This window comes from Giraffa tippelskirchi, chromosome 8, assembly GCF_054371585.1.
Source record: "Giraffa tippelskirchi isolate mGirTip1 chromosome 8, T2T-mGirTip1v1.2.pri, whole genome shotgun sequence".
Lineage (NCBI taxonomy): Eukaryota > Metazoa > Chordata > Mammalia > Artiodactyla > Giraffidae > Giraffa > Giraffa tippelskirchi.
Window position 1 is genome coordinate 18437040 of NC_137282.1, and position 144179 is coordinate 18581218.

A 144179-nucleotide genomic window follows, 5' to 3' on the forward strand; every position below is an offset into this window, starting at 1 on the left:
GGAACAAGGCAGCGTCTATCGTCCTGGGGTGATAAGCAGAAGCCTCCTCTTTTTCTTTTTTTAATCGTAAGCTCCATGATTTCTTATGCTCGTGGGAGACAGAAAGAACCTTCTGAAATGACAGACACTAGACTCTTCATCACTTTTGGAAAGGACAGTCTTAATAGATTTAATTTGACTAAAATATAGAAACTGACACTTTTAATGTCTTTCATGTCATGGAGCTGTACAAACCAGCTACACGTACGTTACCTACAGCTGCTCACCTGAATTCTCTTGTGAGAACATAGGTGCCTTGAGGTCAGGCACTACACTTTGAAAGATTGAATATTTTCTGTCATATCAGTAAATAAAGGATGTCTCAGTCATCAGGAATTGGCAGCCCCCAGGGAAGGTAAGCTGGTGTGCCCGGAGGGAACTCAGGAAAGAAAGAATACCTGCCATCTAGCAGCCATCAGACTGCAGCCACTCCCTACAGTGAGACCCGAGGAAGTTCAGGATGTGAAAACGCAGGGACCTGGCCCCAGATAACTGAAGTGCAAATCAAAGGAAAGATTTCACTGAGCCAAGACTCTTGTTTATTTTTCCACACGTAGAAAAGCCCTAAATTCCTTAACGTGGGATATTTGGTGTTCTTTAATTTACAACAAAACTTTTGGTGTTCAGAATACCTGCCCTTCATTGCAAAACTTATATATAACCTGGCTCTCCAACAACCACCCCCATGGCTCCCCGAGGCTGACCCTACCCACTCCCAGAGTAGTTCTCTCAGGGTTACAGGACATGCTGCCTCCTAGACTACAAATTTCCACTAAATAAAGCATATTTATAGCTCTCAACTTTTAGGTTGCATGTATTTTTGTATTTTTTTGGTCAACAACTTCATGCTCAGAAAGTTCCAGTGATTTGAAATTTGAAAGCTAACAGTCAGTAGCCATTTCAACACAACAACAACAACAAGTTCTTTTTTTTTTTTAAGTCAAACTGTTCCAGGTGTGAGGAGACCTTTGTGAAAATAGGGCATCATTTGACTGGTCCAGGGTGGGACCAGTAAGTGGTTAGACCTGGAGACCTGTGTTCCAGGGGGTTCCAGAATCTTCTATTTGCTGCTCAGTGGCCGGGGATGACGATTTTCCTCCTGGAGGCCTCCATGATCTGGGTCTCTCCAGGACCTGGTGTCACTGTGACTTGGCAGGATCTGTGGGCAGGGAGGTGTAGGCAGAGGTTTTCATGACCTAGAAAAGGCAGTGCCCAGTTCCTGTGGGGGTGAGTGACGGATCCTGGATGATTGTACAAAAGGGGCTGCATCTCCCCCCAGGAAGCCAGGTCCTGTGAGCCTCTGGCTCAGGAAGGGCTGGAAGGTGCCAAGAAACCTGCCAGGAGGGGGTCGCTGCATCTGCGGTGGGCGTTCAGCACATCCGCCAGAGGCCGCGCACGCATGCCACCTGTTTTCTGTGCGCTCTGCCGACTGGGTCCGCGGTTGGGGGCCCAAGGAAGCCGATGCAAATGTGAGCTTCTGAGGCGGCCACGTGGCCAGGGGCCAGTGCTCTGGGCCGTGTCCTCTCTCTTTCCCTCCAGCATCTTGGCTTTGCTGGAAGGGGTGGTGTCAAACTAGTAGGTTCCGTGCTGGTCCCCTGACGGCGCGCCAGGTTTTTGAGTGAGCAGGTGTTGTTAGCTGCCGGGGCTAGTTGCTAAGCTTTGAACTCAAACCAGGAAAAGGGTGGGTGTGGAGGAGGGCAGAGTCAGAAGGGAGAGCACCTGTGAAGGGTGGGGGGTAGGGAGTGAGCCAGCCGGAAATGGCCTCCTCCTTCCTCGCCTGTCCACCTGGCTGGCACTGGAACCCGTAGGCCAGGCAGCCCAGCACCCCTTCCTGGCCCTGCCAGCACCCCACGTCCCAGGCTGGCTCTAGGCTACTGGGCGCTGAACATCTTCCCTGAGCTCAGGAGAACCCAGGCCTGCTAGACCTTTAGGGTGTAAATGGAGCCTTCCCCAATCCCCTCCTTTTCTGCAGGCTTCTACCAATACAACAGAGGAAGCCTGCAACCAAAGCTCTACCTACTCCCTTGCTTGGGCAGGTGCCTCTCCTGAGCCCTTTCTTTAGCTCCAGGTTCTGTGCAGGGAGATGGTGACCCCATGAACGCAGGTTTCCTTCCTGATGGCCTCTTTCTCCCTGGGGAGTCATCCCATTCACTGCAAGTCATTTAGCCCCATCCCCACTAGTGACGAAGTGTTACTGGACCACCAGCAGGGCTAAATGTATTGTCATCGCAAGGCTGCCAAGTGGATTAATGGATGATTTCAAAACACACAAGGCTAGGTGGCAAGAGGAACCCACTCCCATTTCTATAGCCCTCTTTCCAAAAGAGGGAACACTGGAGCAACCAAGTTTGGGCAGCCAGGTGATTGAGGGCCCCTCCCACTTCCAGGAGAGGTGGCCTTAGCTCTGCAACCATGAATCTCTGGCCCTCTGTTTCTTTACCTGTAAAACAGAGGCTGGTAGAAGGTGAAAGGATGGATGACCACAATCTCTTCCATCTTTGAACTGCACAGGTCTATCCCAGCAGGTGGGATTGGTAAGAGCTCGAAGGAGAGTTTGCTGGGTGGTGTGGGCAGCAGTTTGGCCTCCTTTCTCGCTCTAAGGTTGATGGCTCTCAGGGTTGAGCGGATTGATCAAGACCACAAGAATCGAGAAATCTCCTCTACCTCTGGATCGATGGAAAAATTCACCCAATCTCTCTGAAAGAACTCATTTTTTTTTTCCTTTTCTTTTCAGATGTCTTTCAGTTACAGGAAAAATAATTTGGGCAACTGACAGTAAAGTTTTTGTTACTCCTATAGTAAAGAACATATATTAAGATCCTGTTTGACCTGGCAGTACAGATGGAATCAAGTTATGGTTTTCTTTTATCAGAATGCTTTCCCCTTCTAGTGATTCTGAGTTGGATCCTGCTGGTAAAGTGTTGAAGTCACAGGAAGACATGGTAGGCTGGTACTGATGCTTTCAGGTTCCAAGGCCTGAATAAGTGAACAATATTCGAGTTTTAGGGCAGCTGCCCCAGATACCTGATTCAACCCACAGCAACAAAATTTAGTAATTCCTCCAAAAAAAAGGTGAATATATATTTTTTTTGCCTGATGCTCAGAGATACAAAATGAGGTTTTTTTAATTTCTTTTGATTGCTTTTGGAAGTCAAGGAATGTGTTTGAGATTTTCCACATAGTACGGCACTTCTGTAGTTTTTGATTTTTCATTTTGAAATGGAGTTATTGGTCTTGCTTAGAGTGGTGACTGGTACAGTAACGGAACTGGCTAGTAGAGAAAACATAGTTTTCAGTATTAATTAGTTTTAGTAGTAAACTGCTAACTAATCTGCGGTACCTATTTGTGCTGTATCACTAGACTGTATCTTTGGCCTCTTAGCATCAAAATCACCTGGGATTTTTTTTAAATAAAGACCACAAGCCTATTCCAGACCTACTAACAAAGTTTTTGTTTTTTTTTAATGGTTTGGATTTGCTTTTTATTTTTTTCTAAATAAACGTTTTAATAAGTTTTTAGTACGTTTTTCAGGTGCTCTGTTGTGTGCTGAAGAAACAGACTTACATACCATTCTGCTCTGTCATAGCCCTTATGCTGTTCATTCTGGCTCTGTTTTATTTGGGTCACTCTCACCTCTCTAACTGGATCGTAAGCGTCTGGAGGGCAACACACCACCAACTTCTCTAGGATTTAGGATGTACAGGTGCTATTCACTTTGGAAGTTTAAATAAGAATCTGTAATTTGTAACCGGAAGGTCTGGCACACTTGGGGATTCTGAGGGGTAGCTGGTGGTCCTAGGAAGGAGGATGTGGTGAGGGAAGGGGGAGGGGGTCAGGCTTGATGCTTCCAGATGCGCATGCATGTTTCCCTCCCTTCTTGGAAAGCATCTGCTGTAGGGGTCCTTCCTCTCCTGGAAGTGTGGGTCCCGGGGTTCTGACACCAGAGAAGGGCCTTGTAGGATCAAGTTTGGGGAGTATGTGAGGCTGGAGGAAGGCGAAGGGAGAAATGATGACTCCAGGGCACTGCAGTCCTGTTGGTTGAAAATCTCAGAATTCCCTGGGTGGAATCTGAAACTGGACATGAATATAGAGGGCAAGAAAGAGGCAGATTGGTAGGTGGTGGGTTTGATAAACTTACCCAGAGGCTTACCTCGGGCAGCTGCAAGAGGATTGGGTCCCAGCATCCACCATTCGTCAGAATCTCAAAAGCCCGCCTCCGCTTGCCCAGTGGCTCACGGGTCAGCGCAGTCACGTCCTCTCCGTGACCTCCTCCACCACGTCCCTGGCCCCGTGGCCAGCGTGTGCTGGCCTTGGCTCTGACCGTGCGGTGCTCAGGTGGTTAAGTGCGAGCTGGAGATCCCGAGGAGGTCCCGAGGAGAGGGCGACAGGAGAAGGCGGAGGCGCGAGGACCCTCGGCTCCCGGGAGAAGGGACCCAGCGGCTGCTGAACGCAGTCTTGCGTTCAGACGGGCACGTGATAGCCCGGCCTCGCCGCTCTTCCGGCGGCCGAGCCGTGTTCACAGGAGGAGTGAGTGAACGTCTCAGTGAGTGGGGTCAGCCCAGCGGGACCAGGTGAGGGAGGACCCACGCGGGGCCGTGGGGGACGGGAGAGGTGGCCAGCGCAGGGTGGGCGCAGACGCCTTGGGCGGACGGGGCGAGGGGGCGAGCAGGGGGAACGGGGTCTCCTGGAGGCCGTGGCCATGGCTGGCTCGGGGGACTGGATCGCTCAGCACAGTCGTGGACCCAGATGCCCAGGGAGAGGAAGTAGGTGGGAGGACGCGGCGGCCGGGAAGGAGCCCGGGCCACGGGCCTTCTAGCCGGAGCCGAACCTGCCCCCGTGGTTTTTTCCACCGCTGGTCTCCCTCTTACAGAGCGCCCTGTACGAGTCATAACCTTTCGCAGGAAGCTTATTTCAGTGGCTTAGTGCTTTTTTCAGAAAGAATGCGCGTGCAGGGGTGAGCTAAGGAGAGCCCGCCGTGGGGCCGGAGCGCGTGGGCGGTGAAGGAGGCTGTGAAAGCCGCCTCCCAGCGGCTGGAGGGTGGATGGGTGGTCCAGGGTCCGTGAGCGGCTCCTCCAAATTTGCTCTTCCACCTCCAGGTTTTCCATCACACCTCTAGTTCATAGTTGAAACTGTGTAAATTGTATGTGACTATTTTATATTATATATATATATAAATCTGTATTATAAATAGTAATATAGATTTCCTAAACTTCCCTATTTTTAAATAGAAATAATGTTATATATAATATACTATATACTATATTGTATAGTTATATAGTCATATAAATACATATAATTTTAGTATTATAAATATACTATGAAATTATATTATGTAATATTATGTAATAATCTAAAAGTATACATTATATTATGTCATAATGTTATTATATTATGTGACAATACTTACCATAATATGACTATGATAATCATATTGAGTGATTATACAATTAGTATATGCTATATTATACTATATACTATATATTATATAATACTATATACTATATATTATTATATAATATAATTAATCATATATACACATATTTCTATTATATATGATGATATAATTGATATATAAATATATTATTTAATGTGTAATTATAGGTATTATTATAGATTATCTATTGCATACTATAATTATATAATATACAAATTGTCTTTCTCCAAGGCACTTAAAGTTCTTTACGCTTTCCATGAACCTAAGAGACAGCCAGAGGGCAGAAATATTATTCCTACTTACATTAATAGGAAACTGTAGTTTAGAGATTCCAGGAGACTTGCTGGATGATTCCAGCACATTACTGGTAGGGACAGGAACACAAGCTAGTGTAGAGTGTGGTCCATGGCAGTTTGAGGCCGTAGGAACACCACCTTCGACTCCTGCTGTGGGGGCCTCCTTCAAGCTGGGCTTGCTCTTCTGTTTTCAGACTGGTATCCTTGTTGGTGTTTCTCAAAGATGAGGCCTGGTTTCTGGGAGGTAAGAATGCCTGAAGTGAAGCCTGAACTTAACCAGGTATCAGACCCTCCACGTGTGGTACAGTCGTGGAGACGGTGGCTGCTTTTGACATCTGTGTGCCTTCCCTCTTCCGTCTTGGTTCCTCTCCTTCTCCTGGGAACCCAAGGCCTGTCTTCTCAGGTTCTCGCACCTTCCCACCATCCTCTCGATTAATCTCCTACTCCTCTCCAGCAGCTATGGCAGTGGCCATCCAGGAGACACCTTTCTTCTCAAAGGTCAGTTCTTGGTCTGCATTAAGTCATTAAAATTAATATATACATTGGACCACTCCAACCATCTGGGCACTGTTGTTTCTATTAAAATTAAAATATACATTAGACCAAATGGCTCGAACGGCTTGGGCACTGATGTTTCTAAAATCAGTACCTGTGCTGCTGTACGTTTATTCCCTGTTCTCCCTTCCTCGTTCCATCTGGATGATGTTAAGGTCAGGGACAGGAAGGCACTGATCACTAATTTTCTCCTAACTTTTGTGCTCCCCTTCTGTGGTAACAGAACTCTCAATTTTTTGCTCAGCATCTAGCTGAGTGGAATAAACACTTATGTTTTGCCACTTCCTTCACAGCTGGGTGTGACCTGTGACTAAACTGTATGTAGCCCAGTGGGCGCAAGTGGAAATATTGTGCAGCCCATTTTGAGAACCTTTGTTCATCTTGCTGCTTGGAAGGGAGGTGCTGTCATCTTGGACCATGAGATCAAGGCTCCACGTGGTAAGAGCCAAAAGATAGACGGAACCTAGGTTGCTGTCTCAGTGGAGCAAGCTTTGCAATTTGGGTTGTTTACTTGGATTTGTGGAAGCCAGCGTTAACTTTTTTGGGGTTTATTTCTTTGCTGATTGCTCCAAGCTAACTTCTAATGAATAGAGTGCAATGTAACAGCAGCCTGTATGGATTGCTTCTGACCCAAGCCAATTACCCAGGACCCTGGAAAAATGATCATTCACCATTTCCAGATGATGGTGCCTTCCAGGTTGATGCTGATGTGTAGAACTGTGAGGGGATATGGATGTGTAATTACACGGTTTATTCCCTGGTTGACCAGCGGGAGGAGCAACAAGTCAGTAACCCCCAGAAGTCCAACTTTTCCCTTCAGTACACAAATCAGAGTCTTCCTGTTCTTTCTCTGCCCAAAGCACAAACTCTTGCAGACTCCTCTCTTGAACAACTCCCTCTCCATCCAAGATGGAGCCAATTAGCCTGCACAGAGTCTAAACCTACATTACTGTTTTCTTCTTTGAGATGTGTTTTATTCTTACCCGAAAGCCACTGCCAAGTGAAGGGGGATGGGCACCAGGGCCAATGGCAGTGGGCATGTGTGGATAGAACCAGGACCCCCTGCATTGGGAGCGCAGAGTCTTAGCCACCAGGGAGGTCCCTCCTCTGACTTTTGAAGTCACAGATGCAAAGCACGCCACAGTTCTGCTTTTTGCCTTTTCCTTTTCCCACCTCTTGTCTCTCACTACAAGGTCTGCTGTTCAGCTCAGTTTCTTCTACACTTACTAATTTAACCCGATTTATCTCTGCTTGGCACACTGATGCCTTTTTCTCTTCCTACATAAAAGATCCCCTCCTGAATGGAGATGTGGATGTAGAGAATGGACTTGTGGACAGAGTGGGGGAGGGAGAGAGTGGGATGAATAGATAGAGTAGCATCAACATATATACACTATCAAGTGTAAGATGAATTGCTGGTGAGAAGTTGCTGTGTAGCATAGGGAGCCCAGCCTAGTGCTCTGTGATGACCTGGAGGGATGGGATTCTGGAAGGACGGGATCAGTTCAGTTCAGTTGCTCAGTTGTGTCTGACTCTTTGCCACCCTATGAACTGCAGCACGCCAGGCCTCCCTGTCCATCACCAACTCCTGGAGCCTACTCAAACTCATGTCCATTGAGTCAGTGATGCCATCCAACCATCTCATCCTCTGTTGTCCCCTTCTCCTCCCGCCTTCAATCTTTCCCAGCATCAGGGTCTTTTCAAATGAGTCAGCTCTTCGCATCAGGTGGCCAGAGTATTTGCTGGCCAAAGTTTCAGCTTTAACATCAGTCTTTCCAATGAATATTCAGGACTGATTTCCTTTAGGATGGACTGGTTGGATCTCCTTGCAGTCCAAGTGACTCTCAAGAGTCTTCTCCAACACCACAGTTCAAAAGCATCAATTCTTCGGCGTTCAGCTTTCTTTTTGTATAATTACAGCTGATTCCCATTATTGTCTGGCAGAAACCAACACAACATTTTAAAAATTAAAAAAAAAGCGTTTACTCTTGAAATAAAAAAATGTCAGCTGGAGAAAACTCTCTGCAGTCTGCTTCTAGAAGGTGTGTATAGTGTAAAGTGAGCAAGGGAGTGCTGTTTCACTAGCTTTGTCAGACAGTGGAACCTAAGCAAGGGAAAGCTGATCCTATCATATTAACAGGTCTACCCACACTGAAGGGAGAGGGGTTTTACGGGCTGTGAACACCAGGGGGCAGGGATCTGGGGGCCAACTTAGAATTCTGATTCCACAGTTAATGTGCAGTTAGGTCTCCATCTGTGGCTTGGAGGGCTATTCAGGAGATCAAACCAGTCAGTCCTAAATATTCATTGGAGGAACTGATGCTGAAGATGAAGTTCCAATACTTTGGCCACCTGATGTGAAGAGCTGACTCACTGGAAAAGACCCCGATGCTGGGAAATATTGAAGGGTGGAGGAGAAAGGGACGACAGAGGATGAGATGGTTGGATGGCATCACTGACTCAATGGACATGAGTTTGAGCAAGCTCTGGGAGACAGTGAAGGACAGGGAGGCCTGGCGTGCTGCAGTCCATGGGGTCGCAAAGAGTTGGGCACGACTGAGCGACTGAACAACAGGAGTTTAATGAGTTCCAACCATCTGGTTTGTAGGGTGCTATCTTGGAATGTGATTACAACCCTAAACTTGAAAAAAAAACCCCAATCCCCTGCTAAACTTCCTCTCTGGTTTGGAGCCACCCACTTCCCACTGTGTCCCCCTCTCACCCATTGCTATTGGCTTTCCAGGTAAGCCGTTTAAAGTGAGCTGTCGGATCCCAGTGAGCTTCAGTGGTTTTGAAGGGCAATGAAAACAGCTTTGAAAAGATCCAGGCCCTTGCCTAAGGCTGGAGTCTGCCCCAAACACTCCCATCTGGGATTCCCTACTTTTGTAGGTTGAGATGTCAGAAGAAGGAAAAAGGGTGAAGAGAGGAGGCTAGAAGAAATAAGAAGCAGCTCAGAACTCTGAAAAGTGGTTCTCAGATTGAAGGGTGAAATTTATCCCAGAAAGAGAAGAGAAAGCTCTGTTTTCCCCTGGGTATAGCCCGCATGGAATTTTACATCATGAAGCTAAAGGGAACCCACTTTGCAGTGATATTTGCACTTTACTTTTGCTACAACTGTCATGGTTTCATGTCACTGACAAGTGGAATACATATTTTTGGGTTGCCATTTCCTTCTCCTGGGGATCTTCTCGACCCAGGGATCAAACCCAGGTCTACTGCATTGCAGGCAGACTCTTTACCTACTGAGCTATGAGAGCAGCCCTCTTACACAAGAAATTATTCACATTTCCTCAGGGGTTTATTTCTTATTATAATTTGTTCATCTTTGTGAAGGCTTTTTATTTACTTTGATTGTGAATAATCTCCATTTCCTCCTTTAACTTTCCACTGTTAAATTGATTTGCATACATATTTCAGCCAGGAAAACATCTATGAGAACATTAATGTTATTTGCCAAATTGACTTGTTTGTCCCTGAACCACAGTCTGGCCTGCTTTGAGGACATGCCTTACATTTTTTTGTTCTGCCTTTGGATGGTCTGGCTGTTTCTGAAACATTCCCTGGGCTGGGTCTCTATCCCCATATCATGAGTCTAGAACTGTTTGGATGGTGTCTCAGTTTTAGATTGTTTGGGTACGAGCATGGTACGTGATTTCCAATCTGTCTTATGACTTCTGTATGTACTAAGTCGCTTCAATCATGTCAGACTCTTTGTGACTCCATGGACTGTAGCCCGCCAGGCTCCTCTCTTTATGGGATTTTCCAGACGAGAATACTGGAGTGGGTTGCCATGCCCTCCTCCAGGGGATCTTCCCAACCCAGGGAAGATGCCCGTGTCTCTTACATCTCCTGCATTGGCAGGTGGGTTCTTTACCACTCGTGCCACCCGGGAAACCCCTTATGACCACTCCAGGGGCTTAAATCAGATCTGTAGGGAGAGAACAAAACCCTAACCCTGCCTGAAGTTTTTACTTTGTCCCAAATCCTGACTTGATGTTACTGATGCTCTTCCCAAGGCCCTTTGAATGCTGCCTTTTAGACGATCACCTTTTTGGCTACTGCTTCCTTGCTTTTGAAAACATTTGGATCTCTCGAGAAATTGCTGGGACCACATGGTCTTCTCCTGAGCAGGGAGCAGAACTAGGCACAAGTATGCTTGACCCCCATGCCCTTAATCTCTAAGGTTAGTTGCTGTAAAAAATTCTGAACCACAGGAGTAACATGAGTGTGTGTATGTGTTAGTTGCTTAAGTTCTTTCAGACTCTTTGTGACCCCCCTGGACTGTAGCCACCAGGCTTCTCTGTCCATGGGATTCTTCAGGCAAGAATACTGGAGTGGGTAGCCATGCCCTTCTCCAGGGGATCTTCCCAACCCAGGGATCCAACCCAGGTCTCCTGCATTAACAATTGCATCAACAGGAAGCTGTTCAAATTTTTCTCTAGTCTGTCTGTACGTTTACCAGTGACTAGTCGGACAGAACTAAGCGACTTCACTTTCGCCTTCCCTTTCATGCGTTGGAAACGGCAACCCACTCCAGTGTTCTTGCCTGGAGAATCCCAGGGACAGGGGAGCCTGGTGGGCTGCCGTCTATGGGGTCGCACAGAGTTGGACACGACTGAAGTGACTTAGCAGCAGCAGCAGCATCAAACTGTCATTAATAGGTGTGACTGTATAATTTTCTCTCCTAGTATTTTTCTTTAGATTCTATTCCAATTTATTTGTATCAACATTACCCTCACCTTGACCTTCAATAAAAACATTACGATCATTCGTGATAGCCATGCAGTTCATATGATGTGATTTTACTGATAGGCTCTTTTGTTTTTATTAATTCTTTTATTTTACTGTGTGTTAATTGTGTTCTCTTTCCAATTAGGAAAGGATTCTTGACTTTTAGAAATACAAGCTTTGAAATGGTCTTTTGGCCTCAAGCTGTAAGCTGAGAGTTAACCGCTTAGTCTTGACTGGGAAGGGTACTGTAGATTTAAAAATTTTATCCTTAACTAAATATCTGTTACTAAGCAGTTAAAGTACAATTAAAAAATGAAAAACAAAAGACTCCCAATCATTTAACACAACTGTTCTCATTACTTTATATTCCATATCCATAAAATGCACACATTTTATAATTATACTGTAATGCAGTTTATAATCTGCTCTTTTCATTTCACATCAAACCACATACAAGAGGTTTTAAAGTCATTTTTTGAAGCGGATGAGTAATATAATAGTGAGAAACCATTGCAGATAAGGTTGTGGTCCACATTCATGTCTATACAATTTAAAAAATTCTGTTTTATTATTTCTTGAAATCAGGATCAAAAGATGTTATATTTCATGATACTTAAACATATTGTCATGTTGCTTTCCCAGTATGCAGTGATGCCAGCAAAATAGGAGTTTGTTAGTTTTTCTACAATTTTGACAGTGCTGGATGTCACGATGAAAACCTTTTCTGGCATTAGCTCACTAGATGTAGAATGCTCACTGCTCAGTGTTTAAGCTTGGTAACTGCAGCTCATGGCTAGTGAATTAAATGACCCAAGGTATGCTTAAGGGGCTTCCCTGATGGCTCCGATGGTAAAGAATCTGTCTGCTATGCAGGAGACCCAGCTTCAATCTGTGGGTTGGAAAGATCCCCTGAGGGAGGAAATGGCAACCCACTCCAGTATTCTTGCCCAGGAAATCTCATGGACAGAGGAACCTGGCAGACTACAGTCCGTGGGGTTGCAAAGAATTGGACATAACGGAGCGACTAACACTTTTACTTTCACTCTTAAGAGAACCCAAGGTACTCTTTTATTCACTCTGAATAATCTGTCAGAAGAGCAGATGCTCTTCTTTGTGTGGCCTAGATTGGAAATAGTAATGCAATAAGAAATTAAGATGCTCTGAGAGAATATCCATTGTGCATCCACGTATTGTTTTATTCATCTTGTCAGGCTGTGGGGGAGTTAAGGCCTCCGACTAAACACTAGAGCGCGCCCGTGGCTACAGAATAAGTCTGCTCTGCTTTCCCATTCAAGCTTCCTTGGCATTGTCTGACTGTGGCACCAAGGCAGGTGGCCTAATAAATGCTGCTTCATTTACTCTCTGACGTGACAGTCTCAGGCGATCAGAAACACAAAGGGATGTTTACCCCTTGGAGACTTGTGTCTTTTCTGGCAATACACTGTTTGTGTGCTTTCAAGAACAAAGATATTGAGAGTTTGCTGTGGAGCATACGAAGATGCTGCAACAAAACCTCTGTGGAGAGATCTGGGCTGCAGACGCAAAGAGGAAGGATGGCTCAAGTGCTTGGGAACTGAACCCAGACATTGGACCTCGGAGACCTTCATTGTTCCTTTGGGTTGAGTTGGGGACGGGACTGGGAGGGGGCCAGAGGAAGGTGGAGAGGCGTGGAAGGAAGAGACACACGGGCTCCTGGGAGGGGATGGAAAATGAGGGAAAGAGAAGTAGTCTCGAGCCCCTGGAGCCTGGCCTGATCGTCCTACAGGAAACGAGGAAACTGTGGCCCGTGATTGTTTTGCTCCCATCGAAATAATTAGCGCAGTAGTTGGTCCTGAGTCTGGGTAGCCTCTTTCTCTGAGGGGCTCAGAGGACTCGATCTCATTAGCCCCGAGGGCAGCTGGGAGAGGATGACTGCCCAGTGCCTCCCAGTTTCCTGAGCTGGAAATCCAGTCCCCCAAAGGGGAGGGCAGTGAGGCTGGACAGAAGTGGGGCCACATTTCTGTCTTATGTGGTAGCTGGCTGTGATCGTGTGGGATCTTCCTGGGGCTGCTGTCTCTAGGCTAGGGGGAGAAGCTCAAAGCATCACCTCCCTGCAAGCTCATACCTTCTCCAGAGCCTTCCTCTTTCAGTGTTCTGCCTCAGTTTCTCTTGGTTCTGTCTTCAAACAAACTCAGGTTTGTTTTGTATTAAAGACAAAACCCTTCAAAAATCACTGTTCCCCCTCAACCTGTCATACCTTGGAGCAAACTTCTTCTCTTTATCTTTCTTTCCAGCATCTAGAAAGATGGATCTGTATAACAGAAAGAGATTTGAAATAACAATCCTAGCTGTTGACATACATTTTGATTTAGGCAAAAGGTGAACTATTGCTCAAAGTATTAAAAATAGTATTTGAAAACTATTTAGTTACACAGGAAAATTCTCCAGATAGAATTTAAATGAAGCAATCAGGAATAAACGTGCATTAAGGTATGATTCCAAATAAAACAATACAAACCTTCCTAAAATATACATAAAAAAATGTCTGGAGAGAACTACCTGAGGATGTTCTCAGTGTTTCTCTCTGTGGTGGGAGTATGGGAAATTAGAATTTTCTTCCTTATATGTCCTCAGCATTTTAAAAATTGGTATTAATTTTAAAATCATAAGAGGCCTTATTATTATCTGTCTTGTTTTTTGCACTTCCTCTAACTAACTGCCTCTTTTACCAATCCTTGCCTCTCACCTTTCATCTCCCAATCTCTCCTGAAGTTGTTTTTTCTGGGATTACAAAGATCAGAGATCATCTGCTTTTTAAAATTAATTAATTAAATTTTTTTGCCTGCACTGGGCCTCTGTTGTGGCTCCTGGGCTTCCTTAGTTGCAGCTCATGAATTTAGTTGCCCTGAGGCATGAGGGATCTAGTTCCTCGACCAGGGATTGAACCCAAGACCCCTGCATTGGAAGGTGGATTCTTTTTTTTTTTTTTAATTGAAGAATAATTGTTTTACAGAATTTTGTTGGTTTCTGTCAAACCTCAACATGAATCAGCCATAGGTATACATATATCCCCTCCCTCTTGAACTTCCCTCCCGCCTCCCTCCCCATCCCATCCCTCTTGGTTGATACAGAGCCCCTGTTTGGGTTTCCTGAGCCATACAGCAAATTCCCGTTGGCTATCTATTTTACATATGGTAATGTAAGTTTCCATGTTACTCTCTCCATACATCTCACCCTCTCCTCCCCTCTCCGCATGTGCATAAGTCTGTTCTCTATGTCTGTTTCTCCATTGCTGCCCTGCAAATAAATTCTTCAGTACTATTTTTTGGATTCCATATGTATGTGTTAGTATGCGATATTTATCTTTCTCTTTCTGACTTACTTCACTCTGAATAATAGGTTCTAGGTTCCTCCACTTCATTAGAACTGACTCAAATGCATTTGTTTTTATGGCTGAGTAATATTCCATTGTGTATATGTACTACAACTACTTTATCCGTTCATCTGTCAATGGACATCTAGGTTGCTTCTATGTTCTAGCTATTGTAAATAGTGCTACAGTGAACAATAGGATGCATGTGTCTTTTTCAATTTTGGTTTCCTCAGGGCATATGCCGAGAAGTGGGGTTGCTGGGTCATGTGGTGGTTTTATTCCTAGTTTTTTAAGGAATCTTTTCTATAGTGGCTGTATCAATTTACATTCCCACCAATAGTGCAAGAGGGTGGAAGGTGGATGCTTAACCACTGGACCACCAGGGTGGTCCTTCACCTATTTATTTAATTTAGTATTTTTACCGTCAACTTCAGCCTACTCCAATGGAGGTATTTCTACCTTCTCACTGTCTTGACATTTCTGCCTGGGTGCCTACCAGGATCTCAATCTCAAAGTGTCCAAAACAGAATAAATATTCTTTACTTATAGGCCTCAGTCCCTCCTCACCCTCTTCCCTCAAGCAACATCAAGTAACATGTTTAAGTTATTTGATCCCATAGACTTGGATTTGAAATAGTGCTGACTCCTTCCTCTTCCTGGTTCCTTTCCCCCATCCATTCAGTGGCTGAGTCCTCCGAATTCTACTTCCATAATATCTCTTTCCTCAAATCCTGTTTTTTTTGAAGTTCTCATCACACCTTGTCTAGTTCAGAAGCTCCCTGTCTGATACCCAGGGCATTTTGATGGTATCCTAACCATTTGCTTTATGTCTAGTATCTGCTCTGCACCGATGAACCAGTCCACTGACAGAGGACCACAGCCCAGCTCTGAGTAGGTCTGGCCTCTACACACAAGTCTCCATGAAGTCTGGCTCCCTGCCAAGTAGTGAAAAGAAATTGGGAGTGAATTATGGACAGTGATAAATCCTCTTAGATTTTTGGAAATATCTTGAGTGAAGAATCCTAGGGAGACGTTAGACTTCTCCTCTAAACACATGGAGATGAGCATCATCAGGATCTGGAGTAATGTTGGGAGAGTTATCCTCATGTGCACCCACAGACTGGCAAAGCCCCAGTTACACAGGTGTGGCGTTTCCCCATTAGACTGTAAGCTCTGTAAGGACAGGGCTGGGTCTGTGTTTTAATTGTAAGCCTGGTGCCCGACTCTTCACAGGCACTTGATTAACATTTTAGCAGTGAATGAAAGAATAAATAGAAAAGTTTGACCTACGTACAAGAAAATACAGTTACTTTTATTTTAGAGTCTATATTTCTATTAATGTAACCCAAGACCACACTGATGCTTGTGGAGGCCCCACTGTGTTTGTGGCTGACCCTCATCTTGCTGTCGCCAGGTGGTCCTCAAGTTGGGGTGTATTTCTGAATCACTGGTGACGTTTAAAAAGCATACCAAGGACTTCCCTGGTGGGCCAGTGGTGAAAACTCCAGGCTTCCAATGCAGGGGGCAGAGGTTCCATCCCTGGTCAGGGAACTAGATCCCACATGCCATGTGGCATGGCCAAAAAATTAAAATTCAAAACAAAATTAGAAAGCATACGGTTATCTGGGCCTGTTGGACCAGAATCTCCTGAATCAAGGGTTAGGGCCCAGATTTGTGTACTCCGTTGGGTTCCTCTGATTAAACATCTGTGGTGGCCTGAAGCACCTCTGTTTTTCATAGGCGTTGCTGCTGTATCCCATTTCCTTCTTCCTTCTTCCATTTATGTAGTTAAATTCTGAGACTCCACCTAAATTTTGTCTGGTCAGTTTTGGCTCACTGCTTTTGCTGATTGTCTTTTTGATCCTGGTCCCGTCATTCACTCTATTAACTGTTTTCTCCCAGATTTGTGCCGCCTGCAAATGAGAAAAGCTTGCCTTCTTTCTCTTCATGCAGGTTGATGAAAAAAGTGTTGAACATAAAAGGGTTAGGGTTGAAGTGGATTCATCAGTTCACACCCAGGACTAAAATAAGCTTAATAATTTTTTTTTTAGAGTGATTCAACTTTTTTTGGCTGCACTGGACAGCGTTCAGGGATCTTAGTTCCCTGACTAGGGATCGAACCTGCGTCCCCTGCATTGGGAACTCAAAATCTTAACCACTGGGCTGGCAGGGAGAACCCTAACATTTTTTCTTTTGAATACTTTTTTTTTCTTTTTCAAGTGCACTTTGGAGGGAAATAACACCAGGACACAATGAGGAGTTTGATTTGCATTCCTAACTGTGTGACCTTGGACGAATCACTTACTCTTCCTGGGTTTAACTTTGTAAGGAAAATCACAGGGAGAAGAGATTGGTGTTCTGAGCTATCCTGAGTCCTCTCCTGTTTTTCTCTCTGGACCTGCCTCCCATTCCATTTATTCCTTCTAGGACCTCAGCCTGATGTGGCCCCTGCTATCCCCAAGCCTGGACTCTCAGGGAATAATTTCTCTGCTTTCAAGCCTCGTGTGGACAGCTCATGTGTTCCATTAGGCCAGCCTGGATAAAGCAGACATTTTTCAAAAGGACTTTCTCATGGATTGGAGAAGGAAATGGCAACCCACTCCAGTACTCTTGCCTGGAAAATCCCATGGACAGAGAAACCTGGTAGGCTACAATCCATGGGGTCGCAAAGAGTGGGACATGACTGAGCGACTTCACTTTCACTTTCACTTTCTCATGGATAAAAACATATCATACTAAGGAAATAGAGAGGAAACTATATGGACAGGGTGAACAGGAATATTCACTTATCGAAAACATGTTGGGTTTCTATGATGTGTCTCTCTTTGTTCCAGGACCTAGGAATGTGGTTGTGAAACAAAGAGCTTGTGCTGATGAAGCTCACATCCTATAGTGGGGGAGAGAGATAAGAAACACAGTTAGATACACGTGGTGGGGAAATGCTTTGGAGAAAAGTCAAATCTGGTAAAGGGGATGGGGAGTGGGTGGGTGATGACTGTTTTATGTAGAGTATTGCAGGAAGGCCTCTCTCATAAGCAGAGATCTGGAGTGCGTGAGGGAGGAAGCTTGCCTGGGAGGTCTAGGAACACCAGGAGCCATGGGAAGGGGAAGATGTACTCAGTGAGGGAGGAGATGGAAGGGCCAGTGGAAGGGCCAGAGTGCCAGGCCCTCGTAGGACCTGGGAGAGGCTTTGGGTTTTACCCTCAGTGACATGAGAAGCCCTGGGAGAGTTTTTGGATAGAGCGATAACACGATCTGACTCAAGTTTTTAAAGGATCATTCTGGCCACTGTGCAGTGAATAGACTCTATTGGGGTGAGTGTGGAGGGAGACCAGTTGGTCCCAGGGTGGGAGCTGGTGACAAGTGTTGAGAATGTCAGGGAACTTGGAACATCAGCCAGCAGGAGGTGCTGGTGAGTTGGACATAAGATGTGTGTGTGTGTGTGTGTGTGTGTGTGTGTGTGTGTGTGTGTAAAAGAGAGAGAAAGAGAGACAGACAGACAGACTGAGAGGTCAAGGGAAAGACTCCAAGATTTTTAAGTTGAGCAGCTGAAATGACACAGTTGCCACTTGTTGAGATGGGGGTGGTGAACTTGAACTTGATTTTGGACATATTAAGTCTTTGGACGTATAAACTTTGAGATGACTTTTCAACATCTGAAGGAGTCGGGGGTTGGTTTGGAAAACAGAAACCATTATGGCTACATCAAGGAGAATGAGTATCTCCAAGAGGTGCTTCGATACTAAACTTACTTTTCTTCGTATCCCCAGGGCATAAAATCGGTATCTTCAGCCCATCTCATTCATTTTGCATAAATATCCATATTTGCTGCATCTGAAGGGTGGTTTTTGCCTTTGGAGAAGCCTGACCCTCTTCAGCTGTGATTTTCATGAATGAGTCTCCATCGTGAGTACTCCTGGCGTAGGCTGGGCCAGTCTGATGGCTGAGAGAGGTTTCTGGGCTTTCTCTTAATTCAAAACTGGAGTCTTTGCCTGCCTGCTAAATTCTTGCTTCTTCGCAGAGGGTTACCACTGTCAATACCTAATTTGCAGAGATGACTAAGAGACTGTGGCCCTGGCTATCTTTCCAGAAATAACCACTTCCCAGGCTCTCTGGTGACTCCAGAAAGTGTCCCCCTCAATCTTTTTACCCCCTTCCATTACCCACAAGAATCGGAAAACTGCAGGTTTCCAGTAGAAAACTACTTTAAATAGAGACAAAATCTCAGTAACAGAAGATTCAGTGCATTCATACTCCTTTCTATAAATTAGAAGATGGGTTATCATTAAGATATTAATAGATAGTATCCCAAGATACTGAGTTTTGAGGGTCGTATAACAACGACCATTTAAGAAAAAAGAGAAAGAAAATGAAAAAAGGGGGAAACAATCCTTCTTACTTTGATTTTAAGGACCGTTCGAGAGTTAGATCTAGAAGATTGTTATTTTAAGTGATATCTAAGACATCCGCCCGCTAAACCATTTCTCCGTTTCAGATCACGTTGGGACTCCACATTTTACCCCCTTTGCAGTTTCCATCCTGTTCTTTTCTGTGAAGGTGCTAATGAGCAGTTAATGGCTTGAAGATGGACTTGCCAGCAAAGAAGAGGGAATAAAGGCAGGAAGCCAACACAACAGAGAATTTCAAAACCTGTTAATAGCAAATTAACCATGCCCTCTGTCAACCCTCAGATTAAACAGGTAAGAGGAGAAGTGCCCTGTCTCTGGCTCCCATGAAGATCCCCACCTCGCCCTACCCCATTTCCTCTCTGCGGTTTTTGCAATAGCGGTTGGCAGTGTCCTTAAACACCTCCAGAGGAGACAGCCTGGTGTTCTTTAATAGTTGGTGATAATGGACAAAGAGACTTCTGGTAGTCCTAGGGATGTATTTCTTCATCTGGAAGGGTTTTGTTCACGGTTAGAGCCTATACTTGAGAAATTGAGAGCCAGGTAGAGGATCACTTGGGCTAACTCTAGACGTTGGTTTAACGTTTGTGGACCCCCAAACCATATGCATTAGTTGCACCAATTTGAGAGTGAGCGTGTGAGGTTCATTCACCTTGTGACTCAGAAGCAGGGTCAGGGCGTGTGAGCAACAAAAGAAGCAGAGTATGTGTTCATATTCTTGACCTTTGCAGAATGCCTTGACCTTTCCTCCCCCAATTCCCCAGAGTTCCCGTCTTTTCATGCCCTTCCTCCCTCCAGATTCATTATTGGCAGTTATTTTTGCTATGAGAGCACACACTCTCCTCCCTGGCAGGGCTTGGAGCTGGGCATCCACACAGTGATCTGACGGAGCGGCTTCTGTCCTGCGTGGATGTGACTCACACCCAGAGTTTCTATTCTTGGCGCCTGCCGGTCAGCCTGTCCATTACTTGTGATTTGTCCTTCCTTCCTGAGCCTGTTAGCTCATCTGCCTCTGCCAGGCTGACTCTGGGTTTTCTTCCTTCGTATGAGCCCCTGGGACTGTCTGCAGCCTCACCTTCTCATGGGCTCAGTGTCCAGTATGCTGCCACGTGCAGCTGCCATTAACATGCCATTTCCACTCTCCTGGATCACTGATAAAAATGTCAAGTGAGTCAGAACCTGACATGGCCATCTGTGGTGTATTGACATTTGTCATTACCACAAGCGTATGGCCTTTGAAGGCAGGAATCAGGCCCTACACTCGTAGCAGTCCAAACTACACCCATTTGAACTTAAGTTTCAGCACATGCAGTGATCAACACTCCCATTAACGATAATCAATAGCTGTACCATCCACAGGGGTGGCTTAGGTAGCACTCAAGGAGCTGACCTGGGTTGGGGTAGGGGACCGTGGGGGTGAGGAGATCTGAGCCCACGTTACCAGATCTGCAGTCCAGTGGACTCTGTTCTCTGGGTTCTTGAAGTCTTCAAGCACATACCAGTGGCATCTTGTCACCAGATGGGGTGGAGAAGGGAGTGCTGACCCAGGGCTAGCTCTGCTGTGTCCTTTGGAATACAGATTCTTTTTGATTTAAGTTATTGGATGCCCTGTCCACTGTGATGAAATTGATACTTCAGCATACACACAATCCAGAGATTTCTACAATACTAGTTATCTTATTTCCTTGGCTGAATTATTAAATATTAATTTGCATTATCTTCCAATTTTGTGGTTTGACTTCTCTTTCCTAGAAGTTATCCTGGTTACTTAAAATTTTAATTTTTGTATCTTATTTGCTGCTTTCTTCGTTTATTGGCTTGATTTGCTTGAGAGGAAATTTTTTTTTCTTTGAAAATGGAACTTATTGTGTGTGTGTGTGTGTGTGTGTAACTCTGGACTATAGACATGGGTAGAACACAGTCTTACAGGTTTTCATGTATTTTATGTCTTGGGTGTGGGTTATTCTTTTTTTCTGTAGAGGCTTGAGTGATCCTTCAAAAGTCCATGCTGCAGCTGCTCTTTCTCAGGCTGAAATTTCACTTTGAACTTGCCTAGCTTGATTTCTGCACTTTTAATAGCCTCTATGATGGACTGTGATTCTTCTGCCATTTTTGACCAGAGAAGGAATGAGACATAGATGTAGGTGACATAAATGCAAGGGACAAACTGATAATTGGCATTTTGCTAGTACCAGTGGCTGAGGCAGTGATCCAGTCTCTGCCGCAGAGGACATGGACAAACCAGTGTGGTCACAGAGCGTGCTCTGGGGAAGAAACCAGACAAGTTCTGTAATCAAGGGTCTGTTTATTCGAAGCCCTAGAACCTGGAACTCCTGGGTCGGGAATCTGGAAACAGGAAAAGAGAGTTTTAGAATTAGCAGTTGTACATATCATTTCTCAAAACAATTTCCTGGCAAAGACAGTAACAGAGGCAAGAAGAGGGTGAAAAATCAGCCTTTGTGAACCTTGAACCATTTATTTAGCTGTGATGGATGGTGCCAGGCACTGAACTGCATGCTGAACTTGCATTAATAATAGTAATTATGATTATCTCAACAATTAGGGAGAATAATATTTCTCAAGAATCCTCCCATCAGTTAAGTCAGCTCAGAGAGAGGAAGTAAAAAAAGCTTTTCAAGGTCACACATCTTGTGAGGGGAAGGGATAGAACACCATCCTATCTGATCCCCAAGTCTGAGCCCCAAACTATTGCTCTAAATGTTAGAGATGCAGACAGGAATCAATGGTGCCTGCCCCTATGGGTGTGATCATAGAATGGGAAGGAGGTGGGATTCACGAAAGCAAATTAGAAAAGTAGTGTGGTGGTTGCCATGGTAGAAGCATGCACAGGAGTCAAGGTAGCAAGGGGCTGGGTCTTGAAAGATGAGTTGGCCAGGAACTTCTTTCAGACCAATTTTCTACACTTTTCTTTGGCTTCTGAGTTACCAGCAATCCTGGATTCAGTCTGTATTCCCATATTCACTGCAGTATTATTCATACTAGCCTTCAAGGTAGTGAAGCTTTAGTGTTTGTCTAAAATGGACAGATGAATGGATAAAGAAGATGTGATAGAAATATATAGAATATTATTCAGGCACAAAAAATGAAATTGTGCCATGTGCAGCAACATGGGTAAACCTGGAGGGCATCATGCTAAGTGAAATTAGCCAGAGAAAGGCAAATACTGCATGATATCACTTGTATGTGAAATCTAAAAAAAAAGTCAAAACTCACAGAACTAATATAATGGTGTTACCATTGTGGGAGAAACAGGGAGAGAGTGGTGAAAGGGTACAAACTTTGATTTATAAGATGAATAAGGTCTGCGCAACTTATGTATTACATGATGATTATAGTTGATCACACTGTATTGTATAATTGAAATTTGTTGAGATGTTAGAACTTGGGTTCTTACCAAAAAAAAAAAAAGGTAAATTTGTGAGGTGATGTGTTGATTAACTCTATAGGGGGAACCTTTCATAATTTCTATATATATTGAGTTATTATGTTGTACACTGTAAATATATTAGTTATTTGTCAATAATTTTAACATAGGTGAAAAAAGTTAATATTGTTGGGAAAAAAAGAACCTGAGGGTGAATTGGGACTCATTATGTTGGAACATTGAGTAGAAAAATGGTGTCAGGCAATGGATTGTCTGAAAGATAAGGGAGATGTTATGGGCGGGAAAGAATACTTCTCCAAAATGTTGAAGCAGGTTATGCGTGTTGTATACTAGGCTATGTGAGATCTTTATGACAAACTCCAAAGTGTACAGTGACTCCAACACAGTAGAAGTTCATTTCTGCCTCTCTGTGGTCCGAAAGGGGTGTTTTTGGTCAGCGACGCTTTCCTCCAGGCAGTAACGAGGAGGCAGGGGCTCCTCCATCAGAGCTCAACTAGCTCTAACATGTAGCTCCCAAGGTCTCCGTGCTGGGTTGCGTCAAGTCAGCAGAAGGGAAAGAGAGGGGAGGAGAAGGGACTCTAGCTTTAATGACCTCAGTACATGCCAGTCCTGCTCATGCTTCACATCACTGGAGGTTGGACACTCAACTGCACGCCCCGTGAAGGAGCTAGAAGTGTAGTTTTGGCTGAAGAGACTGGAGTGTGTTGGAATAACAAGTGGAGAATCTCACTCTAAGGCCTTTCCTGAACTGCGTGTTTCTGTCCTTTGGTTTGGCAGTCCTTCTAGTCTTGTTCCGGGTCGCATTCTCAGGTACCAGGTACCATCTTCCTGTAGCATCTTCGCTCCCGGGCGCCATGTTTCCGTCTGCTCCTCAGCCCCTCAACCCAGCCCTTCACCCCAGTGTCCTCAGGAGGGAGTAGACAAGAGAAGGCCTGCTGTGTTACCTAGCAAGGTGGTTTTTTCTGGCTGTAGGACATCAACCAACCACCGGAGAGCAGAGCAGTAAAGCTAAGGTGAGCAACCAGGCATAGGCATTGACTGCTGCTGCTGCTGCTAAGTCGCTTCAGTCGTGTCCAACTCTGTGCAACCCCACAGACTGTAGCCCACCAGGCTCCTCCGTCCATGGGATTTTCCAGGCAAGAGTACTGGAGTGGGTTGCCATTGCCTTCTCCGAAGCATTGGTTGAGGAGATGCTAACTCTGAGTGTTATTAAAATCGTTTTCAGTGAGTCTTGACTGATGTTGAAAATGGCCTTTGGTTCTGGAAAAAAGTTATTTTTTGCATTTTCTGGGTGCCCTTTTTTTATTAGAAAAGTAATATATGGATAACAGTTTAATGCTGCTCCCTGCAGTGTTAATTTGTTGTAACACTATTTCCCTCTGGAACATTTTTCTAAAATAGATGTGTGTGTTTATGTAAAACAATCAGTTACAGAAAGCAGTATATCATATATGTTATCTATATAAAAAAATTCCGTTTTCTGAGTGTTATTGAGCTATGAAAGTAACAGTATATGCTTTAAAAGAAACAAAAAACCCCACTAGAACTTTGAATCCACCTTACATAAAATTACAAGAAATTATGGGTACCAATTCTAATTTATGGAAGACTTGATAGAATACATCTTATTGAGAGAAGTCTCTGAAAATTTCAGTGCAGGTCGCTCTACTCTGTGGCTCAGCGAGGTGAACTAGAGAAGGTTGTAACCTCTTACATTTTGTTAACCACAGGGTACAGAGAACAAAGACCGCCGTTAGTTACTAACCTGGGGGGCAAAGATCCTGTGTGAATTTAAAACTTCCTGTGTTTTGTTTCTTGTCGTCATGTTATACTTCCTTTTTTCATACTTATGGACATACAAGAAGAAGAAGCAGTAGGCTTTCTAAGTCTTTCTGTTTTTTAACTGTATACTTTTAATTCCTGGGAAAGTAACATTTTAACTGGAAAGTTGATAACCAAAAGTGTTGAAAAATGTGTTTATTGTAGAAAACTGTAGTTGTTTACATAAGCCATAAATTGTATAGGATACTGAATTTGCTTACTTAAGCTATATATGACCTTGCCAGCCCTATGTTAATTAACTCACTACTTTTGTAAGTGAATGTGCCAACTGTGTTAATTGACTTTCCACTAGATATACTGTGTCTATTCTCTTGTTAATCAGAAAGCAACCATTTATTTCTAAACTATTTTTTCCCGTTTAGGCCTGTTTGAAATAATGGATACTTGGTGCAAATTTTGCCCCATAGTACAGAATTCCATTCTTCCACAGTATGCTTTTTACTAAACACATTAGCTATTCTTTGTAAACAGCATTAATTTTCCACGCTGCAAATATTTTCAGCCAATGACTGCTCTATCACTCTAACCTGAGTTGACTGCATTTTGCAATGTGTTGTTTATTATGGTCTCTCTTTCTGCCAATTACTTTGTATTCTGGTGAATCATCTTGACCCATAACAGTTGTCAAAAGTGTATTAGTGATGGTGCTGGCCTGCCGTGAACCAAATGAAAACATCATGGTGGATATTGAAGTTTGAATTCCATGGCATCTGGAGTTTTTTCAAGCACATCATTGCAGAAACAGGGGGTAAAATTTAGTAAGCAGTTAGGAACTGGTGGGTATCCTTTTACATTAAGAATAAAATGATAGGGACTTCCCTGGTGGTCCAGTGCCTAAGACTATGCTCCCAGTACAGGGGGCCTGGAGTTTGATCCTGGTCAGGGATCCTACATGCCACAACTAAAGATCCCATGTGCTGCAGCCATGACCCAGTGCAGTCAAATAAATAAATAAATATATAAATAAATAAAAAGATCTACTCTCTCTCTAAAAAAAGAATAAAACCATAAGAACGATTGCAACCTGGGAATGACTTGCAAACTGGGAGTGAAGTGGGTAGAAATTGTTTGAGCTGGAAAAGGCCTGTTTGACTTCAGGGAATGTGAAGGGAACAATCTGTAATTGGCAGTGGAAGATTCTGGGGTCACATGTTTACCTAGGTGATGCCACAACAGCCCTGTGAGCTTCCAAGGAGTCAATACTCCATATCTAGGAACGTATTCTCCCCTCTGTCTCCGCTGAGTGAAAGGGGCGTTTATGTTACTGCTCTTGGTAGAAAAACTAGCCATATGAAATGAAAAAGACAAATCTCCATCCTCTTCTCCAGTTCCATTCTGTAGGGGTAACTACTGTTAGCCATTTCAGAATTTTTTTCTATGTATACCTGCATACAGATAAGGAAAAACAGAGGCACACTTCAGACCATACCAGGTGGCAAGAATATGGTTAATATATATTTTTTCTGTAGTAGAAATGAATCCTATTTTTAAGTTTCTTCCTTTTTCTTATTGAAGTATAATTGATTTACAATGCTGAGTTAGTTTCTGGTGTACAACAAAGTGATTCAGTCATATATATATGTATATATTCATTTTCAAATTCTTTTCCATTATAGGTTATTACAAGATATTGAAATTAGTTCTCTGTGCTATACAATAGAACCTTGTTGTTTATCTACTTTGTCTATAGTAGTGTGTATCCGTTAATCCCAAACTCTTTGCTTATCTCCGCCCACTTCCCACTTTCCCCTTTGGTAACTATAAATTTGTTTTCTATGTCTGCGAGTCTGTTTCTGTTTTGTAAATAAGTTCATTTGTAACATTTTTAAAGGCTCCACATAGAAGTGATATCCTATGATACTTCCCTGATTTACTTCACTTAGTTATGAAAATCTCTAGGTCCATCCATGTTGCTGAAATAGTTTTGTAAGTTTCCATTATAACATATGATGGAGAAGGCAATGGCACCCTACTCCACTACTCTTGCCTGGAAAATCGCATGGACGGAGGAGCCTGGTAGGCTGCAGCCCATGGGGTCGCTGAGTCGGACATGACTGAGCGACTTCACTTTCCCTTTTCCCTTTCATGCATTGGAGAAGGAAGTGGCAACCCACTCCAGTGTTCTTGCCTGGAGAACATGTGACGGAGAAGGCAATGGCACCCTACTCCACTACTCTTGCCTGGAGAATCCCAGGGACAGGGGAGCCTGGTGGGCTGCCATCTGTTGGGGTCGTGCAGAGTTGGACACGACTGAAGCGACTTAGCGGCAGGAGCAGCATGACATATGAACTTGATCTTAGACATCTCAACATTTACCACTTCTCTTTTCTGGACCTGTGATTAAGTTTTGAGGGATCTTTGAACGGAGGATGGTAGAGAGTCAAGGTGTGGGGTGGACAAAGGCTGCGCTCCTCCGTGTCACCTGCCGCCCAGGTACCTTAGAGCCCTTGTCCCTGATCAGTGTCCTGCCACTGATCCACGCAGGTACTAATGGCAGCTTTTCCCATTCTGGCTTCCAGGCCTCTGAACTCTGGCCTCGCAGCTACTTCTGGGCCCCTTTGGGGTCTTTAGGAAGCATCCGAATCTTCCCATCCATGGTGGGTGTTACTCAAGGGGAAATTTGCTGTGTCTCAGGGGTACCCCACTTGACTGTCTTGGCTCTTCTGCCTCCAGGTCATGGGAGGACTCCGGCATGCCTGCCTCCTTCCTGGGGGCTCTTTCCCTGCAGCCAGGCCCAGGTCTTCTCTGCTCTCAGATCTTCCAACTCCTCTGGGATTTCTATCCAATCCTCCCAGGGCACCTGGTGGAGAAGGTCAGTGGCAGGGCACAGGGCTGTTTTTCAGGGATCTGACAGCATTTCACTCACTGCCTTCAGCTGGTCCAAGGGGTCTTCATTTAGACTGAGAGTGAGCAGAAGTTTTCTAAGACTGTGGCTTGAGGCATAAAATGATAGGCATCTCAAAAGCCCAGCTTCTTAAAACTCAAAGGCCTTGAGTTTTGAACCCCTCACGCCTGTTATTTCTGCCGGGATTATCAAGACCTATTTAAAAACACAGAAGCCAGGAGTTGACCTCTTCCTTGTGTGTAGTGCTTCTCCGAGTCAGCCCACCTAGCCCACCTACCATATTCTAACTGCTGCCTGACAGGGGGAAGGTCACAAAGTAACAGGAAATACAGACACAAAGATCACAGCACTATTAAAACAGTGCCCTCTTGTAAATATCTTGCTAAAGTACTCCTGGGTTCAATATTCGCTTTTTTGCACATCAGCTGTTTTTTCCTGTTTGTTTATTTAAATAGTGTATTTTGGAGACACTTCCAGATCACTGCATAGAGACCAAACTCACCCTTCTGAACATTTGCTTACAATTATTTTATGGGGCTGCATCATAAATTTGTTCAAATGGAATATTCTTGTTTCTTTTTTGGTTGATGTGTTATTACAGAGAATGCCCCAGTGGGGCATTACCACCCAGCTGCCCCTTCTCCAAGGGGGTTTAAACCCACACTGTGTCCTGCCCTCTTCAACAGTGTTGAGTCAGCTGGTTTCTAAGGACTTTCCCAGCACAGAGGAGAATGCTGTCCTGCTGGGAACACAACACCCTCTGGAAAACAGTTTTCTATAAACAGTAAATTTTCACTTAGCAGTTTTGGGTGTGGGTATTTCTAGGAGATGAACAGAGAGCCGTCTGGCCACCCAGGATGAATTTGGCTACTTGTTATCGAGGCCCCTTGAGAAGCTTATGCTTCTGTCTGAGTGCAAATCTGGGATGTGAGCCACAGAGAAGGCTTGTCTAAGTGGCAGTACCTCCATGCCTGCCACTGACCACTGAGTTTTGCTGAACCAGCAGTGAAATGAGGTGACTGCCTTCCGATGGTCTTCTCTAAGACGGCTCCACTTTTAGTCAGGAGTCAAGAGGACAACCCCGTAAGTCTAATACTCAGGATCTTTGAATCATTCCTGGGGGTCTTCTGGGGAAAAAACAATTGGACAAATTTAACCTCAGGATGGAGTGGATGCTCTTAGGACCAGACACGTCAATCTCTATGGTCTTAGTGAAAGTCACTATAATAAACTTTTTCAGATTCCAACTGTTTAAAGTTGGCTTCAATGGCAGGAATATATAACTGTGAAACACTTATCAGGGTTAAAAATTTAAAAAGCTCTTCAGTAAAAAAATGGTTTTTAGGCTACTACGGCACTGAAATTTTGGGTTCTAGTGGTCTGACTGTAGCAAGTGGGAGAGATTCCCTTATGTTGGACTTTTAAAAAATCTTTATCTTTAAAATTTTTATTTATTTATTTGTTTTTTTGGTCGCACCTCGTGGCTTGTGGGATCTTAGTTCCCCGACCAGGGATTGAACCCTCACCCACTGCAGTGGAAGGGCAGAGTCTTTCCAGAACCCCTGGACTGCCAGGGAAACTGAAAGTGAAAGTGAGTCACTCAGTCGTGTCCGACTCTTTGTGACCCCATGGATTGTAGCCCACCAGGCTCCTCTGTCCATAGAATTCTTCAGGCAAGAATACTGGAGTGGGTTGCCATTTCCTTCTCCAGGGGATCTTCCTGACCCAGGGATCAAACCTGGGTCTCCCACACTGCAGGCAGACTCTTTACCATCTGAGCCACCAGGGAAGCCACTGCCAGGGAAGTACCTAATTTGAAAATTAAAAAATACTTCCTTCTAAATTTCTTCTTTAATTAAAAGACAGTTATTGAGTATAAATGTTTACTGATACACACTGTGCAACAGCCCCTATGTTAGGTCTACGTTATCATTCATCTCATCTACTCTCCCGCTGGTATTTTCTCCCGCCAGAAAATACTAAGACAGCACCCCTTTTCTCCTTAGCACTTCCTCTCCCATCCCACTCTCTCCCAGGCTGCTCTTGCAATGTCTGACACTGTTAGGTCAGGAAAGGACAAACCCTGAAACGGGTTTTCCAATCTGCATCCACGCCCATCTCTTGCTCACATCAGGGCCATTTGAGAATCACCTCCTTGGAAACAGGATTGGTGGGGGAACAAGACAGGAAGGGCGATTTGCTGTCAGGGATGGGGAGGATTTTCGCTAAGAACATAGAGATTGACACGTATAAAATTCTTAGCACAGAGCCTGGTCCATGATGCGCACTCAGCAGGCATTGCTGTTAGATTATCGGTCTTGCTTCTGGGTGGACATAAATCCGATGAGTGGGGAAGACTCACCTCCTGCCAGCCTGTTGACTACTCTCTTAATGTGTGAAAACTCCCCCGAGGATCTTTTTCAGAAGAGAAGCTGTGGCAGAGCGGCTCGGGATTAAATTTAATGCAGCTGTTTATCAAACCGATGAGGCCGAAGGGAAGAAGGATGGTTTGATAGGAAGGGAGAGGAGATCAGGGACATGGCATATTTCCTCTCCTTCTCCCTGACCTTTCTGGCTCAGAGAAAAACAGTGAACTGTAATTACCTAAAGTAGCTGAACTTTAATTCACTTAGGGACCCCAATGTGTAAAAGAAATACAAACAGTTCAACCTCAAATCTAGACCCTCCCCCCACCAAACTTGCTGACAAAGAGGTTTTTGTCTCCAGACGTGCACACAGAAAACTTGCTCTACCCTGGGAATAGCCAATAAATTCACTTTGCCTTCCCACCAACTGCTGGTAGAAGACTTTCTTGCTTGCTTTTATTAGCCAGTTCTCCCTGGTTTCAGCCAGAGTCTCCCAACATGACCTGAGTTGGTCCCTGTTCCTACATATTAAAAGTGTGGTAGATTTTGGAAGCTTTCAGGAGAAAAATGCCAGCTTCTTCTCTCAGAGGTAGGGAACTACAATTATGGTAGCAATTAACGTACCCTCTGTTTCCAGCCTACCAGTACTAGTCTGTTCTGGCTGCCATTACAAAATGCCACAGACCGGGTGGCTTCAGTGATGGACACTGATTTTCTCACAGCCCTGGAGGCTGGAAATCCAAGATCAAGGTGCTGGCAGGGCTGGTTTCCAGAAAAGGCGCTCTTTCTGGATTGTCTTCTTGCTGTGTCCTCGGGTGGCCCTTCTGTGAGTAATGCTCAGAAATGGGGGAAGGCAGGCAAAGGGAGGCAGGGGTCCCTACAAGTAACAATACCAGCTTTTCTTGGCTTGCTGCTGCTGCTGCTAAGTCGCTTCAGTCGTGTCCGACTCTGTGCGACCCCATAGATGGCAGCCCACCAGGCTCCGCCGTCCCTGGGATTTCTTGGCTTACTGCACACCAAGTGCTGTGCTCCTTTGCACACACACACACACATATACACACTCACATAGAATTTCATTAAAACCTTACAATACACTTCTGAGGTATTAGGGTTCAGAGAAAGCTAAATAACTTTTCTAAGGTCACAACCAGACCTTACAGACACCCAGATCAAATTCATGTCTGTCCGATTCCAGACTCTGTCTGTGATCTTAATAAGTAAGGGAGGAAATCATGCATTGCCCTACCTTCTAAGCATGAGCAAACGTTTTGGTGTATCTCTTTGCAGTTTTCTCTCTCATTTAATTATAGACTTCTACTGCAGGTCCTTTCAATTGTGAGGGCTTAGTACTAGACTGAGCTGGACACTCAAAATGGGATTCTTCCTTAATATATTGTATATAACAATATTTCTGTTAATTCAAAGAATTTCTTTCCTTTTTGTCAGGGCTTCCCTCCTCCTCCCTTTTTAAAAATTTCTGTCCTTCTAATAAACTCCCTTTTGATGAGATAAGCTCTCCACTGTGTTTCTTTGTTATTAACATTTTTTGACATAGAAGTATTTCTTTATTTATGCTGCACCACCTGGCGTGCAGGATCTTAGTTCTCCGACCTGGGATACAACCCACACCCCCTGCAGTGGAAGCGTGGAGTCCTAACCACTGGACCACCAGGGAAGTCCCCTTGTTAATGGTTTACTCCTTCTGTTCTCCCTCCTTCCATCCTGCTGCCTAGAATGTGGCAACTGCTTAGGGCCGTGATGGTGAGACCACACTCTATAGTGGGAGGAGTTAAGTCCCTGAGGACTTTGCTCAGCCAGGCTTCCATGCCAGCTTTGTACTGTGAATCTCTGAGCTCCTACCTATCCTAGAGAGAAATAAATCTGTATCCTGTTTAGGCACTGTTGTTTATTTTATTCTCCACCCCAAAGTCTCCCATCAAACCTAATCCTAACTATATATTGAGACTCAGAAAGATTTTGTGACTTGCCCAAGGTAATACGTCTGGTAAGAAAAGATAAAGAGTCGAACCTGGTGATTTAAGTAATGATGATTGAATAAGTGAGTATCTGGTATAGGGGAACTACTGCATCAGATATTGTAAGCCGAGTTTTGGTTTGTTTGAGAGCTCTTTCATTCCACCCTCCCAACTTTGCCCTGCTTCCCCCCCAATCTGTAACACACAAGTCTCCCTTTGTGCTGGCTTTCCTGTGTCCCTTCGTTTGTACTGATCTGATTTATGCTTCTGGGCTCACTCTGGAGCACTAGGATTTCAAACATAAAACAATCATTGAAAGGCTGAGGAATATTTCAAGCAAGAGAGGGAGAGCTAGAGCTAGAGCTTGAATCGAAAGATAAACAGGATTTGGATGGATGAGCGGGGGCAATAGGAGGAAAGACATGAAGGTCCTATCAATTTTCCATCCAAGGTGGGTCCCCAGGCGATCTTTTATGTTTCTCAGTAATTAAATTTTATGTGCTAGGGAGACCACATTAACATTATGAAAGAGAACTGGCGAATGCACCATGCCTTTAATCGCAATGAAACCTTTCAAGACTTAACTTCGCCTTCATTAAGCCATTTTAAAGGTTATAAAGACAGCATAGATTATTGCTGTAGGATATACTGGAGTTTGCCCTTACAATCAATTTCTTGCTAAAATGGACAACAGAGCAATGCTAATATGAATTGCTGATTTAAAAGTCTTTTTTTTTTTCATACTTTGCTTCATTTGTATCTATCATTCTAATTTTGGACTTTAAATATTACTGACATTAATAACTGAGGCTTTTGGTTACATTCCACCCCCGCCCCCCTGCCCCGGCCATATTGCACTGCACGCAGGAGCTTAGCTCCCCAACCAGGGATCAAACCCATATCCCTGCAGTGGAAGTGTGGAATCTTAACCGCTGGACCGTCAGGGAAGTCCCCTTGGCTAATTTTTTTTTAATGTAAGGATTTTGGAAAGAATATTTCAAAATGTCTACTATTTCTCTTCTTTCAATACAGCTATTAAATGACTGATTTTTAGAGGTCTATAACCTGAGAATAGCCCATAATTTGAGAATATCTGGATGTCAGCACTGGATTCTGAGGTCTGACTCCAGTGTATGCACGTGGTTGAAATGATAAGTTGGTTAGATGCCCCTTCCATCCAGAAATGGGGGTGATGGATGAGATGATGTGAAAGATCTTACTTTCTTTGCTAACACGTGTCCGGAGCACAAGTGTGTGGCTGTGTGATGGCTACTATTCTTTGCTGATGCTGCTTTGAGGCTCCAAAAGAAGAAAGGAAGGCTCAGTGGGGACTAAAAGAGCTAATTATCCTTAATCCAAGTCATTGTTTGATATAGTGGGGCTGCTAACAGATATTTAGTACAAACATTTATGGTAAACTTAAAGATGTTCCTTCCCCTGGAGCAAGTATACTGGCTTCTTGGTTGTGGGAATTTTCAGGGTCCTTAATATGATGGCATTCATGCACATGGAAAATTCTTTGGTAACCCTGATTTAGGTGATACAGAAGTTTCAGGCTGTGTTCTAGTAAGGATTCAGAGGCTAACTGAATGGCCGTGCTATCGGTAATCTAATCTGTGGGACTGGGTCGTGACTGGGCACAGAATCCTTTCTGTTTTCAGTTCAAATACTCTGTAAAGATCTCAGTCCCAACTCCTCACTTTATAACTCAAGGACCTGAGGCCCAGAGGGGTTAAGGAGCTTGTTCAAGGTTGTACCATAGTTAGTGGGGGAGCTTATATAAGCACCACAGTCCTCTGATGCTCAGACCCGACTCCATGCCCACACTGTGAGTGACGGACCACAGGGCACAGCTGTGAGTTCAGCTAGTGGAGCAGACATTGGTTGCAGAATGAGCAGTGGGGATGGGCTGAATCAATGTTTAGAAGATTATCTGCATTCCTTCAGTCATGCCTTGGGTGTCATAGTCCAGAGGCCTCACAACCTGCTCACTCAGATCCAGAGAGCTCCAGTCTGTTAGTTTCCTCTTAACACATGGAGCCCAGACCTCAGCCCTGTTCTCCAGCTGCACTTTGGCCAGTGCTGAGTGTGCTGGGATTCCTCTCTTCTTGAATCGCTGTTGGTATACTGTTCTTGAATTAATGAAGATCAAGAGCAAGATAATTATTTTTCTAGGATCCATGCAGCACTTTTGGCTCGTATTAAGCTTGTGGTTAACCCTAGCTCTGTTTTATGGGAGTTACTGTCTAGTCAAGTTTTCTCCTAAGCTTACATTAATCAAGAAAGATTAATTTTTCAAACCTAAATGTAGGTCTTTACATTAACCCTGTTTCATTTCATCTTGGTAGTTTTGGCCCAGTACTCTTGACTGTCAGGATTAATTTCGAATCTTGACTCACGTATCCTTTCAGGTCTTTTTTTTCTCTGGTAGTACTGTAATAATTGCAGATGTGGTATGCGAGTCGCTGATGTCTTTGTTTCCCAGCCTGATTATGTTTCTCTGTAAGGGGAAAGAAGCAATGCTAACGAATACTTACTGCCTACTATTTTCCAGGTACTGTGCCAGGTGCTTGATAGATACTTTGTTATTTAATCCTCCTAATAGCCATATGTGATCATGACTTCCTCTTCTGTAAAAGGAGAATGACAGTTATCATCTCAAAGCATTTTGGAGAATAAACAAGATAATTTATGTACTTATTATAGTGCCTCGCAGATTGTAAGCACTTGATGAGTATTAGTTGCCTTTATCTCTGTCCTTCTTCTTTCATCTTCTCTTCGGACAGATAGGGATAAGGACAGAAAACTAGGACATTCCATTAAAGACTTCATCCCTTGGTGCCACAGAACCATCAGCTCCAACTCTAATTTTCACACCATGTGACTGTTGTTTATTTCTGTGTTACACATTATCCCAACTTAGCAGAGAACCCAGGTAACCAAGGCTTGAATTCCTGACCCACAGAAAGATAGATGTGTGTTGTTTTAAGCTGCTAAGTTTATTGAACTTCACAAAATTGTTCACTGCTGTACCCCCGGTACCTATAATAGAGAGGCTTTTCTTTGTTGAGAGGCTTTGATTATTGATTCAGTCTCCTTACTTGTTATGGGTTTGTTTAGACTTTGTTTCTTCATGATTCAGTCTTGGTAGACTGTATGTTTCTACACGGATTCCTGTACAGTACAGGAGTAATAAATAGAATATGCCCATTTCCTCTAGAGTGTCCAATTTATTGGTGTGTATTGCTCATAGGAGTCTCTCCTGATTGTCTGTATTTCTTCAGTGTCTGCTGAAGTTCCTCCTCTTACATTTGTATTTCATTTTTTCTTGCTTAGTTCTGCGAAGGGTTTGTCAATTTGCTTATTCTTCAAAGAACCAACTCTTTAGTTTTATTTTTCTTACTTATTTCTGTTCTGATCTTTATTATGTAATTTCTTATGCTACCTTTGGGCTTAGTCTGTTCTTCTTTTCCTGGTTCCTTGAGGTGCATGTTAGGCAGTTTATGTGGCTCTTTCTTAATCTATGTATTTATAGCTATTAACTTTCCTCTTAGAATTGCTTTTGCTGCATCTCATAAGTTTTAGTATGTTGTATTTCCGTTTTCATTTATCTCATTCAGCTCAGCTTTAGGGTACTGGAGAGGTTGGTTGGTAGCACCTGTTGGCAGGTGGGCTTGCTATCAGGATCTTTAGTTGGGCGAGATCACTACCTGAGCTCTGAGGTTTAGTGAAGAGGGTGCTGCTGGCTGGGCTCCATGGTTGGTAGCCCTTTGGCTGAGCTTCCTGTTCAAGCAGAGACCTGGGGTGGGCTCCCTAGTTGAGTGGGGCTGCTATCGGTTTTGCATTCAGGTTGGGCCACTAGCTGGGCTCTGCAGTCACTTCTGATCAGGCAGGGTGGCAGGCTCTATTCAGCATCAGGGTGGTACCGCTTGCTGGACTCCGCAGAAGGGCAGGGCTGTGGGTGGTACTCCACCACTGCTCCTGGACCGGTGGGGTCTAGGGGGTCTGGCTTCATGTGGGGTCACACGCTGTACCCAGAAGTTGGGCAGGGCTGCTATTGGGCTGTGCACTCGGTAGCTGTCCCTCAGGTGGGCAGGGCTGGAGAGTGTGCTTCAGGGGTAGGCGTGGTCTCTTTTCCAAGCTCCCTAGTCCGGTGGGGCTGCAGGCTCTGCTGCATCATTGCACAGAGTCTCTGGCTGAGCTCCCTGCCCGGACAGACCAGAAGGCTGTTGTTCAGCAGGAGGGCAGGGCTGTAGGCTGAGCTCCGCTGGCGTGGGCTGTAGGCTCTGAGGCTGCTCAGTCTCCCTGGTTGTGAGGGACTTTAGCCAGTGTTCACTAGTTGTGCCGGGCTGCTTGCATGGCTCTCTGCCTGGACGGATTGTAAGCTGTGCTCCATGTCTTCCAGGCATCAGTGGCTGGGCTTCCTGGAGGGGTGAGATTGGGGGCTGTGCTTAGCAGTTGGGCAGAGCTATGAATTTGCTTCCCTGCCCAAGCAGGGCCATAGAATGGGGTCCACATTGGTACTGCCCGTTGGCTTGATATCCAAACTGGGCAGAGCTGACGACCAAGCTTCCTGGCCAGGTGGGGCTATTGGCTCAGCTCTGCAGAGAGGCACACCTCTGGCAGGTATGTCTATTGGGGGCTGCTGCAAGGAAGATCTTAGTCCACTACCGTCTGAATGCTGGTTGCTGTAAGCCTTGCCCCCTTCTCCATCTGTGGTCAAACTGCACATTCCCCTAGTGAGCCCCGTGAGGGGAGACCCGAGTGGGTCTTCTGGGAAGCATCCTGCAATGTGAGGGTGCTGGTGTCCACCTTGGGCTCTCTTTTTCTGCGGGAGGAACCGGAGGCCATGGGGGCCCTCTCAGTGGGGCTCTGTGCTGGCCTTGGGGGAGGTTCCATGCGTTCCAAGTGAAGGCACTTCTCCTCCCCTTCAAGTGAGATCCTTCTTGGTCTCTGTGCCTCTCCACCAGGCTCTGGGATTTTCCTCGTGGAGTCTTGTCTCTGGAGAGCTGTAAGTTGGTCTTCTGCCGATGGAGACCGAAGTAGGAAATGACTTATGTTGCAATCTTGATTCAGGAAGATGAAATGTCTACAGAAAGGGGACTGGTTTACCATGTTTAACCCAGAGTTTCTCAAGCACATCTTACCAGGAAATACTCTTTTCACAGAAGCCCTTTTAATATCCATACAACCCACTCTGAGAAATGTTGCTAAGATGATTCCCTAATGTAAGACAGAGCTAGAACCCCATAAAGCCCACTCACTTATGTTTTCCCTATAAAAATTTAATGAATAGTTATAAATGATTCATAGAAAATTTATATTAAAAGGAATAGAGCCTTTATAGAAATGTTGTGATAATTTCTCATTACATTAAGACTATTTATTTTCATTACCTTAATTTTGTATTATGTCTTTTAATAATGCATTTGAAATTGTATTTCCCTCTAAGGAGAAATGTTTAACTGTCACTCACTTATTCAAGGTGTAAAAAGGCCCTGAGCCTTATTCACAGCTCCTGCCTTTTTTTTTTTTTTTTTTAGCTCCTGCCTTATTCTTGCAACTACCTTCCGCTGCTGGAGTTAAATGTCTTTGCTACAAATTCTAATGGCAATAGCAAAAGGTTCTAATCTTATGCTCTGGTAATCTTAGGCTGCCAAAGTTTCTGAATACGTTTTGGATGTCTGAGCCTGAGTTTTCTGTTCACACAGCTGCTGCCTGCTTCTTTTAACTTGGCATTCTTTTGCGAGACAGAGATTATTGAGTGCACAGTGTTTAAATTGGTAGTGGGCTGGGTCCCTCATGATGGGCTCTTTCAGATAGAAGATGCTTGGGCACCTGATCCCTTGTCATACCTGCAGCGATGTTACTCCTTAATTTAATTTAATACTCACATCACACAATGGGATACTTCCAGTCCACCTGTTCTCTAGTGCTAATGTCAGCTTTAGTCTTTGGTTTTTAATCTGACCAATGCTTTGTGCAGACTGCTCTTTTTTTCTTTCAATCTTTAAACAGATTATAGACAGATCAGGATGGGGGGTAGAAAAGAATGTAGAGGTTATTTGTTTGTTTTGAATAAATTCCCAGGAATATGACACTGTGGGCACTGGTCATTTCTCAACAGGATCTGACCTGCTTCCTGCAGATGCCTCTGGCCCATTACTCCCATCTCTAGTTGCACCCCGGAGATACTCTGTTGTTGCAGCAGAGGCTGCCATGGAAACCCACTGGGCATCCACACATTGACAACTTGGAAATGTGGGGCATCAATACTGATGGGGTGAACTTTGATCAATGGACATTGGGAACTGGTAAATAATATTTCTCCTCCCTACTCACAGTTCTAAAACATTTACAAAATGTTATTTATTTATTATTTATTCGGCTGTGTTGGGTCTTAGTTGTGGCACAGGGGATGTCCATTGTGTCATGAGAATCTTTTGTTGCATGCACGTACTCTTTCTAGTTGTGGCACATGGGCTCAGTGGTTGCTGCATGCAGACTTAGTTGCTCCATGGAATGTGAGAATCTCAGTTCCACATCCAGGAATAGAACCTGCATCCCTTGCATTACAAGACAGATTCTTTTTTTTTTTTTTTTTTAAGATCATATTCCTTTATTACATATATGAAGTATAAAAAACTTAACAGAGCAATATATATATATATTTGCTAGTCCACAGGACCTCAGGAAAAAAATATGTTCTGTATGTGAAGTTAATCTTATGGCACTGTGGTTCACGTTTTATATATTCAAGTACAGAAGAAATGGTATGTATAGTGGTTATGATGGATACAGACGATGAATAATAATGAAAAACTGTAATTTAGTGAACTGACAAGACAGATTCTTAACCTCTGGACCACCAGGGAATTGCTTCTGAAACATATTTTATATGGCATATCAGACAGTCCTGTAGGACTGAGAAGCCAGTTGTCAATAGTGGAGACCAATTTGATAATGAATATTTATAATGGCTCCTCCTTCTGGCCTGCTTTGCTGACACTGTCACTCATACCTTTTCCTTGGAATCCTGTATCTCAGTAAAGGACTCACAGGAGTCTTTCTTCCAAACTCTGCTTTCCGGGGCAATCCATGTTAAGACAAGTGACTAAGTTATAACTCTATCTGCTGTATTTCATGAAAATATGGGTTAAAAGAATCATCATTTTATGATTCTGAATTTATTTCTGAAGTGTTTAAAGAGGTATAAACATAGGATCGAATTTAGTTATACATTTAAAGAAGTGCAACAGCCTTAAAACTGTATCCATCAATTCTTCCTTCCTTGTCTCCTCTTTATGACCATTCTGAGGAAATGTTTTTAAGACATTTGGTAAAACACACATTCAGAGAGTGACCGCAGCCTGTGGATCCTGGCATTAGAGTCGTTGGTACCATCACAGACATTCTTTCCCGGAACTCTTCTTTTCCTGCCCCACAGCCTGTGGTGATGCCGTTTACTAACCTGCATAAATTATAGACAGATATCAACTTGTGGGTTTCCCAGGTGGCTTAGTGGTAAAGGATCCACCTGCCAACGCAGGAGACACGGGTTTGATCTCTGGGTCAGGAAGATCCCCTGGGGAAGGAAGTGGTGATCCACTCCAGTATTCTTGCCTGGAGCATCCTATGGGCAGAGGAGCATGGAGGGCTACAGTCCATGGGCTTGCAAAACAGTCGGACACAACTGAGTGACTAAATAACAACCTATAATGTGTATTCACCTGTTTGGGAATTTACTTTTTATATCCTACAGAAATAAGAACATAGAAAAATAAACAATAAAATAAGGGTGAAGGAAAAAATGAGGGAAAAAATAATAATGCCACAGAGCTTATGCATTAACCACAAAGGCATGTCAGTTGTATGGGTGCATCATAACTGTATGTGTGTTTCCTAGTTGCCAAAGAAAAAAGATACATATATATATACAGAGAGAGAATTAGTAATGATAGTTATCATGCCTATAAAATAAAAATTTACCTTCTTTCCAGGAGATGCAGAACCTGTATTGTGTCAAGATCTAAGGAAAATATATCTGGCATTTCTGCAGAAAAGGTGAGTTTTATATGGCTGATTAACATGCTCCATGACATACCTGCCACACAGGTAAGAAGGACTTCATAGGACTGTTTCTTTTAGCCTCCTTTGGTGTTGTCTAGGCGGTGCTCTGACAGCCTCATTGACTGAGCAGGCCAAGAGCAGCTCATCCCTGGGACCAACTTCAACAAATAGGATTTCTCCCACGTGAACTTTTGATGAGAATTGAGTCAGCCTGGAGTTTGCTGGGAGTACCATTGAAGTCTTATTGAATGCCACATCATTTAAATATGCATGCCCTAATATGATAAGCACTTAAACTCTCTAGTACAGCTTCAGGTGTTTGGGTGAAAAATGAGTGATTTGGTCACTGGTGAAAGGGGACCGCATTATCTGGACAGCAGAGAGTCCTTTGACATCTCTCACATTCCCTTTTGGGAATCTCCCCTCTACTAACACGCTGATTAACTGGTATTTGAATTTCGTTGCATATTACGCATCTCAGTCTTTGTGATGCATCTGTGTGGGTCTGATGTTAAGCAGGTTCACCCCTTGAAATATTTTCTGCCTTTTTTCAGAGATATGAGCTGTTTCGTTGGTAGGTTCCCCCGATGACAGGAGGTGGTCAGAGTAGGGGAGCTGTCTGGTGCAAGTCTGTGTTCTGCCAGACTTGAAGTGCAGCCTCCAGGAATGGGCGTCATAGGGAGAGTATGGACACATATTTTGCACACCTGCTTTGGAAATTATTTCCATTCTATCAGGAGTGTCACAGGCATTTTTCATAGTATCTCTTTGAAGGGAGGTGACGTCAGCACCACTTTACAGATAAGGACCTGACGATATTCATATTGGAGAAGAATTCTGAAGTCAAAACTTCTCATTGAGGAACATAGGTTAAAAAAAATTTTTTCCCCCAAGATAGTCTTTTTCTTGACTTGTGTCTGTGGTTGGAAACCTTTTAAAACTAACTCGAATCTCAAATTTTCCGCAGTTTTTCTTGACTTCTGTTTTTAAAGAATTTATTTTTTTTTGGCCATACTGGGTCTTCGTCGCTGCTCAGGCTACTCTCTAGTTGCAGTGCTAGGGCTTCTCATTGCACTGGCTTCTCTTATTTCGAAACACAGGTTCTGGGATGTGTGAGCTTCAGGAGTTGTGGCTCCCGGGCTCTAGAGCACAGGCTCAGTAGTTGTGGTGCATGGGCTTAGTTGCTCTGCAGCATGGGGGATCTCCTGGATCAAGGATCGAACCCGTGTCTCCTGCATTAGCAGGTGGATTCTTTACCACTGAGCCACCAGGGGAGCCCTCCTGACCTCTTTTGATTGAGTAAAAAATTTTATTCCTTCTGGCTTCAGTGGAGCTCTATATAAACGTTTGTTTTGGCATGTTTTATTTTATAGTTAATTGCTGTTGTGATTCTTAAGGTTGGGGTCAGTCCTTTATCATCTCTGTAAGCCTGTTGCATTGCATGATATTTGAACATAGACCCTAGAGAGTTCTTTAATATGACCTGCTTCTACTGATCAGTTTCTGGTGAGATATCATTATATGCACAAGATCCCACTGTAGAAACCAATAGTTATTTTTATGATAGGCGATGGAAACCATTTTGACCTTCTTAACCTTCTAGGAAAGTGAGAAATTTCACTGCTCACATGAGAATGCTAATGAAGTCATATGTTTGCAATGGGAAAGATAGGCAACTCCATATTGTCGTTCCCTCTCCTGACTGATACCTTAAAAGCAGATATTAATGAAATGCAAATACCATTTTAAATAGAATTGCATTATTGTGTTGTGACCCAATTGCCTGTGTGTTGACAGTGGGAACTCATAAGGAGCTATAGTGTCTGCAAAGTAGCTCCTGCACAGACAAGCAGTATTCCAGCTATCAGCTGGCCTTTGTCAAATGGTAAAGGTGACTTCTATTGAAGACTAAAGTCACTTATCCCGTCTTTGATCTGGAGGAGCTGCTCTGTCTCCTGTCTCCCCTACCTACCGAATAGGATAATATAGGACTCTCAGTACCTGAGAGTTAATGGTAGGCTTAGCAGAGAAGAATGGTTGTGATCTTTCAGGTTGAGAAATTTGGGTGGATTAAGTGGTTAGCCATTGTTAGAAAAGGTAAGATTGAAGGGAGAAAAACAGTTTCAGTAAAGGAAGATGGAAAAAGGGCATTGTACCTTGACTGAACCAACTCTTAGCCTGTTACCTTGAAGGCTGAAAACTGCTGGAAAAAATCTAAGAGATTCTCAAAAACATGAGCATGTGTTACTCACCTTTGTATCCCTGAGATTAAACAGAGATTATCAAGCAGATGGTTAGACACTGTGAAAGGTGTAGGAAATGGCACAATGGAAAGTCATGGGCTTTGGGATCAAACAGATTTATGTGCAGATTTTGATTCTACCACTCTTTATGTGTGTGTCCTCGGGAAAACTACTTAACCTCTCTGATCTTCAGTTACTTTGTATATAGAAATGGAGATAGTACATGTTGCATAGATTTTTGTGAAGATTAAGTGAGGTCTTGTCAGCATGTGCCAACATAGAGAAGTTGCCCAAGAAATGATAGTGGATTTGATGAGCAAATTTTTGATGACTAAAATAGAGATCAATGTCTCTTTTTCCTTATATGAAATATGTTCTTTTATAATTTTTTTTGTGAAGGATAAAATGATAATAAAAATTTCTACACAGGACTTAGGATAGCTGAAACAAAACTAAAAAAAATACTGTGGGAGGAATCCTTCTATCTGATTTTAACACATATTAAATATCTACTGTAGAATCCAGAATTAGACCCATACAAATATGCCCAACTAATTTTTAATTGTTTTTTGAATATTTTAATTGTGGTGAAAAACACATAACATAAAATTTATCATCTTAACCATTTTTAAGTGTACAGTTCAGTAGTGTTAAGTATATTCATAGTGTGCAAAGATCTTCAAAACTTTTCCTCCCCACCTGATTTTTGACAAAAGTGCAAAAACAATCCAATAGAGGAAAGTTAATTTTTTCAGTGAATTATATTGGAGCAGTTGGACATTCATAGGCAGAAAACTGAACTCAGCCTCACACTTTATACAAATATTAATTAACAGTGGATCATGGGCGTAAATGTAAAATGTTAAATTATAAAAGTTTCAGTTAAAAAAAAAAAAGTAACTTTTTGGGATCTAAGACTGGATGAGGATTTCATAGACTTGACTCCAAAAGCATGATCCATAAAAGGAAAAATGGATAAATTGACCTCATAAGAATTAAAGACTTTGTGAAGGACTTCATGATGAGGTCAAAAAACTGCAGGCTGGGAGAAAATATCTGCAAATCACATATGTCACATAAGACTAGTGTCGAAGATATGTAAAGACTCTTAAAGGTGAATAGTACGAAAACACACAATCCAATAGAAATAGGCAAAAGACATGAACAGACATCTCACTGAAGGGTCTATACACACAGCAAACAAGCACGAGGAATATGATTGGCATCATCAGCCATTAGGAAATGCCAATTAAAGCCACAAAGAGGTATCTCTACACACCTATCAGGATGGCAAAATAAAACAACTTAGCATGCACACATTTTGGCAGGGGCTTAAAAATAAAAAAGCAAATGGGTTTCAGAGATGCAGTGTTTGAGAAGACTAAGGAATTTGCCATCTAGTTGGGAAGAAATCTATAGCTCCCAGGGCAGCATTGTCCAATAGTTTTCCTTGATGGTGAATATGTTCTGTATCTGTGCTGTACAGTATTGTGGTCACAGTTCACCTGCAGGTAGTGAACACTTGATATGCAGAGCATGTGACTGAATTTTACATTTTATCTAATTTTGAGGAATTAAAAAAATAGTTTGGCTGCACCCCACAGCATGTGGGATCTGAGTTCCCCAATTCACACCCACTTCACTGGAAGCATGGAGTCTTAACCACTGGACCACGGGGAAGCCGCTGAGTAATTAGAATGTAATTTACGCAGTGCATGTGGCTGGTGCTGCTGTACTGGACAGTGCGGAGAAGTGGTGCGTTCAGAAAGTAGGAGGAAGCATTTCGAGCATAGGCAGCTCAAGGAGGTTGACCCAAACCATGTTTTCTCACTGAAACATGGCAAGTTTAGATCAGATCAAACAAGTTTTTGGTTGGAATCTTGGAAGTCACTGAGTCAGATGGCTTCAAAGAAAAACTTGGAATTGTTATGGAGAGGTGGACTCAAAAGACATTACTTTCCCCACTACTTAGGGCAATGACTTTACACTGGGGTTGTGCATAATGGTGACTCATGGATGAGAACTGAAAGAGATAGTATGAATATAAAATTGTATGTAGCAGTATTGACCAGAAGGGAATATCATGTAACTTTGTATCCCCCAGTTGGTACATCACACATGCCTTGAGATCCTTTAGTCCTACAGCGGTAAAGAGTAGGTGCATGGAAGGATTTCTGCTCTGCTGGTAACCTGAATCTGAATGTCAGGTGGCTCTTGCCCTAACCATGGGATGCTGAGCCCTTTCTGGGTCTCAATGAGAAGGTCGGACTAGTGATTTTAAGGTTCTTTCTAGTTCTCAGGTTTTGCTTATTTTTTATTTTTGTTTATTTAGCAGACACACTTTAATCCATCAAATGTGAGAATAATCTATGTTTTTTAGATGCAAAGACTCTCCTCCCCAGCCCTCGTATGTGTGCTAAGTTGCTTCAGTCATGTCCGACTCTTTGCAACTCCATGGACTGTAGCCTGCCAGACTCCTCTGTCCATGGGATTCTCCAGGCAAGAATACTGGAGTGGGTTGCCATGCCCTCCTCCAGGGGATCTTCCCCACCTAGGGATCGAACCTGTGTCTCTTACATCTCCTGCATTGGCAGGTGGGTTCTTTACTGCCACCTGGGAAGCCCCCTCCCTAGCTTACCCCATCTCAAAATGGTGAAAGTAGTGTGCTGAACTATTATTCAGAAAGTCATAAGGGAAATCCCATTTGGGGTCTGATCTGAATTGTGATACCATGAATGCAATATTTGAATCTTTTTTTGGGGGGCCCATGCAGTGTATCTTGCATGATCTCAGTTCCCTGACCCAGGAATTGAACCCAGTCCACGGCAGTGAAAGTGCTAAATCCTAACCACTAGACCACTAAGGAGCTCCCAATATTTGATATTAAAAAAAATAAGAAAAACCAGACTTTATCCAAGAATTATTTATTGTAGAAGATGAATTTTTCCTCGAGTGCCTTTGCGGGTCATGGTTTCACCAAGATGTGTTAAGCTTAATAAATAGTTTGCATCTATGGGGGCACTTTCAGGTTTATTAGGGTAAGAAACTCTGCTCCTGCTGAATGTCAAGTGACTCTTGTGCTAACCATGGGATGCCTTCACAGTAGCTCCAGAAGTGCCCTCAGTGTCCCTATGACTCGAAAGAACCAGGAGACATAATTTCTGCTGGCTTCTGGGGTGACATTTTGGGGATTCGGTTTGCAAAGGAGAATGCTTTCAAAAGAGATTGTGTACTTTAGGCCACTTTTCCCCAGGGACCCAGAGCACTTAATTGTCAGTTTGCGAAGGGCACACGGGGAACTGAGGCTCTTCTTCTCATGATGCATGGAGGTCCCTGACACGCAGACTGACTGGTCCAACCTCCCTCTGTTCTCTCTGCTAATTAGACTTCCTCCCTTGAGTTAGAGGTCTGGGCATTTAACGGGTGAAATGGTGAGCAGCTGGAGAAGGCTGAACTCTTTGATGGAATTAAGTCCCAGAGATCCCCAAGGAGAGGTTTGGTGAGGGAGCCCTTGGCTGTTAGTCAGGAGGTAGGCAGACTGCAGTTGGAAATTTTCACGGCTAAAAACCTTTCCTCAATGGGAGGCTGTAAGCACAACCAGTCCTAGATAAACACAGAGCAGGGAGCAAGCTGATCTCCCCTGCACTGCTTGGTCTGAATGTTTACCTTGAGCTGGCTGGGTGAGTTTGGCTTGTCCAAGAGCTGAGTGCATGGACAGTTGAGGGTCTCAGAGCAGTTGACTTTGTGTGCATTTAATATCATGTATAACTACCCACTCCAGTATTCTTGGGCTTCCCTTGTGGCTCGGCTGATAAAGAATCTACCTGCAATGTGGGGAGACCTGGGTTCGATCCCTGGGTTGGGAAGACCCCCTGGAGAAGGGAAAGGCTACCCACCCCAGTATTCTGGCCTAGAGAATTCCACGAGCTGTATAGTCCATAGGGTCACAAAGAGTCGGACTCAACTGAGCGACTTTCGCTTTCATAATTTCATTTAGAATTTGGGATTGTATTTTAGATTCTGGCCGAGACAATTCATAGAGTCAATATAATAACATGATAGATCAAACTTTTTACCCAGTTTAACTGTTCCTCTCATGAAGATGGGTACTTTCAGTAAAGGGAGTTAACTACGAAGATTAGCAAAGGACACCTGGGACTTGCCCTTATGTTTCTAGCTGGTTTTTTTTTCCTTTTTTTCTGAGTCAAAGGGAACCTAAACCGGTGTCCTAGTCAGCTGCAACAGCTGCTGCTTTGTCATTTTCTGTCTTGGGCTTTGACTTTCTCTTTCTTTTGGCTCTAACTGTGTGTGTATGTTTTTGGGGAGGCAGAACCTGAGAGGAAATCTCTCTGAGTTTTTCTCCCTTTGAGTTCACTGGTTTGTGTCTTTTGATCTATTAATTTCTTCAGGCTAGTTTCTTTCTTGCCAGAGTATTACCCCTGTTCAGTACTTAATCATTACACCATGTGGGGACTAAAGCAATGTAACGAAGGGGTCCAGCTGATTTAATGGAGTAGAAACCTTTTGCAGATTTGACTTTTGCTTCCCTGGTGGCTCAGATGATAAAGAATCTGCCTGTAGTGCAGGAGACCCGAGTTTGATCCCTGGGTCAGGAATATCCCCTGGAGAAGGGCATGGCAACCCACTCCAGTATTCTTGCGTGGAGAATCCCATGGACAAAGTAGACTGGAGGATTACAGTCCATGGGGTTACAAAGAGTCAGACATGATGGAGCAACCAAAACTTGCGTGAAGCCACTTTAGAGATTATGAACAAAGTGTAGATTATTGCTTTGGGATACCCTCTACTTGTGTCCTGACAATGAATTTTTTATGCTAAAAACATCAGCAGTGAGGTACCATTATGAATTGTGGGTCTATACATGTTTTCCACTGATTATTTTTTTATGTTACCATCATGCATTCTTCATTGTGTGATTGGAATAAATCTTTGTGAATGTAGGGACCCCTTATCCAGCTCAAGTCATTAATTCTCCTTACTGTGGACCTTCTTCATTAATTACCTGTTTAAGAAGTGAATTTTCTCATGTCCATTTAAAATCTTACAGAGAACTGTAGAAGAAGTTTTAGGAAAATTTGCTCAGTTGTTTGGGAGCTTTCCAAATGCAAAAGCGAAAAAGTATTTGTCAGCCATTCAAAAAATTATTCAAATCGTCTGTTGTACTCAGAAACCTTGAAAATAGATCAATTTACATATGACATTTATTATAGCTATTTATAGTTTGATTTACAAAATATGCTCAGCGTGCAGACTTGCTGGATGCATACTGAAAGAATGAATGCTTGAAGGAATTTTTAGCTAAAATTTAACTGAACTCCTGCTCAGCCAGGCTTGGTGGAAATGTGTGTTCTTGACTTGCATATGTTTTGTCTCAAAAAAAGATAATTGAATATGCCTTTACTAAAAGAAAGCATTATATATTGTAGGATTTAAATGGGGGTTTTTACCTTGCATTCTATTACTTCTCTCATTAAATTCTTGAGTAAGTAATGCCATGTACTGCAGAAAATACAAAGGAAATGTAAGACATGACCTCTTCCTTTGGAATCCTGCAGTTCAGTTAGGGAGATAACAGCTAGCATGTATGAAACTATCATCACCGTCAGCAACACAGTGTATAATCAGATGGTACATTGTGAGGTATGGATTGAAATTACCAGAGAACTTCAAAGAAGGGGGAGAAGAATGTGGATTGAAATGATCAGAGAAAAAGAATTAGTGTACCAGTTGGGCCAACTTGGACAACTTAACAGTCAAGCTTCCTAGATTCATCTGAGTCTTCAAAAAATAACATCCATTCCATTTTCTCTTGGTTGAATGAATCCCCTTCTGGAACTCTTTCAAGGTGTGTGTTAGTCCTTCTTTATTGGATCCTCTGTCTCTTACCCTTGCCTAGTATTTTCATCTCTTTTTGTCTCTTTGAGATTCGTGTTGAGCAATTTCCTCAGATCAGTCTTGGCACTAGTCCTCTTTTCCTGTGTTGACTCTGCTCTTTAATGCATTTGCTGAATTTTATAATTTCAGTCTCTCTTTCTATATATATATAAAGTTCCTAGAAATATTACTTTCTTATTTTGATGCCTTCTCTCTGAGCTTTTTCTTTGCCGATTTTAATTTTTGAACAATATTCTGTTCTTACACTTTTCCCATATCTTCCTTTATGTTCTTAATCATTTGAAACATAGTTATTTTCTAGCTTATTCAGATTATCTGTATTTATAGATTTAGGATCTAATCCTGCAGTTTATTGTGATAGTGCATAGATTCGTAGTAGATTTATGAAATATTGCTTATTGAGCTCCAAGTTCATCATCATTGGTACTTTATCTGTGGGCTCCTATGTGGCCAGGATTGGGAACATAGCCTTTCAGAGTTGGTTTGCCTTAGCATTCCAGGGGCTTAACAACCTGGAACAAATTTTTATGTTGGTATCTTGGATTGAGGGTTAGCATGTCATGTACTAGTATAAACTCAAACCAAAAAATCTGGGTGTTGCCCGGATCCAGATATATGCATTCTTAGGAGAGAATATTTTTTCCACCCAAGATTAGGCTTGAAATAGACAACTATTTTTGATCTTCATGCCTCTGGTTAGTTTGTTTTTTCCTTAATCCACTTTTCAGGAAAGTGAATCTTTAAAAGGTCCCAGCTTAAATCAGAAGCCTGAATTCTAATTCCAACACAGACAAAAAAATCAACACCCTTAGAGTACCCCCCAAACAGTAATGTCGCCTTCCTTCCTCCATGCCTTGCCATGTAATGCCAACTGGAAGGCTTACCTCTCTGGTTTTTAGATGCTTCTTATTTCTGGCATTTGAGAATTTTATTTTCTTGCAAAAAAAGAATACTTTTATTAGTATACTTTTAAAGTATACTATACTTTTAAAGAGTGCTTGCTGTATTTTATCCAGCATCTTTAGGTTATACTATAGAAGAAGAATTTTTAGGACTCTTTTCCCCACTTTTGTCAGAACCGGAGGTCCTTTTAGTCCAAGTCTTTGCGACCACATGGACTGTTGTTCGCTGGGCTTCTCTGTCTATGGAATTCTCCAGGCAAGAATACTGGAGTGGGTAGCCATTTCCTTCTCCAGGGGACCTTCCTGACCCAGGGATCGAACCTGGGTCTCCTGCATTGCAAGCAGATTCTTTATTGTCTGAGTCACATATTCCAAACCTTCTTATCCTCATGAGCTTCATGACTGCAACTACCCTTTTGCTTGCCAAAGTTATCAATCAGTGTCTCTTTTGGGGGCAGCTTCTTGTCTGCCTAAAATAAGCATAGATTTCCATTTTGAAAAGGTTTCCACTTGATGGATATTTCTGTCTTTCTATAAATCTTCTTGAGCTTTGTTCTAAGATGCAGTTAAGATACTCAGAAACAGTTTGATCCTTTCCAATATTGGCTATATTCCTCATGCTGTGGGCTTCCCTGGTGGCTCAGATGGTAAAGAATCTGCCTGCAATGTAGGAGACCTGGATTTGATCCCTGGGTTGGGAAGATCCTCTGGAGAAGGGAAAGGCTACCCACTCCAGGATTTTTACCTGGAGAATCCCATGGACAGAGGAGCCTAGAGGGCTACAGTCCATGGGGTCACAAAGAGTCAGAGACGACTGAGCACCTAATGGTCTCACTTTTCACTTCCCGATGTTGTACAATATATCCTGGATTCGTAGAGTATTCATATAGGTTATAAAGTGCTGGGTCCAAAATCTCAAATCTGAGATGAAACTGAAAAAAAAGGACACGGCTTTGAGAATTTAATGACTCCGTAAGGCTAGATGTACTTTTTCTTAAGTTCCGAATGTTCAGAATCTCTGAGCATTTGGATAGAATTGCACTGCCTCCCTCATTGGAATGAAGTCTCTTTATTATCTGAGTTCCTATCCTGTTTATTCAGACTGATTTTCTATGAGGGAGACATGGCCACACATGTTTTTGTTATGGCTAATGTCATTGCTTCCTTAGGACAGTGGCCAGAGAAATGAAGTAACTGAGTTGACTGAGCTGGAGCTATTCAACCCATGTTCTTCTGTTCATTCTGCCTGTCATTGACTCAACAAAGAGCTATTGAACCCCTGCCATGGGTCAGGAATTGTATTAGCAGTGGGAACATAAAGAGGAATAAGAGATGAACCACAGGACACCTGAAGGGTAGGTGGGACTCTGCATACTTGAGTCCCCAAATGGGGTCACTGGCCAACCCAGCACTCAGACTCTGTTGAAGAGCCATGCCCTGTGCTGGAATTTGGGGCAGAGAGAATCTTCACCAAGTAGACAAGCGTTCTCAGGGAAACTGTGGCAGCCAGAAGCAATTGCAGGACGTCCCTGGCAGTCCAGTGACTATGACTCCATGCTTCCAATACAGGAAGCTTGGGTTCACTGCCTGCTTGGGGAACTAGGCATGTGGGAACTAGGATCCCATATGCCGCATGGTTTTGGTTTTAATCAGGGGAATATGATGCACGGACTATGATCTGCTTTGAAACTCAGAAAATGAGTTCAAGCCCTGAGTTTTTATTTAGAAACTTCATGGCCTCAGGGAGGTTATTTAACCTCTTGGAACCTTTATTCCTTCATCCACAAAATGGAAGTACTAATACATGGGTAAGGATTACTATAAGAATTAAATGAGGGTTCTTACAAAGTATCTAGCATGGTGTATAATATATAGTGTAAATTCAATAGATGTTTGGTCCATTTCTCTCTACACATCCAAAAACAAAACAAAACCAAAAAAACCCAAGCGTTGAGGCATGAAAAACAGCCATGAATCCTCCATACCATCTCACAGTATCCACACAAGTAATTATATGGATGAAATCAACTCTTCACTTGGCTAGGATTGCTGCCCAGTCAAGTGGCTATTAGCAGAAATAAGTTACCTGTCATTGTTTCCACTGTAAAAGACATCTTGATTATGGTGTCCTGTGGGTTTTCTGATTAAATAAATCCAAATTATCATTTTCATTAAAATGCTCCTCTATTATCATGGGTAGAAGATATAGGGAAGTAGATTTGAATCAAATATAACATAGCAGAGATTTTCTAATTATGACTGTTTTCTGAAAGTACGACACAATGAACTAAGTTCAGAGTCCTGGTTGTGTTCAAGAAGTTGGGATCCCATTTGTCCAGAATGGAACAGAGAGTTCATCCAAATTATGTTCCAACTGTGATGTTTCTCAGATGGATGATTTGGCATTTATTAGATCCAAAGGAGGGAAGTCTAGTTCTTTTGAAAAGGTCTTTCTGTTAAGTGAAAAGTATTCTAGGGAGCCAATTTTCAGCCAATGGGTAATACTTTTGGAATGCTTATGAAGACTCTAGGCTGTCATCTTTGACACGTGTGAACTTGGTGAGGAAAAACATTTCTTCAAGTGTTTTATAAAATTTCTGATGTTTCAATAACTTAACCACAGCTAAATGTTTTTTATTTTGCCCCTGATTTATTTCACTTTTGGGTTCACCCAGAAGGCAGGGAATGAGATGCTTTGGTTCTCCAGAAAATATCTACAGTATAAAGAATCAGGAGTGAATAGTGGAAAGAGAATTGGACTTGGAATTGGGAGCTTTAAAATTATGCCCTGGCCCAATCTTTGGCAAGTCACTTAATATGATACCTCACCTGTAAGTATTATGTTGTTGTTTAGTCGCTAAGTTGCATCTGACTCTTTTGTGACCCCATGGACTGTAGCCCACCAGGCTCCTCTGTCCGTGGGGTTCTCCAGACAAGAATACTGGAGGGGGTTGCCATGCCCTCCTCCAGCGGATCTTCCCGACCCAGGGATTGAACCTGAGTTTGCTGTGTCTCCTGCCTTACAGGCAGATCCTTTACTGCTGAGCCACCAGGGAAGCCCGTGCTTCAATAAAAAACAAAACTATGATATTAAAAAGATCACCAAAAAAAAAAAGATCACCAACCACAGATCACCGTAACAAATTTAATAATAAAGTAAATAAAGTTTGAAATATTGTGAGAATTACCAAAATGTGACACAGAGACAGAATGTGAGCAAACACTACTGGAAAATAGCAGCAATGGACTTCTCAATGCAAGGCTGCCACAGACTTTCAATAAAAAGGAAATGCAGTGCAGCAAGGTCTGCCTATACACGAAAAAAAGTGATAATACAGCACCTATACACGAAAACACAAGTGATAATACAGCACCTACACACAAAAACACAAGTGATAATGCCAACCCTGGAGCTGGTAATTGCCAAGCACTGTTACCACCTTGTTATGGGTTCTGTGTCCATCAAAAAGACCTGTTGAAGTTTTAATCCTCGGTTCCTAGGGATGTGGTCATATTTAGAAAGAGAATCTGTGAATGTAACCAAGTCAAGATGAGGTTACAAAGGCAGACCGTCCTCCAGTATGACTGGCATTCTTATAAGAAAGGAGAAGAAACACGGAAGAAACACATGGAGAACACCATGTGATGACAGACGGAGAGAGGGGAGGGACAGCTCTGCAAACCAGGGCACACCAAGGGCGGCCAGCAAACCCCGGAAGCCAGGAAGGGACCAGGAAGGACCATTCCTTAGGCACTGAGATCATGGGCCTGCCAACACCTTCATTTCAAACTTACAGTCTCTGGAATCGTGAGACAAATTTCTGTTATTTTATACCACTCAATGTATGGTCATGATTTTTATTGTTTATTTGTATTTATGTATTTTTAGCTTGGCTCCACTGGGTCTTAGTTGCGGCATGTGGCATCTATTAATAGTTTCCCGACCAGGGATCGAACCCAGGCCCCCTGCATTGGGAGCACAGAGTCTTAGCCACTGGACCCTCAGGGAAGTCCCAGCGTAGGGTAATTTGTTATGGCAGCCCTAGGAAATGAAAACACACCCTCAGGCATGAAGGGGCAGGGGAATGGAGGCAGAAGGAGCCAGGGGTGGGGCACTGTAATCTCAGAGCAGCCCCCACAGAGAGGGAGCCTGGAGAAAGGACACCCGATCTCTCTGTCTTCTCTTACTTCATTCTCCTGCTGGGAAGCTGTTTGACTAACTCAGCTGGAAGCGGAGGGCAAGGTTGCTGGTTGAGGGAGTTGGCACCTGTTAGCCTCAATGGCACCCCACTCCAGTACTCTTGCTTGGAAAATCCTATGGACGGAGGAACCTGGTTGTCTGCAGTCCATGGGGTTGCTGAGTTGGACACGACTGAGCGACTTCACTTTCACTTTTCACTTTCATGTGTTGGAGAAGGAAATGGCAACCCACTCCAGTGTTCTTGCCTGGAGAATCCCAGGGACGGTGGAGCCTGGTGGGCTGCCGTCTATGGGGTCGCGCAGAGTCGGACACGACTGAAGCGACTTAGCAGCAGCAGCAGCAGCCTCCTTTGGCAGAGAGCAGACTGACTCCAAAACGTGGGGAGGGTGAGCAGCCTGGCCAGTCCAGCCAGGCTTTGTATCACAATGTAACTTTATAAATCTGTTTCTGGTAGGTGGAAGTGGGTCACCAGAAAGACCAGGAGTTAGTAAATCTGTGGTTTTGTCCCAGCTATGTGCTGACTCACTGTGACCTCTAACACTTTGCTTAACCTTTCTGACACCCTTCTTTCCTCATCTGTAGTCAGTGGTGAGACTGGATGACCTCCATGGTTTCTTCCTGGCCTCATGTTGTGTGTACAGGGATGAGTAATCTTACATCAGGCAAAAAGAGGTCTAAAATAAATTTTCTGAGGTCTGTAACTTGAAGCTTTTATGATTTTGAGCCAGGTTCAGTGAAGACAGCTATCAGTGTTATTGATAATCATTGTACCTTTTCTGGACTTGTCTTTTACAAGTTAAAAAATGTATTTTCATGTCTACAATCTCTCTCTAAATTTCTTTCCTTTTTTTTTTTTGACCGTTTTTATTTGATACGCACCATTTTTAAAGTCTTTATTCAATTTTTTACAGTATTGCTTCTGTTTTGTGTTTTTTGGTTGCAAGCCATGTGGGGTCTTAGTTCCCTGACCAGGGATTGAACCAGCAACCCCTGCATTGGAAGGCAAAGTCTTACCCACTGGACTTGCCAGAGAAATGCCTACAATCTCTTTTTAATGTAGCAGTTCTGTGAAAAATTTGTCACTTAGGGGTTAAAATTGTGTGTGTATGTGGTTTTTTACAGTCCAACTGGTCCATCTAAGAGAAAATTTGAGTTTCTGATTAATGCTATTTGCTTCTGTCAAGGAACTCACTGCTTTGTCACTTTTTAGATCATCTTTTCAATTACTCTTTCAGCATAGAGTGGACAAGAAAGAAAGAGTATGAGTGTTAAGGAGCCAAAGGTTATCGTATTGATTTTTTTTTTTTTTTGGAGGAGGGTTCCTCTAAGTCAATGGTGAATATACTGTAAACTCTTTGTTCTTCCACATGGGCTGTGGAATTCTTAATGTGGTGATGCCCTTGGGGGCTCTGATATCGTTGATCCAGATGCTAGAGTTGGTTTTGAGCAAAGGCTAAGGCTAATGGTCCACTAATGTTACACATCACAGGCAAAGCCAATGGAATCAGAGTTATATTTCCTGGTGTCTGCAAGGTGAGCTTTTCCCCTTTGCATGACACCTCACTCAATTCATAGCTCATTCCCCAAATTTTCTTATCACATGAATCCACTGTTACCATTTTTCTTCTGCTCTCAAAATATTCTTGGGTTAACAGTTCTTCAGAAATGACCTTCTGATGTCAACCCGTTTCTCACAGCAGAAATCAGGAGGACTTACAATATGGTGACATGGGGAAGGATATACCTATTTAGGGACCAAAAAAACCCAACCAAAGTTAGGATAGACACATACTCACGAGAATATATGACTGTGTTCCTTTTCTTTCTTTTTTTACATGTATATAACAGGAGAGTAATATGTGGATGTAAATCAAGGGTCCACAATCCCCTTTAGAAACTGGGCCACACAGCAGGAGGTGAACAGTGGGTGAGAGAGTGAAGCTCCAGCTGTATTTACACCAGTCCCCATCACTCGCATCCCCCTGGTCCATAGAAAAATTGGCTTCCATGAAACCGTTTCTGGTGCCAAAAAGGTTGGGGACCACTAAATAAACTTGGCAGTGGCTCATCTGGTATGGAAGAGCCAATTGCAGACTAGCCAAGTGTGAGTCAGTGACTGCACAGGAGGCACTGAGGCAGAGGGAAGCTGGGGATGTAGAGAACCCAGCCAGCAGCAGGAGGGAGAGAGTCAGCCCATTGGACAGATTTCTGTATCCACCTCCATGAAGTGTGTTTGCAAAGTTAGGAGAAGGAAGGAATCCTGAGTAACCCCAGGGGTCTTTGGGTAGAACTGCATTCTCATGTACTATTCTTGTTTCTTTTGTAATCCTGTGTGTTTTAAGAACGCTGTTCTGCCCAAGGGGCTTCCCTGGTAGCACAGATGGTAAAGAATCCGCCTGCAATGCGGGAGACCTGGGTTCGATCCCTGGGTTGGAAAGATCCCCTGGAGGAGGGCATGGCAACCCACTCCAGTATTCTCGCCTGGAGAATCCCCATAGACCAAGGAGCCTGGCGGGTTACAGACCATGGGGTTGCAAAGAGTCGGACATGACTGAGCGACTAGGCACACATTCTGCCAAAGAGGTAGAAAAGAGTTCTTGGATTCGGAAAATAAGTTAATCAAGAGATACCCAGGTGACTGATGTCAGTACATTTACCAGGTCTCATGCCAGTAGATAAACTGAGGCCTGGATCAGTAAGCTGCACGCGATTCAAGGTCATCATTTAGGCAAAATGAAGAGCTTGTAAAGGTTGAAATGGCCTTGGCACACTCAATATGTGGTATGTATGCAACAAAAATTTTTTTGTTACATGAACTAAGCATGGTTTCCCGGTAAGAGAAACTGTTCCACCTGGTGAAGTTTGATAATGACTTCCTTTTTTATACCAAAATAAATTCCAGAATGATCGAATGTTTAAACGTTAAAATATGGATCTATAAAAACACTAGACTAAAACTTTTATGAATTTTAAAAATGATCTTGGAATGGGTATGGCTCTTTTAAGCATGATATAAAGCTTAGAACCATAAAGCAAAGGATAAACAGATTTGCCTATATAAAAATAAAAAATGCTACTTGAAAAAAATCGTGTAAAGAAAGTCCAAAGACAGACTGGGAAACAAAATAACAGCCACACTTGTAACAAAAGGACTCATGTTCCATATATCTTAAGAAGTAAAAATAGAACAGATTAAGACCAAAAATTCAGAGACAAATGAGCATAAGACATAAAGAGGGAGGTTGTATAGAAAGAATGAGAAGAGATGCATGCTTACTGATCATGAAATACAAAATAAATGGGCAGATGAGTGTTTTGCCCCCACTGAATTGGCAAAGATTAAAAAGTTTGATAATCTCCTCAGTTGGCTAAAGTATATGCCAACAGATATTCTTGTATACTGTTGTTTGTAGAAGAACAAATTGGTGCAAGTGTTTGAAGATAAATTTGGCAATATCTATGAAAACCTAAAATGCTCAATTCCTTTGACTCACCATCTCTACTTTTATGAATTTATTTTATATATGAACTCACATAAATTTGCAAAATTATGTGTACAGGATGTTCTTGGCTGCTTTCTAATAATGACATAAACAAACACATAGACACTAAGAAATAGCCTAAGTGCCTGTAACTCAGTGGTACATTCATTATGGTTCATAGCTACTAAAATCAGGTAGATATATATGTGTTAATAGGAAGAGCTCACATGTATTACATTAAAAAAAAGAAAAGTTGCAGAATAACATGTATAGAATGATCCTATTTGTATCTGAAAACATTCAGAATATTCACAACACATGGAGCTCTTGGCAGTGGTTACCCCAGTAGTATACAATGGTAGGTTAAGATGTAGAGTTGGGGGACTTCCTGGTGGTCCAATGGCTAAGACTCTGAGCTGCCAGTGTGGAGGGCTCAGGTTCGATCCCTGGTCAGGGAACTAGATCCCACATGCTGCACCTAAGACCCAGTGCAGCCAAATAAATAAAATAAATAAATATTAGGAAAAAGATGGAGAGTGGGAGAAAGGTGAGGGATGCAGAATGGAGAATTGCAGAATCTTCCCACCCACTCCCACATGGAGCCTTCTCTACTGTTTGATTTTTAGTATTAAAGCTATATTTTGTAAAACCATTCAAAAAAGTTTTATTGGAAAGTGATTACTTACAACATAAACACATGAGTACCTCCCTCATATGTCAGATATCCCCACTTGTGTGATGCTGAGAGCTGGAGAGACACTTATTAAAGTAAGATTGGTGGCTTTGGGTAGTGGCCCTAGACCCACCTCTCCTCTTGCATTTTTGGAGAAAGAATAGTGTTCAAGAGATCAGGCTCTTGACATCACTGAGGTTTTTCTTGAATCTCAGCTCTTCTGTTTATTAGCTGTGTCACCTAGAGAAATCACTTCACCTTTCAGGCAGAAAAACAGTAGGGGCTACCTGCCTGATGCATGCAAAACAGCAAAGTAAATCTGCACTGTTTTAGTTAGTTCAGTGGAAAACTGTAAAGAATTTGTTGTATGTTTTATAGTTTTCCAGGCAACTTTAGTAGCATTATCTTATTTGATTCCCAAACAATCAAATAGGTGAAGAAAGTATTTATCCTTCTTATTTTATAGGATAAACCTTTGGTTTGGCCAGAAGGTTCATTTGGGCCATTACCAGTGTCTCCTCAGACAAACGAACACCTTGCACAGGAAACAGGTAGACATTTCGCATTTTGTCTTGGTTTGCCACTCTGTGACTTTCTTGGATGGAGGTTCTTTCCTTCTGGATTTAGGGTGTTTGACTTGATTGTGTCTGTGGTGAGTGAAAGCTGTCATGTTCCCCCAGCACTAATATCTGCTCTAGACTCAGAAGCATGTTTCTCTCTGGTTTAGGCCTATAGACCAGTTTGGGAATAAGGGCAGCACTCTAGGCTCCACGTTTGTGTTCCCTTTACAGTCACATGTTGAAAACTTACTCCTAATGTGATGGTATTAGGAGGTGGGACCTTAAGGAGTGGATTCCCAGGTGGCACCAGTGGTAAAGAATCTGCCTGCCAATGCAAGAGACATAAGAGAGATAGGGGTTCGATCACTGGGTTGGGAAGATACCCTGGAGAAGGGAATGGCTGCCCACTCCAGTATTCATACCTGGAGAATCCCATGGACAGAGGAGCCTGGCAGGCTATGGTCCATAGGGTTGCAAAGAGTCAGACACGACTTAGCATGCACGCACGTGGTTATGAGGGTGGAACCCTCATGAATGGATTAGTGTCCTTATAAAACAGACCTCAGAGAGTTCCCTTGCCACTTCCATCATGTGCGATTGTAATAAGAAGATGGCCATCTTGAACCGGGAATCAAGTCCTCACCAGACACTAAATCTGCTGGCCCCTTGGTCTTGGAATTCCCAACGATCAGAACTGTGAAAAATAAATTTATGTTCTTTGTAAACCACTCGGTCTTTGGTATCTTTGTTAGAGCTGCCAGAACTAAGACAGGAAGCATAAGAAAACTTTAGAATTAATTTTCTGGAGGTAGAATTGTAGCCAAAGGAAAATGTGTTGAAGTGGGAAAATGTCAGTGGCTTTTATGGTGGTGGTCATATTTGCATTACCTAGGGGTAAAAAGGAGAAGGCAATGGCACCCCACTCCAGTACTCTTGCCTGGAAAATCCCATGGACGGAGGAGCCTGGTAGGCTACAGTCCATGGGGTCGCTAAGAGTCGGACACGACTGAGCGACTTCACTTTCACTTTTCCCTTTCATGCACTGGAGAAAGAAATGGCAACCCACTCCAGTATTCTTGCCTGGAGAATCCTAGGGACGGCAGAGCCTGGTGAGCTGCCGTCTATGGGGTCGCACAGAGTTGGACCCGACTGAAGCGACTTAGCATAGCATAGCATAGCATAGGGGTAAAAAAAGAGTAAGAATTTGGGGGGTGTATCATGCTTTAATTGGAGCCTTTGAGACAGACCTACCTGAATTTTCCAAGCAGAGAGAAAAAAAAAACCACCCTCTGTTTTCAGAGTGAAGGGAAAGGAGAAAAGGCTGAATTAGCATCTCATTCCATCTAACATCCTTTAAGCGTTTTTTGTCTAGCATCTGCAAGTTGACGTAACGTTGATCTGTTCAATCTGGTTCTAAATTGTTCTGTTAAATGCTAGACAACTTTTGTCGCAGAAGCTGTCCCCCGTCCTTCAGAATGATTGTCTATAATTAAGGAGGAAACTGGGAAATAATGATAGGGTTCTCTTTGCCTTCCTAATGGCTTTCTTATTAAGTATGTCTGAAAAAGCTACGGAGATGTTGATTTCCCACGTAACCAGAAGAAGTCAGCCATTATATAATTACCTCTTTTTAAAGACTACAAAAAGAAATGTATGAGAAATGCTTTCAATGGGCTAAAGACACCATGGAGCACAAAGGAAAAGCATTTCTCTCCAACAATGAAAAGCAGTGAATCAATTAGTCGTTAAGAAAATGTCTTTCCCAGCAACTTCGAGGTGTCAATGGGATGGCTGAGGGAGGTATGATTGGGGGTGGAAGATGAGGTCATCAAGGAGAGGGCGTGGAAGAGGGCAGTGGGGCTGGGAGTGGTATAATGGCACTTGTGCCTTTTAATTAAGTCCCAACTTACAAAAAGAGTCCTTCTGTGTCTTTTCTGTTTTGGAGAACACCAAGATGTTCACAGGCTGAAACTTGCTTCAGATCCCTGGTGATGTCACTGCTGTTAGTCACATGTGTTGGGAAGGGGTGAGGTCCATGTTCTAAATGCCCGAATTTTCAGCTACCAACTGATTACTGTTCTGGGTGCCTGAAGGACTGAGATAAATATGTGGCAGGTTGGGCTTCCTTCTGCCTTCATTGCCTTCTTTCCTTTTCTCCTTCCCTCCCCACCAGGAGAATAAAAAGAGAGACTTTGTTAGTATAATTATCTACTGAAGTTCCTCAGTGCAAGGTGACCAATATTAGCAAGACCAAAATTTGCTTGCCTCGTAGATGTTTTATTCTGCAAAATCTGAGGGGTGGAAATGCCTCCATAAGCCAGAGATTACTTGGGGCCAAGGCCACAGGTTATGAATGGCTGGGGATTGATTTCTGAATTCTGCTATTATTTCCTCTCTGGTGTTCTGGGTTCCTCCTCTTCAGATCTCCTTTCCCCTGGACCCCATTATGGTCCTTTCAGGTTGAGTGTGAGTTCCTCCTGAGAAAAGGAGAGCTGACCCAGGAGAACTTTTGGGCTACTCCAGGAAAACTTTACTCTCTTCTTTGGCAGCTCCAGTTTGTTCTTGGAGTCCATCTTATGCTTTAGTTATCTAAGAGTTGCTCCTCCTTGAAGGCGGGTTGATGAGCAGGGTGCAGAAAGACTTGAAGTGACCTGAAGAAGTGATGTGTGTGGCCAGTAATTGCCTTGAAACGTCCCATTAGCATCTCAGATCACACTGCAGGTTTGGAAAGAGCCTGGACTGGAAAATCTGGATAATAGTACTGGGATGAGCCATTTAACCTCCTCAAATCTCAGTTTCTTTGTCCATAAAATTTCTTGTAGTTAAAAGTAGTTTGCATGAAAAAATATAGTTTGCACGAATTAACTGTATTAGTCTCACAATAATGAGATATTAGAATCAAAAGCCACTATCAATTTGAACGTTCCTGAGATCAGAAATATATTGCCTCACAAGTGAGGCATTTTGGTTTTCTTTTTCTTTTCACAACTCCAGCTGATGGCAAATGTGCATCCTTGTAACATCTACTCGGTCTAATTCCTGTTGTGATGGTTAATTTTATATGTCAACTCGACTCGGTCACAGTACCTTGATGTTTCATCCAGCACCAGTCTAGATGTTGCTGTCAAGGCATCTTTTAGGTGAAATTAACATTTTAACTGGTAGACTGCAAGTAATACAGATTACCCTCCATCTGGGTGGGCCTTATCCAATCAATTGAAGGCCTAAGGAAAATACAGACTGAGATCCCCGAGGAAGAAGGAATTCTGCCTTCAGACTACCTCCAGACTGAAGCTGCAACACCAGCTCTTCCCTAGGTCTCCAACCTGCCGGCCTACCCTGCAGATTCTGGGTTCACCAGCCTTTACAGTTGTATAAGCCAGTTCCTTAAAATTTCTCTCTTTCTGCCTCTCATGTCAGGCCTTCAAATATTTGAAGAGTCTTTATATCACCCCCTGTTACTTTGGATCCTGAGAGTGGATAGATGGTTGGAGAGTTCTTTTGGGGGCAGAGACAAAATGGGGTGGGATGGAAGCAAAAATAAAGAATGCCAAGTACTGAAGGGGCTAGCCCCGAGTTTTGCACCTACCAGCTCCTGCTTAAACAAGAGTTGTTAGGATGAATAAAGAGACACCAGACCAGGAAAGACACTCATCCCCGCCAGTGTCCTCTACCATTTGTAGAACTTGTTGGGCTATCACAATATTTGCTTTCACGCTTGGGAGATAATTGGCACTTAGCTGTTGCAGCAGCAGCAGTAGGGGAATAAAAAGCCAGGAGGAAGAGGGTAGGTCTGGTTCATCTGCGAGATCTGGTGCATGCTTATGTGAATGACAAACAACAGCTCCGGGATGGCTCAGCGCCTGGACATCTGTTGTCATCCTGTCTGCTAGCTGTGCTTTCTTCCTTAAGCATGAATGAGGTGACTGAGGGGGAACTGGGAAATCTTCACAGTGTGGGAGCCAAGGACAGCGCCCCTGAAATCTGCCTGCCGTCTGATTCTTTGTCTGGGAGCTTACTGTGAATGCTTGTACCAGGGATGGGAAATGTGGCTAATTTTTACTCGAGCTTCCCTGGTGGGCTCCCCCTGCCCCCACTGTGTGTGTGGTACCGACGCTTTGAGAATATCACAGAAAAGCAATTAAATAAAAAGTCTTACAAGTCCACAGCCCAAGCACAACTGCTTTTGGTTTTTTAAGTTTTAATCCACCTGCAAATATACTTTAGTGTAATTATAATCAGTGAATGAATAGAATTTTGTATTGTATATATTTTTTCATGTAACACATTATGATAAACATGTTATTTTATTGTTTCCATTCATCAGTGCTATTTTATAGCTGTGGTATTAATGGTATTTCAGAGCTGATGTGCCATGGTTAACTTAACCATCCTTCATTGTTAAACATGTCTAATACTTGTTACAAAAACAGCCTGCAGTGAGTACCTTTTTGTGTATAGCTTTTTCCTTCTTTTTAATAACTTCCTCCAGCATTTCCAGAGAAGGAATCAAGAGATGTGAGTATTTTTGTTTTACTACATATTGCTATATTATGTTGCATTATACCAATACAAATTGTATATGTATTGTTTGTATTGGCATAAATTACAAAAACAATGTGCAAATATGTGTCATATTTGCCAGAGTGTTGCCAGATAGGATGTTAATTATAATGAATATAAAGTGACATCATAGTGTTTTCTTTTTATTAACAAAGGTAACCATTTTCCATACATTACTTACCAATTACATTCCTTCTTGTGTCTATTGCCTGCTTGTGTCCATGGAGGTATTGATTTTTACAAATTCACTTACAATTCATCTAATCTAATTTAAATGAGCTCTTTACATATTAGTCATATTAATAGAAGTATGTTCTAATGTGTTCTCTTTATCTTTATTATTTCTTTATGCATAATGATTGAAATTTTTCTTATTCTTAATAAGCTTTCCAATTCTTTATTGTCTTATAAGAAAAACCCTTTAATCAATCCGGTGTTGCCATGTTCTTGTTTTTTGTTTTCATCTGCCATTTGAACTTGGTGAAATATTACCTAACTTGTGAGAATATTTTAATATTCAAGCTTGGTTCTGATTCAAAATGGTTCTGGTTACCCTCAACTCAATCAACCAACAAAGTTCAAAAATAAACTTTGGCATATTCAGAATATGCGATTAATAGTTCAGTTTCTGGAGTCTTAAAGTATGATTCATTCTCATTTTTTTTGTTACACGGAGTGCTTGAAGCTTTTGAATGATTTTAGTATCTTTCATGTATGCTTCACCTGTATCCTTTACCGGGATGGGGCAAGTAGCTTTTGAAGGCAGAGTCTATGTGCTCCATTTACATGACGTTAAGTCCTCCGCACCCAGCCTGGGTAGTTTCCAGCTGTGTCGCCTGGACTGCCCTTTGCTCTAGATACTGTCTGGGTCAAGGTCTCTCACGAGCCACTGAGCAACTGTGGTTTAGCGTTAGTGTGTGGCTTGCCTCCCTCCCATATGGCAGCTGTGAGTTCGGACAGGAACTCAGCCCCAATTTGGCGGGCTTTTATCTGGCCCTCCTCTGCTCTGGTTGGTTAAGGCCAAGGCTCTGCTGTTCACAGCAAAGACTGTGGTTCATATGCAAACTGGGCTCCAGAATGGAAGGTTGGAAAGCCTTGCCATATAGAGTGCTTGGCTCACAGTGGCTTTTTAATAAGTGATGTTCACTCATTTGTCAACAGTCTGGAGGGTCTTTCTTGTCTCAGCCTGCGGACGTTCTTAGAACCCAGTGCTGAGGGGACAGGGTATGACAGCAGAGGTGGCCTCAACTGAGAGCAGGGGTTCTGTAGTTCAAATTAAAATGTCCAGAGACAGTAGTAAGCAGTGTACAGCTGGCGCTTGAGTTAGTGCCTAATATCAAGGGGGTGAAGACAGAACCTCGGGATTCTCAGGGGTAAAATGAGTCTTGGATGGTATGTTGCTGAGTCACTGATCGAGTGGGAAACGGAGAAGAGGAAGATCCAGAAGAAGCAGGATTCTAGGCACTGTGGGGAGGAGGGCTCCACCAGCAGGGGTGAGGCTGTAAACTGGTACCCATATAAATAGTCTGTGTTCAGAAATAATCTGACCTCCAGCAGGGAGGAGGCCAGGAAGTCGGGAGGAGCCCAGGAACATGACAGAAGTAGAGTCGGTTGAGCTGGAGGCCCGTGGAGAGGGTAGGAGGGCAAACTGGTGCTCCCGGCAGCTTCCCCAGGAATTCTGGAGAGTTGAGCCAGAATCATCCGCGTGGGGTCTTGCCTTGCCTCTCTGCTAGGCTGTCTTGCTGATCTGTTCATTGGACTTGGGGGCAAAGACTCAGATGCAGAATCCTGGGGGAGTGTTTCAACTCTGGGGTTTATAGAGGAAGCTTCAAGACCCGCCCTTTTTCCCAGACAGGGTTATATGCCCCTTCTGTGTACTCTGTGTAGATTTCTAACATGGCCTTTACATTTTTTAATCATCATCATCATCATGATTCTGTTCTCAAAACAATGTTTATCTATGTACTAACTCTAATCTCAAGAAGAAAACAGAAAAGTGATACAGCAAATACCCATGTATTTGCCTGCTGTCTGGATTTACTAAATGTTAATATTCTTCTTATTAAGCTTTTTTTTTTATTATTGGAGTGTAATTTTTTTACAATGTTGTGTTAGTTTCTGCTGTACACTTGTTAAGTCTTATAAAGAGATAAAATTTTAGAGATACAGCAAAAGTCCCACCTCTCCATCACATCCTCTTTCCATGTTCTTTGGACAGAGGTAAGCACATAAAGATTCACCATTTTTAGGACATGTGTCTCTGGAGTGTGTTCTTGGAGGGTAGCACCATATCTCATTTATCTTGAATGTTTAGCTTATAGGAGTGCCTGACAGGTGACACAAGCTAGAGATAACTAAATATTGAAGGAATGAATGAATGGCAGAAATTGTTCAATATTATCATTATTAATCCTTCACTGTACCTAATGTGTGTGTGCTCAAGTTGTGTCCAACACTTTGCGGCCCCACGGACTGTAGCCTGCCAGGCTCCTCTGTCCATGGGATTTCCCAGGCGAGAATACTGGAGTGGGTTGCCATTTCCTTCTCTAGGGGATCTTCCCGATCCAGGGATCAAATCTGTGTCTCCTACATTGGCAGGCGGGTTCTTCACTCCTGAGCCATTGGGGCTCTGTAAATGTGTGATGAGTTAGGGAATTTAAAAAAATCTTGATCTCTTACTGAGAATAATTTTCCCAGTTTTGTCATGTTCCTTTCTCCTTTGTGTTGGCTCATGGAGCATATTTGCCTCTAACTCTTACAAAAGGATAATGTTTGGGCATCTTTAGGGTTTGTAAATAGGTGACCAGAAGCATGAGCTGCCTTGAGGAACTTTCAGTATATATAAAGACCAACTTGATTTCCTCAGAATTAATTTCAGATGCAGAAGAGAAAAGAGGGAAAAGGAGAGTATGTGTGAAAGCATTGATGCATCAAGGAAGAAATCAACTAAGTTAATGTCATTAGAAACTACATTTAATTTGAGTGGAAAATATTCTAGGCCATCATATAATCTCTTGTCTGGAAATGCTAGTCCCGATAAATTGATACATACGGATGTGGACACACACACACACACACACACCCTCTGTTTACTTGTGTCTCTCCTTTAGTCTGTGGTTCCATGAATTCTCCTGGGGACTTTTAATGTCTGGAATATATAGTGTAGACAAACTAGAATTGTAGCTTTTTTTTTTTTTTAAATAGGAAGCTTCTCATGATAAGTTAATTCAACTAACCACGCAACAACACACATTTTTCTGTGGGACACTGACAGTCTGTCCCATGCTCCCATGTCTTAACCACCTGTTTTCTTGGTTGAAGGATATTGATGTTTCCATACAGATTTGGAGCAAAAAGGCTTGGTTTTATTCATTTTCCCCCCTGAAAGAGTGATGCTTTTCAAAATGAACACACTGAACAGCAAATTATCATCCCATTAAATGCATAAAATTATAGAGAGCTGAGCCAAACCTGTTACCGTCCCCTTTCCTTGGATATAGTCTAACAAGCCAGCTACAAATTCCACATGATCAATTTGCTTAGCTCTGATGGTAATTTACAAAACCCAGTGTTTTGCTTCAAAGCCATTGAGAAGCAGTCTTGAACGATAGGCTTTGCTTTAGGCACTCTTAGGTATGAAGCCTTTTGCCCAGGCTCTTGTGTTTTTCATGCTTTGGGGTCCATCCCCGGCAGTTTTTGGTATCAAAAAGAAGTCCCCCACTGTTGGTTCCACTACCTCTACTGTTTTCACACTTACTAATCATACAACCTCTCTCCTTGTGAAATGCAACTGTTGTCTGGTATCTTTTTGCACAATACAAGTGACCATGAGCAGTGGGGGTGCATAGTAGCATCCATTAACTCATTTATTAATTAGTTCATCCAACATTTACTGGGCACCTACTATATTCTAGGAACTGTGCCAAGTACTAAGGGTTAAAAGATGAATAAGAAACAACTGCTGCTCTCAAGGAACTCACAGTCTAGCAGGAAAAGGAGATGCATCTATATAATAAAAAAGGAAAAAGAAAGTAGCGTGATGGGCCTTAACAGAAACAGAGACAAGGTGTCACCAGTAGGTCTATAGTGATCAAATAACTTCTGAAGAACATAAGAAGCCCTTCCAATAACCATGTTTCCTCCATCCTCACAGTCAATAGGGTTGTGTATTTATTGTCTGTAAAGGTTAAATGAATGTCCATTCATGATGGAAAGAATTTCCAGAAATTCCAGTTTCCCGGTATTCCCTCCATGCTACCATTACTGAGTCCAAGCTTGTACTGCTCACTGCCCAACAGGCCAGTAAATCAAGAGATGAGGTCATGGGGCAAGGAACAGTAACTTTATTCAGAAAGTCGGTAGACTGAGCAGATAGTGGACTAGCGTCCCAAAGAACCACCTTACCCAGGTTAGCATTCAGATTTCTTTTATACTAAAAGGTGTGGCTGGTTGTTGTAAACTTCTTGGTGCATGTGCCCTTTGTTCTTGCAGCTGTCCAGGTAGGTGTGATCACAATGTTCCTATAAACCTTTAACAAGACAATGGTTATTTTCTGTTCTGCAACTTTTTTTCTCTGTATCAGTGGAAAAGTGTTACACTTTACAGGTCAGGCCTTGAGAGTGGACTATCATGTATATTTCGGGGCTACTGGCAACATCCTTTATAAAAGGTGTGGAGCCAGCATGACTCAGCACAGGCAACAGAGCATGAAGGTTAGAGCTAAAGGAATAGATCCAATATATGGAGTCAGGCTTGTTCTCTTCTGTTACATTACCCCCGGCGTAATACACTCCAGTAAACTGGATTTCCTCATTATTTCCTAGTACACATTACTTCTGCTCATGCTCTTTCCTCTTCTTGGAATTCCTCCTGCCTCTTGCTTTGTTTAAAAGTCTTACAGGTGCATCAAGGCTGGCCCACTTTGCTCTAAGCTCCTGGAGCACTTGATACTATTCTTAAGAGTATGGAGCATGTGACCTTGTTTGAATGTTTTAGGTCCATCTAAGTCTGTATAGCAGACTGTGAGCTTCCCAGGGGCTCACAGTCCCTTGAGGAGCATGAGGTGCCCTATGCAATTTTCAATAACTTCTTGGTTACTGTAGTTAGTCAAAGCTGTGGTTTTTCCAGTAGTCATGTACAGATGTGAGAGTTGAACCATAAAGAAGACTGAGTGCCAAAGAATTGATGCTTTTGAACTGTGGTGTTGGAGAAGACTCTTGAGAGTCCTTTTGACAGCAAGGAGATCTAACCAGTCAATCCTAAAGGAAATCAACCCTGAATATTCATAGGAAGGACTGATACTGAAGCTGAAGCACCAATACTTTGGCCACCTGGTGTGAAGAGCCAACTCATTGGAAAAGATCCTGATGCTGGGAAAGACTGAGGGCAGGAGGAGAAGGGGTGACAAAGGATGAGATGGTTGGATGGCATCACTGACTCAATGGACATGAGTTTGAGCAAGCTCCAGGAGCTAGTGAAGGACAGGGAAGCCTGATGTGCTGCAGTCCATGGGGTCGGAGTTGGACAAAGAGTTGGACATGACTTGGTGACTAAACAACAGCAGCAACTTGGTTACTGACTAGGAACATTTTGATACCAAGAAGAGAAAATTCAGTTTAGATTTTCTTGGCTGAGCTGTTATCAGGAAATCCCCCAGACTCAGTTTGAATCTCATCACCCTTAAAGTGAGAAATATTTACAAACCTAATAACAAAATTTCTCTGTCTGGAGACCTGACCTGAAGGGAAATCAAAAAGCTTGCTCTGTGTGTATGTGTGTGTGTGTGTTTTAGTACAGAAATACTCCAGTTAATTTTATGCCAAGCCAGAAATAAAAAGCATCTTCTGAGAAAAGGGGCCCCTGCCTCCAGCCAGAGGTGTTGACTCATAGATCTAAAGTCACATGCATTGCCTTGGAATTTGCTTGTCATTAGCTTAGGTTGTGCAGAAGGGTCATTCTATCAGCCGACGAGGGACTCTGTTCCTGCAACTTGGCCTGAGAAGCTGGTTGATGGAGGCAGGATCCTTCGTAGTATAGATCCTGGATGTGATCTCGATTGTGATCTTGTTGGGGGGGGGGTCACAAGATCCAGGTGTCTGATACCACACAACGATTTGGTAACCTTCCTCTAAGTTGGTATTTTCATAGTTAGTGTAGTAACGATGTTTGATAAATCACAACAAGGAGTCAATTGTGGAACTGAAAGGGAACACACATCATGCACATCATTTTAGTTTCATACTTTTACAATTTAACAGAAGATAAGACAAGGAAAATGCATATTGCAAAGGCATGAAAATGGAGAATAGACATTCATAATGCTATATGGCTTCGATGCCTTGTACTTTGCTCCTGGCTAAGCCAGATGGTCACTTAAGTCAGTGAGGGCTGGGTGCCTGTGACATCAGCCTGGGACCATCTGCATCTGATCCTAGGATGATGTTATAATCCATAGATAGTCCCAGATCCGAGGAAACCAAAGGAATCACAGCACAGAAATGGGTTCAAGGGCTTGCAGAAATCCTTGGTTGACTTTATTGACATTTCTAGGGCATATCTAAGAGTTGGGGTAGGTGTAGGTGAGACCAATATCTGGGTGTCAGCAGCTATAATAGGTGGTAATACTGACCATGTCAGGTTTGAATTATCTGATAACCAGATTGTAGGATGATGACTCTGGTCCTAGTTGGAGGCATCTGCAAGGTTAGAACAAAAGTCCACTGATGTAAGGGCCAAAGCATGGGGTCCAGGATTCCAGGCAAGGAGGTTAAGAGATAGAGTCTAGGTCGACACCTAGAAAGAGCCTTCCAGGGTTTCACTGAAGTGGTGAAGTTTAGCATAGTTTTGGAAGAGAGAAGGAATATATCTTTATCAAGATGGTGGCTGCATGTGAAGGAAAATGGCAGATGATTCCTATCTTCTGAGTGAGAAGACTAGTCCAGGATGTGTCCAGTGCTTCTGCAGTAAACATCTTTGCCACAACCGGTTTCCTGGCACAACTAATTTTGCTGTAAAGGATAAAATAACTGGTTGACATTTATGTTACATTACATTTGCATTACAGTAGAAAACAATAGCATATCAGTTTGCAAATCTTTCTGTGAGGTAATTTAAGTCAGGCTCTGTTAATTTTTTTTTTTACCTTTTTCGAAAAACTTAGGAATCATGCAGTTATTTTCTCTTGGGGGGATAGGAGGAGCTTGATTCTTCTTTTGCCTCCAACTTCCAGTATTTTGTGAGAAATTGGATGAAGATGGCACGAGATAACAAGCTGTCATATCTTAATTAGCTAAAGAATCAATCATTAATGCTCTCCAAGATTATTGTGAGTTGGTAGCTGCCAATTTTTTTATTTGTGATAACTTGGTCAACTTTTAGTTTTGATGATTGGAAGAGATGACTTGTGTTCCCCAAAGGATTTGCAAAAACTGGTATGTTACTTTCTGGCACGATGTGACTATCAACCAGTTATTTTATATTTTATGGCAAGAAGGCCATATGGCCAACTTAGTTGTGCAGTGAAACTGCTTGAGGCAAAGATGTTTATTCAGAAATACCTAGATTTGGTCCAGGATGCTGGTCTTTCTTTCCAGGAGATCAGAGCAATAGCCCTTGACTACCTGGAAGCCAATGGATGAAAGTGGCATTGTCATACTAATAACTGGGCATCCATTTCTCGTTTCAGGACCACTGTTGGAACTATTTATTTGTCTTCCTTGGCAGTCAGCAAGAGTTGGCAACCCGCTTGGCAAGGTTATAAGGGAGTCTTGGAAATGTGTTGCGTTTTAAAAATTGTGTTTTAAATTTTGGAATATTTTAATCAGTTTAGAACTACTCTACCTCAGAAAAAGAGGATACAAATTTGAAAACTATGCCATCGTGGCTCTTTAACAGCTGATGATGCTGTAGGCAAGGAAATGGCTAGGCAGTAACTGTTAGAATGAATAATGACATTAAATGAAATACAAAACAAATCCGAACCAGTTTTATTGGATTGGAAGGAAGAGACAGACACAGGCTGAAAATTTACCCGAATCTGATTAGGGAAATAAATCCTCAGACAGAGAAATGATGGATGATGGTGTGAGCTGATTAACTTGAGTCCCATTGGGAGGTAAATGGGAGAGAATGCCACAGAGTTTCAGAGCAGGAGAGAGTGCAGATCTTTAATCCAGATAGACTGAGCCTGACAGGCTATAATCCATGGGGTCTCAAAGAGTTGGACACGACTGAGTGACTTTCCCTTCCCTTCACTTCATTTCAGACTCGTCTTGACAGATGAGAAAACTGAGGCTTAAAGAAATAAACAACTTGACAAAAGTCTGGCCAGTTAATAAGGGACAGAGTTTGAACTTGAATCCACACCTTCTGACTGTTGAAAAATTCGAGAGAATTTGATTAATCATAGTACTTTGTCCATTCACCAGCCTGCATCAGTACACATCTTCAGGCTATTTGATGTTTGAGTCAGTTTTCCTTGCCCTCTAAGTCCCTTTGTCACCTTGTCATGCTCTGGGTTGCAGGTAGGAGAGTAAACGCTCTGCAATGCGGGTGTGCCATCCTGTGCTCTGTGCTCTGGGTGCGGCAGGACCCTGAGCTGCGTCTTGGCTCCTTTGGTTCTCAGATAAGCTCTCAGCTCTGAGTTGGCTCAGGGGACTTGCTTCCCTGTGTGTCTGCCCCACAGAGACCTCAGTGCCTGACCAGCAGCCAGCAGTGCGTCTTCCAGCTAGCTCCCTCTCGCCTGGGCCCAGGCTGCTTCTCCAGCGGGCAGAGCCGCCACTTTCCTGCAGCCTCAAGCCAGGAGCCTCCAGCCCTATCTGCCTCTTATCTGCCCTTTGTATTGTATGTAGAATCAGTGTTAGTGTTAAACTCAGAGTCTTCTTAGACTAGGCAATCTCACTGCCCTTTCTTTTATTTCTTAGGCCACTGCCTTAGATCAAAGAATTCACTGTTTTCTAATTAGCCTCTCTCACCCCTGACCAAAGAATTTTCTCTGCCATGATCTGGCTATTGCATCTTTTCCATTAGGCCTGAATATGGGTTTCCACTCCTTTTTGAATCAAGTCAAAGATTTTATCACATCCCTTCTCTTGTCACCTTTTATATTGAATTTTAATACTTTTCAGTCTTAGAAATATGAATCTATGAAAACACTTGGGACCTGCAGGAAGTAAAATGTGGGCAGTTTAATATAAGAGCAGGCTCAACCCACATTGGCTGGTGAATTTCTTTTCTAGTCCAGGAGTGTGAAATATAATCATGGGTTTTTGGGTTTTTTTAGACATTTCTTAAAAGGGACCTCTGGAAGGTAGAGAAGCAGTTAGCTTTCTATTTATGGTACGCTGTCATCTTTGTTTTGATAAAAAATGTCTTATTTTAAAAAGATTTGAAGTAGTGCTTTTCCTAATCTAAGCAGTCTGTTTTTTTGTGTGGCTGAAGATGCTTTTAGATTTCTGGGAGCTTTTTAGTCTCCAGACATGCATGTTGGAACATGAAGTGGCTGTATTTTCCCCAAGATGATGCTTTATAAATCATAATGGTTACAACAAAAATTCTGGGGTTTGGCTTCTGGTTGAAGATTAAGTACTGCGGAAATTATCCCAACTGTTAGAATTTGGCCACATAGCAGCAGGTGGGCAGTGACCGGGGGTGAGGAAGCCCAGAACACAGGGTATTCTCAGGGAAAATATGTGATGCTGTGCAATCCTGGCCCCAATCTTGCTTTTCCTTTCCATATCTCCCAATGCTATCTCATTAATTTTGGCAATATTTATTAAGGATTAACTGAATTCTGTATTAGGTGCCACAGATTCAAAATCAAATAATATCCTATTTTACACTGTGCCCACAGATCAATTCCAGATGGATTGCTGATGTAATTGTGAAAGATAATATAGTTTTTAGAAAATAGGTAACTATTTCGTGACCTTGGAGGAGGTAAAGATTTAAAATAAAAAAAAGAAAAATAACTAGATAAAGGGAAAAAGTGGATTATATTAAGATTGAAAATTTCTGTTCATCAAAAAACGCCAAGAAGTACATTATTAAGATGGGTGAATATAGCATAGGGAACTATAGTCAATATCTTGTGTAATAAGCTATAATGGAAAATAATCTCAAAAATAATATATGTCTGTATGTATAATCGCATCACCTTGCTGTAAACCTGAAACATTGTAAATCAACTATACTTCAATCATATACATATATAAAATTATATGTATTATATATAATATATTAACATATATTATATATAATATATATATAAAAAGAAGAGATGAGTGAAAAGAGTGGTAAAAGATATCTTCTACACATAAATTCCACTGAGAACTCATCTACGGAATAAAAAAACTGTTCTAAACCAATAAGGAAAAAGACAAAAAGGAACTTCACAAATAAGGATGTCGAAAAGCCCAGTAAATGTGTGAAAATTTGTTCAGTGTCATTAGTCATCAAGGAAATGCCAATTAAAATCATAATGAAGTGCTAATACATATACACCAAAGTGGTTAAAATGAGAGACAATAAAACATCAAAATTGGTGAGGGTGTAGACAGGCTAGTACTCCTACACTGTTCTTGGGGGATAAATTGGTACTTTGGAAACCACTTTGGGCAGCAATTAAAGCTGAAAAAGTGCTGAACTCTGACCTAGAAATTTCAATCCTGGGTAGATATATACATCTAATACATACATCTAACAGATGATCTACCTTAATGTTTGGATGAAGAGTAATAAGGACAAAAGGAAATACAGACTTTTTTGGAGGGATTGGCTGTTCTGGCACAGATGGTAAAGAATCTGCCTGCAATGCAGGAAACCCAGGTTCAATCCAGGTCCAGAAGATCCCCTGGAGAAGGCAATGGCACGCCACTCCAATATTCTTGTCTGGAGAATTCCATGGACAGAGGAGCCTGGTGGCCTACAGTCCATGGGGTTGCAAAGAGTTGGACACGACTGAGTGACTGACACTTTTCACTTTAGCTGTTCATGTGGGAGAGATGGGAAAGTAAGAAGGGGAAATTGGTTGAGGGAGGGTTTTGTTAGAAAAATACGTTCAAAACATAGTGGTTAAAATATGAGAGATATTAGATAACTTTATAAGTTCACCTATTACAAGAGGTTTTAAGTTAACAAAACACATCCCTCTAGATTTAGGAAGCAAGATGAGAATTAATGTAGATGTAGGTAAGATATATGTGGGTAGGTGTGTGTCATAGGGGTTTTCTGTGAATAGCTTCTATTTACTTGGTGAAATAAAATGCTGGTTAATTTGCAAAGTCAGATAGACAAGGGTTAAGTTAGGGACTGTAAAAAGTGGTGAGGTTTTAGAATAGCTGCTACAGGGGAGTGGGAGAGAGAGGTAATCAGGAAAGGTAATACTAGTAAGAGCTGTTCAGGACTCAGTTGCTGTGGGAGAGCTTAAGCTTGCAGTGGCATCATCTGACACTCCATACGCCTTTCTGCAGGATTCCTTGGCAGCGAGGGTAGGACATGAAGGAATTCAAGTGAGCTGAGGCTTTTGGCAAAAGGAGTTGAAGAGATGCTTTATGGAAACTAGGTTGGATAAGAAAGGATGAGAAATAATAAGACAGGTTGTGGACAGGTGGACAAGAGGACAGCTGAGAACTGAAGGTCATCATAGGATATAGTAACAAGAAGGAAGATGGACCTGAGGGAGTCAGGTGGCTGGAAGGAATGGTGGGCTGGGGCGGATGTGGGCATGTTGGTTTTGTTTTCCCATGACAAGAAGACCCAAGGTATGGCTGTGATGGCAGGTGAGAATCTCATGTGAGATTTGATAGCGGGCGAATCTCATGGAGTTCAAGAGGTCAAGGAGCTTTGCAGCCAGGCTATTAGCTGGGGTCATTCTCTCACACACTGGGCCTTTAGGATGATGAGAGGACTAGGACAGGAGAGAGAGACCAGGAGAAAGATACTAAAGTTCTCAGGTGAATCAGGGGTGGTGACCAGGTGGTCTGTGAAGAGGGTGCAAGAAGGGGTCAAAGGTAATAGAACTGGGAAGCGTGGATTTCAGAGGAGGGAGTATTTTTATACCTGGGTGAAGGAGGGGAGTGTTGAACAGGTCGGTGAAGGGAAAGGGATGGTTCAGAACCTACTGCTTGATCATATGGAGTGAAAAGTTTCAGCAAAGAGACAAGGCTGAACTTGAGAGATTCTCTGTCTCCAAGACTTCTCCAAGGTGATGCCATGATCGTGCCAGCGTTTAGCATTAAAGGAAAGCAATTTGAGGGTGCAGTTCACAGAGCAGTAGGTAAGAAAAACAATAAACAAAGGAATGTCACACTGGATTGTAAGCTCCTTGCAGGCAGGGACTGTGCTCTGTCCTGCTGGGCTTAGCCCCCACATTTACACAGTGCACCTGTGTGTGTGTGTGTGTGTGTGTGTGTGTGTGTTAGTCACTCAGTAGTGTCTGACTCTGCAACCCCATGAACTATAGCCCGCCAGGTTCCTCTCTCCATGGAATTCTCCAGGCATGAATCTTGGAGTGGGTTGCCATGCCCTTCTCCAATATGATCTCCTTTGAATTTCTAAACACCACATAAATTGTCTAAGTATTGTACCTCCTTGAGAGGTGTGGAAACTGAAGCTTAACTAGGTTGAGTGTCTCGTATGAGACTGGAAGTAGGACCAGGTTTCAAGCTTAGGTCTTCTGACTTCTAGGGTAGAAGTGCTGAGAAATGTTGAATGCATATATTCAGAAGAAATAAATTGCTTTAGTGAGTTATATTTTATATGAAATTAGAACCTTTATTTTTTGATAGCATATATCAATAATGATATATGTATATAATACCATATATGCAATAAAGCAGTCTTGAAATGAAAAAAAAAACCCTTAAACAAAAAACAAAACCCATCAGTCCACATTTTTTTCTCTCTTGATATCTTTATGTGTATTTGCACTTGACTGGGAGGAAGTGAAAGAAATCAGTTTCCCCCTGACCTTCCATAAATGTGCTGACCTGAGAATGCTATAGAGGGATATGGACACTTAAACCATTCTATGATCATTACCAATTAATAGGGCCACTTGGCCTTTTTCCGACATTCAAAAATGATTCCATCTGAATTAATCACAGTGATATTAATAAAAGGAAAGGCTCTGCAAGGTGCCCCCTTTTGAACACATCCTATATAACTAGTTTTAAAGGCGATGAAATCTTTTACTATGAACACCTGGAATGCATTGTCCTTCCGTTCTGATTATTTTGTGAAATGATTTCCCTGCTGATAGAGCAGAGGTGCCTGCAGCCACGTTCACTCGCATTCCAATTCAATCCTCTTCCTGGGTCTACCAGAGTTTTTATGGCCACTTAGCAACCCTGACATACTGCAAATTGTATGGTGAAACCTTAATGATTTCTGAAACAAGAATGAGGTAATCTTCACAGCAATTTTAAATATTCCAGAGGTCAAGGGGGCATTTATGGTTTCCTTTATCACAGACTGAATTGACTTTTTCAGTTAATCATTTAAGCCACAAATTACGTATATTATGGATATTATCACAGACGAATCTGGTTTTTGTGTTCCTTCTCCTAGGTGCTTTGGGTATTTGCCGGTAAGGCAGGAAAGTCAGACCAGATGGCCTGGATTATTATTGGAAGCAGATCATCGATTCAAGCGTGCTTTTCTTCTTTCTTCCTTCCTGCACCCTGTCTTCAGTGCTAGCAGCGAAAACAGTAATTGGCTCCCTGGAAAAAGGGGAGATCTGCTCCCTAGGAATGGCTGCCTGAGTACATGAAAAGATGCTCCTCCTTTAGATGACCACGTGTGCTTTGTTCTCAGCTCAGACTGAAGATATTAGCTTTGTACATAGTGTGATGCAGGTGCTGATAACAAGAAGGATGTTGGAATGTACTCTTGTGGCTTAGAATTTTGGTGTAAGCCTCTGAGAGTGGCTTACATAGATGTCTTCCTCCCCGCCCCGCCCCCCCCACCAAAAAAAAGCACATCTTTATGGATAGAAAGTGTGAATTAGGTCATTTTGGTCTTTGTCAGGTTTTTGAAGGCAGAGGTCAGGTACCCGTCTGGGTGACACCTGGCCCAGTGTTCTGCACAATAAGATGCTTGTGTAGAATAATAACAATGATATGAGTGAGAACAAGAGTGGGTTGCACTTTTTGAGCCTGATGCGATTGTGAGAAAGAGTGTGGATTTTTCAGATTATTGTTAAAACAGGGAAAGGACATCGGGGGAGGGGTTCCACGTTCACTGTGCCAGTTTGTGGCTGAATTTGCAGTTCAAGGAGTTGCTTTCAGAACTCCATTACCAAACACTTACAACACTTGTAAATACTGGTCACAGGGAAGGTCTGTAGAAAGCCCCACAGAATCCGGAGTTGAGGGGGGTGTCTTTGCTTGTGTGGGGGTATCTAGTTCACTGCCTTGGGTCCTGTTTGCTAAGGTTTCTTGGTTAGGGCCAGGAAGGAGGGAGTGTGGTGGGAGGGCTTCTAAGCTATGCTCAGCATTTCCTAACTACTTCCCCTGGTTTAACCTCAACAGGCAAATGAAATGGAAAATTCTAGGAAAAACATATAAGGAAATCAAATCCCCAGTTCCCTGGGGTCTGCATATAATTTGGGTAATTGAGGAAACAGGCTTGAGGTGGGGTGAAGTTGGAGGACAGTAGTGGAGAAACTTTTGCACCAAAGCAATTGCCCCCCACCACCCCCCTCCCTGTTCTCCACTTTGCTTTCTTCAGAGAAAGCTGACTTGTGGGAGCCTCTTTCAGGGTCTCTCCTATGCCGAGCCTCCTCTCCCGCCCTCAGATCAGTGTTCTTTCTGAACTGTGAGCCGTCTGTGTGTGTATAGGAACCACGGTGCCATCTTCAGATGGTGATGACAAACCAAACATCCTCACCCTTCCATCAGAAGACACTTCGTAGCTGAACAGCTCTGCAGGGTCATGTCATTATTTTCCTGCCTGGCTGGTATCATTTGCTGTAAAGAAGGCGTGAAGGCAACAATTATCTGGGTTATGGCTGCTGCCTGTGGCCACTCTGAGTAGGGTCAACCCACTCGCGTATTAGAATGAGTTTATCTCCCTGGGGAATCTGCCCAGGCTGGGGCAGCCGTATGTGGGGGTTTTGTGTGTGTGTGTGTTTGTTTTGTTTTGAGTTGTCAGGGCTCTAGTCACCCATTCACATGTGTCTGATCTGAAAGCCGGCCTCTCTGAGTAGGTGGTGGCTGCGGAGGCGATATTTGCATTTCTGACCTGCGACATGCCTTTGCTGAATGAAATTGATATAATTACTATACACCATGACGGCCTCTAGAGTTGTATCCGTTCTGGTTGGCTTTTTTTTCTTCTTCTACTTCATCAGCATCCAATTAATTAACAGTTGCCATGGCGACCGTTGCCATGACAGCATAAAATTCTCCCAAAGGGCTCCTCATTCATATTCTAATGAAATACATGTGCAGAGCTGGATGGCTGGAAAAAGTGGTGAGGAGAATTCAGGAAGAACGGAAGCAGAACTAGGAAAGAGCTGCTTTATCTCAAAGTTCTGCCCTCTCTAGCTTCTGCCCCAGATCACCTTACTTTTAGAAGAATATATTTATTTTTACTTATTATTTTTCCCAGTTTCCATTTTTTCCCCTAATATTTTTCTATTTCTATAGCCTTGCTGTTCCTGGGGTTAGGAATAATATATATATTATTGGACAAAATGAGCTTTTCCCATTCTGTTCTCATTCCTTTTTCTAGTTCATACAGTGAGGGACACATCCATTTTCCTCTCTTGTTTAGTCTGACAGGTCTATTGGTGGGATTTCTGATGGATTCTTCATTGGTCAGATAAAGGCAGTGAAGTTTTGTCGCTTACAGCCATTGGTGGCTTCCATCCCTCAAAAGAAGATAATATCTTGTCACTTGCCCACATCTGACTTCCCGGAAAGCAGTGTCTCTGACAGATCTTAACGGCCTCTGCAGATCTACCTGCTGATTGTACATCCCTGTTTGATGTCTAACTATACTCATTTACTCTTTCAGTTTCTTCTGAAAGGCCTAAAACTCTCCCCTTAGCCGACCACCCCCTCCTTATAGCGGTGCCTTGTATTTTGGCCCGAGGCCCTCAGTGTCTATAGTTCTGTTTTGGTCCTCTGGCCTTGCTTGCTTTCCTGTCTCGAGGCCTGTCCAAGACATTGTCCACACAACTGTCTATTTCTAAGTCACAGTTTTTACTGTAACCTTCAGCTGTAACCTTTAGTCTTCAAAAGGTCCTGCTGTCTGTACCAGTGGTCCTCAAACTTTAGTTTGCCCAATTTGTGAAATGTGCAAATCCCCAGGCATCTCTCCCAGAGACTGTGACTTGCTAAATTTGGAGTAGAGCTCAGGGACCTGCTTTTCTAGTAAACATTCTAGGTTATTCTAATGTAGACCATCTATGGGCTCCATCTTGAGAAACACTGGCCTGAAGGTGAAGCCTGAACTCTTAGCATGGTGTCCAAAGCCCAGGACAATTTGGTGCCTACCTGTTTCTGCCTTTTTAACTTCTTTTCTGGTAATGATTCCTCCTTGGATCTTCCACTCACATGCCTGGAGTTCTCACCATATCAAAATTGTCATTATTCCCCACACATGCTGCACACAGTTAAAGTCCCAAGCCTTTGCTTAAACTCTTCCTTTGTCTGAAATGACCTTGTTCTTGGGGGGATCAGAATATGCCACCCTCACAGTAAGGGCTTCCCAGGTTGTGCTAGTGGTAAAGAACCCATCTGCCAATGCAGCATAAGAGACATGGGTTCGATCCCTGGATTGGGAAGATCCCCTGGAGAAGGCCATGGCAACTCACTCCAGTATTCTTGCCTGGAGAATCCCATGGACAGAGGAGCCTGGTGGGCTGTAGTCCATGGGATCGCACAGAATTGAACATGACTGAAGCAACTTAGCATAAATATATATATGTATATATAGTGCATATATATATATATATATATTTACACACCCAATAAACCACTTTGGAATAAAGATTATATTGAGCTGAAGGCATTTAAGAAACAGAAGACAGAAGAAATTCTATGCTTTTCTTTCTGCCCAAAAGCAGGGCATATATTTCCCTTTCTGAAAGTGTGCCCCTCCTGTCTCCCATATCAGGAAGAAGAGAATGACTCAATCACTAGAAATGATTAGACTCTTGTTACTAAAGATAAATGATATGTAAATTTCATTTGTAATATTTAAGATTTTAGTAAGATGTAGTAATATGTTCTACAGACTTGTGTCTTACTTATAAACCTTACTAAAGAACCTTTATCTTCCATCAGTTTCCCATATATATTTAGCTTCTCACAATTTACTGTCTCTAAGAAGATCAAACTTCTTTCTCTTGTCTTTTCTCCACAATTTATTGCTCTTTGTTAAAAGGGTATATAAGCTCATAGGCCAAACTGCTTCTTGGAGTTTTCAGGTCTCCCACACTGCAGGAGGATTCTTTACCAGCTGAGCCACCAGGGAAGCCCAAGAATACTGGAGTGGGTAGCCTATCCCTTTTCCAGGGGATCTTCCCAACTCAGGAATCAAACTGAGGTCTCCTGCATTGCAGATGGATTCTTTACCAGCTGAGTTACCAGGGAAGCCCAGAGTGGATGTCACTCAGTTGTGTCTGACTCTTTGTGGCCCCATGGACTGTCCATGGAATTCTCCAGGCCAGAATACCAGAGTGGGTAGCCGTTCCCTTCTCCAGGGGATCTTCCCAACCTAGGGATCAAACCTAGGTCTCCCGCATTGCAGGTGGATTCTTTACCATCTGAACCACCAGGGAAGCCTCAATATTTAAGATTTTAGTAAGATTTAGTAAGGTTTGTTCTACAGACTTGTTTCTTACTTATAAACCTTACTAAATAACCCTTATCTCCCATCAGTTTCCCTTACGTATTTACCTTCCCACAATTTACTGTCCCTAAGATCAAACTTCTGTATCTTGTCATTTCTCCACAGTGTATTGCCCTTTGTTAAAAGGGTATATAAGCTCATAGGCCAAACTGCTTCTTGGAGTTTCATGCCTTTTCTGTGAGCCCCCCTCCATGTGTATATAAAATAAATCTTTTCTCTTGTTAAACTGTCTTTTCTTACTTTAATTCACTGGCCCCAGTCACTTTACATAACAGGGTAGAGGAAAAGTTTCTCTTCTCCTACACTCTCTGTGATCCTAATCAGACTTTCCTCAATCTAGTGTCACCTCTTTCTTGAAGTCTTTTACTTTCTTCCAGATAGAATCAACCTTTCTTTGTGTCCCATAGCACTTTATTGCCCCTGTGCTTGTACTTATCACGTTTCATTTTAATTCTCTTAAAGAGTTGTAGTCCTTGCTTCTTGAAGGTTCTTGCTGATGGAAGAAAATAATTGCTTAGCATCTACTAAGTACTGTTTATGGTGCCGGTTAAGTATTCTCCTTACCATAAGCTGCTTTCTTATTAAAAACAACAATAAAAATATAACCACCTGAATTGAGTCCTCGATTCCAGGTATTGTGCCAAGGGATATTTGTGCATATTATCATTTAATATTCATAGAAACTTTATGATACTGCTTTTATGAATACTTTTTTTTTAAACCAGCAAGGAAATGGCAGTAACTTATTCAAACTTGATAACTAGTAAATGGAGCAGTTGGAATTTATCCAGGTTAGTTTGACTCTAGAGCCTGCCTGGGTTACTAATTTAAGGTAGGGAAACCTCCCTGAGAGTACCCAGCCAGAGGCAGAAGAGCCAGGCCAGTGGGCCAGTCTTGGTGCTTTGAACCCTCAGCGCCTCCTGTAGTTCTTGACACGGGGTTCACTGAATGGAAGGAGGCCTTTTGGGTGTCAACATGATTATTATTTCACGACTTAGAGAAGCGACTCATCCAGGGTAGTATAGTTAGAAAGAGGCTGAGCAGAAACTTAACACACTAAAGTGCGTTCAGCAAGTCAGAGATACCTCCTCAATACTATGGGAGACTTGGATGAACCTGGGATTCTGATCATCATTTACGACATTGTTTCAAGTTCCTGGGTTGTTTTTTGAGACCGATGTGAACATTCAGAACCTGCGCTGAGTGGGGACTGTGAAGAACGCATGCATCTCGTGGAGCTGCCATAGTGCTGTGCCTGTCACCAGTGGCATTCGAATCCATTTCTTGGTATCTGCCAAGTAGCTTTAGTCTCTGGAATTAGGAGACTTCAGTCAAATGTTTGGTACTTAGTCCACAAAAGGACATTTGGAAGAGGACTCAACAGCACTTGGCAGTTGATGAAGGAAGGAGATGTTTTCTCACCTAATTTTCACAAGTGGTTTCCGCAACCTCACCTTCAAACCACTTGCCAAACACAGCTCTGCTTGTGGAGGGACTGAAAAAGAAAATGCAGTTAACTCCATATGTTCTGTTTAGAAGAGCATCTGAGTGGCTGCTTAGAGCCAGAGTCTTATATCCGGGGACTTTCTGATGAGGGGGTCTGATGATTTCCTTTTCCTAGGAATTTAATAACCCCAGGACCCATCTGTCTAGCAAGAGTCTGATGTCAGCAGGAACTCAGATTATTGGTGCCCGGTTTTGCCCCATGGCGGTGCTACTAAATCCATCTTGGGAGAGCTTATTAGCCTGTGGCTGGAGCTTCGTTCTGCCTGAGCTTCTTGGGAGTGGGCAGTTGTTGGCTCATCCTCAGGGTGCAGCCCACCTTAGGATTTCACTGGATGTTGAGGACAGAGAGGGTCCCTGTGCAGATGATGAGGCTTCACCGATTGTCACCTTGCCCAGCTGTATCCCTCTGATGCACCTGCTGCTGGCTGCCAGCATGATAATATACCCTCCTCAGGCATGAGGGGAGGATGCTTTGAACAGTTCATCTCCTGCATGATTCATCAGGCCCCTGCTTCCTGATCCACTCCCACACTCCCCTACTTCCCACCCCCCACAGTGTGATCAGCAGGACTAACAAGGCATTCGCTTTGAAAGAGGTAGAGATCAGAGGGCGAAATTATTAACCTCCACGTCAATTGTAATTAATGCAGCAAGCCACCTGGATATTTAGTAACTGGAAATGAAATCAATTTGCTTTTTAAAATTTAACTTATATACAGCCGGTATGATAAATCAGTGACCCATTGCTAGGTAACTCACTGCTCTGTAGTTTGGAGAAGAATTTCTGTCCTCATTGTTGTCTGGGTATTTTTCAGCTTCAGAAATGAATCCAGAGCTGTTGGCCTGTCAGGAAAGGGTAGGCTGGTGTAATGGCTTTGAAAAATCTGACTCTCACTGCAGCTTGGATAGGAAGAGGCAACGTGATTTCTGTATTTTGTTTATAGCTGTTTTCATTTAATTCACGATTCCCTCCCTCCCCACCCCACAGTGGGAAAAAAATAACTAAATGTCTAATTTGGTTTGAGTGAATGTCTGATTTGAGCATTTAAACAGAGCCTTCAAGGAAAGCTCAGCCTTTCTAGGAAAAAATGCTCTGACTCTCAGATTGCCTGCATCTTCCTCTTGCTTCTCTTCCCCCCACCCCCAAAATGGCATCTGGTGTAAGGGGAGGCATTCAGTGTCTGGACGAGGGGCTGTGGCTCCTAGGACCTCGTGGGCGAGGGGAGGAGCCGGGTCCTTGGTTATTGGGGCTGTGTTCTTAGGTTGCTGACTCTGTTTGGACTCCTGCCTGCTTCCGGTGTCACACCTTGAGTGTGGCTGGTGTAACCTGGGCCTGGCCAGGGGCCAGTTCCCTGGCTGACCTTTGACCCTCAATGGCTATGGTCATCACACACAAGCCCTTGACAGGCCCTGTCAGTCAGCGTACCCTCAGTGCCCTGCAGGAAGGGAAGCTGGCTTGAGAGAGTGAAACAGGAGGGCCCGCCTTACTCCCTCCCTGCCACATGGCCACACTGATGTGGCCTGGCCCTAGGTTGGTGCAGGCACCTTGAGACTGTTTTTTTTTTCTAGAAATCCATGTAGGGAGCCAGGGCCATGCCTCCTACTCCGCTTGGTTTGCTTATTCTGTGCCAAAGCTCAGAGGAGGAAGAGAGACCTACGTCAAACAGCTCTGCCCTCCTGCCCTCCCCTTCCCTCACCTTCCAGGCTGGAAAGGGACAGATCCTTAGTCCACTCTGCTCGGCTGTATGATAATCTCTGCCGTGGAGTAGCATGCATTGGCTTGCCTGCCTGGGTGAAAGTAAGGTGTTAGTCGCTCCATCGTGTCTGACTCTGCAGCCCCATGGACTGTAGCCCTCCAGGCTCCTCTGTCCATGGAATTCTCCAGGCAAGACTACTGGAGTGGGTTTCCATTCCCTTCTCCAGGGGATCTTCCCGACCCAGGGATGGATCCCGGGTCTCCCGCGTTGCAGGCAGATTCTTTACCATCTGAGCCCTGGGTAGAGGGGCATAGAATCCAAGTGACAGTGGGGCTTTTATGATTAGTGACATCCAGCCTTGGTTCTTGGTAATTAAAGTGAGAGCGCAGAGGGGTTAAGGGGATGGGGTGGAATGGGGAAAATTTGCTTTCAAGACAAAAGCCTGGCCTCAAGCCTACTGTTTTGCTGTGTAACCTGGTTTCTGAAAGCCATGAAATGAAAATTATTCTTGCCATTATTTTTTTTATTCTTTTGATAAAGATTCTGCCTTTTGTGTAGCTGGGAGCTTCCTGGGGACTTGGGCAATTCTAGGGTGATGACAGCATCTTCAGAAATGTAGAAGAAAAAAGCACATGAATGATTTTCAACAAAATTTACCTTCATTAAAGCAGTAATGTGTGACATTTGGTTACATGTTCTCATCTGACTGTAGTTCATAGAATGTGGATTCTCAGTCAGCAGCATTTAAGAAGTCCCAACAGTAACTTGCATGTGTCAGAGCGTGTGTGTGTGTGTGTGTGTGTGAGAGAGAGAGAGAGAGAGAGACACAGAGAGAGAGACAGTGAGAGGACGGGTGGCATTTATGGACTGAATAGCATTGGAGAGAATATCAAAGATACAGAAAATTTGGGCTCAAACTTGCAGATAGAACACAAAAAGTTAAGATGTTTAAAAGGCAACACATAAGTGAGTGAGATTAATACCATCCTGACTTAATACAGGAGTTCTGAGGGAACACGGAACAAAGAAGTCATTGGAGTTAGACATATTTAACCAGATACAGACTTCTTAAGTGATTTGGGATGAGACTTGAAAGTAAGGTTATTCATCCATCTACAAATAAAAAAGAAACCGAGGCATAAGGATCAGGTGATGGGAGCTAAGGTTTTTGAAGGACACTCAACCTGACTCTCTGAAGACTCACGTAAAGGGGGACATGTAACATCCCCAGAGCAGTGGTTCTCAAACTTAGTAGCACAGTCGATTTACCTGGAGATCTTTAAAGAACACGGATGCCTGGGTCCCATTCCCAGGGATTGGGGTTGTTCTAACTGGATTATAAACACGTCCTTCAGTATGTACTGCGTTGCATTGTGTCCCCTCCCAAATTTGTGCTCTTCCCGGAACCTCAGAATGTGACAGTGTTTGTAAATAGGGTCTCTGCAGATGTCATTAGTTAAGATGAGGGTATACTGGTGTGATGGTGAGCCCTTAAACCAATATGACCGATGTGCTCATAAGAAGAGAAGAGGAACAAAGACACGTCCACAGAGACAAAATGATGTGATGAGTCACAGGAGCAGTGCCATGTACGTAACCGAGGAAGTAGAGTTGAAGTCATGCCTCTGTAGGTGGAATGCCACAGATTACCTCCAGGAGCTAGGGGAAGGGCATGGAACAGACTTTCATTCAAAGCCCTCCAGAAAAACATTTTAAAAATAATTTTATTTATTTACTCCTGGCTGTGCTGGATCTTTGTTGTTGCATGGGCTTTTCTCTAGTTGCGGCGAGTGGGGGCTACTCTCTAGCTGTGGAGCACAGGCTCTGGGGCATGTGGACGTCAGTAGCTGGGGCTCCTGGGCTCTAGAGCACAGGCTCGGTGGTTGTGGCACACGGGCTTAGTTCTCCACAGCATGTGGGATCTTCCCAGAGCAGGGATCGAACCCGTGTCTCCTGCATTGGTAAGCAGATTCTTATCCACCGTGTCACCAGAGAAGTCCCAGGCAAACACTTGGATTTGACTTCTAGCCTCCAGAACTGTGAGAGAATGCATTTTCGTTTGCAGCCATCCAGTGTCATGCTTCGCTACAGCAGACCTAGGAAACTAATACAGGTTATTACAACGTACAGCCGACGTTGTCAACCACGGCCCTAGATTGTAGAGCACAGTAAGTGCTCAGCTGGTGTCAGCTGTTGTCATTACCCTGAAGCACATAGCTCTAGCCATGTTCAGGAATCTGCTGAACCTTGGGAACGCATCTTGGATAGTGTTTGGTGCTCTTTGAGAGGAGCCTTACGCAACCTCTTTCTCTGAGGATAGGCTATCATAGTAAATCAAGAGGAAGCAGTAGGCTGTGGTTGCCAGGCGGGGAAGGAGGGAAGGAAGGGATAGTCAGGGAGTTTGGGATGGACGTGTACACACGGCTGTATTTAAAACAGAAAACCAACAAGGTCCTGCTGTAGAGCACAAGCAGCTCTGATCAATGTCACATGGCAGTCTGGACGGAAGGGGAGTTTGGGGGAGAATGGATACATGCCTATGTATGGCTGCATCCTTTGCTGTTCATCTGAAACTGTCACAACATTGTTAATCAGCTATACCCCAATATAAAATGTTAAAAAAAGAGAAGAAACAGTAGATTTGACCACTGTGAGGGGAGCATAGCACGTCTCTCTGCCCTGAATAGCACACCCTCAACAGTCTGGACGGCATGGGCTTCATGTCAGTGGGGTTGACTCCGGAGGAAGGGTGTGGCATCTACTCTTTTCCTGCTCGTGTAGATGGACAGTATCTGGGGCTTTGAGGCCATACAGTGTGTGACCTATCGCCTAAAACCTTGACCTCCAGTTCTTAGGGTTAAAGAGCCTTCCCGAGCCAGGATGACCAGCTGTCCCGGTTTGTCTGGGACTGAAGGACTTCCTAGGATGTGGAGTTTTCATCACTAAAATTGGGACAGTTTGAGGCAAATTGGCTGGATGTGTCACCGTACAGAATCCTTTGATTGTTTTCCTCGGGGACTAAGATGCTGCCCTCTGTGTAGACTGACCTACCAAACTTTTCGAGTCTGTCTTGCTTTCTCTGCTGCATTAAATGTGGTAGGGACAATCATTCAAGAATCGCGTGCTCGTTAAGAATCAGTACTTTGTCCCCTGGATTGATCTGACCCCACTCTCCTGATGACGGTATGATTCGCCATTTACAAGGAGTCTCATGCTTCTGGAATCTGTCTGGTGAGATCCTTGGAAGCCTTTTCTTTCTCACTGCTCATTATCATCAGCTTGCTATCAGCATCTCATCTGTTTTTACTCAAATAATTATTAATTTCTACATCTGCTTATACTCATGCCTTCCAGTTATCCACTGAAAATGGGAAGAAGACAGATTTCTCTATCAGTGGATTAGTTGTCAGTACTAATGGCAGAGGTGGGGAGCTCACAAACTGTGCATGTGTGTGTGTGCACGTGTGTGTGAACGTGTGTGCACTTGGGTGGTGGGCAAGTGGGTGTAGGGAAGAGAGAAAGGAAGGTGGGAATGCAGTAGAGAAGACCATCTGTTCCTTGTAGCCAATTTTAACTCTTTCCCCCATTCCTCCAGTTATTTCATCCTTCCCTGGTTATCATTGTCTGAACACAGACATTCAGTGTTGGATGTTTCTGATGTACCGAACTGTCAAAAACAAAAACAAAAATGACTCCTGTTTCCATTTTCTACCCTTTAAGATACCTGACGAATAGTTGAGATGGTAGAAATCCTAAAAGCTGAAGGAAATCTGGATCCTGTTTCATATTCACTCTAATTTCCTATGCTTTCTTCCTATTTATTTGATCTGTAGCTTTGAGAAAATCAGTCACCTCTCTGGTTATCAGTTGCTTTGTAGCAAAATGTTAGTCAAAGCACAGAGCCCCAGACATACTGAAATATTTGCAAAATGTGCTTTTGATGATGCAGATTATAGAATCTTTTTTATATGATTCTTCTGCTCAAAGACCTAAAACAGGAGCTGAGAATGTCCCGTAGACTATAAAATAAAATTTAAACTACTTAATATGTTATTCTCTATCCTATAAAATCTGGATTCTGAAAGCCTGAGCTATTTATCATCTTTTGCTTCTTTTGGACCTCCAACATATACTGAATTGATTTTAGTTACTTTTACTGAGTATCTGTCTTTTACATTTATTTTAAAATCCCTTGACAGATGGTCTTTTACCATTAAAAAAATTCCCAACACCTGGCAGCTGTTTTGCACCTAGTAAGTATTCAATAAATGTTAAGTTACATTGAAACTTTTTCTGGATATAGAAATACTTGAAAAAGTATAAATAGCTCATGAATTTTAAAATTTATCCCAAACTTATTTCCAGTTTTTAGAGAAGCATTTACTATTTCACCAGCAAGTATGATGTTAGCTGTGGGCTTTTCATAGATGCCGTTTAACAGAAAAAGAAAATTCCTTCTATTCCTAGTTTGCTAAGAGTTTTTGTTAGGAATGAACGTTAGATTTGTTAAATGCTTTTTCTGGACCAGTTGCGATAATCATATGATTTTCACCTTTATTTTGTTAATGTTGTGAGAAATTGATTTTTGATCATTGAATCAGCCTTGCATTTCTGCACTAAATAGTCAATTTCTATTATTCTTATATATACCTCACAAATAGCATTGGTTTATAGTCTTCTTTTCTTGTAATATCCATTTCAGGTTTTGGAATCAGGCTTATGCTGGCTTCATAAAATGAATTGAGAAGGAGAGTTTTAGGTTAATAGAAAAGTTGCAAGGATATAACAGATGATACCTATATACACAGCACCCAATTTCTTCTGTTGTTAACAGCTTACACTGCTAGGGTTATGTTTGTCCTAGCTAATGAACCAGTATATGTGCCTTATTATTATTAACTAATGTCCATTATTTGTTCACATTTCCTTAGTTTTCACCTAATATCCATTTTCTGTTTCAGGATCCAATCCAGAATACCACTAACATTTAGTTGTCATGTCTTTTTAGGCTTTTCTAAAGGCTGACAGTTTCTCAGAGGCTCTTTTTTTATAGTTTGTTTTTTGTTGTATTGACTTCTGCTCTTAATTTCCTTCTTTTTTAATTTTCTTAAGTTTATTTTTAATCTTTTAACTTTTTAAAGTGAAAATAATTGATTTTTAAACTTTCATTTTCTAATATAAACATTTAAAACTATAGTTTCCCTCTAAGCCTTGTCTTAGCTCCATCCTACAAATTGACTTATTTTTTATTACCATTGAATTATAAATATTTTCTGATGTCATTTGTGATTTCTTTTTTGGCCCATGGATTATTTAGGAGTGTTCTGCTTAATTTATAAGTGAAGTGGGAAGATTTTCAAGCTATGTTTCTGTCATTTTTTAACTTACAGTGATCAGTGTGTGTTTAAAGCATATATTCTGTATATTTTAAGTACTCAAAATTGTTTTATGATCTAGCTTGATGAATGTTCTGTGTGCACTTGAAAGGATTGTGTGTTCTGGAGTTGTTTGGTATAATATTCTATAAATATCAGTAAGACCAAGTTGGTTTGGTATAATTGTTCCAATCTTCTAAATCCTTGTTGAGTTTCTCTACTTCTATCAATTTACTGAGACAGGGGTGTTAAAAACTCCAGTCATGATTGTGGATTTGTTATTCTCCATTTAGTTCTGCCAATTTTATTCTTATTTTGAGTCTCTGTCATTAGGAGCATATGATTTATAGTTGCTTTGTCTTTTTGATGAAATGGCTCCTTATCACTCAGAAGTAATCAGCTTCATCTCTAATAATATTTCATGTCTTGATGTCTGCTTTGATATTAATATAACCACATCGGTTTTTATGGCATGTTTTCACCCTTTTTCCTTCACTTCTTTGTCTCTATTACAGTGTTTCTGATTTCTAGCATTTCCTTACAACTCTTTCTCAGACCATCCACTTCTGTGCTTCTATTACCCATCCATTCTTACACGCATACACTTTTTTCCACTGAGGCCCTTAGTGTGTTCATCATATTTGTTTTAAATTCACAATCTGCTATTTCAAAGATCCCTGTCATGTTTGCATCTGGTTCTGATGCTTGCTCTGTGTCTTCAAACTGTGTTTTTGTTTTTTTTTTTTACCTCTGAGTATGTCTTGTAATTTTCTTTAGGTAGCTGGACATGATCTACAGGGTTAAAGGAACTGAGATAAATAATACTTTAGTGTGAGTTTCTATGATTAGCTAGCTGGGGATTCAGTCATATTTATTGTTTACTGTAGTTGTGGGTGTTGGAGGATCAGATTTCCCCTGGTGTCTTTGTTTTTGTCTCCCTCATTGCCTTTTCCTAGAGACTTCTTCTTAAATAAGCTCTAAGATGTGTGGGTCTTTCAGTGGCATTGCCCTGTTGTCAGTAGGAATCCTCTTGACCTGATATAAGGTGTTGGGGGAGTGAGAGTTCTACAATCCTACAGTTAGGGCTCAGTTTTTTAGTGAGCATGTGCTCCTGGGCTGCCACCTTTACAAGTGCTTTTTAGTTTGTTCCTACCTCCAACACGTACGTGTAGGTGAGCAGGAAAGCAGAGGGGGGAGGATGGAGTTGGGTATTTCCTTTCTACCAGGTGAAAGGCCAGAGGCTGGAACTGGGTGTTTCCCTTTCGCATGGATAGTTAGGCTCTGGGAGAATCTCAGTTGGTTAGATTCTGGAAAGACAGTCTGTTGAAAGCCGACCTTATGAAGAACAGAATGCTCTAGGTGTATTTCAGCGTGACTACTTTTCCCCCTTCCCTGCCAGGAGCCCGAGGGAACTTTCTTCTGATCTCCCTTGGGAGGACTTGATAGATCTCTAGGAGGTAACACTTAAAAAAAGTGTGGTGACTACTATTCAACATAGTTTTGGAAGTTTTGGCCACAGCAATCAGAGCTGAAAAAGAAATAAAAGGAATACAGATAGGAAAAGAAGAAGTAAAACTCTCACTGTTTGCAGATGACATGATCCTCTACATAGAAAACCCTAAAGACTCTACTAGAAAATTACTAGAGTTAATCAATGAATATAGTAAAGTTGCAGGATATAAAATTAACACACAGAAATCTCTTGCATTCCTATACTCCCATAATGAGAAAACAGAAAGAGAAATTAAGGAAACAATACCATTCACCATTGCAACAAAAAGAATAAAATACTTAGGAATATATCTACCTAAAGAAACAAAAGACTTATATATAGAAAACTATAAAACACTGATGAAAGAAATCAAAGAGGACACAAACAGATGGAGAAATATACCGTGTTCATGGACTGGAAGAATTAATATAGTGAAAATGAGTATACTACCCAAAGCAATCTATAGATTCAATGCAATCCCTATCAAGCTACCAATGGTATTTTTCACAGAACTAGAACAAATCATCTCACAATTTGTATGGAAATATAAGAAACCTCGAATAGCCAAAGCAATCTTGAGGAAGAAGAATGGAACTGGAGGAATCAACCTGCCTGACTTCAGGCTCTACTACAAAGCCACAGTCATCAAGACAGTATGGTACTGGCACAAAGATAGAAATATAGACCAATGGAACAAAATAGAAAGCCCAGAGATAAACCCACGCACCTATGGACACCTTATCTTCGACAAAGGAGGCAAGAATATACAATGGAGAAAAGACAATCTCTTTAACAAGTGGTGCTGGGAAAACTGGCCAACCACTTGTAAAAGAATGAAACTAGAACACTTCCTAACACCGTACACAAAAATAAACTCAAAATGGATTAAAGATCTAAACGTAAGACCAGAAACTATAAAACTCCTAGAGGAAAACATAGGCAAAACACTCTCCGACATAAATCACAGCAGGATCCTCCATGACCCACCTCCCAGAATATTGGAAATAAAAGCAAAAATAAACAAATGGGACCTAATTAAAATTAAAAGCTTTTGCACAACAAAGGAAGCTATAAGCAAGGTGAAAAGACAGCCTTCAGAATGGGAGAAAATAATAGCAAACGAAGCAACAGACAAACAATTAATCTCAAAAATATACAAGCAACTCCTGCAGCTCAATTCCAGAAAAATAAACGACCCAATCAAAAAATGGGCCAAAGAACTAAACAGACATTTCTCCAAAGAAGACATACAGATGGCTAACAAACACATGAAAAGATGCTCAACATCACTCATTATCAGAGAAATGCAAATCAAAACCCCAATGAGGTACCATTTCACACCAGTCAGAATGGCTGCTATCCAAAAGTCTACAAGCAATAAATGCTGGAGAGGGTGTGGAGAAAAGGGAACCCTCTCACACTGTTGGTGGGAATGCAAACTAGTACAGCCACTATGGAGAACAGTGTGGAGATTCCTTAAAAAACTGGGAATAGAACTACCATATGACCCAGCAATCCCACTGCTGGGCATACACACCGAAGAAACCAGAATTGAAAGAGACGCGTGTACTCCAATGTTCATCGCAGCACTGTTTACAATAGCCAGGACATGGAAGCAATCTAGATGTCCATCAGCAGACGAATGGATAAGGAAGCTATGGTACATATACACAATGGAATATTACTCAGCCATTAAAAAAATACATTTGAATCGGTTCTACTGAGATGGATGAAACTGGAGCCCATTATACAGAGTGAAGTAAGCCAGAAAGAAAAACACCAATACAGTATACTAATGCATATGTATGGAATTTGAAAGATGGTAATGATACCCCTATATGTGAGACAGAATAAGAGACACAGATGCATAGAACAATTTTATGGGCTCTGAGGGAGAAGGTGAGGGTGGGACGTTCTGGGAGAATAGCATTGAAACATGTATATTATCATATGTGAAACAGAACACCATTCCATGTTCGATGCATGAGACAAGGGCTCAGGGCCGGGGCAATGGGATGACCCAAAGGGATGGGATGGGGAGGGAGGTGGGTGGGGGGTCCAGGAAGGGGAACACATGTAGACCCATGGCTGATTCATGTCAATGTATGGCAAAAACTATTACAATATTGTAAAGTAATTAGCCCCCAACTAAAATAAATAAATTTATTAAAAAAAAAAAAAGTGTGGTGACTACCCTAGGATTGGCCCTCCCTTCCCTGGAGTTTTTATCTCTCTGACTTGTCTACACTGAGCCTCCAGCAATTTGTCAATTACATTTCAGGATTTCCTACCTGAATACTGGTTCCCATGGAGGTTTCTGCTCCTGGAATTCTCCAGTAAATTCCAATTCTCTGTATCCATCTGTCTATTTCTCCAATTCTGAGGGACTCTGTGTTCCCTGTAACCTCAATTCTCTAATGGATGCATGAAGAGCTACTGATTTTCAGTTTGTTCAGCTTTTTTCTTGTTATGAGAGCTCCTTACATACTAGACCAAAAGCTGGAAGTTAAAACCAGTTTTTTTTAATTGTATAGAATTTCTTATTATTTTCAGTAGAATTGTTAGTTGGATACAAGCTAGCATATCATTACTAGTAATCAGTAATCTCAAGTATTGTTTTTTAGTGATACATTTTTTTTTTATCATATTACTATTCCAGTGTTCATTTTAACCAGTGTCCTATTATTGGGTAATCTGTTTGGCTCATTTTTATCATCATAAATACAGCTTAATGTTTTTATACCTAATGTCTAATTTTTAAAAATCATATCCTAGGATAAATGCCTTGATGTGAGATTGCTGGAGCAAAAATAAGCATATTTTAAGATTTTTGTTGTGTTGCAAGTATTCTTCAAAAACTTCTACCAACCTATGTTCTCAAAAGCAGTATATGAAAATGCCTGCTTTTTCTGTACTTTACCCAGTAGTGGATATTATTATTTTTATACTTAGTAATTTAAAAAGCCATAGTATCATATATGCATTCTTTGATTACTATTGAGGATAAATGTTTTTTCAACTGTAGCTTTTCATTTTCTTTCTTTTTAGGCCATTTGTTGAAATGCAGTTTTTGGTTATCTCTTCATAACAAATTGCTCAATTAGAATTTTTGTTGTGAGGATAGGTTCAGAACATAGTTCAGTTGCTCAGTTGTGTCCGACTCTTTGCGATCCCATGGACTACAGCACGCCAGGCTTCCCTGTCCATCACCAACTCCCGGAACTTGCTCAAACACATGTCCATCGAGTTGATGATGCCATCCAACCATCAGACGAGTCAAGTCCAATTAGTTGGGTTTTGTCTGAAGACTTCTCATGTAGGCTAAGGAAGGAAAGGTGCAGAAAAGTGCAGCCTTGATGTCAACCTGGAGGGAGCCTAGCCTGACGGGTAATGAATTAATCCCATGCAGTTTGCCTTTTGAAACTCATGCCTTGAGAAAAGTAGAGATAAGACATAGAAAATGTTGGCTGAAGTGATGATTCTCCTGAGCCAAATAATCAGTTTAGAAAGTTCCTGCAGACCTGATGCTAAGAAAGAATCTGGAATATTCACTTCCCAACAGCCCCTTACATTCCCCCCCCGGCTTTTTGATGTGAACCATTTTTAAAGTCTTTACTGAATTTGTTGCAATATCACTTGTGTTTTATGCTTTTGGTTTTTTGACTGCGAAGCATGCGGAATCTTAGCTCCCCAACCAGGGATTGAACCCATACCCTGGTTTAATTGGAAGGCGAAGTCTTTTTTTAACCACTGGACTACCAGGGAAGTCGCTACATGCCCTTTTTAAAATTGAGAAAATAAAGCATTTATATCTTTTAAAGTATTTAGGAACTTTCAATAGCCAGGGCCCTTAACTTCATAATACTATGGTAAGAACAGTTTTGGGAAAGGAGACCTAGCAGATTAAGGACTGTGAGCCCTCAGATTTATTTCTGTTTGCAACCGGAAATCAGGTCACCTGGCTCAGTCAGACTTAGATGTCAACACTGATAAATGACAGTGAGAAAGGTCTCATCCTCTAAGATGAATTTAAAAGATGCTTCTTCTAGAAAATGCATGGATGGTTGCAGCCTTGTTTGAATGATTGTGAATGAGGAAGGACTCATTACTCCCAAGAGGTCAGATGTATGGATCGTTCTGGGAAGCAAGTAAACAGGAAGAAGTCAGGGATTAAAGATTTCATGGCAGAGAAAGCTGAAGAACAGAAATTATGGATGACCCTGGCACATGGATGTGAGAATCAATCAGTCCTCTTTTTTTAAATTGAAGTGTAGTTGATTTACCATGTGTGTTAGTTTCAGGTGTACAGCAAAGTGATTCAGTTATACATATATGTTTATGTATATATACACACACATATATGTATACACACATACATATATGTTCTTTTTCACATTCTTTTACATTATAAGTTTTTAGAAAATATTAAGTATAGTTCCCTGTGCTATACATTGCAACCTTGTTTGTTTATTTTATATACAGTAGTGTGCATATACATTAATTCCAGACTCCTAACTTATCCCTCCCCTTCCCTTTCCTCCTTGGTAATCTTAAGTTTGTTTTTTATGTCTGTGAGTCTGTAAATAAGTTCATTTGTATTATTTTTTTAGGTTCCACAAATTAGTAATATCATATTACATTTGTTTTCCTCTGTCTGACTTCACTTAATATGATAAACTCTAGTTCCATCCATGTTGCTATAAATGGCATTATTCCATTCTTTTTATGACTGGGTAATATTCCATTAGGGTTTCCCGGGTGGCTCAAATGGTAAAGAATCTGCCTGCAACATGGCAGACCTGGGTTCGATCCCTGGGTCAGGAAGATCCCCTGGAGAAGGAAATGGCAACCCACTCCAGTATTCTTGCCAGAAGAATTCCATGGACAGAGGAGCTTCGTGGGCCCCAATCCATGAGGTTGCAAAGAGTTGGACATGACTGTGCAACACACACATGCTTAGAATATGTTTCTCTAGATAGGATTTGGAAATAATCTCTAGTTCCATCCATGTTGCTACAAATGGCATTATTTCGTTCTTTTTATGACTGGGTAATATTCCATTACACATAAGTACCATATCTGTATTCCTTTATCTGTGGTTGGACGCTTAGGTTGCTTCCATGTCTTGGCTATTGTAAATCGTGCTGCCGTAGACATTGAGGTGCATGCATCTTTTTGAATTAGAGTTTTTCCCAGTATGTGGGCTTACTGGGACATATGGTAGTCCTCATTTTAGCTTTTTAAGGAACCTCCAGGGCTTCCCAGGTGGTTCTAGTGGTAAAGAATTCTCCTGTCAATGCAGGAGATGCAAGAGATGTGGGTTCAATCCCTGCGTCAGGAAGATCTCTTGGAGTAGGAAATGGCAACCCCCTCCCATATTCTTGCCTGGAAAATTTCATGAACAGAGGAGCCTGGTAGGCTACAGTCTACAGGGTCGCAAAGAGTTGAATGTGACTGAGCACAGCAGAGCACACAAGAAACCTCCACACTGTTCTCCACAGTGGCTGCACCAGTTGATATTTCCACCAACAGTGTAGGAAGGTTCCCTTTTCTCCACACCCTCTCCAACATTTGTTATTTGCGGAGTTTTTGGTGATACCTCACTGTAGTTTCAGTTTGCATTTCCCTAATAAATAACAACATTGAGCATATTTTCATCAATCTCCCTTCTATTTGAACTCCCCAGCTGGATGTAGCTCTCTGTCTGAGGAGCTATTATCAGTCTAGGCAGCGTTTGTACAACTGGCTGCTCTTTAAGTCAATCTGTTCCCCTCCTCTGTCCTTATCCCCCAGTGATGCTGTGGTTCCCAAAGGCCTTTCTGGAGACGATCCCTGGCCAGGCCTCCATGTCAGGGAGAAGCTGGAGATACACACTGAGTCTCAGACCACCTCCCAGCCCAGCAGGTTCCTGAGTATTCTTAGGACCCCGTTCCCTTCTCAGGTTAATAAATGTAATCCCAGACTCTGAGGAGGGCAAAGACAGGCAGTTGAGGTGGGTGGAATTAACTGCCTTCTAAGGTGGACATAGGTCATTTCGGGATCATGATTCATATGACATTTTAAGACTGGATCAATTCTCTTTGGCTTTGCCCTGAAGCTACTGTGATGGAGAGGGAGGATGCCACTTGATTCCTCACTTACCTGTAATGGTGGTTAAGACGTGTGGGACCTCTGTGATCCCCTTTTTTGAGTAGTTTGTAAAATACTGAATGATTAGGCCCAAAATAAATAATTGTTGCAAATATAAAGCCCCAAACAGTGCTAGCTGACATTAATTGCATCCTTACTATAAGCAGTCATTCTATTTACGTGTCTTTTCATTTTATTATGGAGGATGCTGTGGTAATTAATTATGTGCTATCTTGACTGGGCTAAGGAATGCCCAAATAACTGGTAAGACAGTTTTTCTGAGTGTATCTGTGAGGGTGTTGACTCACTGGCTCCCCTGGTTTCCAGGCTTTTGGACCCACACTGAATCATCCCATCAGTTTTCCTGCCTCTCCGCCTTGGAGAGAGCAGATTTCAGGACGTCTCAGCTTCCATCACCTCGTGAGTTAATTCCCATGATAAATCTCTTCTTTTGAAAAATTGAGGTATAATTGACCTGTAACATTATGTTAATTTCAAGTATATATCAATGATTCAATATTTGTATATATTGCGAAATGATCACGACAAGTCCATGTGATAACATTTGTCATCGTGCATAGTTAAAAATTTTTTTCTTGTGATGGGAACTATTAAGATCTATTCTCTTAGTAAATTTCAGATATTCAGTACAACATTATTAATGATAGTCACCATGCTGTACATTACATCCCCATGACTTGTTTATTTTATACCTGGAAGTTTGTACTTTCTGAGTCCCTTTACCCATTTTCCCACCTCCACCCCCTACCTCTGGCAACCACCAGTCTGTTCTCTGCATCTATGAGGTTTGTTTATTTTTAGATTCTATGTATAAGGGAAGTCATATGGTATTTGTCTTTCTCTGTATGACTTATTTCACTTAACGTAATACTTTCTAGGTCCACTTCAGGTTGTCACAACTGGCAGGATTTCATTCTTTTTTATGGATAAGTATATTCCATATGGACTTCCTTGGTGGCTCAGATGGTAAAGCGTCTGCCTACAATGCAGGAGATCTGGGTTCGATCCCTGGGTCAGGAAGATCCCCTGGAGAAGGAGATGGCAACCCACTCCAGTATTCTTGCCTGGAAAACCCCATGGATGGAGGAGCCTGGTAGACTACAGTCCATGGGGTCACAAAGAGTCGGACATGACTGAGCCACTTCAATTTTTCATATTCCATGTATTTTATATCTATAGACATTTTCTTTATTCATTCATCCACTGACAGACCCTTAGATTGTCTCCATATCTTGGCTATTGTAAATAATAGTACAAGGAACATGGTGATGCATAGATCTTTTCCAGTTAGTATTTTCATTTTCTGTGGATAAATACCCAGAATTGGAATTGCTAGATCAGATGGTTGTTCTGTTTTTAATATTTTGAAGAACCGCTATACTGTTTCCCATAGCGGCTACACCAATTAGTACCCCACTAACAGAGCACAAGTGTGCCCTTTTCTCTACATCCTTGCCAATATTTGGTATTTCTTATCTTTTTGATAATAGCCAATCTAACAGGTATGAAGTGATATCTCACTGTAGCTTTGATTTGCATTTCCCTGATAATGAGTGATGTTGAGCACCTTTTCATATGCCTATTGGTACATCTGTATGTCTTCTTTGAAAAAATGTCTATTCAGATCTTCTGCCTATTTTTAGTTGAATCATTCTTTTCCAGTGAGTTGGCAGTTCCCATCAGGTGGCCAAAGTATTGGCCAATACTTTGTATTCCGAGAATACAATGGAAATGTATTCTCTCACAGGCCAGAAGTCTGACCTTCGGAGGCTCTGGGGGACTCTTTCTCTTGTTTCTTCCAGCTGCTGGTGGCTGTGGCTGTTCCTTAACTTGTGGCCATGTCACTTAGGTCTCCGCCTCCTTTGTCACACCGGCGTCTCTTCTTGCTGGGTAATCTCCCTCTACCTCACTCTTATAAGAACATCGTCATGGGAATTAGGGCCCCTCAGAAAATCCAGGATAATCTCCCCTCAAGACCCTTAATCTTAATTATATCTGCAAAGACCCTTTCCTCCCCAAAGTGCACATTCACAGATCCCAGGATATGGATAGATCTCTTGGGGGAGGGGCCACCCTTCAACTCACTACAGGTCTCTTTTGCTACCATCACCTTGTGTCCTTTCAACGCTCTAAGCCTCAACATTCTCACCTGTGAAATGGGTACACAATCACTGACTTTCTTATCTCATGGGTTTGCTGAGACCCACACCTTCCCCTAAGTGAATGACCAGGGGATGGAATGATAGGATGGGGTTGGTGAAGAGATGGTCGCCTACCATTGGTGATGGGGGTTATGGGGGCTGGGGAAGTAGGAGGGATTGGAGGACAGGAGGAATGTGGTGTGAGCTCATCATCTGGGGAGAGGGAAGGAAAGCTTCAGAAGAGGGAACTGGAGCAGGGCCTGTGGGCTGGGTGAGACAGCCACACATGGACACACCTGGACGTGTCTGTTCCCTCCTGCTCCTCGGCTGGGAGCACCAACACCAACAGCTTTGAAGGAGGACAGTCAAGAGAAACGGATGAGTGGGAGGAGGATGAGAAAGGGAAAACAGAAGGAAGTACTGGTGTTTCTCTGGTTACCTGTGAGGATACATGGGATACCTCTGTTCTTTTTTTTTTTTTCCTGGAGGTTCTTAGTCAATCCCTGACTAGGGATGGAACCCACAGCTCCTGCAGCAGAAGTGCAGAGTCTTAAGCACTGCACCACCAAGGAAGCCCAGAAACCTGTGTTCTTCTGATTTTTTTTTTTTAACCACAGCAGGAGAAAGGAGAAGCAGCAGTTTGAGGGCTGTGTGGTTTCTCGGAGAGGAAACTGTCCTGGGATATTTGGGTGTCCTGGGAGCAAGAAATATGCAAAGGGGAGGTTTCTTCAAACAATGCTGCCAGCAGGTAGACATATATGCAGAGATTTCACCCATACCAAAACCCAGGAGGAGCCTGGATTCTAAGAAGAAGCTAGAGTCCATTGGAATGCCAAGAAAGCAGGGAAAATAATGCTTATTGATGATTTACTCTGGGGTGAGGGGGTGTGTACTCCTATCCTCTTGCCTCATGACAGTCTCAGAAAAGAATTGTTCACATAGGTGAGAGAACTCAGTCTCAGAGAAATTCCCGAGACGTGCCTGAGGTCTCACGACAAACCCCCGCTCCTCCAGGTTCACACCCTGGTCCGACCAGCATTGAAGTTTACGATCTGTCTACTCTGACTGGCTGCCCTTGAGGATTCGAAGGACGGCCCCACCACCTGGTGCTCACATATGGCGTTCCTTTACCTCTTGTCTCAGCTTCTGTTTGCTCTCATACTTAAAATGTAAATTTCAACCATCAGTGTTCAGTAAAATTCTGTTATTTAACTCTAATCCTTTATTTCATGGCAGAGGACATCTGGCAGACCGAGTATGTTCAGATTCATGTTACTCCGAGGGTGTGAGATAACCCTAGGGGGCTCCCCAGACTCAGTGCCTTGCGGGAGGAGTCACCACCTTGATGGAAAAGTACGTCTTGTAGATTCAACTACAGATATTCTAGCCAGGGTGACTCTGGCCCAGGTTTCCATCTCTTCACAGTCTTGTCATTGAGGCCAGGCCAAGAACATGACCTACAATTCTGGATCAAGGATCAACAGTAGCACTGTAGAAACTCTGCCACAGAGGTCAGAAAGGTTCCACTCAAAAACAACTTTTCCCCCCCGATGACGTGTTTCAAGGAAGTGAATTATCTACCTGAGTAAAGGACGAAAAAAAAAAGGTATTCTTTCTTCAGGCCCAGGAAGTTGAGTTGGCTGAGTCACACAGACAGTCTGTCAACGTGCTGGTCCTTAAGCGATGTCGCATTTTAATCCTCTCATTGGAATGGCAAAGGTTGAGAAGGAGGTGTCTCTGTTCCTTTCGGAACCTCCGGTGGGTAGTAGCCCCCTTCCTCTTGAAGCTTGTATCTGACCAAAGGGAGGAGTCCTGCTCTTAGCAGGGAAGTCATGGATCAGAAATTTGAGTTGATGGATCTGACCGTGCAGACATGGTCATAATGCCAACCTCCAAGAGGTTTGAAATGGGAACATAGTAAGCCTATGAGGATAGATCCCCTGGGGTCATTCTGGATCTGCCATATCAGCATATATGGAACTGAACCAGAAAAATGATAATAATAACAGTGGCAGCAATGGCAGCCACGTTCCCGGTTTGTTTCTGTTCTGGGCTGTGGGGTAATGCCTTGGTCCTTTCTTGCAACACAGCTTCCAGTGATGTGGGGTCTGAAGGGGCCAAGAGTAGAGCCAGGAGACATTATTGGAATCAAGCTCAGAAGAAGGGAGATAATAACTGCAGCAAGGGTTCTGAGGATGAAATGTTGGTATATGTGAACCACTTACACTTAAGAAGGTGTCTGTCACTTTTAAGTCCCATACCAGTGTTGGTACTTATGAATCTTCTGTGCACAAATGGAGACATTAAGGCTCAGAGGGGTTACCTACTTACATAACCCAGGCCCATCTACGAAGCCCTTTCTCTCTGCACCAGACTCCTCTCCTTTTCTTTTTGTCCAGGTTTCTAGAACGGGATGTACAGTCAAAGACACCATACACACCCAGCAGATCAGCCCTCTGTTCCCAGGGCTGGCGGGGCTTTAATGAGTTTCCCAGGGTGAGAGTGGGCAGGGTCCATCCCCTAGGGCCCTGACCGTCTACCTCCAGCTGAGTGGGTTTCACCTGCCACCAGAGATTCTTAGTTTTGAAGATCTGACCAGGGAAGACGGTTTCTGAGGAAGTGATTTGGTTTGTTATTGAGTGGGTCTTGGAGGAGAAGGACGTTTCTTTTGGTTACTGAATATGATCTGATTCTGAGCTGATCTCTCCCAGGTCCTCAGGCTTTACTGACCTGTCTGACCCCAGTGATTGTCCACCAGGCATTAGGCTACTGCCCACCCGAGCTCAGACCCTTGCTCTGGCTCTCAGAGGCCACATGTTCTTGACTATTCACTGATTCTTCCTGAGTCTCTTCAGTCCCATTATAATGTCAAACTAGGTAGCTCTCAATTGCCATCATTCTGAGATGAATTAGTATTTGGTTTGACTTTGGGAACTTGTATCAATCACCAGTTTTCCTCTGGGACTCTGCTGATCCCAGTGGGGAACATTTCCGAGGCTCCTGCCTCACTGGTTGAGCACAGGTGAAGCCCATGCCTGGGGTAGGTCTGGGGAACTCGAAGTTCTGAAGAGTCCAGAGTGAAGGGTTCAGTCTTGAGTGGATGCTGTTAACAGTCACTGATTAACTGTAGCCTCACTTTCAAAAGTGCAGAGAAAGTGCTACAAACAGAAAAGGAAGAGCATGTGCATAGATGACAAAGAACCCTGTCCTCTTGATTCATGAATAATTCAGGGAGTGGTGGGCAGTCAGTCCATTTTATATTTTAAACTTGAATTAATTTACACTTGTGATCATTATTGAGAATTTGGGGGCAAAAAAAAAAAAAAGCCACCGCACTTTACAGCTGGATTTTGAACTCAGATATACTGAAGACAAATGTGGTCTTGTGGAAGAAGCCCAAAATTTTGAATTGTGTTCTGTGCAAAGGATTAGAACAGATGAACTAGTCCTGAATGTTTCTGTAGTGGTCATAGTAACCCAGAGGCAGATGTGGGTGTGCTCACAGACTACATGACACAAGAAAACTCTAGAAGAAATGTCATCTAGACCTTGCCCTGCCCCTTAAAATGCGTAACTGTCACGATATAGGGTTAATGATGGGCCTGTTGCTTTACTGGAAGTTACTTCCAAATTCTATGTCTGAATTCTTCTTGATATATTTGATAGGACACAATTTTGTTGTTGATTATGTATAGCCAACCCTTTCCTCCTAAAATGGGCAGGTCTTAGAACTGGAGACTTTGTTTTTAAATTTTTTATGTATTTATTTATTTATTTTTATTGAAGTATAGTTGATTTACAATGAATGTTGTGTTAGTTTCAGGTGTAGAGCAAAGTGATTTAGTTATATATATCTGTACACACATATATGTAATACATATATTTATATATGCTTTTTCAGATTCTTTTCCACTATAGGTTATTATAAGATATGGAATACAGTTCCCTGTGCTATACAGTAGGTCCTTGTTATATACCTATTTTATATATAGTAGTGTGTATCTGTTAATCCCTAATTCCTAATTTATCCCTAACCCCCTTCCCTTTTGGTAACCATAAGTTTATTTTCTATGTCTCCGAGTCTCTTTCTGGAGCTGAGAGTTTTGGTTTGCTGATTTCTGGGGAAGGAGTTTATGTGACTTGACCGGCAGCAGCTGAAAGCAAGGGATGAGATAGGGGATTTGGAGGAACATTTTGGAGCTAAGAGACTGGACTCCTAGGAATGAGAGCTTCAGGGGAAGAGAGAGTGAGGCCCACTGACGGCAGGCTGGGGAGAAATGGACTAGTAGATAGAGATGTGAAGAGTGTGGTGTGCAGTATGTGACACAGTATCCTTCTCAAATTTCCCTACAAAATCTTCAGGAAACTCTTAAGTTACACTGCTGTTGAGATGTGAGTAGATTCTTTCTGGAAAGTGGAAAATTTGAGCCCTGTGCTAAGACAATAGCGAAAGCCAGCGTGGGGACTAGAGGTGGATTATTGTGTATCACAACTGTACCTCAAGCCGGGTGATCTTGCTTAATGCACACACACACACACACACACAGAGCTGTAGAGACCCTCACAATGTGTGAATGTGTGTGGACGTGTGCATGTGTGCGTGTGTGTGTGTGTGTGTCTTTGGTGTGCTAACCATATCCATTTGATGCAAGCACACAACAGCATAGATCCCTACAGGCACACACTGGTATATTCGTTTTATTTCCTGGTTTCATCCAATAGTTTTTACCCTTCTCTCTGTTTCCTCACTTACTTGTCTACTTTCACCGTGCATTTTATAACCTATTCCCCATCTCTGTGCTGGGAGCTTGTGTAACTCAGTGCCCAGCATCCAGTTCCCGCCATATTCTGTAGGTGTGACAGACAGTGCCATGGTGGATGGGCCATTACCCTGTTAGCGTTGTTACCCAGACTGCTGAAATCACTTCCTTTCAGCTTTATTGTATTTGGAAAAAGAGTGTGATTAAAAATACACATCAACAGAATGACTGTGACAACTACTGACTCCTGCCGTCCTGAGGCCTGGTTGACGTCCCTCTGCCAGGAGAACTGTCCCTCCCTGATGATGCTGGCTGTGCTCCCCAGAACCCCGAGCCTGGGCCTCCTGCACTGCAGTCACGTGGAACTCGGGCACCTTGATCAGATAAGAGCTATTTTTGCTCTGGCTCCACTAAGCTAGATTCCATCTCAGATTCCATTAAAAGAACTGCCTTCTTTCTTTTTCCTTTGTTGCTAAGGAATAGCTTTTCCCCTCAGATTGATTTTTTTCCCCTTGAAGAAGCCCCAACCCACACAACACTTGGTAGTAATTTAAAATGAGCCAAAGCACTGTGGCTCCTATTAGAAGCACAAAGCTACCCGCCAAGTGTCATCAGGGGTCAGCAGGGCCTGTCTTTTTAACCAAACACCCAAGTGCTTCGTTAGAACAAAGGCGACTTCTTCTCTTTGGCAAATGCTGAGCTACTGCTCTGTTTTGTCCAATTACGGGTTGAGCTTGCCCCTGCCCACGAGCCAGCTAATCAGACTTTTATGAGCCTTGCTCCCTCACGCCCAGGGCCCCGAGCTGAATGCAGGTTTCTGCAGAGAGAGGAGGACGTGCTTTTGCCGGAAGCCTGCTTCCCACTCCAACCTGTGAGTCAGGGATTGAGTGGGCTACTCACCTGCTGGGGAGCAAACTTTGTTAAGTGCCTTCCCCTCCAGATCGGGAGTGTGTGTATGTGTGTGATAAGCAGGTCAGCAGTAGGGAACCCGGCTGCAGAGCCAGCTGGGGGCAGCACACCAGGGTGCAAATGTCACCCTCACTCACGCAGGCTCCGTGTGGGTTATTCCTGCCTGGCCTTTCCCGGCAACACTGGACTCCACACCTGGGGTCATCATCAGCCGTGCCCCTGGAGATCAAAGTGAATCCACACAATTCTGTTGTTGCTGAGGGAGCTTGTTATAGAGATGGAGGGCTGGGGAACCTGGCATGGGGGTAGAAATCCACCCTTTGTGGGATGGCAGACATTGCTTAGTTTTTATTCCGTGTGTGTGTGCTTAGCTGCTCAGTCACATCCGACTCTTTGCAACCTCATGGAGCCCGCCAGACTCCTCTGTCCATGGAATTCTCCAGGCAAGAATACTGGAGTGGTTACCATTCCCTTCTCCGGGGGATTTTCCTGACCCAGGGACTGAACCTGGGTCTCCTGCATTGCAGGCAGATTCTTTACCATCTGAGCCACCAGGGAAGCCACCTTTTATCTGATGCTCAAGCATTAAGGAAAGCTTGAGGATCTTTCAAACTAGGCTGACTGTACTGCTTGTTCTTGTAGCAAACTCTGCCTACCTGACACAGAGCGCAGCACCCCCATCACCCCTCTTCTGGGCTGGGTGCTCTATGGTAGCAGAGCCGGGAGCTGGTCAACGTCATGTTCCCTGGCACGTGGGAAGCAATAACTCAAGCTTTGTTTAATGAAGGCGGGAGACAACCAGGATGTTCATGCCGCTGACTCAAATGTCAACGCTAATTCTCTAAGTGATTTTGGCAAATTTTTTCGAATGTGTATGTATTCTCTGGAATTTTCTGTCTCCCATACAGATCCTAGTTCTTTCTTCTCTGCTTTTAAGGCTCTCTTCTCCTCCCTCTTGACCCAGAATCCCAGGAGCCCTGGAACCTCAAATCCTAGCTCTCCTAGGAGAGTCCAGCTTCTTCCATCAACAGGGACCTCAGGACCCTAGTGGGAGAAAGGGCCTGGAAGATAAGCCTAGACATCTCCAGCTGGAACTCGGGATGAATTCTCCTGTAGCCCTACCTGTGAATGGTGCCTGGCATCATCAAAGCTGAGACAACCAAATGTGTGTTTTGCATACACCCTATACAAATCTGTGCTGTATTGCCAAAATATTGAAACATAAGTGGAAACACCTAGAGAGTACCTGACCTTGTGAAAAAGACCTATAATTTCAATTAATATTTTGTAAAGCCTAAGGTTGACCCCCAAAAAGCTTTTCTCTACAGCATCTTGAACCACACAGCGTATGTTATATTGACTTAAGTTCAGCTGACGCAAAGCAAGAACAGAAGAAAGCAGTGGTGATGGGGTGACTCATGGGCTTTCAGTGGAGGCAGTTATACTGGGCACGCCGAGTCTGTGGGAGCTGCCCTTCCGCTTAGGGAGCGACAAAGCACAGGGCAGAGGGTCTGTGTCTGTCCATGCAGCCAGCGGCCCCTTGTAGGACGAGAGTCATGAAGCTCAGCTGGTATAGACGTGGGTCCTTTGAAGTTTCTTTTTCTAAAAGTGATTTCAATTAGAGAGTGGTTTCTATTTTAACAGTGTCCTGGGTGAAATCAGGCTTTAAGATTTTGAAGTCTTCGTGGGTAGAAAGGAGGAAAAAGGTTTAAAAGCAGCTAGCCGTTTTGGTGGAAGCATCCGTTTACTTTAGACCGAGCCCTGGTTGTTTCCTGAAAGCCCCCGAGTGGGCCCTTGGGTGACACCTGTGTCAGAGCTGGTGGCCGGTGTTTGAAGGGAGCGTGGGGAGGCAATCTCGGTGCAGACGTCTTCCACCAAGGCGCAATAATCTGCTTGGTAATGTTTATCTGGGGGTGTGGTTGAGGTGGATCTGAGCCTCTGTAAGTGGATGGTTTTTGGTAAGAGACAAAGGGAGTGAAAAGGTGGGATTTGCTTCTCTCTTTGAGGGGCTACAGCCAGAAGGGACCCCAAATAAACCTGTTCTGACCCCTCTGATGGCAGATGTATTCCAACTATCATGTTATGTTTCTCATCAGTGAGCCTCAAAACCTTCAGTCTTGTCCACAGTTCCCATCTGGTATTCTCCACCGCTGTGGGGGGTCCAGGGAGGGGTCTCTGTCCATTCATGGGAGACAGTGGGTTGAGGAGAGGGTAGCGGAGGTGACTCGCAGCTGAGGCTGGCGTTTCAGGTCAGAGGGGAGATTGCTATATGGGGCTGAGTGGCTAGTCTTGCGGGCAAGCCTCACTGAGGTTGATTTGTGGAAGATGGGAGCATTCTTGGTGCTGGTGGAGGCGGTCTCAGAAATTATTTGGGAAGGGAAACTGGATGAAACACTGTACTGGATGCGGTGAGGTGAGGTGGATCTTCAGTGCTGGTGAGGTCTGGGGTGTTCACAAGCTGAGGGGGTCTGGGACTTCTGAACTGACCTTGACTATCCCCAGGTTTCTGATGGCCAGGCTTCGTTACCTAAGACAATCACAGCTGCCCCATTCTTTCCACAGTTTTTGAACTTGCCCTGAGCTTAAGAGCCAGAGGCTTTGCCTTAGAATTTGGTCCCCTCTATTTTGGTGTGTTGAAGCATCCCAGTTTCAATGGATAATGGATGGAATAGAGTCTGACCACTGCACAGCACAACCAGGAGTGAATCTGGTGACTGATGCTTCCTACCCTGAACATCTCCACACAGACTTAGCACAGGGAGATGGACGTCGGCTACTCATTCTGGGCTTATCTACCACACACCACAGCTGTTGTTGTTTTGTTACTCTTCTCTGTAGAAATATGCTTTAGCTTCTTGATTGTTGTTGTTGTTCAGTCACTAAGTCACGTCCAACTCTTTGTGACCCTATGGACTGCAGCATGCCAGGCTTCCCTGTCCTCCACTTTCTCCTGGAGTTTGCTCAAACTCACATCCATTGAGTCAGCGATGCCATCCAACCATCTCATCCTCTGTCGTCCCCTTCTCCTCCTACCTTCAGTCTTTCCCAGCTTTAGGATCTTCTCCAATCAGTTGACTTTTCCCATCAGGTGGCCAGAGTATTGGCACTTAAGCATCAGTTGTTCCAATGAATATTCAGGGTTGATTTCCTTTAGGATTGACTGGTTTGATCTCCTTGCTGTCCAAGGGACTCTCAAGAGTCTTCTTTTGTTCCCCTTAAATTTCTAACTCCCAGTTTTTCCATATTGGAAAGGATTGTCCACTCAGGGTAATTTGGTCCCTGAGTCGACCTGGAGAGCAAATTTTCTAACATGGAGATGCATTTCCAGTTACTGCCTCTAGGAATATCACCATCTCAGAGCAGGAAAGGACAATTGTTACAGATGCTGCATGAACACCTAATGTAAAATTGTAATGTGTCAAAATAGCTCTTGTATACTGAACTCCTGCTCTATTTTGGGCATTGTGCTAAGTGACTTAAAAACAAACATCATCTCACTCGGTCTCCACCAAACCCCTACTTGTTTTTTAAATTTTTTATTTTGCATTGAGATATAGCTGATTAATAATGCTGGGACAGTTTCAGGAGGACAGCAAAGGGACTCAGCCATGCATATACATGTATCCATTCTCCCCGAAACTCCCCTCCCATCCAGGCATCCACGTAACATTGAGTAGAGTTCCCTGTGCTATACGGTAGTTCCTCGTTGACCAAACTCCTGTTTGGGTGAGGGAATGTTATCATTGAAAAATAGTGAGGCTATGGAGATTTGGGTGCTTTGCCTGAGATTATATAGGTGATAGTTGGCCAAGGTGGGGTACTCGGTCCTGGGGCTGCTGAATGCTAGGCTTGAGAATTCTAGGGGCCTTGTGTTTCTCCAGTGCTGAATTATTTGAGGGGAGAAGGCACTGGCCCTGCATCTAGGAAGTCAGCAGAGGGTGTTCAAAATCCTATGGGAGTCTTAGGGGAGGGAGAGTCAGGTGATGGTGGCTGGACCACTAGAAAGGCTACAAAGTAAGAGAAAAAGAACTTACTAAAATACAGGACTGAGTCAGCCACTGTATTTGTGTCACATTAAGACAAAATTACAGTCTGATCCACACCTTGGAGGCACAGGATATGACAAAGTAGGAAGCACTACTCAAGCTTACTAGAGTCACTATTTTGGGCTCGTTTCTGCCTATCAACTAGTCTCTCACCTTCTTTCAGTCCAACAGTCCAGGCCCCCACTCGCTGTCTTGATTCCCAGTTGCTCCTTTTCCAATCTACCTTGGTCTCTGCCTTCTTCCCCAATAAAAGTTAACTACTTGAATCCCATCTCAAAACAAGACACACCCTCAAGGGAGTCGGTGAGAGATTCAGAAATTCAAGACCACCGTCCAGTTTCTTAGAGTGAGAGGGAGTGAGGAACTTTCTGGGCCAGCCACATCCTTTCGCTCTAAAGGCTGGGGTCCCCTTAGGTGCCGGCAAGTTCAAGGACCTGAGACTGAAGTCATCTCATGTCATTATTTTCATTTTCCCAGAAGGGAGTGGAAGATGAATACTGCATATTTACTACTTGAGAAGACAAAAATGACTCTGGAACAGGTTGTTAGAAAATATTAATGCTTAGCCCCAGAATACTCGCTGCAGAAGCCCCAGGTAGCAAAGTCATAGAGAAATGCTACCTGCATGTAAGCAGTGACGATATTAGCATCTGGGCATCCTGTTGATTTATGTAACACTAGGCTTTTTAGGGTTATCAGAGCCTGGAAAAACTAACTATGAAGAAAAGACTGGAATGGAAATTACCCCTATTGATTATACACACACACACACACATCTCAATTTAACTAGGGAAAGCATACGGTGATAAATGATACCTGTAACTGTAGCTGCAGGCTGAATACATTTTACTGCTGTCATGGATCTTGCCGAATCCTTCTTTGGCCTCAGTAACCAGATGGTCTCTTAAAGCCACAGTAACTGGAGATTTGAAAATTTGGTGCCTTTAGGGGCCAGGGAGATCATTTTTTTAAAAAATCTGTGGTTTCAGGGACATCTAGTTTGGTTCATTTTTACGTGATGGGGCTTTGGTGACTCCTGCTACGTGAGGACTGAGTCTGCCCAGATGCAGAGTCCAGGAGAAACCCACCTAAGTTTGTTATTTAAAAAACAACTCACTGACACAAAGACTAAGCATCAACTGAGAGCTACTGTATCAGTGGGAAGACTCACTGTATCAGTTGGAAAAGTCATATCAGCAGGACACACAGACATCAAAGAGTGGTCTGATTAGATGGATCAGGTGTGAATTCTTGTTTCCCCATCAGTTCCACTGGTTTGTCCTTGGCTATAACCAGCTGTATGTTGCTCTCAGCCTGTGCCTGGCCTCTGTGACTGACAGCTTTTTTTCCTTAGCACATCCACTCTTATTTATTTATTTTTTGGTTGTGCTATGTGGCATGTAGAATCTTACTTCTCTAACCAAGGATCGAACCTGTGCCCCGTGCGTTGGAAGCGCAGAGTCTTAACTTCTGGACCACCAGGGAAGTCCCCACATCCACTCTTAACTCAGAAAAAAAATTATGTGCCAAAGCTGGCCTCCCCCCTCCCTCCCAAGGGAAGAATTCCTGGTCCTCCAGGCAATCTGTCTTCCTCTCCCAGTGTTGTTGCCGGGTGTGCCCTTATGGGGTGTGCTAACTGTTCAGCTGTGAGTGCCTCTGCTCCCCACTTCTCCTGTGGGCGTCTCAAGGGAGGACGGGTTTTACCTTTGTATCTCTGGCACCTGGCACTCTACCCGGAGCACAAGGCCCTCTGGACACGTTTGTTGGATGAATAATGAAAAATAATGAATGAACTTTCCACTTTGGTCTCTCTCAAAATTATACAACACAAATTGGCTTCCCCTCCCCTTTTTTTTGGCTGCACCTTAAAGCCTGTGGGATCTTAGTTCCCCAAACCCATGCCCCTTGCTTTGGGAGTGCAGAATCTTAGCCACTGGACCACCAGGGAAATTCTTCTACCTTTTTTTTTCTCTAATTGGCTTTTTTTAAAGGGTGTATCTCTTTTACCCTGTACCTGCTATACTCTTACGGAGAAGGCAATGGCATCCCACTGCAGTACTCTTGCCTGGAAAATCCCATGGACAGAGGAGCCTGGTAGGCTTCAGTCCATGGGCTCGCAAAGAGTCAGACACAACTGAGCGACTTCACTTTCACTTTTCACTTAAATGTATTGGAGAAGGAAATGGCAACCCACTCCAGTGTTCTTGCCTGGAGAATCCCAGGGACGGAGGAGCCCGATAGGCTGCCATCTCTGGGGTCGCACAGAGTCAGACACGACTGAAGCGACTTAGCAGCAGCAGCAGCAGCAGCTATACTCTTATCAGTCTAAAGACGCCAAAAACATTCAGCAGATGTGTTCTGCTAGGGCGTCATTTCCAGAATTAGCGTTAGGCTCTATCCACTTAAAGTGGATGTGACCTTCCTAGAAGAGAGAACAAATGGGTTTATTTAAAGCGGACTGGGAGTAGGAGGAGGAGAATGAATCCATGAGTGTAAACTAAGTCATGAAAATAAAAGATGGATTTACACCCAGTCCTGGGGCTCCTTAGAGGACAATTCAGAGCAGATTCAAGCTGCTTTCAGCATTGTCTTAAGAGGCACTTGAATCAACTTTCCCGAACTTGAGTTATCACTTCATCTATCCTCTGTCAGCCTCCACTGGAATGTCTTTTGGTTATAGATCCCTTTTATAGACTTCGGCTTAACAAACCACCTGCCACTGGTCTGACACTTCTGCTGCTTCTAGGGACCAAGTTTTAGCCCCTTATACTTTACTTGGTGGAAAACAAAATCCAAAATAGATAAAGCTAAATTATTGAGTATTTTCAGTGAGAGAACTTAACAACTGGAGGAGATTACAAAAACTTCCAATCTCGGTTTTCAAATCAGAGCTGTCCGACTCAGATGAAGAGTTCAGAAATAACACGTGCTTCACACGTTGCTTTTCTTAGGGTCACAGAGGAGGGGCAGGAGACACAGAGGCACAGGTTTTGGTTTGCAGTTGTCAGGTCCTGTCTGCCCGAATCCTTCCTGAGAGGTCAAGGAGACTCGAAATGACACGTTCAGTCCCTGAGTGGGGTGTTTGCAGATCTAATTTCTTCAGGTGGGTAGAGCTGGAATTAGGGAGAAGCCCTGAAGTGTGGAGCTCTGGGGTGAGCTCTGGGGACCTGCCCTAACCTCCTGTGAGAGTAGGGCTCTGATTTCTGGTGTCTCAGTCTTTTTTCTTTGTCTTTTAATATATAATTGTCACATAATGTTGTGTAAGTTTAAGGTGTACAAAGTGTTGATTTGATGCCTCTATCTATTGCTATATACAACACTCTGGTGGCTCAGTTGGTAAAGAATCTACGTGCAATGCAGGAGACTCAGGTTCAGTCCCTGGGTTGGGAAGATCCCCTGGAGAAGGAAGTGACAACCCACTCCAGTATTCTTGCCTGGAGAATTCCATGGACAGAGGAGCCTGGTGGGCTACAGTCCATGGGGTCGCAAAGAGTCAAACTCGACTTACTAGATTAGGGCTCTGGTTCCTGGTGTCTCAGTCTTTTCTTTTCTTTTCTTTTTTTTAATATATAATTGGTACATAATGTTGTGTGAATTTAAGGTGTACAAGGTGTTGATTTGATACATTTATCTGTTGCAGTATTATTACCACTGTAGTGTTAGCTAACGCCTTTATTACGTCACATAATTAACGTTTCTTCTTTGTGGTGAGAACATTTAAGATCTAGTCTCTGAGCAGTTTTGAAGTTTACGATATGGCGTTGGTGCCGTCATTCCTGGGCTGTGCTTTAGATCTCCGGAACTTAGTCATCTTCTGATTGCAAGTTTGTCCCCTTTAACAATATCTCCCCAGTTTCCCCACTTCCAGCTCCTGTAGCCACTATTCTGTTCGCTGCTTGTGTGAGTTCAGATCTTCTAGGTTCTGCCTGTAAGTGATATCACGCAGTATATGTGCTTCTCTGTCTGACTTATTTCACTTAGCGAAATGCCCTCAAGATCAGGATCAAGCTCTTAGTGCGATACTTTAGAACTGTTTTTAAATTTTATATTTGAGTGTAGTTAATTAACAATGTTGTGTCAGTTTCAGGTATACACCAAAATGATTCAGTTATACATGTACATGTATCTATTCTTTTTCAAATTCTTTTCATAATATTCATAATATTGAATGAGTTCCCTGTGCTATAACAGTAGGTCCTTGTTGGTTATACATTTTATTTTATTTTAGTTTTGCTGCTCTGGGTCTTCATTTCGGTGCACAGGTTTCTCTAGTTGTGTCATATGAGCTTAATTCCTCCACCCGCAATCCCAGCATGTGGGAAATTAGTTCCCCAACCAGGTATCAAACCCACGTATATCCTTTGCATTGGAAAGTGGATTCACCTCTGGACTACCAGGGAAGTCCCTGGTTATCCATTTTAAATATAGCAGTGTGTGCATTTCGGTCCCAAACTCTCTCACTATCCCTTCCCCTCACCCTTCCCACCCCCCCCCCAACCCCTGCCATAACCATAAGTTCCTTCTCTAAGTCTGTGAGTCTGTTTCTGTTTTGTAGATAGGTTCATTTATATCATTTCTTTTTAGATTCTGCATCTACGCTGTATCCTACCCTTCCCTTCTCCCCAGCCCCCATCATTTTTCTCCTGACCATGGAGAACTTGTTTTTTTTTTTTTTTTGGTTAACCATTTTGCTAGTTGTTGCAAAGAGGGACAAAGGAATGTGCTGTTCTGCTGTAAGTCTGCCTGGAAAATGAAATCAAAGCCAAGTTGACTGGTGTTTTCTTGGTAAAATTTTGATTCTTATGCTTTTGTCATGGCTCCAAATGAAGGTTCCGCCTGAAATAAAGGAGGGCTGGAGGATCAGGACAGGGGAGGGAAATGGGGAGAGGATATCAAACATGTTGCCAGTACCGGACTTAATTTGCCTGGCAGGAGCGCCTTGGCTCTGGGTGACGTGGGCAGAAGGATTTTTAAAAGAAAGCAAACAAGGGGAGACACAATTTGGGAGATTGAATTTGGTTTTGTTTGTTTTGTGTGCAAAATGAGATTGTGTGGGAAACAGAGACATTATCCATGAAGAATGGTAAGGTAATTTATGTTGCTTCCTTCCATCAATTACATTCTGGGAGCTCTGAGTGGAATTGCATTCCATTGAGTTATAGGCTTTGCACTGCCAGTCTCTATAGAAATGACTCTCCCGAGTAATTTCATAACCTGTACCGACAAAGATATAATTCATACCACGCTGCCTTTTGTGGGGGCTTTAAAAAAAAAACAAACCATGTACCATTTCACAGTTATTATTTTTTTGAAAGTTGACCAAGGAAAAAGAAAAAACGTTTCTCCTTCCCACTAAATTATAAAACCAAGAGACTTCAGGGTGAAAGGCAAAAATCAGGCTTCCTAGCCTTGCAGAAAAAACGTGAACTCCACAGCCCATAGTTTTCTCAAATGAAAAATGACAATCATTTCCAAGTTCAATTTCCACTTCCAAGTGTCCCAGAGTCTCTAGTTCTAGGTTTTATTTCTTTGTCCCAGAAGTGTGACTGCTGAATGGACAAGGAAAGTTCCTCCAGAGGCTTTCCTTTCGAAGGTCATGCCCTGTGGCAGATGTCTGCTGTCAGGCGCGGGCGGACTGGCTTCCTTTGTGTGTCTGGGAGAGACGAGGCAGGAGATCGGAAGGAAGAGAGGTGTTTAAAGAAGCTTCGGACTTAGCAGAGGATCCCCTGGGGCCCGGTGGAGGCAAGAAGATGAAGAGTAAGAGAAGGGCTTTCCTGTCAGGGAGGCTGAGGACCAATGGGAGAGCGCCCCAAAAGAAGATGGGGGTGACAGGAACCAGGAGCTGCCATGAGGGAGGCCAAGGTGCCGGCAGCCTGGGGTTGACCTTGGTAAGGGCAGCCGGGTGCTGGTCTGACTTCATCTGCCTGTAGCTGTGTGACCCATCTAACAGCCAACCAGCACGGGGTCTGCCCTGTGGGATGGCAGGAGATTATTACTAAAGAGCTGACTGTAGGGGTGGGAGAAGGTGGGAGGTGGGAAGTGAAAGTGAAGTTGCTCAGTCGTGTCCGATTCTTTGCGACCCCATGGACTGTAGCCTGCCAGGCTCCTCTGTCCATGGGATTTTCAGGCAAGAGTACTGGAGTGGGTTGCCATGTCCTTCTCCAGGAGATCTTCCCGACCCAGGGATCGAACCCAGGTCTCCCGCATTGTAGGCAGACGCTTTACCATCTGAGCCACCAGGGAAGCCACCAGGGAGGTGGGCAGGAGGTACAAAAGGAAGCGGCATATGTACACCTGTGGCTGATTCATGTTGATGAATGGCAGAAATCAAACCATTACTGTAAAGCAATTATCCTTCAATTAAAAAGAAATAAAAAACAAAACAAAGCAAACAAAACAATAATAATAATAGAAAGAGGCTGACTGCGGGGTAGCGGGGAAAGTGGATCCAGTCTCCGGGCCTGCTGGTTTCCATTCAAGGGCAGAACCATGATCCGGTGGTGTTTGTTCCTCTCTGACCCAAACAAACCTTGCACATTGCCTTCTCCATTGGGGTATTTACAGTCTTTACAGACCCAAGGCACTCTAACCTTTGGGTTCTGTCAAACATAATAATTCATAATTTGCTTATATAATTGGCTACCCATTTATCTGACATTTGGCCACAGTTTCTCAGTCATCAGCTGGCAGACTTGGGGATTCTTGTGCAGTGCGAAAATCTAATGTAACATGCAAATTGTTTTCAGAGGGCATAAAATTTTATGGCTTATAAATTTAACAACGAAGGAAGTTGATATAGTATTGTTTTGCTGAGTATTTACCAATTAGGTTTTTTTTTTTTTTTTTAAACGATGTTCTGGGCTTCGGCTCAGCTGGTTAAGAATCCACCTGCAATGCGGGAGACCTGGGTTCAATCCCTAGGTTGTGAAGATCCCCTGGAGAAGAGAACGGCTACCCACTCTAGTATTCCGGCCTGGAGAATTCCATGGACTGTATAGTCCATGGGGTCTCAAAGAGTCAGACACAACTGAGCAACTTTCACTTTCACTTTACAATGTTCTGGCACCAAATGTTCATTAGCACATGGAGCTTGTCAGTGCCTTTTAATCAAGGTCACCAGGAACACAACTGCGTTTGAACAAATTAGGGTTCATTATAGGCTTCCCAGGTGGCGCTAGCAGTCAAGAATCTGCCTGCCAACGCAGGAGACGCAAGAGACTTAGGTTTGATCTCTGGTTTAGGAAGATCCCCTGGAGTAGGAAGGAGCAACCCACTCCAGTATTCTTGCCTGGAAAATTCCATAGACAGAGAAGCTTGGCGGGCTATAGACCATGGGGGCCATAAAGAGTCAGATGCGACTAAGCACACACACATACATACAGGGTTCATTATTCATTGTAGTGATGGAGAATATACACCATGAGGAACCATCAGGCATCTCCATAGTGGGTGCTGGAAAGGATGGGATTTGGGCTGGTGCTAGGTGATTTGGGAGAGAATTCAGGCAGGTGGGGCTTGGCTCTGGAGTGGATGTTGTCAGGAAGTAGGATAATTCTGATTGGGTATTTTCATAAACCTTCTCTGGAGGTGGGAGGGGATACTAATGGAGGCTAAAGTTGTGACTGGTGGAACAGCTAAGGTCACTGATTTTAGCTGGGATGGGGGGATGTTTGCTGTGTTTTGGCTTAAGTGGTATTCAGGTTTTGTCTGTGTTTTGACATGATTACGGGTTGGTCTTGTTTTGCCTTGATCCGTCCTGCTTACACAATAGACTCGTCTGATGCTGCTCTTCTGGGCAATTGCTTCTGTTCGATAGGAGAATGCCAAGGCCTAGCTGATAGCACCAGGCCAGCTCCTGGATGTCAGGGGCTGCTTTTCTGTTTCTCAAACTAAATATTTTTTTAACTTGAAAAATCTCAAGCATTTTGTGGGCCCCTGATGGTGACTGCAGCCATGAAATTAAAAGACACTTACTCCTTGGAAGGAAAGTTATGACCAACCTAAAAAGCAGAGACATTACTTTGCCAACAAAGGTCTGTCTAGTCAAAGCTATGGTTTTTCCAGTGGTCATGTATGGATGTGAGAGTTGGACTATAAAGAAAGCTGAGCACAGAAGAATTGATGCTTTTGAACTGTGGTGTTGGAGAAGACTATTGAGAGTCCCTTGGACTGCAAGGAGATCCAACCAGTCCATCCTAAAGGAGATCAGTCCTGGGTGTTCATTGGAAGGACTGATGTTGAAGCTGAAACTCCAATACTTTGGCCACTTCATGTGAAGAGCTGACTCATTGGAAAAGACCCTGATGCTGGGAAAGATTGAGGGCAGGAGGAGAAGGGGATGACAGAGGATGATATGGCTGGATGGCATCACCGACTCGATGGACATGGGTTTGGGTGGACTCCGGGAGTTGGTGATGGACAGGGAGGCCTGGCGCACTGCGATTCATGGGGTCGCAAAGAGCTGGACACGACTGAGCGACTGAACTGAACTGAACTGAAGAGTTTCTAGGCTGTAGGCACTATGCAGTGTAACTACAGGATCAAGGGGGTTTGTCTCCATTACAGGATCGTATAAGTCCCTTCCTATGAGGGCTCCACTACACACCCCTCCTGTGACCTTTCCATGAGGCAGGAAGATTTAGGGCACTGCAGGGAGAACAGATGGGAGCCTGAGGGATGCCCTGCAGTGCCTTCACATGGGGGTGGGAAGAATGAGAGGTGGTTTTCTGTGTGCCAGGAATCGGTGTGGCCTTGGCTGCATGCTGGTACACCTGGTGGGGGTAGAAGGCGCTTTAACAGAAGCTAGGATACAGTTAAGCTCTTTATGACACCAGGGCAAGCTTTTCCTGAGTTAGTGTCTTTTGTTTTGAAAGGGAGCAAAAGTCGCAACATGTTTCTCCATGTTATAAAGCAAGTCAGGAACATCGGTAAAAGCATGCTCCTTTGGTTTTGGTTTTTCATGAATTTTTTTTTCCCATTCAGAGCTCCTAGAAACTTTATTGTTCACACCACTTTCTGTTGCTTGTCACCTCCTCTACTTTCTAAACCTTCAGAATAACTGAAGGAATGAATCCAGGGTACTCTTCACCAGGATTCACCAATCAGTAACATTTTGCTACATTTCATTTTTCTCTCCAAATCATCTGAAAGTAAGATTTAGACATTATGACTTTTCACCTCTGACTACTTCAGCATGTATCTTCTATGAACAGAGTCCTTTTTTCCTACATATTACAATGCTCCTACATATGTAGGGGTGTGTGTGTGTGTGTGTGTGTGTGCGCGCACGCGTGTGTGTGTGTATAAAGTGTAAAGATCTTTCCTCGGAGTCACTTGAGGATAAGTTATCAGCATGATGTCCCATCACCCTCTAAATGTTTCAGGGTACATTTCCTATAAACAAAAATATTCTCTATGAAACCACAGCACAGTCACCAACATCAGGAGATTAACACTGATACATTGGTACAATCTAATACTCACATCCTCTTTAGAGTTCTCTAGTTGTCCCCATTATGTGCTTTATAGTAAACGGAGGTAGTCCAGAGTTGCTGTTACATTTCATTGTCATGCCTTTTCACCTTCAATTTGTGGCAGTTCCTCATCACCTAGACTTTCATGACCCTGACACTGTCAGAGATTTCAGGCAGGTGATTTTATAGGACGTCTCTCAATGGGATTGTCTCTCATTTCGTGCCAGATGGCATTTAGACATCAACATCTAATACTGTGTATGCTACATGCACTTGATGAGTCACTGCTTCTAGGCCTTCTCAGTGGACAGAGCTAGGGAATAAAAGAATGTGTATACAATACATATGAGTATATATATATTATTATGAATGGATATATATACACATATGGACACATATACACACATTTATATTTATTTCTATATATTTGTGTATGTACAGATTTTAACAAAAGCACAAATTCGTACTCTTCTCTGTGCTTTGTGTTTATCCAACAAAGTGACATAAAGTCTCAAGATTCCCCTTGGTGTCTCTAGAAACCCATCCAGAGCCACCTCTGCATTGGTGACAAGACTCGTGAGCAGAAATGCCTTCCGTAGGGCCCTTGTTCCAACTGAATGTGAGGAGAAGAGGTGAAGTCATTCAGGGGAAGGAAGGAGTAAGGCTTCCAAATCGAGGGGGCGGTGATATCACACGTGCTCCTCTCACGGTTCCTTGCCTTGAGCCGAATCGTCCCACGGCCTCGTTTCATCTCTCCAGGAAGGCTTGAGCTGATCGGGACTGCAGTGAGGTAGGCGGTTCGGAAATCTCACAGCATCCCTCAGAACGCTTTGCTGCAAGGAAGTCTCCCAGTGCCCCTGGGGATCGGAGTGGGGAGCAGAGTGGCCTGGTTCCTCTCTGTCCTGACTCACTGGGACTGACTGGGTGGAGGGTAAGCATCTCTAATTAGGCTGGCAGCAATGGGTGCAGCTCTGCAGCGTCTTATCTACAAGATCACCCCATTTAGAAATAATTTTTTTGACAGTCTCTCACCAGTTCTTTTCATGTTCCTCGTCAGTCAAGAATGTAAAACGTAGAGTCTTATCAATAGTATTCACAGCAGATTTAGATTGTAATTGCTCTTTGCTGTCTTCTAGTACAACCCAGTTTGGATCATTTCCTTTGGATAAAGCAAGTGTCTTATCGAGTTGAAAGCTAAACCCTTCTTTTACCTTCCTCCTCCCTCCCCCTCCTTCCTTCCTTTTTCTCTTCCCTCCTATTCTTTCTCACCTCTCCCTATCTAAAAGGATTTATTAAGCACTATGCCAGTCCCTGGGGATATAAAGATACTTCCGAGCTGATCTTCACTCCTGAGATGATTATCATCCTGTGTGGGGGAGACAGACATAAAAACAAACCTTCATACATCCCTCTTTTTTGGATTTCTGTATACATATAGCTAATTCACTTCACTGTACAGCAGAAACAGCAGATTTCATTGTGTTATCATGCTAACACAACGTGGTAAAGCAACTATACCTCAATGAAGAAAGATGCAAATCTCCCCGGAAAACCAAACCTTCATATTGCATGTGGTAAAAATTGTGACTCACACTGACCAGTTCTGGGAAAATCGAGGCAGGAACTTCAAGGACGATCACTTTGTGCAGATTCTTAAGAGATGAGTTGGAAATTTCCTACCTTCAGGGCTTAGAAGTAGGGAGAGTGTCCCAGGGTCAGGGGGAGAAATCAGAACTTCTAGGCTGATTAATTCCAAGGCAGTTTTTGCCCTGGGGTTGTGCTATGCGGGCTCTTCTCTAGCATCCAAGACTTACCTGGTCAAGCCAGTATTTTTGTCTTCTGTTCCATATTTTCAGGTCCCAACCCCTAATTTTCCATTGCTTTACCAGCACTTGGGTTGACATCTTTGCCCTCTGAAGTGCTTTTCTGATGTGTGGCAGCCTCTCTGCGTGGGCGTGCTGACCTTGGCCTCGTCCAGCCTTCCATCTTGCACTCCAAGCGGCTCAGGGCCATGAGTGATCCTTCAATGAATTCCTGTGCCCCCAGAAGAGATGCAACCCGAGCCAGCTCACCGCCTGAGCTTCAGGTGAAATATCGAGCAGTGATTCACCATTACTCAGAAACTTGTCAGCTCATAAATTTAAAGCAACTCTACTTCCTTTGCTTTTGAACAAACAAAAGTGGATGGTGCATACAGATGAGAGCCATCGAGGGGGATATTAAGCTTATCCTTGTGCAGGTTTGTTTCCCATTAGGCCACTGGGGGAAAGTGGATGCTTTTGTGTACCTATGTAAAGTAGGCATGCTGACGTCCTTCAGGAGCAGTAGGAGCGCGAACGTGTGGCTGTGTTGCCAATAATATGAGGGGAGGATGAAAATAGCAGTGGAAGTTGTGATTATGGCCAACAGAAATCGGAAACTGCTGTGAGGTCATGGACCTGGTACCCAGCACTGGCCTATTAGCTGTCATTAGCCCTTATCCAGGAAACAATTCACATTCTTGAAATCCTTAGGAAATTGGATTTCTGCCCGCAGATTCATCACCCTGCTGTTTCTCGTGGATTAAAGCGACAGTGGCCTGTGAGCGACTGCTCTGTGTGAGCAGAAGGTACGATCCTCGGGCCTAGGAGAAGTGGGTTGGGTTGCTCCTCCTAGAAACTGTGTGGCCCCAGGCTCATCTTATGTCAGGATGGAAGAGACTTTATGAGGGGATCTTGTCTCATCTCCTGCCCAGCAGATTCCATTCTCCCTCAAAGTTGGGAGATTGTAAAGTTTCCACTGGAATTTGACAACATCCCAGAGAAGTCCTTCCCAAAAGTCCACATAATCTTCAAATGTAGGCATTCTTGATGTGTTTCCTTTGATTCTTCCAAATCTTGAAGATGGTTCTAAGAGGTGGACAGAACTGGGGACCATGGGTCCAACTTCAGGATGAGCCCAGGGGACGAGCCATCTAAGGCAGGTCACCATGCTGAGTGACCCTTTTCTTAAGTTCCTCTGGCTTCCTTCTGCTTCCCATCCCCTATGAGTCAGTCCACGTTCTCTTCCTCTGCATATAGGATTCTGAATTAATCCTCTTCAGGATCAGAATCTTTTTTTTTTTGGCCATGTTATGCAGCTTGTGGGATCTTAGTTCCCCAGCCAGGAATATCTACTTGTTATGCCATAACGCAGGGTTTCCACCTGTGTGTGTCTCTATGGAGGATCCTATAATTAGGCTATGAACCTGCCTACCAATGCGGTGTAAGAGACGTGGGTTCAGTCCCTGGATTGGGAGGAGCCCCTGGAGGAGGGCATGGCTACCCACTCCAGTATTCTTGCCTGGAGAATCCCATGGACAGAGGAGCCTGGCAGGCTACAGTCCATAGCGTTGCAGAGTCAGACACGACTGAAGCGACTTAGCATAAATCTTGAATTCTGTATACAAAATCACAAAATGCCCCATCATGAAATTATGTAACCATCACAGGCTACATGCTTTTAAAGCTAAAACTATTTTGTGGTGACTGAACCAGCTGATCAGACAAAAAGGCAGGGTGGTCTCTGGGAGGAGCTGCGGCATCAGATCCTCAACCTGGGGACTCAGGTGAGGACATTGAACTTCTCTGTGTCTGGGGCTCCCATTCCTGGGGTCTCTAATGTAGGGCCTTTTCCTGTTTGTTGCCTTTAGAAAGCTTCTTGAACCTGTGGAGCAACTGAAAACTAAAGAGGCTTACATCTGGTGCAACCTGGGATTTGCTTTGACCAAATAAAAAGGCTCCCAGACCTAGAAGGAACCTGATAATTCACCAATTCAAATTCTTCCTCCATTTTTTGAACATGGAAAAATTCAAGCTTAGTGAAGGAACATTTTCAAGTTCACAAAGTTAAGGAGACCGAAGACTGCCGATCCCCAAGGTCATTTTCTCAGTGCTCCTAAATGCAAATAAGGACTTGTCCATGGCCTTCATAATCACCTAAGACAGGTAATTAGGGTTTATTTTTACTTTTTTTTTTTTTTTTTTGGCCACACTTACTTGCTTTTGCAGGATCTTGGTTCCCCGACCGGGGATTGAACCTGGGTCACGGCCGAGAAAGCCTGGAATCCTAACCACTAGGCCACTAGGAAACTCTTGTAGGATTTATTTTTAAAAGGAGCAAGCAAATGGTCATCTGTATTGAAATGGAAACAAAAGGGTAGTATTCACTTATACCCATAAGGCGAATACTTCCCATAAAGGATTGTGATCTCATCACTGACTGGTTCAATATAAACCTTATAGCTTTGAAGCTGAGTTGCACCGGGCTACGGTCCTGAACAACAGTGTACAATTCAGTGGCATTAAGTGAACACACAATGTTGTGCAACCGTCACCAAGATCTCTTTCCAAAACTTCTTTATCATCCCAAATAGAAACTCTGTCCTCATTAAATAAAAACACCCCGTTTCCTCCTCTCTCCAGCCCCTGGTAAAACATAATCTACTTCCTGTCTCTATGAGTTTGCTTATTCTAGATATTTCATGTAAGTGGGATCATGTAACATTTGTCCTTTGGGGCAGGGCTTATTTCACTTAGCATGCTGTAAAAAAATATATTTATTCATTTTTGGCTGTGTTGGGTCTTCGTTGCTGAGATTTTCTCTAGTTGCATCGAGCAGGGGCGACTCTCTAGTTGTGGTGCTTAGGTAGTAGTTTCTCCTACCTGTGGAGGACAGGGGGCCCTAGGGTGTGTGGGCTTCAGTAGTTGTAGCACGTGGGCTCGGAAGTGCTTGTGGCTCCTGGCCTCTAGAGCACGGGCTCAATAGTTGCGGTGCCTGGGGCTCTGTTGCTCCGTGGCATAATGTTTTATTTTTTTTTAATTTAAATTTATTTTTAATTGGAGGATAATTGCTTCACACTATTGCTGGTTCACGTTGATACATGGCAGAAAACCAATACATAACATAATGTTTTAAAGGTTCATACGTATTGTAGCATGTATCAGAACTGCTTTCCTTTTTATAACCAAACTATTCCCTTTTTATGTGTGCATATATTACATTTTGTTTGTCCATCCATCTATTGATGGACATCTGAATTGTTTCCACTTTTTGGCTATTCTGGATAATGTGCTGCAGTGAACATCAGTGTATACAGGGGTCTGAGTCTCTGTTTTCTGTTCCTTGGGGTATATATCTGGAAGCAGAGTTCCTGGATCATATGGCAATTCTTTGTTTAGCTTTCTGAGGAACTGCCAAGTTGTTGCCCACAGTGGTGGCACCATTTTCCATTCCTCTCAGCAACACATGAGGGTATGATGGGTTATTTTTATTATATATGTATGTATCAGACAGGATTTGGCTGGAAAAACAGAAGCCACTTTATCTGCAGATGAAGGGTTTAGAATGGATTTTGGAAATAGATTTTGAATCTTGCGTATAACTTGGAAGATTTAGGGGAGCGGAGATCAGAGAAGTTGGTGCCACAGGTTTGGGGGAGCTGTCCCAGAAGGTGAAAGTAGTTGACACTGAGGATGTCAGCCCAAGGCTCCAAGCTGGCTCTCAAAGGCTTGCCTGGGATTCTTGAGGCTCTCCAAGTAGCTCCACCAAGGGTCTCAGTCTGCATTGGTGCAGAACCTACCAGGAACCCATGGGAAAGCTCTCATCTCTCCATGCATCTGGCTGTAACTGTTTCTGCAGACGGTTGCTCCTCCCCTCCGCCCCTCACCCCCCCAAATCCTATGAGAGTTCCTCTCGATGGAAAACCCAGGACTATGCAGAGAAGGGAGATCTTGGAAATTATCATCGCCATTCTCAGAAGGGAGAGGTGGTGGTCCTGGCTGATGACAGAACAGCTCAACTGAGTCTTCTTAATGCAGAAAGGAGTACAGATAGTTTATAAAGATGTGTGAAATTTGACCAATTGGCTACCTTCACATTTGAGCAAATGAAAACAAAAAGGCAGGAGGAAGGAGTGAAAATGGAGTCAGAAACAGGGCTAAGCGTGTCTGCCTCAATCACCTCACACTCGGCGTGGGTGAGCCTCGCCCTGAGCTGTCCACCACAGAATTCACACTCCCCACAGCTGCTCTGGGGACTGAAAAATGTCCTTACGTGTTAAGCTCAGACAAGAGCCCCTCTCAAGGGTTGAGAAGTCTTACCCTGAGAAGATGAAGTGGAGGCCATCTCGGGGCTCTTGGCTAGTAGCAACGGGCTGAACCTAGACGTGCTTGACAGGAGTTGTGAGGTGCTGCCAATGTGCTCCTCTTATGGGCTGAATTGTGTCCCCCTGCCCCCCAAATATGTGTGTTCAAGTCCTAACACCCAATGCCTCAGAATGTGGGGGTTTCTGGAGACAGGGTCTTTACAGAGGTAATTAAGTCAAAATGAGGTCATTAGGATGGGCCCAAATCCAAGATGACTGTTGTCCTTATAAGAAGGGGAGGGGGCTTCTCTGGTGGTCCGTGCTTCCAATGCAGGGGACGTGGGTTCAATCCCTGGTTGGGGAATTAAGATTCCCACGTGCTGCGTGGCGTGGCCAAAAAACAAAAACAGAAGGGGAAATTGTGACATCGCTAAATAAATACAAACGAAGACCCTGTGAAGACACAGGGAGAAGATGGCTGTCCAGGTCAGGCCAAGGCAGCAGGCTAGCACAGGCCTTTGGGGTCCACATGTCCTACCCACTCCCAGCCCCTGGCTCCTGGTTGGTCCTCAGAGTGTTCTCCCTGAGTCTCACCCCTCCAGGCACTGGCACCAACTCTTCCTCTGATCAAGCACCTCTCAAGAACAGACACACTTTAGAAGCTAGTGAGTGGGAGGTGGCTGAAGATATGGCTGGGGTGGGTTTGGGTTGGCTGTAGTCCCTTTGGGGAAAAAAGCAAAGACAAGTTGCCCTGCCTCCAGAAGCCTCTTGGTGTGCTGGTCCTTGACACATCCCCTGTTGGATGAAGGAAGCCATCTGAAACATTCCAACTGAGCATCCTGAGCGCCAGGAAGGGCAGAGCTAAGGGGTGACGGACGCAGTGGGAACACGGGGTGATTTCTCACTGTCATCGCTATCACCCCAGAGAAGAGAGGTCAGGCTATCGTCCCACCTCCACTCCGGACGCCTGCAGCGGGGCACATGGCTGTATCAGAGAGTGGACCTGAGACCTTCCGACAGGAAGAGCCTCTGAGGCTCCTCCCAGCCCCGGGGGAACTGAGTCTATGAATAACATTCACTTTTCTTTTGACTCATGGTTCACTCTGATTGGGCTCCCAAGAGATGACAGGGGTTATCCAGAACCATAAAGTCACTGTCCTTCTCTTAGGAGAAAGGGAAGGGGGTCTGAGGGTGTGCCAAGCAAGAGAGGAGAGGGGATAGAGAGGGAAGGGGACAGGGAAGGGAGGGGAGAGGGAGGAGGAAAGAGAGAGGAAGAAAAAACATCCAGTGTCCCTGCCGGGGTATGTCTGGGTTGGGTAGTTTGATTAATGAAGCCCTGGGCTGATCAATATGAGATGCTTTATTCAACCTCGATTGGTCAATGATTTTCTCTGATCTGAGAAACTATTTGCAGATCTGAGTAGCTATTTGCAGATAGGCGTATGGATCCCAGGGAGACTCCACAGAGACCCCCAAGGAGAGAGCTCAGATGACTCTCTGCAAGTTCATCCCCAGCACTGCGGAAGCAGCTCCTGGTACCTCCCTGCACAGTCCTGAGACCCTCTCAGTAGAAGTGAACGTTTCTACTTATTGAACAGTCATGATGAGCAAGACCCTGTGTTCAGCTCTTTCACAGGCATTATCTCATTTAATCCTCACAGCAACCTTATAAGACAGATACAGTTATGACCCCCATTTTAGACCTGGTTTGGGCAAGTTAACTTACCTGAAGTCCCTTAGTTAGTACCTAGTGACACCTGGATCCAGAGCCCACACTAGTATCTCCCCTACTCAGCAGGCTTCCTAAACGAGAGTCATTGTCTGCCCAGGGCCAAGCACAAGCCGGACACAGCCTAAGTGCTTACTGAGTGGATGAATTAAAGAATGAATGAATGATGGAAGGGCAGTGAAGTCAGTGACTATAGGGCTGGTAAGAAAATTTATATCCTGTCCCAAGAATCAAATTTCCCTAATAGATTTCCAAGGCAAGCTCTAAAAAGAGAGAGGGTCTGTTTTCAGCAATACCCATGAATCACTGAAATTTTTAATTTTTATTTTTGTAACCACAGAGGGCTCTGGGTTGATGAAAGGTTCCCTGGTGACTGAGCTCAGCATCCTGAAGTTTCTGCGAGGAACGAACCCTGAACCTCCCTGGACCACCATGGTCCTCTTCCCTGCCCCCCTCCCTCCCGGAGGTGTCCTCAGATCCACTCTAAGGAAACACATGTTGGAAGGAAGGATGTGATGGAGCCCAGGGCCCAATTCTGCACTGGTGGGGCCCCATGGACACAATCCATAGTCAGAAATATCATTTCCAGCTGACTCCACGGGATCCTGGCTTCAAAAGAGTTGTCATTCTTGTCTGTGTACCATAGATCTCTGAAATAGCCTCTTGTTTTCTGAAATTTATTATATTTTTCCCAGAATTTTGTCTTTTGCTAATTGACTAAGAAGGATAGTTCTATAACATAAATCAACCATGAAAAACAAATTACCCCTGCCCACTTCCTCCCGTGCTTTTTTTTACCTCTAATGATATTTTCTGTATGATGACTAACCCAGTCTGACGTAATTTATCAATTGATCTCCACTATGTACATTAGAGAATGCATTCCACAGGCCCCCGTATGCAGCCTTTCGTGAGTGCCAGCTTGCTTTAGAAACCTGAAAACCTCTCAGTGCGACAGCAACATCTAAAGCGTGGCCTTTTTGCTGAGGATATTAGAACCGATGCTAATTACTGTATTAATCATCAGGTGAAACAGCAGTGCTTATGTCACGGCAGCTGTAAAATAAGTGCTTTTATGGCAAATGTAGTTAAAAAGAAATGACAGGTTGGATTTATGGTACTCAGCAGTTTAAAAAAAAAAAATCTTGCATACCAGCAATTTTCTTTCTTTAGTTAAATGTTCATTAAATGTGTACCGCTAAGAGCCGTTTGTAACTGATTCCCTGGTGGTCCATGTCCTAGGAGAACTTATTTTAAAATACAAATTAAAGCTTAAATTTGCCTTTATTAAAAAAAAATATATTTATATATAGTGAGTCAATATTTTATCTCCTGAGAGAGGAGAGAGAGAGATGCAAACCCGCTGGAGGGAGGATTTGGTGGTGGGAACCCAGAGATGATGTTTGCGTGGGGGATTCCGGTGAGCCAGTTGTCACTGGCCCTTGGTGAAGGCAGCTGGGTTGGGAGGCTATGGTCCAGCCCGAAGCCCCAGCACAGTCACTGTCTGAAGGCAGGGAAACCACAATGACCAAGATCATCATCTAAGGAGATGTTTGCCTATCCACTGTTAAAGTGAGTCTTTGACTTTTTTAAAAAAATTAATATTTATTTTAAAAAATTTTATGTATTTTCGGCTCCGCTGGGTCTCTGTTGCTGCGAGGGCTTTTCCCTAGTTGCAGCGATCGTGGGGTACTCTTTGTTGTCGTGTGCGGGTGTCTCACTGTGGTGGCTTCTCTTGTTGCGGAGCTCGGGCTCTAGAGCACAGGCTCAGTAGTTGCGTTGCATGGGCTTAGCTACTCCACGCCATGTGGGGTCTTCCCAGATCAGGGATAGAACCTGTGTCTCGTGCACTGGCAGGTGGACCCTTTACCACTGAGCTTCCAGGGAAGCCGGAGTCTTTGACTTTTATGTTTGCTGTTTTGTTTCCTTAGAGTCACTTTTGTCTATAAGGAAGTAAAAATAATAATGAGTTCCCACAAGTGTGTTTGGCTTTCACATACCTAGCTGTTGGAAAAAAAAAAAAAGAATTAGGATTAGTCAACATTTCACTTTCTATTTCTGATTAAAGCTTTATGTGTGTGTGTGTGTGTGTGTGTGTGTGTGTGTGTGTGTGTCATGGAAGGAAGTAAACATTTATCAGGTGCTGATTACATTCCATACACTTTATAAAATCTCTCTCCCTGTCTCCTAATTCTCAGAACAGCCCTGGATTTTAGGATAGCATCACCCTGTGTTTGCATGACAAAACCTAGGCTCTCTTTGAATGTGTTCCCTCTCTGAAAGTAACACTGTGAGTGGCAGTTCTGGAATTCTGATACAGAACTGCCAGATTCCAAAATCCACACTCTTTGCCTTATGCCAGGGTGTTTGCAATTGAATTACAAAACAAAATTATTGAGTACCGAGTGCCAGATGATTTCACAGGCAGAGTGGTGAGGTATGCACAATTATTCCCATTTTACAAGTTAAGTTAGCCCAAGGTCACACAGCTCGTGTCTTTCTCTATTATGTTGGCTCTTTATTTGCAATTTAATATTGCTCTCCCTTGGGCATAGGAGTACTTGCTTGCAAGGTCAGTATACACTCTCCTGAGTGCCTGGCGACCTTGTTGCTTGGCAGTGTGGTCCCCCAGCTTCCACGATCCCCTCCTGTTGGCCCCTACAAGGTCATGAAAACCAATCTCCTCTTCCTTTCAGGCCCTAAGACCCAGCTCACTGAGGACTGGTGTCCTCAAAGGGACTGCAGCGTCCACTCGGGGAAGTGTTTGGTACCTGGATCTGAGGTAGGCAAGAGGCTCACACCTGCCAGGATGTCCACTGCCAGCATGGAGGCAGATGCCATCACGCTCTGCCTTAAGACACAGCCCAGAGCCTCCTAGCATCTCTGCTGTGCCCACTCGCCCCCACCTGGGGGCAGAGAGAGATGACACTGCTGTCCCCAACCTACGTGACTTGGTTGCCAGCCTAGACAAAGGATGGTGGAGGAGGGGAGAGAGGGCATGGATAGGTGGAGTCAGGGCACCAGGAGCTGGAGGCAGCTGAGACCCACCCAGGGGAGCCAGTCTGTGAGGCTCCAAAGTGCCCAGGTGTGCTCTGCATGCCCATCAGACTTCAATTATGAAACAGAAATTAAAAATGAAATTAAGAATTTCGAGACAGTGACCTTAGGGCCTTCAGCCCCGGGCCCAGGGGCTTGGACAGCTGTGCTGGGCACCCCTCATGAAGCCAGCTCTGACCTGAGACGTGGCCTCAGACGCCCCAGCCTGTGTTTGGGAAAGTCATAGAGCAGGAAACACAGACAGCTCATAGCAGTTTAAATTTTTAATTCCACATTTCTGATTCTGTGTGCCATTTATAAGTGTTCCATGGCCTTTCAAGAATTTGGTGTGTCATCCTTGTCTAAGTTTTCTTTCTCTATTAATACTGGTTTGTCACTATTTAGTTATCTGGCTCTGGACAGATATTAATATCTCTGGTTCTTAGTTCCCATTTCCCTTCAGAGTTTTTTAAAACCTCCTGTTGGATATCCAGACAAAGACATCACTTTGGGTAGTCCTCCCCTTCTGTCGGCTGGTCTGTCCTCCTATGTTTAAACGAAAGCGGCTGCCAGTCTTGTCAAGTCCTTCACTCACCATCTGGGAAACTGCTTTTTAGATGATATTTTGGGCAAGTGAGGCCCCTGTGCCCACTTATTGATTAATAAGGGAGGAAAATGGTGGCCCCAACCCACCTCTTGATTGGAGTCAGCATATCTTTCTGTGAGCATCAAGACACTTCAGCAGGCTGTGAGATATTCAACACTCTGGGCACAAAGAACCCAGGTTTGGGCGGTATGGGGGTGTGTGTGTGTTCAGAGAGCAGCAGAGAACAGGGGGTGCCATGCGTCTGCCAGGCCTGCCACCCCCTGGCTGTGTGACCTCAGGCCAGTCGCTTTCCCTCTCTGGGCCCCAGTTTCCTCATCTTTAAAGTAAAAAAAAAAAGATATGAGTAGGTTGTTTCCAGGGCTCCTGCTGCCCTGAAAATGTAAGATTTTGTGTCTGTGAATCTTCCGCCTCCTCTATGGCCTCCAGTTAAGTCATTGTGGGGATCACAGGCTCCCAAAATGTGCCGAGCACCTTTCCTCAAATCATCCAAGAGCACTTCTACCAGCTGATTAGAAAGAGGATCGGAACTGAGGCATATTCCAGGCTCTACGCGTCTTTCCTCTGCTGTAAGGTCTGGGCACGTGGAAAACCCAAGGGCTGTGCGCTCAGCATCTCTGCCTAAACTGACAACTGCCTGCGGCAAGAAATCATCTGTTAGGTCACATCATCGTAAAGGCGGGTGAGTGAGAAATGTCCCGGGTGACTCAGAGCCTCGCGAGGACCCCCACCGCAAGCAATCTTCTCCGGAGACTGGCACCGCTTCTTGCCCCTGCGGGCGAGGTTGTTCTGCACATTGTGGCTGAGTTCATTACAGGAACAATACAAAGAAGCCAGCAGTTAATTATATACTAAAGGAGCTCCTTCACATCAGCCTCTACTCAGCCCTCTTTTTCATGCCCTCTGAAAAGACGTAATCATCCATTACAGTCATCACCAGCTTTTTTACTTTTTGTGCTTCTAATTGGCACTTTTCTTTTAGACAATGAAGTATAGTGGAAAACATGTCCATCGAGGCGCCAGCCGCCTGATGTTCTGGGTCTATTAATACTTCTGTGTGTAACCCTGAGCGAGTCCCTTTATCTCTTTGGGTCTCAGTTGTCCAGTCAAGCAAGGGAGTCCGATCAGACACAGTTAAGCCCTTTTCCTGTTGGATTTCCGGTGTAGTCTGCCATAGTGGGACCAGCAGTGTTCTGGTGTCATAGGGAAGTAAGCGTGTGCTTTAGTCTCAGCTCTGAGAAGGCTCTTGGAGTTGGGGAGGCTTGATGGAAACAGAGGTGTACCTCGTTGTTTAGCACTTCCAGGCAGGCAGACAGGGGTGGGGGGAATGGTTGGTTGGTGGGCTGGGGCGAGGCCATCCTAATGAGACCTGAGCGTCTCACGCTGGAAACAGAAGGCTGAAAGGAAGGGAGAAGTCAGACTAACAAGAATCTCAAATAAAGGCAAGGGAGTTTGGGCTTCTTTAGCTACAAAGGACCAGTGTACACACCCTGGTTAGTGGAATCACAGCACGAGAGACACTCCTTTGAAGATTTAGCAGTCAGGAATGCATCTGGCTGCACTGACCGCAGTGGGCTAAACACATTGGTGGGTTTTTTTCTATTTAACAAGACAGCAAGGAGGTGGCAGGTGCTGGTGTTGGTTTAGTCATTAGGTGGTATCAGAGTTATTTCTGTGATTTTCTTGGCTTTTCCCTCATGGTTGCAAAATAGCTGCTTCAGATATGATGAAAAGTGAATGTAGGAAGGGTTGTAGCAGCTGAGTCTTTCCCTTTATATGGCAAAATACATTTCAATACAATTCAGAATCCACCCCTATCCCTCAAATTAAAACTAGACCATTAAGGAGGTATTATTTGATCACATGACTCACCAGGATGCAAGGAGGCTTTCCAACCTCTACAGAAGCCATTCTCAGCCCCACTTTCCCTTGCAACCTCCTACTATACATTCAACCTGCACTTTTGTTTTGGGGAGATTTTTTTTTGGTAATTAACTGTGAGCAACTTGAGAAACTTTTCACCATTGTATATTAAGTATTTGGCACAGTGCTGGGTTCACGGTGATGCTTCCTTCATCACCGTGGATTGAGCTAGGATGGCTGTTCAGGTGGGCTCCCTGCCTCCATGAGCTTTCTCAACCAACCAGATGTCCGGTGATACATTGGCCAAGGTATATGATTCTGGCCCTATTCCAAGATATTTCATGGGAATCTTTAAAAGATATATTCTTCGGTTTGTACTTATAAAACTTTATTGTCTTAATCCATTTCTTATCACCCATCTGAAGTGTAAGCCCTGAAGTGCATTCTCAGCTCTGTTGCTACATCTGCCTGTTGTGGGCAAGCCCTGAGTGACAGATTCAATTACTCTATCAGCCCTGCATGGCCTCAGTCAATGGTGGAAGGTTGTAGCGGGTCTCGCTCTTTCCTGAATGGCTATAACAAACACCTTGGTTTGGTTGAATAACTTATTTTACTTCATCCATAAATTTGTGTTATCTTGGCCGAGCTTTATGTTATTAAAGAGCAGGAAACTCTGGATTTCTGCTTCTGGACACGTTTATTTATGAGCCTCCTCTCCTCCACCCCTGCTGCATTGTCCCCCTTTATCTTTACAGGCTTCTCTGGTATAAATCTGGTCATTGTTACTGACCATTCCTGCAGGCTGAATTCTTTCCTGTAAACCCAGAATCTTGTGACCTGAGGGCAAAATACATTGCTGATGTATTTCTTTTTTTCTTCTCGGTCTCTAAGAATAGTCTTTCTTGTGATGGAATTATGATGAGCTCTTACAGTCAACTTATTATTGCAGATGCTTTTTTTAGGATTTTAATGGACCACTTACAGCCTTGATGTTTTGCCTGTTTCTCAATGAATTTAATATTTTCTTCATGTGTAAACTCAATCTTTACCTCTGATTTTTCCCATTGCTGCTAAGTCGCTTCAGTCGTGTCCAACTCTGTGAGACCCCATAGACAGCAGCCCACCAGGCTCCGCCGTCCCTGGGATTCTCCAGGCAAGAATACTGGAGTGGGTTGCCATTTCCTTCTCCAGTGCATGAATGGGAAAAGTGAAAGTGAAGTCGCTCAGTCGTGTCTGACTCTTAGCGACCCCATGGACTGTAGCCTACCAGGCTCCTCCATCCATGGGATTTTCCAGACAAGAGTACTGGAGTGGGGTGCCATTGCCTTCTCCTTTTTCCCATTGATCTAGTACTAAAATATATGTTTTTCTTACACCTAGAGTCTTATGGATGGCTATTACAGTATGCAGAGGTAATTCACACATTCTAATATGCATATTAATCTCACTGTGATACAGAGCTGGTCCCTGCAGAGTTGTGCCTCATTAAAGAACGTTTTAACCTCACATGCTTTCTAAATTGATAGCTCAAACATGCCTACTGCCCAGCCATGGCTACTGTCTTCATGCTGGAAATGTCACCAAATATTGTACATTGTGGATTTCTGAGTGGAGGGCATGTAAACAAATAAAACCAACCCTTGTGAGATTGGGTTGTTTACAGAACAGGTTTCATGGCCCAAGCCTCTGGATGCCCTGGGAGGGAGGCTGTCATGGAAGCCTCCTGTGTCACTGACTGTTCTGATTAGAGATGGCAGGTGAGGCAGGAAGAGGTCCTGGGAGAAACACACCTCCCCACGCATTTATGTATATTCTCTCTCATTGGAGGCTGGGTATAGTTCTGCCTAGCAACCAAGCTGTTCTGACATACAACCCCGGCAAAGGATTCCAAGTTCCTTTGCGCTTAGGAATGACAATTTGGGTTAGCTGGAGTTTATCCACTGTTGCACAGTGGGAATCACAACTCCGTATCGCTCAATGAATGGAGGGAACACTTATACTTTCATGAATGGGATTCAGTTTGCCTGATGTGCAGAACTGCTTTGTCAGGCAGTGTGTGTGTGTGTATGCGTGTGCGTGCATATGTGTGTGTATTGTGGAAAGGCAGGCTGGAGAATCTCGGTGCCTGGCCATCTTTCTTCCTTTCCTGGTGTTTGCACTCTTCAGGGGCTGGACAGCGACCCCTCCCTTTCTCATCCTGCTCATCGACCACACAGGCAGAGATACACCCCTTGGTGGCTGGCCCTCAAGATGGAACCATCTTAATTTCAAAATGTCCTTATGGAAAGAACCCAGAGCCTGCATGTTTGAATCCCCAAGTGGCTGTTTTGTTTTGACAGTTGGAGCCGGATGTTCACATCTGTAAAAATAGTATCTGCTGGACTTAAGGGAATATGCCTGAAATCATTAAGATAGGTTGTAAAGGCAGATTTTGATGGCCACCATCTAGAAGTGTTATTCTTTAACATTTTTTTTAAGGGGTAGAATGAAGAGCCGCTCATCTCAAACAATTCTTTGTTGGGAAATTTGTAAGTGGGTGACTCTGGGTACAAGTAGGTGTCATTTAGGGTGCACACGTCTTATTTCTCAAAAATGGTAACACTTCAGTCTCCCTGGTTGGCCCCCCGCCACACTGGCAAGGGATTCCCAGGTGGTACAGTGGTAAAGAATCCGCCTGCCAATGCAGGAGACATGGGAGACGTAGGTTTGGTCCCTGGGTTGGGAAGATCCCCTGGAGGAGGAAATGGCGACCCACTCCAGTATTCTTGCCAGGAGAATTCCATGGACAGAGGAGCCTGACGGGTTATAGTCCATGGGGTTGCAGAGTCAGACACGACTGAGGGACTGAGCGCACTCACACACCAGCTAAGGTGAATAGTACTTAGCTGGTTTTTCCTATTCTTTGGGTCTTTTCCTTGTTCCCAGGGCTGCAGGAGTGTGGATAACAATGCAACAAGTTCAGGGGGAAAAAAGAGGTAATGAGGAGAGAACTAACATTTAGTGAATGCCTGTGATGTGCTAGGTTTCACACACATCATTTAATCTGCCCACAGTTAAGTGATATCATCACTACTTCAGAGCTGAAGACACCACAGTCCAGACCGATCTGGCCATGGTCCCTATTAGAGACACAAACCCTACACACTGTAGTGGCTTTCCTGGTGACTCAGTCGGTAAAGAGTCTGCCTGCAATGCAGGATACATGGGTTCGATCCCTGGGTTGGGAAGATCTCCCCTGGAGAAGGGAATGGCAACCCACTCCAGTATTCTTGCCTGGAGAATTCCATGGACAGAGGAGCCTGGTGGGCTACAGTCCATGGGGTCACAAAGAGCTGGACTCGACCGAGTGACTAACTTTCACACACTGTATACAACCCTATGTTGCCTGGAAAAGATAAAGCATTTAATTCAGGGACTTAGTTCATTTGTATATATATCAACTTATATATATCTATTGGTATATCCTAGATAGGGGCTTCCTAGCTGGCTCCAGGTAAAGAATCCGCCTGCCAAGACAGGAGATACAGGAGACTCAAGTTCGATCCCTGGGTGGGGAAGATCCCCTGGAGAAGAAAATGGTACTCCAGTATTCTTGCCGTGGAGAATCCCATGGACAGAGGACCCTGGCGAGCTACAGTCCATGGGGTCTCAAAGAGTCAGATGTGACTGAGCACACATACCTCAGATAATGATCTTTTGTTGGGATTGTTTCTAAACTTCATCCCACAAATACTAAAAAATAATCTAAATACTCAAACTTTGTCAGTTTATTCAGAGTCCTTAGATGCTAAGACCTTCCTGGGACCTCTGTGCTGTGCTGTGCTAAGTCGCTCAGTCAAGTCCAACACTGTGACCCCATGGACTGTAGCCCGCCAGGCTTCTCTACCCATGGGATTCCCCAGGCAAGAATACTGGAGTGGGTTGTCATTTCCTACTCCAGGGGATCTTCTCAACTCAAGGATCGAACCCAGGTCTCCTGTGTTGTGGGCAGATTCTTTATCGACTGAGCCACTAGGGAAGCCTGGACCTCTAGCTCAACTCATTTCTTAATGTAATGGGGAGCTTCTACAGGTGGGTAGATATGCAGATACCGTGGGCCCTATTGGTTTCAGGCCACACAACCTGTACCAGCTTCCTCAGAGAAATATGCTTAAGAACAACAACAAAAAAAACCTCCCTGGATTTATCCAATGGTAGCACTCAGGTACAGGAAGTAGGGGTGGTAGTAAGATCCTGGGACTCTTCTTAGGGACAAAGCTAAGGTGTTAGAGTGGGGAGGACTAGGCGCGCTTTGTTCACCTCTGGGTTGCTTTGCTCTCTCCCTTCTCTCTCCATCTGGAGCAGGTGTGCATCCGTGCGGCTTGCCTCTGCCACCCTGCAGCAGGTAGGAGAGTATGTGCTATGCTTAGTCTCTTAGTCGTGTTCGACTCTTTGCGACCGCATGGACTGTAGCCCGCCAGGCTCCTCTGGCCATGGGATTCTCCAGGCAAGAATAGCGGAGTGGGTTGCCATGCCCACTGTCAGGTGATCATCCTGACCCAGGGCTCGAACCAGGGTCTCCCGCATTGCGGGCGGATTCTTTACCACTGAGCCACCAGGGAAGCCCATAGGAGAGTGTATCTAGATCAAATTACATCACTGGTGTGGCTGCCATCAGTTGATGCCATCAGCAATTAATTAGGCATCAACAGTCTGGTTAATGATCACGTGAGGTCATGTTTAGAACAGACCTCTCTCCCGTACTATTTTAGTCTAGAATTATCTGTTGGGGGGGATCTTTAGAGGGGCCGACCCCAGACTTTGAGCTGGAACAAACCCATCGCGCGTCCTGGGCCGTGCGCACGCGCACTCTCGCTGGCGCGCCCTTGGAGGCCCAGGCCGAAGGATGGATGGAGCGTGTGTTGGGCTGTCCGATTGTGGAGTAGATGCAATTAGCGTGAGCCTGATGCTGCTCGATGGAGCCGAGCGAGCGGTGCCATATGGCAAGGCTGCCGTCATTCATAACAGCAGCTGTGTGAGGAATAAAAAGGTATCTCTCTGTGCAGAGATGTGGGGGAGGGGAAGCTGAACTACGTCATTTTCCCAAAGGGGGAAGAGAACAGCAGAAAAGGAGTTGCAGTGCGGCTTAACCCTTTCTTTCTCACACTTGGCCCCGCTGAAGACGGAAGTAGACTCTTCCTTGCGGTCATAATATGGCTGGCCTTCCCTCTTCTTTATGACTGTGGCCACTCTGTTTTTTGGGGGAGGGGGGGAAAGATGTGGTCCCCATGTATTTGGGCTTCTGGTGGCTCAGCCGTAAAGAGTCCACCTGCAGTACAGGAGACACAGGTTCAGTCCCTGGATTGGGAACGTTCCCTGCATAAGGAAATGGCAACCCACTCCAGTAATCTGGCCTGGAGAATCCCAGGGACAGAGGAGCCTGGCGGATGACAGTCCACGTGGTCGCAAAAAGTCCCACACGACGGAAGGGACTTAGCACACAAGCCCCAGGCTTTTGATTTGATTTCAGTAGGTGACAGATTGGAACTACCCCTGTCAGGCCCCTGTTTGGAGGAAGAGCAGCGAAGATCTGAAGATGTGATTCAGAGTGGGGGTAGGGAAGCAGAAGAGAGGCTGAGTCTGTATGTCCGCGAGTTAGCATCTTGATCTTGAAGTTTCTGTGGATCTGGGCTCCAGATGGTCTCACTCCCAGGGGGAGGTCAGGGCTCAGGATAGGTCCTGCAGTGGGTTCTTCCACATTCCTGTGAGTATTTCCACCTGGCTGGAGTCTGACTAAGATGAGTCCCTTATACAGGAAAAGGAGTAGCTGAAGAAGAGCTGTCATAAAAACCCAGGCAAAGCCCAGAAAGTGTGTGGAGGGAGGAGGTGGGGGTTTTCTTGCCTGGGAGCCAGCTCCAAACCCACCTGTGTTGCCTTAGCAACGGGGATGGGGCTAGAATTGATAGGCTCATTCTTATGTGAGTACCTTAGGTCTTTTTAAATACCTCCTGGCCCCTCTACCCACCCACTATTTCCCTGAATCACTGTGCAGGGCTCTGGAAATGCCCCCCCCCCCCACCAGTCTGAGCCCTGGCACAGGTTTGGGGAATGTGGAGTTGGGGGTAGGGGCTGGAGAGTGGCTTTTTCAAGGTTTTGCTTTAGTCCCTGGAATGTCACATCAAAGGTCTAATGGAAAAGAAACACTTTGAAATATTGCTGTTCAAATCAGTCCTCTTTAGTATTACCTTAAAGCTTGGCCATCTGAAGGGGTTTTCTAAATAGCTGGGGTATGTGTATATATAATTATGACTGATTTGAGGTTTTTTTATGGCAGAAATCAACACAAGATTGTAAAGCAATCATCATCCAATTAAAAAATAAAAATTAAATTAAAAAAATAGCTCAGGGGGGAATCAGGAAGTCAAACTGGCAGCCGTCCACTCTGCCCTGCTCCTGGTGCCCCTTTGAGTGGGTTTTCTGTCCGTGGTCAACTCCTCTCTGCACACAGGCACCAGGCTACCTGTCCACCGAAGGCCCTTCCAGCTCCAGCATTTTGTGACCCTGTCAGGCTTCTCCTTGCCTAACCACAGCCAGTTTAAAAGCACAGCACCTGTCCTACCTTCCACTGCCAAGAACTTGCAGAACCAAGCTAAGCAAGCTGCCTTGTCAGCGCCAGCCAGGACTCAAACCAAACCCAGGTGCCAAAACCTAGAATAAACTGAACCCAGGGCTCAGCTCCCAAATTACATTAAAAAAAAAAAAAAAAGATCTGAACTTAGAAACCAAGAACCAAATGTGTATTTTTAAAAATAAAGCAAGCCACTTTTTGAAAGACTAGTTAAAACCAGACTGGTTTTTTATATTTTTGAAAAGTATTTAATTTGAACACCAAAATATCCTCTGAAGTGAATCAAACAGATATTTCCATCAGTTTTGGTCTCTGGTTAAAAACAGACAAGCGAGCAAGCAAGCGTATAGATTGAAAAAAGCTCTCTGACATTTAGAATGAGATTGTGCTTGGAAAAAAGTCACGAAAGGGAGGTTTTAGTACATTTTCATCAAACCAACCTGCTATAACCAATTGGGAAAATATTGGCCACCTCCACTATCCAAATTTCCATGGACCTACCCTGAATCACCTCTCAGTTACTGGACCACAATTTCCAGTTGCTTCTGTTGCACTTCCTTCTTTGCTTGGAGGTTATTTTTGGAGAATTCAGATAAGTGTCAACTACATAATGAATGCACTCCTGGGGAATGACCAAGGTTTTCTGAGGAACTTGATTTGTCCAAAGCTCAGATGACCTTTGCTTGGGACGCTGACCCCTGAGACTTCCAGGGCAATAGGGGGGGCCATAGTGCACGTGGTCTGGATGCTCATATCTGATGCAACTGGGGTATTTTACCAACAAGATGGATTTACGCATTGACCTTTTCCTAGATGATGACGTGAGGACCATGCTACTGGAAGTGAGCAAATCCCTGGAGAAATAAACCACGTCAGTTCAATGCCGAATGGGCTGATTTGTTTGTGTGGTGCGTCTGAATGTCAGGGACCCTTTAATGTCCAGAGGTTCCTTGTTTACATGTTTCCTCTGTCTGTGATTTTCTTGGGCTTTCTTCTCATCTCCAGTCTGTCCCTGGTAAGGGCATTTGATCTTGGAACTTGGTAACTTCTTTAACTGGGATCAGGGGGCGTCCTTTGAGGGTGAATATCACTTTCTATTTTATATCTTGTCACAGTGCTTGCCTAAGAGGTGGGCAGGTAGCCTCAATGAAAAGAAAAGTGGATATAATTGCTGGACTGTCTCCAAAGTGACCCCCTTTTTCCTGGGAAGCCTCCTTGACCAACCCCAAATCTGAATAGGGACCTTCCTTTATTACACTTGGTCCTTTCCCCAACATAGCACCAAACGCAGGTAACTCTTGGCTCCTCCATCTTTTCTGATAGCCTGAACCCTGAGAAGAAAAAGACCTGGGAATTCCCCTGGCTCAGATGTTAAAGAATCTGCCCACAGTGCAAGAGACCTGGGTTTGACCCCTGGGTTGGGAAGATCCGCTGGAGAAGGGAATGGCAACCTACTTCCAGTATTCTTGCCTGGAGAATCCCATGGACAAGGAGCACATCAAGCTAGCGACTAACACACACACACACACACACACACACACACTGATTTTTTGGCTGCTCTGTTTTCAGGGCCTCCTGTGGGGCGTGGCAGAGAGGAAGTTCTGTCAGGGGATTTGGGCTCTTTTGAGAGCTTTCTTGTGAGGTTGTCACAGTCGAAGTCGTGGAGTCTCTTGTTATCGGTTCCATTTTAAAGTTGTTCAACACTCCCCTGGTTAGGAGGAATAGTTCACATGTATTGAGCTCCTAAAGAACTCAGCACATTGAGCTCTAAATTGTGTATACTGCCATGATATGTGAATGATTTTTAAAAGTTAGTTTTTTCTTCCATCAGAGTTATGCATACACATAGTTTGATAAGTCAAATTATCTTCCAAGGTTTGTTAGGAAAAACATCCATCCCCACTCTTCTCAAATATTCCATTCTCTAGAGGCAGCCATTTTCAGCTCTCTTAGTGGATGTTTTTGAGTATTAGCATTCGTATATTATCTCAGTGCTTACCTCATAGATCTTATATGTTCATCTGGCTACATAATTTATTAGGACTTCTTCTGCAAATTGATTTACCCTCAAGACACATAGACACAGACACACACTTTCCCAGACCTCCATACTTTCAATATGGTTATATTGTAATTTTGACTGGTAAAATAGTTGTTGTCTTCATTTTATGAATATGTAAATGCTGCGCACAGCTCAACCATGGGGTAAACTATGATTACTTTCCTTTGATGCACAATTTTCTACTTTCCCGGAGTTAGTAATTAGCTTGGGTGCTCGTGTGTGTGTTGTGCGTCTGCACTTGACATTCTGTGACTTATTGCTCAGTCAACCTCAGACTCCCCTCCAGCTGCACGTCTCTTAGCACTTTCAAACACATGACATATTCCATTGATTTCACCTTAAAAAAAAAATTAAATCTCTTTCTTCGGTCTTCTTTTGTCAAGTGAGGGATAAGAATTTTAGTGTTTTTCCTTGAGAGTTCCACGAGCCCAAACCAGTTGGTAGGGCTCCCAGAGGTATATTTCTAGATGGAATTGGTCTAAATTCAGATATTACTCTTTCAGTGCTGAAATACATGTTTTGGGGGGTTCGCCAGCCTCTAACAGCTGTGAGAACTTTTCGGTGTAAGACGTATCTGAATAAAACAGAAAACTAAGTCTTACAAGTATAAAAGCAGATGCATCCTGCCTGCCAGCCTCCTGTCAGCCCACGCATAGCTCATCTTTTCCTTCTAAAGAAGTCAGAGCTAAACCGAGAATTAGAATCCTTTGATATACGTGTCCTATTTGAGGTACCTGCTGCTGTTGTCCAGGACTGACATCCTTTGGCTTGTGCCTTCGTGCTTATTGAAAATGTACAAGATCACTCTGGGAACCATGGTGTTCAGTACCTTTCCCACAGTCCTGTCCGAGGTGAGGATTACATGGACTTCAGCTTAGAATTTCAAAAGGCAAAGTGGCATCCCTGGTGAGCCTTAACCCAAAGGGATCCTAAAGGCTAGGACAGAAGACGTGGGTATGGAAGACAGCCATACCCACGTCTTTATCTTTATTCTCAAACCACCCATGCCGATAAGGAGCCAGACGCATCCTTCTTGCTTCTGAATTAGCCAGATCATTGTCTCACTTAGATAAGCAATTTGGATTTCGAGATGATGTCTGGCCTCGCTTCCATCCTACCCTTGTTTTTCCACCTGTTTCTCCCTCCTCACATTTACTTTTTTATGTATGGCCACTCGCAGCATGGCATGCAGGATCTTAGTTCCCTGACCAGCGATTGAAGTCACGCCCCTTGCAGTGGAAACTCAGGACTCTTCATTGCTGGATCACCAGGGAAGTCCCCCTTCTTCCTCTCCTTCCCCTTCCTCTCTTCCTCTGCCCTCTTTTTCCTCATCTTCTTTGTCTTTCTGTCTCTCTCCATCTCTGACTCTCTCTTCCTTTCACCTAGGAGGGGATGAGTATGAAGTTGAAATGATAATTCAGGTTCACACCCCTGCCTGGCTGACTGTAGGACCTGAAGAAATTGACACAGATTCTTTAACCATTTCTTCTTCTATCATATGGAGAAGACTACCTAGTTAGTTATGAGAGTTAAACAAAACTGTGCATGAGAAATGCTTAGTGCAGGGCTTGGGATGTACTCATCACAGAATAAATACATTCATAATAATGACAATAATGTCTTAACATTTTCACACACCCCCACCTCCCCAATTCAATCAATGCTGCTGAAAAGTGGCTCTGCCACTCTAGGAAATATTGGCAATATTTATGCTATGGCTTCATCTTTCAGGTCTTTGGATTTGAACAGAATAAGCTATTAGTTTAGTTCAGAGAATATTTCCATCCAGTTTTTTTACAAGCATATTTTTAATAATTTTTAAAATTTATATATTGATTTTAATGTTGGCTGTGCTGGGTCTTCATTGCTGCCTGGGCTTTTCTCTAGTTGCAGGAGCTAGTCTCTAGTTGCGGTGCTCAGGCTTCTGACTGCAGTCGCTTCTCTTACTGCAAAGCACTGGCTCTAGGACACGTGGGCTCAGTAGTTTCAGAGTACAGTCTCTAGGGCACAAGTTTAGTAGTTGTGGCACATGGGCTTAGTTGCTCCATGGCATGTGGGATCTTCTCAGAGCAGGGATCAAACCTGTGTCTTCTGCATTGGCAGGCAGATTATTTACCATCAAGCCACCAGGGAAGCCCTTCATCCAATCTTATTCTGGTTTAATTATTGTAGTAAATATACAGGTTTTACTTGGGTTCATCTTGTGGATTTCTAAGAAGTGTAAGGTTGGGGTTTGGTTTGGATGTTTTAGTTGTAATCTTGGATTCAGAGCTCAGGGTATACACATGGCCCTGATGGGAGTCTTCTCCTTCTGTCTTGAGCCAGAACAGAATATCCAAGACCTGTGATAGAACAGCTCTCTGCCTCGTTCAACAAGATGCTGCTCAGGTACAGTGGCACAGAAAGGATTTGATGAGTCTGTCACCCAGTCACACAATGTCTTCATTAACTGGGAGAAAAAAAACAACACACAGTCCATGGGCCCAGTGGAAGAGAGCCTCTTAGTATGGTTTCTGTTTGTGGGGTTGCATCTCCTGCTCACTGGCCGGTGTGAGGGGCTGCAGGAGCTGGAACATAGGGAGACGGGAAGGAAGGGTTTCACAGGCTTTTATTTTAGAGTGGCCTAGTTCAGGTTAGCCTCTGTTGTCTGAGGTCATGAATCCCGGAGTTGTAGAGGCTTTTATCTCAAAGAAGCATTGGAGGCTGTTCAGGGTGCTTAATTAGAGAGAGGTGAGTGTTGTCAAGGCAACCTCCTTTTGATTCATTCATGGAATGGAAGTTGAAGAACCATAAGTAACGGTTGAATGAACTACCCACATCTAGCTAGTTCAGAAGATCTGAGCTTTTAAAAGAAAGGAAACCAGGATGAAAATATAGATAACCAGGCATAGCTGGTGTCTGCATTTTCTCCATCTTAAGAAATAGTTTGACTAAGAGAATGTTTTAATATTCCTACTTCACTCAACAGTGTCACAAATTGCCACTGTAGCTATGACAGTTTGCAGAAAACACTCCATCTAAATCTCTTCTATGTAAAATCCTGAACAGGTGATAGGTGACTTTTCCCAGAAGATTTTCATGGCCTCTCTGGACACAGAACCCAATGTGGTCTGTGCATGAAAAGTTGCTCAGTTGTGTCCAGTTCTTTGCAACTCTGTGGACCGTAGCCCACCAGGCTCCTCTGTCCATGAGATTCTTCAGGCCAGAATACTGGAGTGGGTTGCCATGACCTCTTCCAGGGGATCTTCCCCACCAAGCGATTGAACTCTAGAACTCTTGTATCTCTTGCGTTGACAGGTGGGTTCTTTACCTCTAGTACCCCCTGGGGAGCCCCAGTGTGGCCTGTACCTACATTAAAAAAAATCAAAGTATAATTAACATACCATGTTATAGTAGTTTCACAATATAGTGACATTTACATGCATTATGAGATGATCACCGTGATAAGTCTAAATACCATCTGTCACCATTCCATTTAAAGTCATTGCTATCTGTGCCTACATTTTGTTGACTTATTCATTTATTTATTCAGCCATTTATTCAACAGACATTTACTGAGCAATTTACTGTGTGCTAGGCTCTGTGTCCATGTGAAGCTTCTGTTTTATAGATAGGTGTTGTTGAATGCAGTTTCAGCATCGTGTGCTCCAAGCACAGGCAGGAAGGATGAATGTGCACCTGGAGAGCCCCAAAGAGCACGTGTGAAGGGGACAACCTCCCATGAGAGAAGCTTCTGAGTCATCTCTGACTCTTCCCCACACAGCCCACCAGAGACCAAGCCCAGGAAAACCCCTCTCACACAACCCCATCTTTGGAGCCCGGGCTCCTGCCTCAGGCAGGTCTTTTATCAGAGTATGGTCAGATTGTTGAAAGAGCCTCCTAATGTGTCTTTCTGGCTCACAGGCTAACCCACCTAATCCATCCTATGCGGTCCTGACCAACAAGTTATCCTTAGGTGCTGTTTCCCTGAGAACCTACAGGAGCTAAAGTCTAGGCTCTCCACTTGACTTTCAAAGTCCATTGTACATCTGGCTCCAGTGAACACATCTGATTTTCCCTTCCTGCTGCAGCTGCCACTCCCAATGACAGGTTCATTTCTTCCTTGTGTCCTGAACACGCCTCCCAGATCTGCCTGCTGTCTTCCCCCCCTTTACCTACCTGCATTGCTGGCCCTGTGCCCCCAGTCCCACAGCCACCCACTCCTCTCCCAAACCCCAAGGGAGCCTCCTGCTTATGATGAAGGCTGCTAGTTATTCCCCAACCTTCGGTCTCTCCTCCTCCACAGTCATAGGAGTTTAGCTGGGGATGAGGTCACCAGAACAAAGACTGCACATCCCAGGCTCATTTGTAGTGGCGCTGGGTCAAAGAGCAAGATTATTCATGAGTAAGTTTGTGCAAGCTGTGGATCATCTTCTAAAAGGGAAGGGCATGCTCTTTCCTCGCATGCTCTTTCCTTTCTGTGGCTGTGATGTGGAGAGCGTGTGAGCTGTCTGGACTGGATGGATGTGCACCGAGAGGGCAGAACGCAAGGAGGGAGGGCATCTGCATCCCCCACAGCATGGAGCTGTCATCCAGGCTCTGTGACCTGTCAGCCCTGGATGCTGGCTCACTTAGACACGTGAGGGGGAGATAACTTCTGTCTAGTTTAAGCTTTTTAAAGTGGGGGTTTCTGTTATAGCAGCAGAACTCCTCCAAGAGGCCTTCCTGGCTCTTCTTAAACTCTCACTGTCACCACAAAGTCTTGTACGTATTTGTTTTCCCTTTATTTCCGTGTTCATTTTCTCTTACCAGCCAGGCTGCTGTGTGGACATGGACCATGAATTAGCCCTGCACACAGTTTGCACAGGTGAGAGAACACTGAGCTAGAGGTTAGAAGCCCTAGGTTCTGGCCTTTTGTGGTTAACAGTG

The 144179-nt window shown here is 43.7% G+C and overlaps 2 long non-coding RNA genes across 2 annotated transcripts; one reads left to right on the forward strand and one right to left on the reverse strand.

Moving 5' to 3' along the window:
* Nucleotides 1-577: 577 nt before the first annotated feature.
* LOC145518716 (uncharacterized) lies at nt 578-6568 on the reverse strand. Its single transcript, XR_014063217.1, has 3 exons — nt 5778-6568; nt 4191-5169; nt 578-3310 (listed from the first exon to the last, which is right to left on the reverse strand). It is a non-coding gene; the product is annotated as an uncharacterized LOC145518716 (long non-coding RNA).
* Nucleotides 4319-75853, forward strand: LOC145518714 (uncharacterized). Its single transcript, XR_014063215.1, has 7 exons — nt 4319-4611; nt 5965-6014; nt 6160-6268; nt 6619-6763; nt 18966-19108; nt 39250-39313; nt 75426-75853. It is a non-coding gene; the product is annotated as an uncharacterized LOC145518714 (long non-coding RNA).
* Nucleotides 75854-144179: the final 68326 nt, after the last annotated feature.